Below are 144179 nucleotides of genomic sequence, written 5' to 3'. Positions count from 1 at the left end.
TTATATCAAGGAGACTCAACTTATCAATTAACTTGGCTCATGGATTTCAGTAGGTCAGCTCTACTGTTCGGCGCAGTTAAGTTTAGATTTCTTAGGCAGCAAGTTAGTCAGTTACTTTTAGTTATTTAGTTAGTATATTTTTTTCCATAACAGAGTTACTCATAGGATTTTATGCAGAAAAATAACTTGACTAGTCTTTACTACTATGCACTTTTCATCAGGGTGATATATTTGCTGGGTCTCCTTAGGTGGCAAATGTATGGGACTTTAGATTTCAGATACATGTAAAATGATGAAGAGTTTTAATAATATTTATTTTCACAGCAGAAGATTAATGCCAACCTTGGCAATTGCATTTCCAATTTATGATGAGTTTAGCTACTTCATGATACAATAGTGTTTGTTTCAGGGCCCTTCTCAATTTGAGAGAAAAATTCCACATCTGAATTTTTAAAGTGATTTCTTCTTCAACAAACCATCCAGAAAACAAAATAAAACAAAAACAAAAAATCCATCTACCAATTTAGTAGATGAATGAAGTTAATTGTTAAATGCTAACATTCTTTTGTTATATAGTTATTCAGCTGCCCAATAACTATTATTCTCCAGCACTATAGACACTGACTAATCATGACATGAGCCACAGAAATAATTATGATAACCAGCCCCCATGAGTCTACCCATGAGTTTTCCTAATAACAAACTATCTTTGGCAGCCCCAATTACCTATTAGTCACCCTCATTATATCCGTTTTGATGCTATTATGGCATGGAGATATGCTACCTTATAAATACAGCATATGGTAATAGCATAATCTTGATATCACAAAAAAACATGACTTCTGAGGAGAAAACAGGTGAAATTATTTTTAATTAAATTCTTTACAGCAGCATTTTAATTGTTGATGACATCATAGGCACATTGTGCAGTGAAATGCAGCAGAAACTGACCTTTAAAAATTCTAAAATATAAGGAAAGTGTGTTTTTTACTTTGTTGAAACATTTCCAACTTGTAATTATGTGAGCAATGTTATTATTTTTTTTCTATGAAATTCTAATCACTTTCTGGAAGCAATAATTCTGTTTGTCTGTCTCTCTGCCTCTCTCTCTCCTTTGGAAATTCTGGTCCCAATTGTGGTCATAAGCTGAGGACTACCTGTAACTCTGACTGACTTACAATTAAAAAGAAGGGGGGAAAAACATTAAAACAAGTCACATCTGACTGGAAGACTAACTTAATACCAGTAAAACACCAAAGCCATGGGTATTCCACAATCATCCTATCCCAAGGCCTGGGAGAACAACCAGATTTTTAATGATTTTTTTGAATGTGATCAGGATGGGAGATGTATGGATCTCTGGGAGAAAATCATTCCAGCAGGCATGTACCATAACAGAAATGGCATGCTTCCTGGGTCCTGCAAGATGACAGGAGATGGCAAGATGGTTAATTGATGAGACCCAGAATGTATCCTTATCTCACTGGAGTGCAGAAATAATTGGAGATAAGTGGTCTCTTAGAAAGCCAGGCCCTATGCCATGAAGGATCTAATAGGTAATAACCATCACCCTGCATTCATCTGGAAGCCAACAGGTAACCATTTTGTGAAATAGTGGGAACACATGAGCATGACTGCCCATCACTGCCCATGCCACTGCATTCAGGACCAGATAGTCTTCAACGGCAGTCCCATGAATGGTGCATTACAAGTAATCCAATTGTGAAGTGACTGTCCAAAGGTTCTCCTAGTCCGGGAAAGGGCACAAATGGCATACAATTTGAACCTGTGCAAAGGCCGTCTTCAAGCAGGAGCTATGAGTCCAAGATGATCTCCAAATTATACACAAGTCTCGAAGTGCAATACTAATTAAGACTAAAGATGGAACCAGAACCAGGGTGGCCCAAATAAGCTGGTGGCCAAGCTCACAAACTGGAGAACTCTGCCCACTTGCTTGGAAGTCACAGAATTAAGCTTGCTCCAGGTAACTCTGTAAGACCCTACCTCAGGTATCTCAACTGCACCTATCCAGTTAGAATCCAATTCTGAGAGAATCCAAGAAATAGCAAAATATTCCTCACAGTGTCCTGCAAATGGTCCTGTAGCTCATCCTTCCCCAGCAGGGGCCAGGTGACATTTAATAGGGTCACCAGGCAGCAGATGCAACAAGAGTGGAGAAATATAATCATTTTGCTACAATGTGATCTTTAAGATGGGCTCTTTCTCATGTTTGGCTGGATCTGCTCTTCCTCTTCCTCCAATGGCACTCTAGATGACTTTTATTGTGCTTCATCTCTTGGAGTTCCTCAGAAAACCAAGATGCACCCTGGGATCAGTGCACAGGGAGAGGCCGCATTCAGCAACATGGTCTAAGGCCTCTACCATATGCCCGTTCTAGGCTGTGACTAAGGCTTCAGCCAAATTGTTCACTGGATCCTCAGGGAAAACTCCAAACTCCTCTTGAATCCAGCCAAGTCCATCAGTCAAGTGGGATGGGCAGATTTTACAGACCCTATGCTCTGTAAGGTGGAGTGATGTAAGTAAGCTAAAAAGCAACCAAAGATTGATCTGGCCATGACAACACACTGACAATATCCTCCTAAACCAGATCACATCACAATGAGACCAAAAGAAAAAAAAAGTTTACTTAAAGACTCATTGAAACATACAACTCGACCAGGGATGCCTAAACTTTTGCATAAAACTGTGCAGTTCTCAGCTGGGTCTCCATACTCCTTTGACTTAGTTATGTTGGTGTTCAACTTCAGATATGAAATTAAAGTTTTGACTTAAAAGTCTGATTTTTTAAATTGTTTATAATATAAGGGTTTAGTTATGGATCCTTTATAGGAATAAAAGTATCTCAGTGCTGGAATTTGGATAACCATTTTCAACCAGAAAGTAAATGAAAACAAAATAATTACAAGTAGGCTATTTAAGTAAGTTGAATAGTCCATCTTATTCCTATATCAGTAATAATGTTTATTTGGTCAATGACCAGCAAAATTTAAAAATATACAACACAAAAGTAAAATCAAAAGGGTGAGATAAAATAGTAGCATAATAAAGATTCTCTATAATAAAAATGTAACATACACTATTATAATGATATGTTAATTAACTGTGCCAGTATAAATCTAAAATATTACAGACTATGAGATAAAAATATTTATCACCTAAAACAAGATAGCTAACACATAATAAACCTAAAACAAGATAGCTAATAAACCTGATGAATAAACAGAAGTGGTTATTCTGTTATGGCCTGTTTTGCGGCAACACAGAATTTGGCCACTGCACAAGTGATAAAGGGTTTTGAATCTTCTAGAACAGTGTTCCTCAACCTTGGCAGCTTTAAGCTGTGTGGATTTCAACTCCCAGAATTCCCCAGCCAAAATTGTCTGGCCTTCATGGGAATTTACATATTAGGGGAACAATATAAGCACACTTAATATCCTTGTAAAATTTACAGTGTAATAATACATGCAAAATGGATTTGATCTCCTTGTCACCACACCTGGTTAATGGGTTTTTGGAAATTCTGCCTTTCAGCAATGCAGATGGTAAGATGTTATGCCTGGCTTTGAAAAATGCTATTCTCAGCTTGGGGAAAGTTAGATTTTGTAGGTATCTTGCTGGTTCCAAGGGCCCTTATTTGTCCAACTTCTGCCATGTTGGGGCAACCAATTAACTTCAGCCTGGAACTCCATATCCCTTATTCTTTGAGTGAGCAGTTGTTTGGCTTGATCATACCCAAAAGAAATTAGGAATGGTGCAGAAAACCCATATAATGTCAACTTCTGCTGTATGGCCTGTTTCCAGGGAGAAGGAAAATTGTCTATTAAAACAAGAGGGATCAGGCCAACTGGAAAGAATTAGATATTCAGCCAGTAGTTTATCCTCCTTCTCCAGGCCCTTACCTGGATCACAGGCATTCCTGTTTCAAGCTTTAACTGGGCATTTGCTGTTCCAATGGGTGCAGACAGGATTGACCTCAAAAATGTTGTTTGCACTGATTCCAGTATATCCTTATTTGCATAAATTCCTACTTGTGCACCATAAATCTGTAAAGGATTTGGGCCAATGTTAATGCTGCAGGGATTAATTAGCCTCTGCTTGTGTAGAAGAAGTGCTTAATAGTACTTGTAGATCTAAGGGCTAGCTGTACTATGAGATTTTGGTGCACATTCCAGGTGCCTTTAGACTGGAAAACCACGCCAAGGTATTTAAATGCAGTAACCTGCTCTAATTTGTGCCCTGCTCTCCAGGATAGTTGGTGGCTGTCTTAGCAAAGACCAGAATTTTAAATTGATCAAAATTAAGAACCAGGTGATTTTGCCTGCAGTACTAAAATATTGCTGCCATTGCAATTTTTCAGCCCTATAAGGGTTTGTGAAATTATGGCGGCATCATCAATGTCGAGGAATATATTTTGCACCCTGCTAGTTTAGAAGGGTAGAAGTCCAGGTTATGAAGAAGGTCCACTGTTAAACTGACATATAAGTTGAAAAGAGAGGGGGCAAGAACACATCCTGTTGCACTCATTTCTGAAACGTAACTGTGCCAGAGTGAGACCCTTGGGGATCACACCTCAAACTTGGGTGTTGAAGTATAATTTCCGTATCAGAAAAAGGAGGTGCCCATCAATAGTTTATCTATCTATCTATCTATCTATCTATCTATCTATCTATCTATCTATCTATCTATCTATCATTAAATTTACAGTATATGCTGCCCAGAGGGTGACTCTGGGCGCCTTACAATTAAAAATCAAGACAATAAAAACAATAAAAATATAAATATCCCTAATTAAAATATCAAGTAATAATTCTATGAAAGCCAGTATATAATTCAAGATGATGGGGGGGCGCAGTATCAATCATCCCACCAGCCAGTTCCAGCAATGCGAGCCCCTATCAGGCCCCCAGGCCATGTGGCATAGCCATGTTTTTGCACCTTTTCGGAAGGCCAGGAGAGCTGTTCCACAGGGCAGGGGCCATGGCAGAATAGGCCCTCTTCCTAGACCCTGCCAGCAAAAATTCCTTGACTGGCGGGGTCCGCAACATGCCCATTGTACCGAGTGGGGCAGGTGGATATAATGGGGGTGAGACAGCTCCTCAGATAACCTGGTCCTGTGCCATGAAGGGTGAATGTAAACAGGAATGACCTATGATCAGGGATGATCAATGATCTATGAATGTAAACAGGGATGCTAGTAGAGGCACCCACCAGTAAGATTCTTTTTGAATATTTCAGGCAAAACACAATCAACACCTGGAGTCTTGTTCACATTAAGGGATTCAGTCAATTGGGTTACCTCTTGCACAGAGACTGGAGACCAATTTTACACCTGGTGTGGGTCAATCTCACTCTCATTTATGTTACTAGAATTCAACTAGAATTCAGAAGTATACTTTTAGCTGCAAAATACTTGTGAAGGGAAAGTTAAATTGAAATTGAAAACTGGTTAACTCACATAAAAAAAAAGATCATTCTAAGTATTCCCGCCCCCCCCCCAAAAAAAAATTGACAGAGAGAAAGAAGAAAGTTTAAAGATGGGGAAGAACTACAGGCAGGAAGTATCTCCCCAGAGCAACATTTCCCAAATGGGCTTTTTATTTTCACTTTTATATCATCAGAAGGACAAGGGGAAGACAGGGCATGACAACTTATGCATAATGTTGTCATAATACAAATCCCGTGGCTTATTTACTTGCATCATACTTGCATGATTATTACTGACCACATGTCATAATTTGGGCATCATCAGGTTTTGCTGCAGACGTGGTGACAATATGATCTGATATCAATAGGAGATGAGTAATTTAAATGTTTTATTTGAAAGTATGGCAATGTTTTATTTTGAAGGTACCCTATAGCTGTATCCTTTTATGTTTATGTTTTGTATATATGCATTTACATTCATTTCTTCTCAATCTGGAGATAGTAATGCATATATCTGAACAGTACAATTAAAATGTATTGGTGCACTTCAGCATAATTTCACCAAACTTCTTTATAAACAAGGATGGCTAGGGTTTTGTTAATAATTTACAGTATTTTTAAAAGAGTCCCTGAATTACCAATACGAGAGTACTTGATGCTGATTTCCCAATAACATTTTATTTTATAAGGTACAGTATTTTACAGTTCTACTACCCTGTTGTGAATGTGATTGTTGACAGATGTTCACAATACTGCAGACTGCAAGCCCAACCTAAAAAGCATGTATCCTTGAAGGAAAGGTGTTCACTCTCATATACACAGAGACCAAGGCTGGGAAAATTGACTTTAACATTTCCCAATAGCCTCTAATACACATTTGAAATCCCAGGAAAGAAATGTCAAGCAAAAGAAAGCAGGAAAACTGCTTCAAGGATGTTTTATTTGTCTAGAAAAAGGTAATAGTTTAGCTAGGAATCTGTGCTAGTTTGTTGATTTACTTTTCTGTGTTGTACTAAAGTCTACATGTTTTTATTTTTCTGTACAAGTTAAGGAATTGAGTGTAACCTGAGCATTTATGTACACTGGATGCATGTTCAAAAAGATATCCATTGCTTTCCTCTGGAATATTTTTGGGATCTTTAATATTTTGTAGTCTTCCCTTCTGGCAGGATTTGCTTGCTTTGTTAGTAACAGACAGATGCCGTCTTGTGGTCTACTCAGAATGTTGCATTGTCTTTGGGAATTTTGCTTTCACACACCGAAGTTCTTCTCTTTCACATACCCAAGTTGTTTCATTTCTGTGGGTTCAATAGCTATGTATTTATCTCTTTTATTACCAAATGTCAACGTTTTTATATTTGACACTTTATAATTTTTAATTTTTTTAATAACATCTGATTTTGTTAATCTCTTGTGAGATTAATTTATCTCCAAAAGAGAGGAGAAAGGGCTGTAATTATTTTTCTTAGATTCAGAGAAGGCCTATGACAATTTGAACTGGGTTTTCTTGTTCACGGTTTTGGAAGATACGAATTTTGGAGAGAACTTTATAAAATGGGTAAGATCAATTTACATTACATAGAAAGGACAAATAATTTTTAATGGAGATCTAACAAAAAACCCTTTGAGATACAAAAAGGAACAAGACAGGTATACCCACTGTCTCTTCTCTTGTTTATTTTGTTTTTTGATATACTGAATAGAGATATAACACAAAATGAAAGGATCTTGGGAGTAAAGATTGAAAAGAAACTTATAAGTTAAAGACTTTTGCAGATGACTTGATGTTGGTTTTGGAAGATCCTTTAAACTGAATCATTAATGGGAAAATTAAAAGAATTTAGTGCATTAGCAGGTTTCAGGTTTAATTAACAGAAGATGAAGATATTAACAAAAAATATGAAAATAGAAGTTCAAATAGAATTGATGAATAAACTGTGTTTTAAGATTGAGAAGAAGGTAAAATATTTGGGTATCACTATGATAAATATAAACAACATGTTATTCAAAATAACTATGTTAAGACATGGAATGAAGTTTAAAAATACATGTTAAGATGGGAGAAAATACAATATCGGTGGAGTGAATTTCTGTGATAAAAATGAATGTCTTGTCTAGAATGATGCTTTTGTTTCAGACCATACCTGTTTTGACAACTGATGCACCATTTAAACACTGGCAGAAGGATATGTCTAAATTTGTGTGGCAGGAAACCCCCCCCCCCCCAGTTAAGTTAAATATAAGGTGTTACAGGATGCAAAGGAAAGAGGAGGATTGGGTCTACTTGATTTGAAATTTTGTAACCATTTTGTAACCATAGAATAAGAGGTAAATTTATAACTGTACTTATAACTGCTGTAAAGAAGATCAGATTCTTTGTATCTTTCTTTCTTTCTTTCTTTCTTTCTTTCTTTCTTTCTTTCTTTCTTTCTTTCTTTCTTTCTTTCTTTTCTTTTCTTTTCTTTTCTTTTCTATTTTTCTTTTCCTTTTGTTCCTTTCTTGTACTTTTAACTTTCTCTTTGATTTCTTCCTTTTTCTTTTCTTTTTCTTATTTTATATTAGTTTGTATTAGTTTTATCTTCATTTTTTAAAACGTTTAATAAAATTATATTTTATTACATTTAAAACAAAATATAATAATTTAAAATTATATTTAAATTATATTTAAAACAAAAACAGAACAGAGGAGGAAGGGCTGAATCACCTAGTCATATGCATCCACGTTTATATGGCCAGGAGCTGGCACTATAGAAATAATTTCAACTTTTGCATTTTTAGCTTTCCGTTGGCAGAAAGGCAACACTAATTGTGAGTGCCTTCTTTCTCACACACACCAGGGTTAAGGGAAGGTTGTCATATGAGTTGCCCCCTGGAAGATAATAATGAAAGTAGGAACTATCATGCTGCTACCCCAAGGCAGAAGGAGGTCCAGCGTATGAAGACTTAGAGGGTTTCTGGGAAAGGATGTAAAACTGTCCACTATACCTGTGATAATGTTGGCATTTAAAATTTCAAATGCAAAAAAGTAAGCGCTTTTTCTTATTTGAATAGAAAATAAATGTAATGTTTAAGGTACAGGATTATGATATTTAATGTTTTCACTGGAGGTTTCAGAAACCTGGAAAAAAAACAAGCTGGAAAAGATTTAAATTACCTCAATTTCACTATATTTACTTAGAAAAAGACTCTTTTCATTTTATATTCACCAGTCATTTCTCTAATTACCATAATCATTTTTCCCTTCATTTTAAGATTTGTTTGTTTAGCATAATTTCTTCCATGTATTGAGAAAAGGGAAAATAACTCACAAAATGAATATTTACTTTTATAAATGAACATAATCATATCAACCCATTGATCAATGTAGTAAAGCAAGCTATGCTTTATACAGATCATGGTCTCAAATTACGAACACATCTAAGCAGAGTGGATCTATGATGTTTAAGAAGCATTGAGAATCTTGTACAACAAAGCAAAGTATCCCATCGATATGCCTAATATGGCGGAAGAAAGCTTTTCCATTGTTGCTGTCCCAAGAATAATGGTCCAACAGCTATCATGAATTTTGTGGTATGTTATGAAATATTGTGAAACATGTTTTCACAACAGATTTCCCAAAGTGTATAGGTTTGCTATATCAGTTATCGCTCCACAGGAGGCACAATAGATACTGGTCTCTACTTCAGTTTGCTGAAATGCTAATGTCTCAGGTCTGCTTTTGGAGGTGATTCTTTCTGAATTTAAGTAGGGCACCAAACTTGGGCAGCCCTGTAAAAGAGATTGTAAATTTTTCATCACTTTGAACCTCAGCATACATAGGTAACATTTCAAGAAAGTATCTCAAGTGTTCTCATATCATGTAGAAGAACAGTGTAATACTATATTTTGAAAATATCTTCCTTGTATAGTTACTTTCTGTTCAGCTGTCTTCAGGCTTCTGCAACTTCCTTTAGGAGTAACTGTTTAGGAGTTAATGTATTCTTTGCACTTTTTAGCTATTTAAATAGAACATAGCAAATTTTATCTCCAATTTACAGTAAAAAATATGTGGATTGTTGGATGGTTTGGTGGCTGTTTTTTCTAAACTGAGAAACATCTTAGTGGGAAGTTTCCTATTATACAGGTTAAATATTTTCAGTCTTAGTAAGTATAGCTTTATTTTGTATTCCAGTTCTTGTATACTAAAGTTCATAAGACAAAGTGCCATAGTAAACAAATCTACATGGAGGATAGAACACAGATTTATTCCATATTTTTAACAGCCTTCATATATTTCATTATATATAATATTTGTCAAAGTATTTGTGATGGGCTGTGTTAAGGGAATAATGGACGTGACTGAAAGAGGCAGGGCCACATGGGTTTCCAATTCTACCCCCCTCCTTTTTAAATTCATTTTCAAGATAGCAAGAAACAGTTTCAGCCAAGCTTGACCAATCAAGCAGTTTCATTTATCCAACTCCAAACCTTCCTAATTGTTTTTCATTATTTTGCATGCAATTCCCCTATTTTTTCTAGGATAACTTGGCATGGCTTTTGCAAAAATAGCAAACAAGTATTTGTTTTTCTTTTGAACTCTAAGGTGTAGCTTAAATCATTTGAAGCACAAATGACCAGGCTCAAATTATCCTACTTCAGACACATTATGCAAAGACCCAGCTCTCTGGAAAAGGCTCTAATGCTGGGAAAGGTGAAAAGAAAGAGAGGAATAGGGTGACCAGTAGCAAGGTGGATGGACTCAGTCACAGTGGTGATATGCACTGTTGGAAGAACAGGTTAGGGATAGGTTGTCAAAAAAATCTATCTATGTGGTTGCTAGGAGTCGAAAATGGCTTGAGGCACTAAATCAATCAATCAATCAATCAATCAATCAATCAATCAAATATTGCTAAATGCTACAACTATTTCCATCTAGAATTAATAAAGAGCTTAAGATTCTGCTGGCTGGCATCAGCATCCAAAGCAATTTTTTACCTTGGTGGGTTATTAACTTAATGAGTCAGTCAGTCAGTCAGTCAGTCAGTCAGTCAGTCAGTCAGTCAGTCTGACTTGCAGACTTGCAGTTTGTCTGCTGGATTTTCTCTTTGGCAAGTAAACCTTTGATATTCTTCTCAGTCATTGTCAGCTCCACTAAAGCTTTCTGTGTTGGGTAGAAAGGTCTTGTGACACTTTAGCATACTTCTTTGAGTAATGCCCAAACAATTCTTTTCTCATTGTTCCCGCTTCCCCACAGACTAATCCACTGTATATTGAATTTTACTAAAATCAAGAACTCAACTTCAGCAGCCTGTTGCTATCTAAACTTTTCAGCCACTTTAGCTGCTAGACCTCATCTCCATTTCCAACATTTTACTCACCAAGCTTCTCCTTCCCACATAGTGTTTAAAACTCCTCTAATGCTAGCATGACAACTGATATCACTCCACCTGAGCCTGCCTTTTCCTGTGAGACTCCTCCTATGAGAATTCAAGGTAACCCTTATGCTCAGCTCCTTATCAGCAAAGCAAGTTCAAACTGTTTTCTTTGGGTGTCCACATGGACACATGCATACATGAAGTTCCATTGAGACTCTGACAGAAAGTAGGCTTATCACGTTATTGTTTTTATTCTTAACATAGATATAAAAATTATTGCAGTCCATAGATTTAAATAAATATTTTACTTGACAAGAATGTAACTGGCACTTTGAAGTGACAAAACATCTTAAATTGTTTAGTTTGATCTTGTCAGAGAGGCACAAAAGGGTGAGGTAGATGATGTAATGGCTATGTTTTTGTTGTGATCTCAATGAAGGCTACTAATCTCAGCACTGACTTTGTTATTATATTTTCTTGTGTTTTCAATTCAAAGGCAAAATGGTGCTTCACAGTGTGCATAGCACCTGTCTACAGCTCCTTCAACCACACACATCTTTTCTTGGCTAATGCAGCACTTATGGAGTGCAGCTGATTTCCCAAAAAGACATGGCTATTTTAATGAATTGAAATGAGGTGCTATATGAATGCTCCGGGATGCTCAAAAGCATTTTTTATTTTTATTTTTTACATTTGAAACTGAAGCAGTGCACATTCCTAAGATTTTCCATAGAGTTCATCTTCTTGTGGTAAATGCTCTATCCCAGTAACTATAATATTGCACTGTGTGAAGGCATACCTTACTGGATTTCCCTAATGTTCTGTACAGAAATGACATTCATCAATGATACATTCATTAAAATGTATGATTATAGGATCATATAGTTCTGGTACAAGAGCTTTTACAGGAGCCATCAACAATGACAAAATAGTGGGTATAGCCAGAGTTTGAAGCTCCACTCCTTTTTAATATGCATCATATGCTAATAAAAAGTGGCAGGGCATAATTTGCCCATTTGTGCCCACATTTTGACATCATGTAATGCCCATCATGTGTTAGAAATTTACTAATACCTTGTGGCAAATGCTATATTGACAGGCACTTAGAATTAGGTTGCTATAAGATGAACATTATACTATACCAACTAATACTTTGAAATTTAAAAATGATAAATATTGTTGATGAGTTATTTGATTAGAACAGAAAGAAAATGCTTCCCTGTGTTGGTGAATGTAAACATGCACATATTTTTTTTAATGAAAGAGAAGTTGAAATAAAAGACTTTAAAGCTTCCAGGAAATTCTACCTTTCAAATTTGATGCAGTCTTCTAGATGATATCACATTTGAAGGGGAAAAAAAAGTCATTATACTTACAGAGCCTCTATGTAGCTCTTCAGATAAATGGATGGTATTAGCCCTGAAAGTAACACTCCTCCTTGATTTTCATGGCCACGTAATATATTACAGCTTTAGATAGGCTATGCTTGAAAAGTAATTTAAGGTTCTGATTGTCATAAGTAAAAGAAGAGCAAGAAACTGAGATCTATTTGCAAAATGTGACATACCAAAACCCATATACTTTAATACAACTAGATTAAAAAAAAAAATACTAAGGCTATTGTCCTTCCCAGCACATATATCCCTAGTGAATCTTGCTTTTAAAGTAATCACACCATACGTAGCATTAGGTTCTGAAAATCTTTTATATTTTACATCAAAACATCTTCAGTATTGAAATATTTCAGCAACTTCCAAATGTGGTCTTCGTGATAAGCTGATCTAAGGTAGCCAAATTCTTGTCTTACAATACCTCAAAAAATGACATTTGTGTGAATGTCTCTGTGTGTGCATGTGTGATGTTCTTATTCAAGGACTCTTCAGCAAGCAGAATACTTTAACCAAATAATATTTAAAAACAATGCATACCAGAGTGCATTTGAACTTCAGAAATGGTGACCATACACTTTTTTTCCTCAGAGAGAAAAAAATTGAATGTTATTGAGGTGCAACACACAAAATTGTGTAAAATGATTCATGAAACACTCAAGGGGAGATAAAATATGGGACATAATAGTAAAAGGAAAGAAACACTCATTGGGAAAATGTTATAGTATGTAGAAGTGATAGAATTGGGCAGCTTTACAAATTTGACAAACAAATAGACTTCTGGGGAAGAAATGGCAAACTGAAGAGCTGGCGAGTAGCAGATTCTTTGTAATTCCTCTCCAGATAAGAAGAGGACTTGAGATTGTTCCTCGCAAGGAGACCACAAGACAGCAATCTCCAGTGGGTTTAGAGCTCTGGGAGACGAGGGAATAGCCATCTTTTTGCTTAAACCATGGTCGTGTTTTCAAAAGGACACTGGGTTCACATATTCCCTTTTCTAGTCACTTTAGCTATTTAGGTGTTAGCTGCTTTTCAGCTATTAGGAATCTTTGGATTAATAAGCACTGAGCACTGAGTTAGTTTTCTTCAATCTTTTCTTTTTTTAGTGAAATAACCTTTAAATACAAGTTTGAGGACTTTTTTTGGGTGGGGGATAAATAGCAAAAGGGTAATTAGAACTTTGATTCTGGAAAGTTACAAATGGACTAAGGGTTCAGATGGATTTGAAATAAGATTTTGAAATTAATTATAAGAATCTTTCCCATGGGAAAATGCTTTTGTTTTGAATTCCTTAAAAAAATCAAGATAGGATGGGAGTTTGAAGCAGAATGGAGCAAAATATTTTAACATTGAACATATTGAAGGATATTTTTGAACATTAGACCCAAAAGTTAATTTTAAGAGTGTCTCCTACTATAGATAAACTGTGTTTAAAAGATGTTATAGAAGAGGAACAGGTTTTACTGGGCAAGACTGAGACTGATCTGAAAGTGGATTTCATCATCTCTCAATTCTGTTTCACAATGTTATTATGAGAACAAGATGCATATATACATGTGTGCCTATGTCTATGTGTGAATTAAGTATGCTGCATTCAGATCTTTGGAGAAAAAAAATGTATAACAACAACAGTGGAGAAAAATTGTATAACAACAACAACATGTTGTCAGATGCCCAGAGTTGCAGTTGTGATATGGGTATTATGATTAATAATTATAATACACAAGGGCCCATTTCATAACTGCCTATTTGGTGAAGTACTCAGATAATTCTGATTTATTTTATGCACAGTTATTCCTGTCAGATCCCTATGATGCCATTTCCTTGAATGTGGTAAAATAGTATTATACTGTTTGTAAAACTCAATATGTTTAATCACCTCAATGATCTAGTGGCAACTTTTTGCTTATATTTTATTTTATTTGAAACAGAAACTGTTTAATTACATTATTAAGTATAGAGTTCTAGTCAGTGACTATGATGATGAACTAGCTACTACTCTCCAGGAAATAAGGACACCTCTTGGTATAAGATTTAAAATGGCTGCTGATGATGAAGATGATGATGGTAATAGACTGGGAGAGGTTAACATCAAGAGAGGAATCTTTCAAGGACATTCACTATCACCACTAGTGTTTGTCATTGCCTTGATTCCTCTGAACAAGTCAGGCCATGGCTATCAAACCTCAAAAAAACTTGACAGGCTATCCCACCTCCTTTACATGGATGATCTGAAGCTGTATGGAAAAACACCACCTGAAATAGAATCACAGTTCAACACTGTCCAAATCTACAGCCAAGATATTGCAATGGACTGGACAAATGTGTCACCTTTACTATCAACAAGGGAAAAATAATGAAAACTAAAGGAATCAAGATGTCCAATGGAAATAACATCAAGAGTCTGGATGAAGAAGATCACTACAAATACCTGGGCATTCTTCAGGCTGACAACATCAAGCACACTGACGTCAAGAAGAAGGTTAATAGTGAATACATCAGAAGAGTGAAGAAGATTCTAAACTCCAAGCTCAGTGGCAGAAATACCATCAAGGCAATTAACCCCTGGGCAATTCAAGTCATTAGATATACACCTTGAATAGTGGATTGGACTCAAGCTGAACTGAAAGCCCTGGATAGAAAGACCAGAAAAATAATGACAATGAATCACACCCTTCATCCATGCAGTGATGTTGACAGACTCTACTTACCAAGGAACATAGGTGGCCATGGAATGTTACAAGTATATCAGACAGTTGAAGAAGAAAAAATGGCATTCAAAGAATATCTGAAGGACAGTGAAGAAGATGCACTGAAGCTAGTATACCATGAAGGCTTACTGAATACTAAAGAAACCAAACTGGCCTACAAGGAAGACCAAATGAAGAACAGAAAAGAGACGTGGCAAAGCAAAGCATGACATGGCCAGTACACAAAAAATCTAGCAGGCAAAGCAGATAACAGCAAGACCTGGCAATGGCTAAGAGCAGGAAAGTTGAAGAAAGAGACAGAGGGGCTAATTCTGGCTGTACAAGACCAAGCCTTAAGAACAAATGCATATAAAGCCAGAATTGAGAAAACAGCAAAAGACAGCAAATGCTGCCTCTGCAAAGAAGCTGAAGAAACTGTGGACCACCTAGTTAGCTGCTACAAGAAGATTGCACAGACTGACTATGAACAACGGCATGACAAAGTAGCAAGAATGGTGCATTGGAATATCTGCAAGAAATACCATTTTCCTGCAAGCAAGAACTGGTGGGACCAAAAAACAGACAAAGTAATAGAAAATGAAAACGCTAAAGTGCTCTGGGACTTTAGAATTCAAACAGACAAGCACCTGCCACACAACACCCCAGACTTAACAATTGTTGATGAGAAAGAGAAAAAAGTCTGGATAGTGGGCACTGCAATACCTGGAGACAGCAGAGTAGAAGAGAAAGAATGGGAGAAAATCACAAAATATAAAGACCTGCAAAAAATAGAATGACTATGGCAAAAGAAAGCAAAGATAGTACCAATAGTAATAGGCACCGGTGGTGCAATCCCAAAACATCTGGACCACCACTTGAACACCACTGACATTGACAAAATCACCATCAGTCAGTTGCAAAAGGCAACTTTACTTGGAACAGCTTATATCCTGCAATGATACCTTTAACACCATAAAACAACAACACTTGCCTATTCCAGGTCCTTGGGAAGGACTTGATAGGTGGATAAAAAGCCAAATCCAGTCTAAACAACTGGCTGACTGTTCTTGTTAAGAAAGGAGCTTTAGAAATATAAGTCATGAATCTGAGACAATTCTATCAGTTCTTAATACCTCTTCAGGGTTCCTTTTGATTGTTAAAAATATCTACACTTTTTTACGAGTTTAGGTCAGTTCTATATTAAAGTATATGCAATTGCTACCATCTTCCTAGCTTTGCCCCTTGCATTTGAGACTATAATAAAATTTCAGCTTCAGATTGGGCACAGGGGGAAATAGATGTGGGGGAATGTTCTCCATTTCATAAAGTGCCTGAAGCATAATCTCACTGTCACTATTTTTCATTGTAAATTATGAAGTTGAAAATAGAAGTTGTATTTAATATCAGACTACTGACTCTATCTTTTTTACGTTTCAGTAACTGGGCAAAATCTGCTTCCTCCAAGGTTTTTTTAGGCTGTGAAAGTCATTATAAAATGTAAATGCATGCATTGTGAGCCAAATTTGAATTACAAATACATTGTCTGGAGTGTTGTGTGAAAAGTATCCACATTCTGTTCATCCTTAACTAACATCCTATGGCTATGCATAAGATTTTGTCATAGGATGTTTGCAATATTTCCTGTAGTTTTGTTGAACTGGAAACTAAAGAAAGAAATGTAATTTTGAAAAACCGTGCTCTAGGGTAAGCAAGTGTACCTTTATTTCGGAATTACCGAAGTGTGAATATTAAAATTATACATTTAAACTACTACAACTCTTGAACATTATGCATTATCAGAAGGCACCAGAAATGTAGTAGGTTTTGCTCTACTTATATTATTGAAGGTTGCAAACTTTAGTAGCTTTGCTAGTTAATTTTGTCTAATATCTCAGCAATTTCCAACATAAATCATGCAGGTTGCTGCTTCTAATATGTGTTTAAAAATTACTTTAGTTTTGTAGCAGTTTTATTCCATGTTGGTGTCCAGTGAATAAAATTAAAATATACTCTATGGTGATTTTGTGATTATTCATTTACTGTTAAGTGAATCCAGGAGTAGAACTGTGGTAGTCTGTAAAATGGGATTGGAGAACTTGTGTCCTGAGATATTTTAGATTTATAACCCTTGGCAGATTCACTCAACATGGTGAATAGGGAAGAGTATTTGAATTGTAGTTTGATGGCATTTACAGTAGGCATCTACAGGTTCTGTACTCCTTTGACATCTGAAAATTGAAAAGAGCTTTCTCCTTTGTATGCATAATATTGATTTCATTTTTATACTTGAGTTTCAGTCATGTGTATTTTATGAAGCTATGAAGAGGATAATGAAATTAACCAAGTAAAATCGAAGGTGGAAGAAAAATCCAAAAATCTTGATCCTGGTAGCACAATGCAATATGTTTGCTGGAATTCCAATTCATAAGTATTAAAGGGTTGCTGTGGAAGTGGATGTTATGGGAGGAAATTATTTTGTTGCAAGCAAATATCAACCTCAGCTCCTATTAAAATATTGTGAAAATATGTTATGATTTGTTAATGACAAATATCTTAATGAATTCTGGAACCTTTATCTTTATTGTATTTTGTAATAAAGATCAAATTTTAAAGAAGTCCTGTATATTTTTTGCACTTTTTATGACCTGTTGGAACTCATACATTTGCCTTGATCGTGGAGAAGGAGGAGTGACACCTCAGAGCGCTTATGAATGTGTTCTATAGGTGCATCAGTGCACCTGTTTAGAGGTTTGGAGAAGGAAGAGTGGGCACAGTCTCATTTTCCTCTGCAACTGAGTGAAAAGATTTAGGGAACACTATTGCATAAGTCTCCATGTCTGTGGTACTTTAAAACACTTAAGCCACCAGTTTTCCAATCATCAACGATCTGCAAAGTCAAATTATCAGAATCCATCCTGATATCATGGGACATTTTAGGTTTGTAACTTATGTAAAGAGTGTTTTTGAAGTGCGAAAGAAGCCTTCTTGTAAGAAAAGATACACTGCTGAGTTTCAAGAACACATAGACGCACACACACAGAGATTACTTGAAAAATGGGACATTTTAGAGTACAAAGAAAACGTGTACAATAATGAATTTTTACTGTGAAAATTATGCTGCTCAGATGGAATGTATTCTTTCTGAGGAATTGTTGATTTGGAAGACAATGAGTGCTCATTTTCCCAAATCAGTCTTACCACTATACGGCCATTGAATGGAAGATAGCTGAAAAAGAAAAAAGAAAAGTTCCAACTTTTCATTTTTTTGGCTCACACAGTACATTGTATAAAATAGGAGTAGAAAATAACTTTCATTGTGGAACAGCTGATTTAGTTTTCTAGCTTAGGATGCTGTCTAGTAAAATCATTAGGTAAGTTTTATGTACGTTCACAAATAGATCATCACACCAGTATCTGTCTAGATCTGAGAGATTGCACTGCCTTTGAATATTTACTCCACCACAATTTGTCATGGAAAATGTCTTACAAAGCATATAGTCTAACACATTGTTGAGTTATTCCTTTTGTCTGCATTAAAATATCATCTGAATTCTATATTGAAAAAGTAAATAATTTCTCCGTCATAATGTTCACCTTCCATTTATGTTTCTATTATTATTTGCTGTCTTTCTTCCTGACCATACTTTCAAGGCAGCCTTTCCCATACTGTGCCCCTTAGATGCATGGAGGGTTCCAAGGGAAAACCACAAGTAGGAAGGGGAACAGCTGTTATCATCTGATCATGTTGCACATTATATGAGCATTCAACACTAGTGTTTTACAGCAATGTTTCTCAACCTCAGCAACTTTAAGATGTGAGGACTTCAGCTCCCAGAATTCCTCAGCTTAAAGTTGCTGAGGTTGATAAACACTGATTTAGAGGATCACCAGCCATCATTGTGCCAATAGAAATTTTTTTACTTGCAATAAAGATTGATTGGACTTAGGTGTAAAAGAAAAGAAGAAGATAAAATATTATTGGATGTTTCTGTGAAAACTATTGAAATAAACCTTAGTTTGGACTAATGATATGCAAGCTGTCTTGAAAGCAATTTTGTACCATAAATCTCACCGTAAATATTATAAAATATATGGTTCAGTTGATGGTTGTTAAAAGTGTTTGAAATATATATAATATTCTTTATATTACTTTATAATGTACACTTTTCTTTTACATCCCACTCCTCTACTGGTGTGCAAAACTAATTTCTAACTTTTTTTTTTAAGATTTTGGAAAATATATTAGGAGAGAAGAGAAAACCTACTACTTTTGTTATACAGAGGTTCCAAGTAGTGAATAAATACTGAAAAAACAACAAGAAAAAGTCCTCATTTTTTTAACCAATACAATTGCACTGGATATTGTATGCACACACAAACACACACACGAATTATGTTATCCTGCCAATTTAATCACTGTGATTCCTTTCAAAACAGTTGCTTTATTATTCATTTAAAATTGGAATATGTGGATTTTGTAAAGTGCTTTTTTACCCCTTTCAATTAAGCATATAATAGAAAACAATAATTGTCACAAAAAGCAATCAGATTTAAAATATCTCTGCAAGGGATGAATTAACTGGCTTTATTCTAAATTGTGGATGGACAATATGAGGCCCAGGATTCATATGGCTTCTAAATCAGATTTTTGGTGGATTTTTTCTTCTGTGATAGCGACTGCTGAAAATTAGCAACCAGCTTTTTAAACATTTTAAGTCAGAAAAAAGTTAAAACTGTCAAGTAATTTTAATGTAGTTAAGAAAATATCTCACCCCTCCTCAGAACCCAAGAAATCCCCCTCCCACAGAACTTCTGGTTCTCTCTGGATGCAGGGCACAGCTCCTCCAACTTTAGTGAGGACAATTTACTTGTCCCTTTGAACCCTAAGCATCAGTTTATAACCTCAATAAATGGCATATTCCAACTGGGAAGGCCATGAAAATACAATAGGAAAGGTGAACAATGGCTTTAAAAAAGGAGAACGTGATGAAATAAAGGAAAATATCTCTATCCTTGTACAGTGTATGTGAAATTTGTGGCTTTTTACTGGTAGGTCATGCCAGAATCAGCAGTCTAGATGGAAAACTTAGTGACAGAGACATGTTTTTACTCTGTGGAATCCAGAACAAAAAAACATTTCAGTACTGGCCAATATTTTGTGGAGTCAGAGAGGTATGTATGTTTATACCTATACCTATGTTTGTGTACAGACACACCAAGAAGAAGAATGAAAAAAAAAAAAAAAGGACTGTAGGTAGGAAGTAGTCTACTTAAGTGTGGCCAGGGAGATTTAATGAATGTCCAGCACATGGAATATATATAGCATACCTTTTTTCCTAGATATTGTTTATGCATACCTTTATACCTTCTTATCAAGTTAGTAGCATTATCATATGACGCTTCTCTGCACTTACTGAAGTCAGCTTTGCAGTCTTTGCATACATAATTAAGTTGCTCATATTGGCATACTTTTACTATAAGTTTTCAATTTGAAGATATGTGTTCTGGAGGTACAGAACTTGAAATAACAGTTAATTACCACTGATTTTTTTTTTTCTATTCTAACATCAAAAGTTCTCTCCCATCCTTTGAAATTTATTTAGAATCAGTAATTAATTATTCAAAATTATAACACTGTGTAATAGTGGGCCCCAAATACTACCTACTAATATATAGAGCAGGGTGTGACTGAACGGAATGGTGGTGGAAGTCGATGTATGTCCTTGGATCAGAGGCTCCGGTATTTGCAGCTTTTCCTCTTTTCTCCTACTTCTATAACAAAGCAGCATGTTGTGGCTTGTGGTTATTGTGTGGAGAATATATAGTGTTATTTTCATAGGACTTATGCAAGAGAAAGTGCATGTCAAGAATACTCCTGTCTCATTCTATGTGGTCATTCTTCTTTAGCAAAGATACCAAGTTAGGGGGAGAAGGTGGCAAGGGGTTAATCTCTACTTCTTCCCCAGGGCCAACTTCAACCTGTTACATCCCTGCATTATGCAGAATGTCAGTGTAGTACTTTCAAAATATATGTAGGGTAACTGTGGTTTTAGGCACTTATTACAATTCCAGTCACCACCTTTCTGTTTTAACCCCCAGACTGAGGATGTCTTGCATTCTTCTGCCTCCTGGTCCTTTTCTCCTCTCTTCTGCATACCTTCTTAAATGTAAGATTATCTCTTAACACAATACTACTTTTAAAACAAAGTGCGCACTCTCAATGACAGCTTTCTTGTTTACTTTTTAAACCGTGTGTGTGTGTGTGTGTGTATGTAGGTGTGGGTGTGGATGTGAATCTCTCTATCAACGGTCCCTCATAATGAGGACCTGTAAACTGTAGCTTCATCAGGACCTGTAAACTGTAGCTTCATCAGCACTGTTTCATCTTCCCACCTCTTCTCCAGGCTAATTATATCCAGTACCTTCAAACTTTTCTTATTGGACCTGGTTTTTGATCAAGCTCCATTATTCTCCATTTCACATCTGAATATTTTTTTCTTAAAATCCTTTAAAGTGCAGAGCCCAGATAATAATAGAACTATTTAGAAACCCTAGTTTTATTTATACAGTCTAAAATACTCTCAGTTTCTTTTAAAATGGTGTGTTGGACTGTGGATCATCTTCAGTTTCTGATTAACTGCTACCCAAGTTCTTTTCAGCAAGAATAGTGACAAGTCGGTTATCTCTTATTTCTGGAACAAGAAAAGTGATTGTCCTGACTTTTGGTCAATTCTCCATATTCAGCCTAGATTGCAGCATATCATAAACAAATAAATGAGTATTCTGTATAGGATTTGTCATTTTTATTTGTGTTGATGCTTCTTATGCTGCTTTGAACTTGTCTGCTGATTTATGATGGTTTCCTCTGCACAGCAATTCTAAATTTACATGAAGAACATTGCAGTATGAGTGCTTGTCCATAAAAGAAAACCTAAACTATTTTAAATATATATAAATAATCTATATTCAGTAAGGTAACAATAAAGAAGGAAATACCTGGTGAAGGAATATGCTAGCACACTGATATAGCTGCAAATTTTACTATTATTTTAAACAATGTGCCACAGATCAGGGACCAGCAGAAGTGAATTAATACTATACATAAAACTTCCCACTATACTTGTCTTATAAGAACCCAAACACAGTACCAAATCTTTTACTAATTTAATAATCTGCCTTGCAACTCAGTGCCAAAAATTCCTCCAAGAAATTATATCCTTTTGGGTAATAATCCTTCCATGTTATGTTATAATCATTATTTTTAGTGTAACAATCATGTCATAACCATTGTAGGATATTTTATAATTGAGATACTGTAATATATTAGCTAGAGTTTCTGTCCATTGTAACTACAATTTTTATAACTTGCTAGGTTTTCTTACTGCTGTAATTAAAGTTTTGTTTTCAATCTACTGATTTCAGATTACTATCAAAGCATTAATAAGCTGATAGAGTTTTTTTTTGTAATTTAGACTCAGTACTTAAGATTTCTTTTTCTACAGGGTATATCAAGATGTTATTTATTGTACTGAAGAAGTGGATTCACATGTTTTTACTAGTATCGTTATCAATATTTATTTGTAAAACAATAAAATGTTCATGACAATTCCCAACTTCTGACACTTTGTACCAACATATATAGCTAATCTGTCTTTGTTCTATTTATGCACTAGATGTAACATTTTGTATGTGTGTGTGTATGTGTCATGGGTTCTTTTTTAAAACTGTACCCAACTGGATTGACCCAGACTGAAGACAGACACAAAAGCACTGGATCCTGGACTGGCGGTTACTTTATATCTTCCTATAAGGATTAGAGAGATGTTTTGTTTTGTAAAAACAGACATATAAAAGTGATATGTGAGTCCTTCCTATATTCTATTCTATTGCTATCTCTATATTATTACTATGATAATTACCATTACAATAGACAATTATTCTTCAATTACTATTACTAATACTATAACAATGTTTATACTATTACTTATTCTTCTATTACCTATTACTTTATTACAACTGCCTATATACTATGCTCTATACTATTATTAGTATGCATCAACATTTTTCTTAAGCCTCTTCTGTCTTAGGTCTCCTCTCTCTGAGATTTCTTCTTCTTTTTCTGTTAATGGCCAGCATGTAGAGCTCTTGTGTTGCATTATAACACCCCATCACATGCTAGGCATTTCTGTTAGTACAGACTAGTAAAATCAGTTGTACGCTAACAAGGAAGCTAGCATGGAAAAGTACCAGCAACAACATGGGGTAAAGCCTCAAATTTCAGGAGGCAAGCCCCCGCAGCTTGTCACGTGCTCAATCGGAGCACATGATCCCTTGCGCTTCATGTATTACCATATATAGTCATGAGCTTGTATTAGGTAGTGTGACGTATATATGCTTAACCCAGCCCTCTGATGTACTCAATAAAAGAGGTTTCCAGACTTCGGTCTGGGCGCTCTCATCCCCCTCAAAGGAGAATCAGTTTGGTGTCTTCTTTCCCCTCACTCGTGAGAGGCCCGCGATAACTGCGTGAATGCTACAACTGGTGACCCCGACGTGATCCCCAATAACTGGGTAATCGTCCGTTGCCCTCCGCCTGAGACCTCCGATACTCACGCCCGGGAAAGGGCTCGATGCGTCCCAGCCGCCTGCCGGCTCCCTCGTAGGTATCGGAGGCGGGTTGTCCAAGCCCCAGATTGCATACCTCCATGAACTTGGAAACCTTCTCAAGGCCCCTTCTCCCTCCGCCTGAGACCTCCGGTATTTATGCCTGAGAAAGGGCTCAACGCATCCCAGCCGCCTGCCGGCCCCCTCGTAAGTATGGGAGGCGGGTTGTCCAAGTCTCAGGTTGTGCACCTCCACGAACTTGGAAACCTTCTCAAGGCTTCTAACATTATTCTTTCTAATCGAGGCACCCCATGCCTCCAATTAAGCAAAAAAGGCTAGCTGGACTGCTAAAATATGTCTGGCTCAAATGTCCGGTCTATCCTGAGACCGGGTCAACAAAAGCCACATTGTGGAGAAAGATTTTGAAGTATTTAAATGAGCCACCAAAAGCTCCACAGCAAATTATTGTCTCCTGCCGTATTCTTTTAGAAGCTCTGGAAGTTTACGATGAGGAGCCGAGGATGGCTGCTACTGCAATTACGGCGCCGCCTCTTTATGAGGGCCATTTGCCAACGGTCCCCCCTCTCCCTCTAACAACAAAGGGAAGGGATGAGGGACTTTTCCCTCCTCCGGTAACTTCAACTGCCGGACCCCTGGTACGCGCCATGATAGAGGCTCGTGCTAGAGGGGAATTAGATTTGGAGGATATGCAATCTTGTGCTGCCTTCCCTGTCTCATATATTCCCGATCCCAACAACCCCAATAACCCTCCTACCCAAGTGTTTGCTCCTTTGTCTTATAAAGTTGTAAAGGATATTAAAACTGCTGTAACTACTTATGGCTTACAATCTCGCTATTCTATGGGCTTGTTTCTAACACTTGCAAATTCTTCTGACATGATGATTTCTGATTGGCAAATGCTGTGTAATATGATTTTAACTCCTGCTCAGTATGTTGTGTGGTGGTCAGAATATCAAAAACAAATTGCCCTTATTGTGCAGGGTGGTCTCCCTGCAAATGTAACCATTGATCACTTGCTGGGACAAGGAATTTTTACAACTGCTGCCACTCAAATCAACTCTCCAAGGGCTTCATTTCCCTTGGTTTCACAAGCAGCTATATCTGCATTGCGGAAAGTTGATGATTCCTCAGCCACCCCCACACAATCCTTTTCAACAATCATGCAGGGATCTACCGAAAATTATTCCGAATTCCTTAGCCGTCTCCAATTAGACATTGAGCATCAGATTGACAATGAGGACGCTCATAATGAATTGTTATTAAAACTAGCCTATGAAAATGCAAATGCTGATTGTCAGAAGGTTTTGCAGCCCATTTTTGCTCGCCCTGGAGCTACTCTTGCTGACTTTTTGCGTGCTTGCCGTATCGTTGGCACAACGAGCCACAAAATGGAGGCTCTCGCTGCTGCGATGCACCAAAATCAGCCACTTCCTGCTTCTTCTTCGCGCCCCACCGGAAATTGCTTCAATTGTGGAAAGCCCGGCCATTTTAGAAATCAGTGCCGCGCCCCGGGAGGGGGAGGAGCCCCAAGGGGGCGTAAACCCTCTGGGTCCTCCCGCCCCAACACCGTTTGCCCACGCTGCAAAAAGGGTTTTCATTGGGCAAGCCAGTGTTGCACTAACCCATCCTCTGCTAATCAGCCGGAAAACTAATTGCGGGGCGACCAGCCAGCCCCGCCCCAAAGGCAGAACCTAGCAACGCTGTATCTTCTCAATCTTTTGAAATGGTAGCAAATGACACAGTCACATACACATTGCCTGGTCATGTCTATCTTCTTTTTATTTCTCCAAAGCTCACGCTTACCTTGCCTCCTACTTTGCCTGTTTTAATTTTCCCAAACTTAGATCTTACCTCTCGAGGCGTTCTTGCTGCTCCCTTCATGCGAAGCTCTGATAGTTTTTCAGACCTTGCCCTTGCCATGACAATTAACTCCCCACTTACAATTAACGCTGGGGAAATAGTTGCCACTATGATTTTGCTCCCAGAAAACACACCGGATGATTTATTGGCTTTAGAACATCTGCTACGCAACTCACGCCCCACGGCAGATTTTTATATCAGTGGTTGCCTTTTTTCTGGTATTCTAGATACCGGCGCTGACGTGTCCGTCATACGATCAGCAGAATGGCCTCCCAATTGGAGAACTGACGAGGCCCCATCCGTGAGAGGTGTGGGTGGCGTACAAGCAGCAAGGGTCAGTTCTGATTGGCTTCCAGTAACCTCTGCCGCAACAACGCACGTTGCCCACATAAAACCTGTGGTGTTGCCTTTACATATTAATCTCTGGGGACGTGACTTCATGTCCCAATTTCAAGCTAAACTTACTCTGCAGTAATGTCCTCTCCTTTTGTTCTTCGCTTAACTTTAAAATCTCAAACCCCTGTGTGGGTTGATCAATGGCCATTAACTTTGGAAAAATTAAATGCATTAAAACAATTGGTATTAGAACAATTAGAAAAAGGGCATATTGAAGATTCTCTAAGCCCTTATAATACACCAGTATTTGTAATAAAAAAGAAATCTGGCAACTGGCGTTTTCTTCACAATCTGCGCGTAATTAATGCCATTTTGCAACCAATGGGGGCACTACAATGCGGACTCCCCAATCCCAATTTGATTCCTCAAAATTATGACATGATGATCATTGATCTTAGACTGTTTTTTCTCTATCCCCTTGCACCCAAAGGATAGGCATTTGTTTGCTTTTACTGTTCCTGAACTCAACAACTCTCAACCCACTTCTCGCTATCAATGGAAAGTTTTACCGCAAGGAATGCTCAATAGCCCCACCATGTGTCAATTTTTTGTAGCACATGTTTTACACCCATATCGTGTGAAATACCCATCTTTTCTGGTATACCACTATATGGATGATATTTTAGTTGCAGCCCCTGGCCCAAGGGGCACAGTTTTGAAAACTTTACCTCACCTCCAAAAAATTTTACAACAAGGAGGTCTTTATATTGCTTCTGACAAAGTCCAGACCTCTCCTCCTTTTCAATACCTAGGGCACAAATTGCTTTCCTCTCACGCTGCTCCACTGTGCCCGCAGGTACAATTACCCCAAAAGCCGACCTTGCTTCAATTACAACAATATTTGGGATCAATTAATTGGATACGCCCTTATTTAGGCCTCACTACTGTCCAACTTTCACCTCTCTTTTTTGCCTTGACCAAAGGAAAACAACCGGCAGACATAATCCCATTGCAAAAGGAACAATTGGAAACAATTCAATTAGTGAACCAAGCCTTAAAAACAAAATGGGTGGATCGGTTGCTGGATGATTTTCCTCTTGCACTCTTGTTAATCAATACTTTGAACCTACCCACAGGTGCGATTGTACAAGTCACACCCTCGCTGTTAGTCCTTGAATGGGTCCACCTTTCTCATACACCTCGTTCTACCTTAACCACAAAACCAGCTCAAATGGCACTCCTCATTACTAAGGGTCGCCATCGTGCAAAAGCACTTGCTGGACAAGAACCAACGACACTTTATGTCCCCTGCTCTCTTGCAACTCGGGAAACCCTTCTGGCCTCCAGTGAGCAACTGCAATTTGCCCTTGCTGACTGGCCTGGTTCTGTCTCCTGTCATCACCCTCCTGACCCCAGACTACAACTTTTGAAAACCACACCCTTTGCATGGAACTCTCCTTTTGCTTCATTCCCTATCCCAGACGCCATCACAGTTTTTGCAGATGGAAACAAAAAATATGGTGCCTGTGCCTGGCAATCTAAAGGCCAATGGCACACAAAAATCACTCCACCACAATCCTCTGCCCAACGGGCAGAACTGTATGCTTCAATTCTGGCTTTTCAACAGTTTCCTGACCAACCCTTTAACTTGATATTGGACAGTCTGTATGTCTCACAGATTATTTCTTCTATCTATCAGGCCTATCTTTCGCCTTCTATTGAACCTTCGCTCTTGTCTCTCTTCCTCACTCTTCAACACCTCATCTCTCAAAGAACGAACCCTTTTCACGTTTCTCACATAAGAAGCCACCAACCATTTCCAGGCATCATCCAAGAAGGAAATGATGTTGCCGATGCTGCAGCCACTGCTGCACTCTCACCTGATGCTTTCTCTCTTTCTTCACTTACCCCGTGGGAGAGTCACTCCTATTTTCATCAAAACAAGAAGGCACTGATTAAACAATTTGGCATAACAACAGCAGAAGCAACAGCTATTTTACAACAGTGCCCTACTTGCAGTAAACAAGCACACTCCATCCCTCTGGGAGTAAATCCCCGAGGGACTGAAAGTTGTCAAATTTGGCAAATGGATGTTACCCAGTATCCTTCTTTCGCTCCATGGAAGTACATCCACGTGTCCATTGACACATATTCGGGTTTCATCATGGCTACCCCACAAAGAGGAGAAACCACAAAACATGTAATTAATCATTGCATTCGCACATTTGCATCGTTGGGACGCCCAAAGGAACTCAAAACTGACAATGGGCCTTCTTATACAAGCACAGCATTTGCTGCCTTTTGTCAAAAATGGAGCATAACTCATAAATTTGGCATTCCATATAATAGTCAAGGACAAGCCATGGTTGAAAGAGCTCATCAAACCTTAAAACATGCTCTTGACCGCTACATCGGCTCAAGGGGGAAAAATGCCCCTGGTCTCCCAGCAGTGCAAGACACTCTTAACCTGTGCCTTTACACCCTTAACTTCCTTAACCTGACTGGCCAACCTGCAATGTCAGCTGCTTGTCATCATTTTTCTTCTTCTCCCTCTGCTGAACATCATCGACCGCTCGTCTATTATCGTTGCCTACCAGACCTGACGTGGCGAGGACCTGCAGAGCTCATCACCTGGGGTCGGGGATACGCCGCAGTCGCCCTCCCTGAAAAAACCTTGTGGATTCCTGGTCGGCACATCCATCCCTGTCATCTTCCACAAAAGCTAAAAGATGAAGATACCCCTTCTTCTGATCCTGTCATTCCTCCAGCTCCACCTATTCTTTGTGACGACCGCCGCGATCAGTAAAGGATCTCAGACCGCACCGTCTTCTGAAAGGTCAAAAATGAGGCTTTTTTGGCTTATGCTGCTTCCGCTTGTGCTGATATGCAAGGCCTCCGATAACCCCCACGTTCCCCTCAACCAGACGTGGGTAATCCTTGACTCACATTCTGAGGTGGTGAACTCCTCCTCAGCCAACCGATCTGGACCTTGGTTTCCTGACCTCTACTTTGACATCGCAAAAATGCTCCGACTCACTGAAGGCAATGACTTCATTAAAAAGCACCATTTTTATGTATGTCCAGGATATAGAAAGGAGTCTTCATACAAGAAACTTTGTGGAGGGGCTGATACGTACTTTTGTGCAAATTGGGACTGTGTTTCCACCAGACATATTTGGTGGGATGCCCCGATAAAAACTGATTATGTCTCCATTAAAAGAACCACCCAAAGCTTAAAATGTCAACAAAAAGAAGAAGATGGGACTATACAAGGCTATTGTAACCCGGTTCGCATTACCTTCACTGAGCAGGGGAAGAAATCTGAGGGTTGGCAAGCGGGACTCACTTGGGGGGTTCACCTCTATGATAAGGTTCGGACAGGCCATTGTGATAAGGGAAACATCTTTACCATCAGATTGATATCTACCCCTATTACTCCCCCTGTGCCGGTTGGCCCTAACCAGGCAATCATCCCTCTCCTTCCAACTACTCACTCCCCGGGTAACTCTACCATCATAGAAGGAGTTATTTCCTCTCCACGCATTAGTAACCCATTGTGGGACATTGCCCAGGCCACTTATCAGCTTTTGAATGCTAGCCACCCCAATCTTACTTTTTCTTGTTGGCTTTGTTATAATGTTTTGCCTCCGTATTATGAGGCTGTAGCTTTTGAGGCAGCCTTTAACACGTCTACTTCTGACAAGGGCTGCCGATGGAGACATGGCTCTCAGACCATCCAGGCCATAACGGGTAAGGGCACCTGTATAGGCAAGATACCTTCCCCATACAAATCATACTGCAATGTTACTGTCAGCAACATTGACACCACCCTTTTCTATATTCCTCCGGAAAATGGGTGGTGGGCGTGCTCCACGGGACTTACAGCCTGTGCACATGGTAATGTGTTAAACACCACGGGCTTTTGTATCCTTGTACACATCATCCCACGCATGTACATCCACGCTGAGGATGAAATCCTCAATGCCTATTCTACCACAGAGTTGTCTCGAAGCAAACGAGAACCGGTTTCCACCCTCACCATTTCCTTGCTGGTAGGTTTAGGTCTCACAGGTGCTGGCACTGGGATCGCGTCCTTTGCCCACCAATATACACAATACCAAAATTTGAGAGCTGCAATTGATCTTGACTTAGAACGCATTGAAATGTCTATTTCCCACTTGCAGACATCACTAACCTCCCTTTCGGAGGTAGTATTACAAAATAGACGAGGCTTAGACCTCCTCTTTCTACAAGAAGGTGGCCTTGAAGGAAGAGTGCTGCTTCTATGCTGACCATTCTGGAATTGTTCGAGAATCCATGACCAAACTGATAGAGGGCCTGAATGCCCACAGGCGAGAGCGTGAAGACCGACAAGGATGGTTTGAGGGATGGTTTAATCTCTCCCCATGGCTCACAACCTTGGTTAGCGCTCTCGCTGGACCGTTATTATTGTTGATTATAGCATGTACAGTTGGTCCTTGTGTCCTTAATAGGCTTATAAGGTTTTTTCAGGATAGACTGGGTACCATAGAAGCACAGGTCAACATGGTCTGCACTCATAAATACCTGCCTCTCCCAACCACGGAACCAGTGGCACCGGAACAGCTTTTTTGCAAACCTCAACTCACCTTTATCAGTGATGAGGAGGAAGCTGCCCTTTAAAACAATAAAAACAGAGGAGATGTTGCATTATAACACCCCATCACATGCTAGGCATTTCTGTTAGTACAGACTAGTAAAATCAGTTGTACGCTAACAAGGAAGCTAGCATGGAAAAGTACCAGCAACAACATGGGGTAAAGCCTCAAATTTCAGGAGGCAAGCCCCCGCAGCTTGTCACGTGCTCAATCGGAGCACATGATCCCTTGCGCTTCATGTATTACCATATATAGTCATGAGCTTGTATTAGGTAGTGTGACGTATATATGCTTAACCCAGCCCTCTGATGTACTCAATAAAAGAGGTTTCCAGACTTCGGTCTGGGCGCTCTCATCCCCCTCAAAGGAGAATCAGTTTGGTGTCTTCTTTCCCCTCACTCGTGAGAGGCCCGCGGTAACTGCGTGAATGCTACACTCTTGCAACTTTTTTACACTGTGCTTTGTCTTGCTGTGTCCATAAACTTGTGCTTTTCTTGTGACTCAGCTTGTGACTATACAATTAGTCCTCGTTTAACGACCATTCATTTAACAACAGTTAGAAGTTACAATGGCCTTACAAAAAGTGCTTTCTGACCTATATTTGCACTTGCGACTGTTGCACCCCCCCCACAGTCACATGATTGCAATTTGTGACCTTTTTTTTACAAGGTCATTGTATGATGGCTGTTAAATGAATCACATGGTCATTAAGCAAATCACATGATCATTAAGTGAATCATGTGGTCATTAAGCAAATTCCAGCAAAAAAGTCCATTAAGGAAGCTGGATTTGCTTAATGACCATGTGATTCACTCAGTGACCAAATGATTCATTTAACAGCCATGGTGATCCACTTAATGACCATCATAAAATAGTCGTAAAATTGGGTCTGGTCATGTGGTGACTCACTTAATGACCACCCCACTTAACAATCAATTTTCCAGTCCCTATTGTGGTTCTTAAATAAGGACTACCTGTACTTCTTTTCCTCTCTTTTGGACTGTCCACTCCTTCTGAAGGAAAAATGCTTTCTTTTGTTTGGCTGTTGTACTCTGTTTGCTAGTGGCTGCAGAGCTCCAAAACACATGTTTCTCTTCCATTCTCCTCCCATCTCCCTCCCACCTGTGTCAAGATTGCAGCTTTATTGGCAACTCTGCCATGCTGAAACTGGGAAGAAGGCTCAAATGGGAGGGAAAGAAGGCAGCATAGGTGCCTGCAATTTTGCTAAACAGCCTGCTCTTCCACAGTATGTCTGTAAAATAAACATATGTCATCATCATCATATTTATTTTGGTCATTGACCAATAAATATAGATACAATAAAACAGACAACAATATTACCCCTTTCATCAATAACTACTAGCAACCATTTGTGGGCGAAGCTTACACATTATGTAGCAAAATTTTGCAACTTTTAAAGAAATAGATCTGTCTTGATTATTTAACAAATAATGCAAGTAAAAATTATCAGAATGCCTGGAGAATTTAAATAAAAGAGGGGTAATCAGCTGAAAGCGAATGTCCTTATAATACTGACAATACAAAAGAACATGGACTGTGGTTTCAGTGGCACCTGTACCACAGGGACAGTATCGAATATCATAAGGGATTTTCCTGTATTTTCCTTCTAAAACAGCTGTAGGGAGAGCGTTAAATCGAGCTAAGGATAAAGCTTTCCTGAATTTTGGGACTGTAATATGATACAAATATGAGACTGGTTTGCTCACTAGAATTTGGTTATTTGCAATTATATTGTGGGTAAAAACAGCAGTTTCTGCTTGGCCTTCTGTATCTAAGATCCTTTGCCTTAATAGTGACCTGGCTTGGTCAAACTCGAAAGTCAAAATGGCATAGCTGGAAAACCCATAGAGACTCAGTTTCTTTTGGATAGCTGTTTTCCAGGTCGTCTCAAAGTTATCTGCCAGTATTAGATGGGTCAGTCCACTGGGGGATGGGTCAGTCCACTGGCGGATAAACATATGTGTTATGTGTATCTATATTTATATCTATATATCTACACATAACACATTAAATATGCTAAATTGAATGCTGATTTGATGATAAACTGACTTTCTGCAAAACAGATACAAAGCATACCTGCAGTAGAATTTTCTTTGCAAATCTTATTCAAAAAGCTCCATGGAATGTAAGACAAGAAAATACAAATACTCTTTTATATCAATATTGTACCTGTGTTTGGCTTACTATTCATGATAAAGAATATAATCTCAGTATCTAACAGTTGTTATGTGCTCCATTTGGTGTTGATTCTCTAAGACCTGTTGATTTATTTATTGGTTGTAAAAAGCTGCTGTTCATTGTGCAAACACAATCCTGTTAAACTACTGCAAATCACTGCTGTCAGATCTTATCTAGCATGTGAGTAGCCTTGACTATGGCTTTTTTATGACACCGTAAAAGCTGAGTCACAAGAAAAGCACAAGTTTATGGACTTTTCTCCATTCAAGTGAAAATGTAGAGTTTTTATTGGTCTTTAGGCACAGATTATTAATGCCATAATGACATTAAGGAGTATTAAATGCAAATTTGCAAAGCTCCAAAGAGCTTTATTAGGGTGAGCAACACTTTTATTGAGTTACTCTTTTAATGAAAATCTGGCTAAGTAAATCTAGATGGAGGCCACCACAGATGTTGTCTCATGCTTTCTCATTGAGCAAAATGCATAATGATGGGGCTGGTGAGCAGACTTCAATGCACCTCATCTTCAGAGTTACTCCCCTTCATTTATAGAATGCACAATATTAAACAGAGAGTTCCATTTCAGTCTTTCCTGGCAGAACTAAGAGCCATAATGTGATATACTGGCAATCAAAAAGCACTCATGGAAGAACTTTCCAGATACTGCAGATAAATGTGATTTGATTTAGTCTCAAATTGGATTTGAAATCAACAACAGATTCACTGACTATATTTTCTAATCAATGCTTACTTTATTAAAACTATGATGTTTCAGAAGATGTCCACATTGGTAGCCTTCTCTTCAGGGAATCTGCAGCTTACAAGGGTTTGTCACTTTAATTTACGTTAGCTTTCTCTGCTATAAACTTAATTTCCTGTCACTCTGATAAAATGTTGCTCTGCTGAGCTGATTCTCATAAAAAATAAACAATCATGACATGTTTACATGGATGATGTATAACTACTTATACCTGAAAACCCAACCATGCACATTTAAGCTATTTGCTATTTTTAAAAATAAATCAAAAAGGGATAATTAATACATTTCTGAATAGGAAAAACATGCATCATCAAAGGAGATAAAAGAAGAAAGAAAGTGAGAAAGAACTTAATATGCATTGAAATTATATGGGTCCACAAAACAGTGGTTTACTGCTGGGTAGAAACAAGGTATTTTTGCTCTTAAAACAAATAATTTAAATAGATTCTTTGGCCTTTACAGTGGCTGCAAATCTGTGCATAATATAACATACAAGACATTTACTCTAAGTAGTTTTTCCTCTAGCTTACTAAAGGCATCTGTATGCCTGAACAATATGAGCTGAGAACAGAAGAAACTCAGCAGCAATTTCTTTAAACAGGAAAGTATTTTGGGAAACATCACTCCACCAATCACAGATGCCGTTGCCCATTTCACTCTCTCACACATCCACATCTGCACCAGTTCCCTTTTGATGGCAACATAGGAGTGGATATTCTGAACATAAAATGCATAAAGATTCCGCCAAATAATCTTTGAAGTATTTTTGTTTTAAAGAAGCCAGCCTCATTTGTCGTAACTGATGTAATCTTGCATATCTGAAACATAGTAAGGTGAAACTGGCATAAATTATTTGCTGACTTACCAGCAAACCAGGAAAAAACCCCCAATGCTTTGCTTTCTAAGCTTTTATTATAATTAAGAGTACATGGAAATTTTCAAAGTAACTGCTAATAGATGGCTGGTGTGGGTCTTCCGGGCTGTGTGGCCGTGGTCTTGAAGTCTTGTTTCCTAACGTTTCGCCAGCACCTGTGACCGGCATCTTCAGAGTGCAGGAGCACAGACAGGAGCAGTTCTCTCTGGGCACCAGCCATCGTATGCCGGCCGTGAAAGCCTTCGACAATACATTAACTGCTAATACCTTGATGGATTCCTTCCTGCCATGTTTAGCAGAAATGAGAAGGAAATCATGGTATCAAGTAAAAGCTATTACCTATTTAAGGAAGAAAAAAAAAAGAGAGAGGAATTTGACATGTACAGATAACCTCAAATAATGCAAGCGAACCTGGCAGCAGGAAATAAAAGAAAATTGGAAGACTGAACTCCTCACCAAAGACAAGAAAGAATAAAATATCTTGATAAGCACATCCTCACCTTCTCAGTCACTGTGGCCTTCAGCTGCTGAAAAAAAGACAGTTTTAAAAGGATGGCCTAGAGCTGCCAGAAGGTTATATGCTCACTTGTAGGCATTCCTATTTGTCTTCTGTTTGTCTAAGCTATCTGCTGCGCACTTACAGTACTTACTAGTACAAAAGGATTTAAACTGTCTGCAGTCGTATATTTTACTAGTGTGATAATTAGGTTAGACCCTTTGGTTTAGACTTCTGTCAATGGGGCCACTAGCATTGGTTGTATGCTTAGTTGTAGTTCAGAGTTTGTAGGAATCAAATGATATTCCCCTATTTTCTTACTGCTACAATGTAAAACTGTGTCAGTGCAGCATAGGTTTCTAGTTGGCTAGACAATGAAATGCGCTACTTGTGCTATGTGTGACAGGGATTTTGTTATTTACTTCTACAGAATAATAAGGAAGAAGGGGACTGAATCCCAGTATAACTGAAACAACGGTATATTTTGCTGGATTTAGGGGATAGACAACACAGTCACCAGTGCAAGATGAGAGGATTGACAGAAACACCTTCCTGATTATTTTGGAAGAGGACAAGTGTTTCTTCCACATGGGCAGTGCTGTTCCATTTATTCACCATGATTACTGTAGATCACGTAGACTCATTTGTTTGACACCTTGCAATGGAATTATAATTACTGATGTGACACCTGCTTAGCTCAATGGCACTTGAAGTAAAGAATACCAGAGAAGCTGTAAAAAATGAAGAGCCATGGCAACTCTAAAGGAAAAGTATATTTGGGAGTTTCAGGGAGTCTGGAGGACCATACATTTCCCATCCTTAAACATAACATTGAACTGTATCCTAGAGTACCCTTTTTGCTGTTTATTTAGTGGATTAAAATTATTCTTAATTGTGTATCAGAGATTTTTTAAAATTGATCCTTATTTAGGATGAGATTAAAAATAGCTTTTTTTTGCATATCGGAAAAAATGAATGCATTTTTATTTTTTGATGCAATTGCCAAAAATCAGTTTATTGCAATCTTGGCTGTTCTCAACATATTCCTGCTAAGAAACCCCCTGTTTTAAGCATCATCCAAAGCCGCTGAGCTTTCTGAGTTTATATGCTTTTCCTTTCCCTTTTTGCTCTAATCACTCACTTTCACACAAACACTATATTTCAAAATACAGCACCTAATTAGTGTGTTTGGGATAACCTCTTTGTTTGGTTCAGAATTGCATTTGCCCCTTCCACACAGATTGAATGTCAAGGGGTTTTTTGACTTTCCAGAATAGAAAGTATGCTAAGTGTTACTGGAAGGTGTTAGCAATCAAAGACATAAAGGTTCAGGCTTAAAATGTATGCAGACTAATAACGTAGGAAGTATCTACCACAAAGATCAGTATGTATCATTATAAGCATCAGTTACAACATGATTGAATCAACAAGGTTAATACTATCAAACTTGTGGGAATAAATGAACATAGAACAGGCTAAGAGAATCACAAAGGATAATATTTTATCAAATGTGCTTGTTTCAGCACATTTCTTTTGAACCAAGGCTTTAAAAAATAGATACTCATAGGAAACATGAAATAGTGAACATTTCAAGTAATAGAAATGCAAAATAGCAGAGCAGTCTAAAACAGAAGAACAATTAATCCTTCCCTACTCTTAAGTCTGTATAACTTGGAATGGTCTAGATTTTACAATATTTTATTGTAAAAATATTTTAATTTCCAACTCTTGAGTTATAAAATTAATTTTATGAGTGTTTCTACTAGATCAAAATATATTACTACCATATTTTAGTTTTGGCAAGATAGGCCTGTGGAAGTCTAATTAAATGGCTATAATATTAAAAAGCTATAAGCTCATATTATTCCAAGTGCAGTATAGAAATTGAGAGTGGTGAATGGAAGTACAATGGCCAAGAAGTGCCAAATGGAACTAATGGGAGAGCTAAAAAGATAATTTCAAAGCAAAATGAAGATAACCCTTCCCAGTTGTATAGTGTTAAGACTTGCCTTCAACTCCAAATCAGCACCAGTTAATAAGGCCACATGGTCAGGGATGTTGTAGTCCAACAACTGGTAGGCTACAGTTTCTCTACCTCTAAGCCAGTGTTTCTCAACCTTAGCAACTTTAAGATGAGTGGACTTCAACTCCCAGAATTCCCCACCCAGCTGAACTTCCCAGTGGAAGTTGAAGTCCACTTTCCTTAAAGTTGCCAAGGTTGAGAAACATTGCTCTAAGCTATTATTTCAATATGAAGATAACACTGCCTTGGGACAAACGACAAGAGATTTTCCATTCTGTAGGACTGATGGTAGAATCCTTCTATATAGCTTCTAGACACACCCACATGAGGATTCAGCACCAATTCTTAATCAGCTGTAAGCCTTCATGATCCATGACAATGGCAGAGTCTATTGGGTGTGCTTTGTGATGTAATGAAAAGTGTAGGAATACATGTTTTTGTTTTCTTTTCCTGCAACAATGAAACTTGGCAGAATTTGCAGGTGATTCATTTCTCTGTTAGATTGAAGTTTTGCCTCACTTCTAGCAGGTTTTTCAAGACAATGTCAGCTTTATTTGCTGGAAGTGAAATTGGCATTCCCATTGTTTCATCCCTCTCCTCCATGTGGAAAAAAAATACAAAGCTGCTTGGGCTTTTATTTCCTGTCTTTCCTTTTTGTGTGGAATGTGTGTGTGTGTGATTTTGCTTATTCAGTTAAGCTTATTAAGACATTGTGGTAGGCAGGAAATGGCCCTATAATCAGTTCCAGTTCCTGCCACCTAAAAAGTGGGCCTTTTGTTTAAAGCACCTCCTTTTCAACTGCCACTGTAACTTATAATCATTAAAGGCATGGGGAAAGTATGTGATCGCAACACAGATGACACAATATCATCTGTGTCCTTATTCACATCTCTCAGTGGAATTTATAATACAACAGGAATGACAGCATGGTATACAGGAAAGCTTACACTGTTTCAAATGGTCAGGTATGTGAGGCTTTTTTTTGCAAACTATTAGACACACAGCATGTACTGAAAACAGGAATGGGGACTGCTAGCAATTCATTTCATTTCTTTTTTTGTGAAGTAGGGGCAAGTTTATTTTTTGTTGTGCCAGGATCTGAAGTAACTGAGGTGGAGCTCTGATAGAACGGCTTTTGGGGGACATACTCCTATTAGTCAGCCGGCAGGAGAACTCTGATTAGCTCATTGTCTTCTCAGCATGTTCTCAGCATCCTGATATCAGCAGGCATGAAGATGATCAGCAGGAATACTTCAAACTGCTTTGGAGAGATTAGGAATGGAAATAGTGGACTTGTAAGTAGAATGTATGGAGTTGCCTTATGGGTGCCAAAACATGGGGTGGAATGGTAGGGAAGAATACTTAAATTGTAATTCTTATATGCTTTGATGTCCCTGGCATTATCTAGATTTTGTTGGACTACAACTCCTATAATTCCAACCAATAATGTCTGGGGTTGGGTGGTTTATAGTCCAAGACCATCTGGGGTACCAAAGGGTAGCAACCATGTTATACATCTTTCTGACATTAATTCAGCCAGGCTTTGAAACACTCCAAATTGCAACGGATCTTTTTACTGGATCTTTTTACTTGCCAACATTCATGTAGACTTAATGGTTGTTGCTCATATTGTTATAAAAATGTCTCCCCTTTCATATGTGGACACCTTTTTTTTTCTTTTTCAAAGGTAAAAGGTTTAAAACGATAATGTTATAACCCACATTTTTCTCTGTAGCAAAATAATTTTTAATATTTAAGGTCACATGATTAACACATCAGGCAGAAAAAAGGCCTGAATTATTTAAGCTAATTTATCTAAAAGGGGAAAAAAAAACCCCAAAAAACAAAATAAAACACTCCACTGCAGGAGTTCCATCTGTCTATAGTGGTAAACAGCTACCACCTGCTTCCTGTAAATGGTGGTGTAATATTATTACTCAGTAAATGTCACAATTTCCATTTAACCCCCCCTCCCTTTCAGCTGTCTTCCCTTCCACCAGCAAAATAATAAATCACCTGCTAGTAGGGTCAGTATAAATCCCCTACGTGAGTAATAATAACAAGAAGAAAGAGGCTAGGAAAAAAATTCCCATACTTCCATTGCTGTCTTTTATACAGTAGTGAATCTAGATGATAAAAAGGCAATAGATAATCATTTCCTAGATTGCCCTTCTAAGTCCTTGGGCATGAGAAAGTGAACTGCCAGCAGTTCAACTGCTATAGCATCAGTGGGCCCTTTCCATCATACCAGTTCCAGCTTCCTACTCTAGTGATACTTCCAATGTGTGCAAATGGAACCTCCCTGTTTGCACACAATCTCACTTTTGAAATAAAATGAAGTCAGAACCTTCAGTGAAGTAAAGTACTAACAACCCTATTGACTGATGGATGGGAACTGCACAGGTCTGTTTGCTTTCTGTAAGTATTTCAAGCCATCCCTGTATTGTTCTGTGATTCTAGTAGCCATAAAACACTTTCTGCAAAAAATGTGCTCTGTAATATTAATGAGATTATAACTTTATTACTTTTAAATCAATTTGGATGTGCACTGTCAATTTTTCCAGTACTTCTCTATGGATCACTGTGAGGTATTCATAGTTCACAGGACACATGGAATTAAATGTATCCTTAGTTTTTGACACTTCCAACTACAGCACTTTTGAACTGTATAGAGAGGATAGGTTTTGGAAGCAGAGTTTAAAATCACTCCACCTAGTGATTTAGAATATTTTAAGGTGTGTACATTTTCTGAAAAAAATTCCATTGAAAAATAACCTGAAATAGAATATAGAATATAGAATATAGAATATAGAATATAGAATATAGAATATATATATATATATATATATATATATATATATATACTCGAGTTTTAAAAAAAATCTCATCTGAGTATTTTTACTATCCTCTAGAGGACAAACTAGCCTTTTAAAAAGGCTTTATATTAATTTTTAATATTAAATAATTCCTGATAAAAAGTTACAAAAATTATATTATATTATTATTGTTGTTGTTATTATTATTATTTTCAGTTCCATTTACAAATAAGTTTGTAACCATTATTAAAGACAAAATGCAGCATTTTCTATAAAACAAATATGAAGCATTGGAAAAATTTCACAGTCACTGTGTTCAGCCAACTAGAAAGGTCTTAGATGTTACTGATTAATCTGATATCCAATGATTTATTGGCTTTTATAGGTATATATATATGCTGGGGTTAGAGCCAGTTTGGTGCAGTGGTTAAGATATCAGGCAAGAAACAGGGAGACTGTGAGTTCTGCTCCTGCCTAGTCATGAAGCCAGCTGGGTGACCTTGGTTCAGTCACTCTCTCTCAGTCCTAGGAAGGAGGCAATGGTAAACCACTTTTGAAAAACCTTGCCAAGAAAACTGCAGGGACTTGTCCAGGTAGTCTCTGATAATCAGACATGATTGAATGGATTTAAAAAAATGCTAGAGTAGGAAGAGAAGAGTAGTAGAGGAAGTAGAGTAGGAAATATTCTGCTGACCAAGGATAGCAAAATGATTTGTACCACCTCACATACATGGATATGTTGGGCTTGGTGGGGAGGGGGAATATTCATTTTTGTTAAAAATCAAAAATGATGAAAAATACTTTAGAGTTTTCAGAACAAGGCAGGAAATTGTGATGTCAGTTTTCAGCAATCTTGGTCAGAAATGGCTTCAAAGAATCATTAAGTTGGATTCAAGGCCACAGGTAGCCCCCCCCCCTCCCCTTTTGCTAAGAAAATATTCTTCTTATGCAAGTCTAGATATTGTGTACTGAAGAATAATCTGATTTTTAATCCTAGTAACATTGTAATTGAAATGTAAATAATGGTTAAAGAAATTGTTACATTGTAGTGAATCACCTATATAGTACCTACTAATATGTGGGTAACACTTTGATTTTTAACAATTTCTATAATCACATGTATTCATTGACCATTATTACTAAGGCATCTATATTTGTTTTTTATTATTATTATTGTTGTTGTTGTTCTATTCTAATCTATCTATCTATCTATCTATCTATCTATCTATCTATCTATCTATCTATCTATCTATCATTATTGTTAGCTGCTCAGAGTCACTGGTCTGAGATGGGTGGCTATATAAATTGAATGAATGAATGAATGAATGAATAAATAAATAAATAAATAAATATTACACACACACACATACACACACACACCTTCCTCCTATTTTTCCCCATAGCAACAACACCGGGAAGTGGTTGGGCTGAGAGAGAGAGTGACTGGTCCAAAGTCATACAGCTGGCTTTCAAGTTTAAGGCAGGACAAGATCTCACAGTCTCCTAGTTTCTAGGGCAGCATCTTAGCCACTGTACCAAACTGGCTCTCTGATCAGACCTATGTAGTTTATTTTTAGGGCAACTTCAGTGCAATGTAAGCTTTTTAGGATATCAGTGGAGGGTGAGTGGGAAAATGGACAAGAGGCAGAAGAATGGGCAAGAGGCAGAGGTATAAATTTGTAGAGAAACTGTGGAAAAATGGAGTCACCCAGAAAGATTAAAGTCAGCTTTCAGCTGCCAGGACATGAGCGATTAGGAATACTGAGATATAGAAGAGAATGGCTTGTTCTTTGCAAGAATGTGCTAAAAGTTACAAAAGATTGATGATATACACAGCAGCTGGCCAAGATCCAAGAGAGGCAGCTAAGCTAAATAGCACTTTGAGGCTGCCAGAGCTATAACCTCTGGAAAAAATCTACTATCATCAACCTGCTGTTTGAGGCCGTGTTTGCATATAATCAATAGTAGGCATTATTTTATTAATCTTTTAAATGAAACTTAGTTGCACTAAATTTAGATGTTGGTGTCATGCTTGGATTGTTCAGCGTGCGTGTGTAGATAGATAGATAGACTGTATAGTGGAAGACTGATCACTTTGATCTTTATATGTCAGTTAAGCAAAACTGTTGTGCCTTAACTTGGGGCATAAAAATTCTCTGTACAAGAATGTTTGGTGCATAAAGGATGCACCCATTCCTTTATCGCTCTAGAAAGAGTTTCTTTTGCCACACAATTTGTCCTTGAGACAAATCTTACCACGTTTCAGGTAAAAATATTGCTGATCTTTGATTGTATTAATAAAATTTGATTTAATTTTCAGATAAAATGATGTTGAGGGGTGTGAGGTTGGGAGCTTAGTTTTTTTCACTATGAAGCAAATTGTTGTTCCTCCTTTTTATACAGAAAGAAAACCTGGTCCCAGAAAATGTGATGTGCTCAAAGCCTTAGAAGGAAACAAAACATAAATGTCCATTTCTATGTTCAACGTTAAGCATCTTAGATTATGCTAGAATTCCATGGTACTTCAAAACGGATTTCAAAATGGGAACTTTTCTACATCCTTCCCAAAAATGCCATTAGTAAGTGACTGATTCAGATCTAACTAGCACTGTGTATACATTTACTGTACTGTTAGTTTGTAAATGAGAAACTGCCAGTATATGTTTTTGCTTAATTTGTTACGTATGGCTGCTTTGCTTATTGGAGATGCAACACTGGACATCACCATATTAAAGTGCACATAATCATTTTAAAAAAGAACAGATAAGCCTCTAAGGAAGCCAGTGCTTTGGCAGTGGCCAACAGATGAACATGGAGCACTAGAGCACTGTCTGAGTCAACACGCCCCATTAACATAACACCAAGTACCAGTGTTACTCATAACGGGAGACCAGGACTGTTCAGATTGCTGGCCATTTAAATTGAAAAGAAAATGACTAAAATACAGTATGTCTTGGAGAGCTCTATTGGGACATTTATTGAACCAAAGCTTCATACATGCAATAGAATACAAGAGAAACATGAAATTATTTTCATAAGCAAAGACATAAGTATAGGTAGAAATAGTCCTCCCTGGACCCTTGAATAACATTGAAAATAGATTCTAGAAATGAATATGCCAATTTGTGCTAAATTGAATGGAAAGATATCAGGGGAAATACATCAGATAAATTTTTGCCCCAGGGTACTGGCCTGAATGATCAAATAAAACAGCTAATTTCACAAAATCATTGACCTAGGGGACAAAACTCTGTTTAGACTAATGCCTGTGGTAAAAGAGGAGCACTCAAATCTAATAAAATTGAAATGGCAAAGTTATAGAAATCTTAAGATAGAGAACCATATTTTTAAACTAAAAAGTGGCTGAACACTGCATATTAAAATTACTATTAGAATGTATTTACCCTGATTCTGAAAAAAGTCTAGGCACCTTTTTCTCTCTCTTTCTGAGTAACCCTTCTACCCCCATCCCTTGTGCATCATTGCTATCCTCACTGCAGCCTTGCTCCAGTCCCACACAGCACAACAGTCCAAGGAATTCTAAGCTTATCTGCCCTGAATTAACATGTGTTAAGTACAGACCAGCAGTGAAAGCAGTATGTTTCCTAAAATCATTTACAGAGAAATATGACTTCCTGTATCATTTAAATAGGTTCCCGGGTATGTATGTCATCACTATTTTCCCAAACCAGTGTAAAATTGAGCATATTATCCAGCAATTCTCATCCCTGGGCTATTTCATACTTCTGTCCAATATTTTTTTGTGTTTTTAAGATAAAGAAGACCTCAAGAGGAAGAGATATCATACCCAGTTTATTTATCTGCTTCATGAATTATAAAGAAAAATTTGGTGACAATGGAGTCATAGTACAAGCAACAAGATGAAGCATACAGTACACAATGATAATTTAGTGTGACACAGTAACATCTGCTCAACTGACCAGGGGTAGGAAATTGTAGAGCAGGGCAACTCAGTTCCCCTAGGGCACTGTCCATTCATGCTAAACCTCCTGTTGTCCCTTAATCAGGAGTGTACAAGTTTTTTTTCTCTTGAAGGCTACATTTAGGTTTTTTGAACATATCTCTGGCATCTTTGAATAATTTGCCTTTCTGGGAAACACTTTCTTCCCTCACTGATCATATATTAAAAGAAGATCTGACATGAATTATTCTTGAAAGTAAAACCCTATTTGAAAGGTAGATATCTAGATTACAGGTAGTCCCCAATTTATGACCACAATAGAGACTGGAAAATTTGTCATTAAGCGGTGTGGTTGTTAAGTGACCACACCTGATTTTATGACATTTTTTGCAATGAGTGAATCACTGCAGTTGTTAAGTGAATCATGCAGTTCCTCTTTGATTTTGCTGGTCAGAAGCTGGCTAGGAAAGTCACAAATGGAGATCATGTGACCCTGGGATGCTGCAACCATTGTAAATACATGCCGGTTGCCATGTGCCCGAATTTTGATCACGTGACTGTGGGGATGCTGCAGCAGTTGTAAGCGTGAGGACTGGTTGTAAGTCACTTTTTTCAGCACCATCATAACTTCAAATGGTTGCTAAATGAATGGTCATAAGTCGAGGACTACCTATATTGAGAATGTATAATGAAATGTTTTCTGTTGAACCATTAACAAATACAGCTTTTTCCTTTGTATTTTATTTGAGAACAAACCAAGTAGTAAAAGATCAAACTGGTTGCTTAATTGTTGATTTCATAGGATAGACAGACAGATAGATAGGAGGTAGACAGGCAGACAGATAGCAGATTTCCAAAATATATATAGCCAGTTTCTAAAATAGCTCTGTGAACATAAAAAAATAAGATGCAGTAGCTTTATCAATTCAAAAATAGATGGTTGTTATGCATATATTAATCTCATTGTGCAAAAACCAATAAAATATTTTTTTAATATTGAATGATGACAACTTTTTTCTAAATATTATCTAGTACTTTTTCTAAGGAACATTTTCTTCTCCCCAAATAATAAATGAAAACTTTTAAAAGTGTAAAATGTATATATTGGTGACGTTACTCAACTGCAGTTCAGTATGATATAATATATATGAAGTCTTATTTTTTCCTCAAATAAACAACAAATGTTTGCCAGAGATACCTTTGAAATGGAATTTTATCAATCTATTTTGAAAGATAATTTAAGTGAGGTAGTGCAGTCTTAAATTGTATTTAGTATAGTCTTAATGTTTTCTAGCTGTTATATTGGGGAGAAGATTTTTATTTGTGGTTTGAAATAATTCTAATGAAGAATAGTGCTGATATAATTACGTGTGGCTAGAAAATAACATAATCTGCTTCTAAAAGTGACTTTATCAAGCATGTTTGATAATTTTAATTTCATAAGAATAAATCATGTACTTTAATAACTGAAGTACAAGCCAAATTAACCAAATTATACACTGTAATTAGAATTCAGTACATGTGATTATCTAACAATTTGATTAGATAGCTCTATAAAACTTTTTTAAAAAAATAAAAGTAATTTATTACAGATTAAAAGAGACTATCATTTCAGAACTGTTTGTGCTGTATCATTTTTGAGGCCACCTTTTAATTAGTTATTTCAAGTTAATATGCAAGGACTTTCAGAAGTATTGCAGCTTTTATTAATGCTTTGGGGAAAAATCAGAGAAACTAGGGATAGGAAAAAGCTAAGCATAATTTCTAACTGAATGATGACACCATGTCATTCTAGAGCAGAAGCAGATGATTTTTTTCCAGGCCAAAACCCACTCATAAGCCTTAACATACAGATACAAGTGGATTCAGCTAAAGTATGACTAAATTTGATATCACAATATTTCATTTCAAAACTTAATTAAAATGCAATTATTTTTTTGTCATCCATTAAGTAATTTTATCCTTCTGTACCAAAATAACTTCTGGAGACCCCTGAGTCCCATCAGGCCTTCCAGGGTTACAAGCAAACCTGGTTCCTCAAGTTTTGGATGCTTGTGCTAGAGGCATATTAGAAGTCCCACCAGTATCTGAAGCCCATGGTTACAATACTAGAAAGGCAACTATGCATATGAGACACCTTCTGTTTAGTGGTCCCATACATTGTGTACAAAAGCATAGTAATCTGCTGTATACCAGATTAGACCATGGATTTTTTTACTTTTGGCAGCAGTTGTACAGAAATTTGAACCTTCTGTTCAGATCTTTCTCTTGAATATTGCTTTTCCATTCAGCCATGATTCCTTTTAAAGTGAGCATATTTATTATATTACTAGCAAAGATCATGCTTTAGAGGCACAGTCCAAGGTTCAACCCCCTTCCTAAAGTCCTAGATACTGCTGCCTATGATGGTCAATAATTGAGTAGATAGAATGAAGTTAAATATGTACTCAATATATGAAATGTTGCTGTTTTCCAAAATTCCACATCTGTTTTCTACTCTATATCCTGCCTGGTGAAATCTTGGACATCGCTTCACAGGTTCCTATCAAGGTGAAGCCAAATAATATCTATTTCATTTATGCCACCAATTATGGTTAATTGCATGCATTTCTATCTATTCCACAGCGAGCAAAACATGGAAAGCATACGGCACATACAGCTTGCCTTAGAAACATACTGTCAGAATCCTTGCAAGATTTAATAGCAGATTGTTATGTTGGCTAGTTTAGCAATTGCTTTTTACATGCTACGGTTCTGCCATTGTAAAAGTGGGGGGGGGGCAGAGAGAGAAGGAATGGGAAAGTGTATGAAGCAGATGGCTCCTTATCACAGGCACTGGCATGCTCAAGGTTGTACCAGCAAGGGAATCAGGAGACCAGGAGGTAAGGGGGGTGAAGGAGGGAAAAGTAAGAAAAACAACTTTTGGCGCACTCAGGCTCAGTCTTAGCAATGCTTTGGAACTGTACACTTGTTCTCAATAAATGAACTTTCTTTTGAATCAATACTGGTTGCAAGGAAAGTTACTGGATTTGGGATCAGCAGGTGGCAGATCGTTACACATACACTGTACCAGCATATGAAGTTCGAGACCGTTATAGGAATACTGGTTCAGATCTGTGCAACTATATGACATATGTGTGAGTATATTTTGAAGAAATACATGGAGGTTAATTGTAAATCATGTAGTTTGACAAATTTGGGTTCTCATGAAGACAACACACAACTTTGACAAATTCTAATGTTTCACATTGTCTCAAAATCAGGCATTCAAATCAAAGTACTGTTACTTAAATTTATGTCCCTTAACAGGTGTTCCTTACACTACACACACACACACACACACACACACACACATATATACATATATATATATATATATACATATATATACATAAACACACACACACAGACACGTGTGTGTGTATGTGTGTGTGTATGTATGCATGTGTGTATGTATGTATGCATGTGTGTGTATGTGTGTATGTATGTATGCATGTGTGTGTATGTGTGTGTGTGTGTATGTGTATATGTATGTATGTGTGTGTGTGTATGTGTGCGTATATATATATATATATATATATATATATATATATATATATATATATGAGTTTATGGCCAGTGGCATATTTGTAATGTTGAGAGAATGTTATAGGTGTCACATAAAATAGCTGCTGGTTGGAGGAGAGAGTTTGTGTAATTAGAAAATCACTTCCATAGTGAGCGTGGACAATCACAAAACACCCAATTACCAGAAAGCAACTTTTGAAGTGGTTTCTTTACTCCATTCTAGCCTGCTATTACTCTGGGTTTTTAAAGCTAAGTTGCATTAGACAGAAGTTATCCAAGATTTTCACGTTATTTTAAAATATCAAAGTATATTTTTTAAAAATTAAGCATGCAGGTTAGAGACTGATGGGCAGGAAGGACGATAGATGCTATAGATGATTTTTTACTTCTGTTACAATGACTAACCATAATAATAACCTTATATGTACAACCAAAATCAGTGAATGTTGAAATGGATTTTATTATCTGATATGTTTGGATGTATAATTTTTATTTTTAATTATCATTTATTAAATGTGCTGCTCAACTCACAGCAACTTTTATTAACTTAATAAAAGTATAATAAATATTATCATCCATAGAGGTATAAAATGTTGGTAGAAAAGAAGACAAAACTCCTTTTTCTCCAGCTTCAAAGTAGAACCTTTTTTCAATTTATTTGGTTTTATATTCCGTGCTATTCAAGGCTTCATTATACCAAAGATAGCATGCCCACTGTTCACAGCAGCTGCAATGCATTAGCCTAATGGATTGGAATTATGGGTTGCTGTAGGAATTGTCTGTTTTGTGCCAAATCCAAATGCAAATCCTACTGTGAAAATTTTGACACTATTAAATGAGATAAAATACAATGTTTGTGAAATGGGAGACAAAAAATATCAAAGTAGGCTAAAAGAGGTGGCATAAGGCAGGTTAAAAAAAATATTTTAAGTTTACACATGGAAGTTGCAGATTTGTTTATAATTGCTGGTCTGAAATCAACTTAAGGTGAACTAATTAAACTAGGGAAGATCATGTCTAGTGAGGTTCATAAATAAAACAAAGGGAATAGCACCTTGAGACATCATTGACTACAAAACTATGGATATAATGGAAATTCAGGAGAAATAGTGTAAAGTAATGTGCAATTGAACATTTGGAAGATAAACATTGATTAACCACATCCTGCTTAACCAAATAGTAAAAGCATAATAGGACTGCAAATATATATGTGGCCTTCCTTAAAAGATATATGCGCTGGTAATATGGAACACTGTCAAAAAATACTTTAATGAGAAAGAAAAGTTGAATGAAGATTGTTAGAAGAGCTAATATTTGGAAGCTATCTTCTATAAAAGGCTAGATATATAACATGAAGCTCTTGGCTAAAATTCTGTTCCATAGCAAAAGAGTTCATAATTTTGGAGATCATATTTGTATACCTTTGTTATAACAATTTACACATTCAGAGTCTTGTAGATGTTTAACACCAGAAAAAGACATTATCTGGTTTGATCTGTACAGCACCATCCAGGGAATTTTATTCTAATCCCAATGTCAAACCCAATTATCCTAGAGAACTACAGTTACAAACTAAAAATTACCCTTTTTAATTTCAAGATACTTAGGCTGCAATAATTTGGATTCTGGGACAGCATCCAATAAGTCATAGGCTTTTATTGGATTGCTATGCCCATTGTTCAGGAAAGGGCTTTGGTCTTTTAGAGGGAAATTTGACAGTCAGGAAAGATCTGTAATGGCCTGTGGGAATGATCTTGAGAGACAGGAGGAAGACCTGCAGCCTAGACAACCATCATGCAAAAGGTATCTCAGCCCACAGAAAGAAAAGAGGCATAGGAAACATCTCAGAAGGGACTCTTCCTAGTTTTCAGTAAAAATAAAGGAGAGAAGTCTTTCAGACTTGCAAGATTCTGTTACTATAACTTTACAATAAAAGTAATGTTAGTACTCATGGTTTGTGTTTCTTGTTTGAACTACCTCAAAGGGCTTGACAAGACCAGCATAAGTAATCAAAAGTGGGCATGACATGGGCCGACCAGGAAAGGGGTGGCAGAGATTAGAGCCCTCTGCCTGTACCTCCAAATGAGGGGGCAGATACAAACAAACTCTAGGGGTTAATATAAAATAATCTTGCACTTAACTTTTGCAAAGGAGGGAGATTTTTCAAAAATATTGTTGCCAGGAAAAAACAGACATAAACATCTCTGTCCTCCCTACTATCAGTGGGAGTGCAAGGATACTTCTCAGTAATTTAAGGTCACTTCCTTCTGCCTTTCTTTCCAGGAACATTCACACAGAACACATGCTCTTTACCTGTTCTCCTTGTAGTTATCTGGGTGGTGGGCTTTGCGCACCCCAGAAATATATTTCCAGGAACTAAATCTCTTTTCTATTATAAAACCTTTTCTAATCCTTGATTAGGAAAGATTCCCACTCTCAGGAATGTTCTCTCTCACACTCAGAATACTGCAGCCAACAAGTACATGTGAACAAACATCAGAACTACATATGTACAGAGCTTCTTGTCATATGTTTTAGCTGCTGTGGTCTGAGACAACATCCTCTTTGCCTTGTCTGTCAGGATCCTTTCAAAAGCATTTTGAAATAGCTGAGTTCCACAGTCCATTGATATATTAAAAAATAAAGTCATTTGAATGTATAAGTGCTGGAATACAGATTGTTCCCATATTGATGTTGTTTCCACCTTGAAAAAACAAATGTAAAGCAGCCAAACCCACAATCCCCAAGGCAAACATATTATGAAATTCATGTTATTATTTTTTAATTTTATTTTTACATGTTTTGATTGCTATGTGTTACAAATTGCTCTCTGCTGAATATGTCTCTTCCTAAAACGGTGGTAATATATTGAAGTTCTCTTTACCCTTAGAGTAGATGAAGTGGGAAAGCATATCTCCACCTTACAACACACTGTTGGAAAAATGTTTGGTGGCTGCAGTACCCTAGAAATTATGTTGCATACAGAATGAATATAGATGATCTGAGACATCTTGAAAACTCGGAGGGCAACATCTTTGTTTTCAGAACTGGATAAGCTTGCACTCTTCCTGTTAAGCTCGCTTCGCCAGCCTCCACTTGCATCTTACTAATAGGTCTGTGCCTTAACTTCAGAGTCAATATATGATTAATGAATGCAAAGAATTTCTTCATGCAAAGAGTTGCTGAGTGTTGTATGCCAAAGAGACAGAGATATATGCATAGGGATTTATATTTCACTGCCATTATTCAGTGGAAGTGCCCAAAGTAGCTAGCCAAGTGAAACATAAACATGAAGAATAATCAGTGTCAAATACAGGAACTGCATAAAGAAGCCATTTTTAAAAAGAGCACATTTAGATGCACAAAGGAATCAGGATTAAAGAGATGAAGTTCAGGTAACACAAGGCATCTTCAGAAAGTGTATTTTTCTTACCTCTTCATACTTTTTAGTTAGGCATTTAATCAAATCTGTTTCTCCTTATCAGAAACAAGTAGAGAGATAAATCTTAATAACCTATTGATTTATTTTACACTTTCCATTTATCCTTTTTTTTTTTTTTTTTTAGCTCAGTGCTGCTCAAGGGGTCTCTTCTCATTTTATCTTCTGAAGGAGATATGACTAACAGAAGTAACTGGTTCAAAAACATACAGCGAGCTCTGTGGCTTACTAGAACATGAAGCCATGCTTTGCCACCTAACTACTCCACTATACTGGTTTTTATATCATGCCTTGATTAAGGAGAAGAAATACTGTGAAGCTATCCTATAATAAATTTTTGTGTGGCAGAAGACAGAGAAAGGCAGAGGGAAAGGCTGTCCAAAAGGTGGCTAGAGCTGGGAAGAGTTCTGATGAGAAAGAAGTAAAATACATATGTAGTTTGAATAAAAGTTGAGGGGTTTATTATGAGAGTAAAGAAGAATAACTGGAATAAATACAAGGTGCATTTGGTTCTTCAGGAAACTTAAATAGATCAGATGGCATGTTGCTAAGAATGGTACCTTAATAAGAGAAGAGGTACAGTCTATCTGTTGAGTCAGTTATAATTCAGCTGTTAAGATGTTCATTTGAACTATAGACAACTCCTAATGACGTCATGAACAAGCTTATGAAATGTTGTTGCCAATAATGCTGAAAATGGTTTGTCAGAAAAACCTCCCCTAGTGTTTTTAGCCTTTCCAGTTTAGTTTGCACTTCTGTATTCCCTGTTAGTCTCTCATCCAAGGACTATCAGGCCCTACATAGGTCCTGAGCCCTGATAAGGTATTAAAATCTTTGCTGTTTAAATTTTATGTTGAAAACTACCTTAGACACTTTGGACATGAAAGATATCCAAGTAATTGGGCAATATTTTGTAGGAAGGAAGGAAGGAAGGAAGGAAGGAAGGAAGGAAGGAAGGAAGGAAGGAAGGAAGGAAGGAAGGAAGGAAGGAAGGAAGGAAGGAAGGAAGGAAGGAAGGAAGGAAGGAAGGAAGGAAATGTGGGTTAGGAAAGACTGCATACAAGGTGAAGCAGTTCTGGTTCTGAATCTCATGTTTTGTTCTGTGAATGTTGTCTTAGATCTATATTTTCTAATGAGCTTTTTCTATTACTTTTAAAAGAGGCATAACCTATGTTTTGTCATAAAAATATGTAATAGCTCTTTAGGATGATAATTAAAGCCCTATCTATCCATATTTTCAATTACTTTAAAACTTGCCAGTTTAAGAACAAAATTAAGGTGATTTTATAAGCTCTATTGAGATATAAGGTTCATATGTAGATCTCAGTCCACGAGGAGGTTTTTCATATGTATGCAGCAAGCATCTGTAGCCATGGAGTCAGCTCTTCAGTGTCATTACCATCTGGTTGCATGTGGAAATCGGTATGGAAATGTATTGTGCAGACAGAACTATAGTGACTCAAGTTCCACAAAGCCAGAAAATTGGAAGCTTAGGATGACACCTTACAAATGTTTTCCATGCTCAGTAGTGATGTTAATAATAACACAAATTTTGCTTGTGTACAATTTATCTTCCATGTATCCATGCTTTAATTTTTTTTTTTCAGAACTAAACTACATGATATTTTAAATACTGTAAGTCTTAGGAAAAAATATTTCTCTTTTATAGCTGTAGCTTGAATAACTTTGAAAATATCTTTGTAAACCTCAAGAAAAACAGATACAAATTACACAATAAGGTAATTTTCATTTTGTAAACTGATATGCCATCTGTTCTCTAAGCCAATTTATTTATTCTTTGTATTGTATACATGCAAGTAAAGTAAAACAATATTGAAATGTCATTTTCACTTCTAAGCTACACAAAGATTTCCTAAATGAATCCAAGCAGTACAATATAATTTGTATGCAAAACATTTGTTCCCTAATCAGAGTCATAAATTCTAGTGAACAGTTAATCTATTATATTTATTGGATCCACCAGCCATTAGAAAGTTTTTTTGATATCTAAGGCAAAATAAACAATGGACCTCAGATTTTAGGTATTTCTAAATTAAACAGATAGCATCAGAGTAGTTTGTATTATACATGAATGTGCAATAACAGCCAGAAACTAAGGTGTCATGAAGTTTACTTTTCATCTATAATCTGTTTCTTTCCTCACATTCCCAAACTAGGACTCCAGTCCAGCAGAAATCAACTGGCTAACCACACAGTCCAGTTTATGGTTGTATTGTAGCCTAGATATTTTATAAAATAGAGCCTCTTTCCAGAAAATAGTTTCATATACAGATTTATACTGAGTAGCCCCATTTCCAATGTAGTACATTTTGTCTAAGATAAACCATTGGCTTCTATTTTATGACTGTCTGCAGTAAGTGTATTCCAAAACACTTGAGTCCATTCCAAAAACATAAATGAGATTTCAGATTATGTGAAAACTTTTATATGTCCATTTATATAAGCAAAAGCTCCCTGCCAATAGATGTTCATACCACAGAAGAAATATGAGGACTAGAGGTGTGACTGACTTTTATACAATTGAATGTATGAGCCAGTTTGCCTGATTAGATAAAAGAGTAAGTTAAAAGAGGAAAACACCTATTTGGCTTCACATTATTTTGTGGCTGGTTGGATGTTCTCTTGGAAGAAAAAAAAAAAGCATATGCAATTTTTTAAAATCAATATTAAGATAATATATTGTCATTATAGTGCAAGTTGTAAAGATATAACACAGATGTCTCCTATTTTTAGTAATTATGTGAATATAGACACATGAAGTGCAGTGATAAATATAGAAGTCAGTGACAATTTTCTTGTGTAGTTTTAGAATATTGATCACAATTTATATCTGGTTGAATATCTAGTTGTTCAGATAATAGAATGAAGCAACTGTCATTCTGTTCTGCTGCTTTCAATGTTGAGCAGGCATTGCTCAGCTATTAACTGTTCCAAAGTCCTTTCTAGTTTGGGCCAATCACAATAAAGCATTTAGCAAGTGCATGGATAATGCAAAGATGTCTCTTAAAAAATGCATGTAAGATGTCTGGACTAAATGTGGCTTTGCATATTTTGTGATATATCAACCTGGTGAATTTCACTGATATGCAGTTATATACAGATGAGAAGCTAAGTGGACATTACATAATGGCTTTGATGGCTTCCCAGTGAGGTGTTATGGCTGATTAGATGTCTCTTTGAGCAGCGGTGGAATTGCCAGCCAGGAGATGGTTCTGGCTGACAGAAATTTCTCTGGAGGAAGGAGAAATTGGGGAATTGCTGCAGCTTTCTTGTGAGGAGCAGCTCTCCCACTTGTGCTGTGGAAGAGCTGCTCCTCACAAGAAAGCTGCAGCAATTTAGTTTCTTGTGGTCAATTGTGGGTTGAACATCTTGGGAGCCAAGGGATTTACAACGTGCCTAAATTGCTGTGCAGGCTCAGGGATATTTGACTGGCAAGAGCCTCACCTTCTTACTCACTTTATGATTGAATTGCTTTACAATCTAAGAGAGATATTCTAAATGGCAGTGAAGTTCAAAAACTCTTGGTGAGTGCCTTCTTTCTGAAATAAAGAAGAGAAAAAAATATTCCCTCTCTCTTAAAGGATTTTAATTTAAAAGCAAAAAGTTTAACACAATTGTAATATAAGAAAGTTTCAAATAGACAAGGGGGACAGTGATTTTTAAAAATAGAAGAAATATTTTTTTCTCACAAAAGTGCCTTTGGAAATAGTAAAATTAATTAGACTAACAGACTGGACCTTCAAGGGAATGCTGATTGTTCAATTTTAAGGACAGTAATAATTGGTGGATTTTACAAAACAAGAAGATAAGAGTAATATGAGCCAGACTGTATGACTGTGACGACAGAGAGCCAATTGGCACTAAAGTATTAAAAATAAAGAGAAGCAAAAGAGGAGAAGAAGAAGAAGAAGAAGAAGAAGAAGAAGAAGAAGAAGAAGAAGAAGAAGAAGAAGAAGAAGAAGAAGAAGAAGCAGCAGCAGCAGCAGCAGCAGCAGCTGCTGCTTGCCTTTTACTTTTACCATAGGAATTGGCATACTGTCACTTTCTCTCCATGGCAACCACAAAGAAAGCTGCCAAATAATTGTTAATGGAGAAGTAACAAAACCTTGTGAGATTCAAAAACAGACAGTGGATGTCCACTGTCTCTACTTCTGTTCATTTTGGTTCTTAAGGTATTGAATAGAGACATAAGACAAGATAAGAGAATTATGGGAGCTAAGATTGAAAAAGAAACTTATAAATTAATTTGTGGATGATGTGGTGTTAATTTTAGAAGATCCATTAGGGGGAGTAGAAGCATGGGTGAGAGAATTAAAGGACTTTGGTATGTCAGCAGGTTTCAAGATTAATAATCAGAAGACAAAGATGTTAACAAAAATATGAAATTAGAAGATCAAATAGAACTGATGGAGAAAACTGGCTTTACGACAGAAAATAATTGGGTATTACTATAACAAATATGAATTCTATGTTATTCAAAATAATTATGTTAAGACATGGACTGAAATTAAGAACAAGATGGGAGACATTAAAATTGTCACTGTTGGGGAGAATCTCTGTGATAAAAATGAATTTTTTGGCAAGAATGATGTTTTTGTTTCAGACTATACCTGCTTTGACAATGGATGTACCATTTAAATAATGATAAAAAGTCATATCTAAATTTATATGGCAAGGGAAAAAACCACAAGTTAAATATAAAGTGTTACAAAATGGAAAGAAAAGAGAAGAATTGGGTTTACCAGCTTTGAAATTGTATTTTGCTGCTTGTTGTTCGTTCTGGATGAAAGAATGGATGTTACTGAGAAACAAGAGACTTTTACAGTTAGAAGATCAGGACCTGAGGTTTGGATGGCATGGATATCTATGATATGATAAAGTTAAAATTCATGTGGACTTTAAAAATCATTTTATTAGATGTGCCATATTGAGAATATGGAATAGATATAAACCTAGAGAGTGCCTGAAAACACCTTTATGGATCTTAGCTCAAGAAGCATATTATAGAAGACAGATGGAAGTTAAAGGTAAATGGTTGACATACCAGGACTAATAGCAGAAGGATATAGTTGTCAATGGTTTTCCCATTTACAGTTACTTGAAGGATTTAAAATGAATAAAAATATTTATAGTATAGAGCAAAGTAAGTCAGAATTTGAAATACAGTTGTGAACCGATGATGAACATGTAATTGCTAAAATATATAAACTTTTGTTGAAATTTGAAATGGAAGAAAAACAGGTTAAAGAATGTATGATGAAGTGAGCTAAGAATTTGGATTATAATTATATATTACATACAGATGGAATAATGGAAAGTATGAATTCAAACATAATTTTTATAAAATGATGCATCATTGGTACATGACACCAGAGAAATTATATGGAATATATAAAGGTACTTAAAATGTATGATTGAAATGTGAACAGCATGTAGTGACATTTTATCATGCTATGTGGGCATGTAAAAAAGCTAAAAAAACTTGGATTCAAATACATACTTTGATACAGAAGATTTTAAAGATCAATATCCAGTTGAAGCTGGAATTTTCCTTTTAGGATTAATTGACAAACCGAAAAAATCATGGAAGATTATTTCAATATATGATTACTGTGGCGAGATTACTATATGCAATGGAAATGGGAAGATTTGACAATATTCATTATGGAGGAATGGTTAGTGAAGTTGACAGATTTTCTGAAATGGATAAATTGATTTCTTTGATGAGAGAAAAGACACTATCTATATTTATTGGTGACTAGAAGGATCTTATCAAGCTTTTGCATAAAAATGAAAAAATGAATGTGATTTTATGGTTTTGATAATTAGGATAGATTATAGAAAGAAGAGTAATATGAAGTAACATTATAGAGAGAGGTTAAAATATATTTAAACATCACTGCTGTGAAGCATATCAGAAGCTACTTCTTTATATCTTTTTTTCTTTCTTGTCCATTTTTTCCTCAATTTTTTTTCTTTTCTTGCACTTTTTGCTTTTTCTTTGATTTCTTTCTTTTTATTTTTCTTCCTTAGTTTATATTAGTCTATAGTCTTCTTTTTTGAAAGCTTTAATAAAAATTAGATTAAAAATGTTTTTGATTCTTATTTTGCTTTTTCTCTGCCATCCATAAAACCAATAATATAAAACCATATACTCTGATTTTCTGAAATTCCAAGCACCCTTATTTTCTTTTCTGCAATTGTAGGCATCTGTGTTTTTGAAGCTTCAAGATATTCAGGTGAAAATGGAAGGAAGATTTTGTCAAAAGAATAAAAATGGCTGTCATAATTAAAAGTTAAATAAAATGGCATTGGGAGTATTGAATTTCCTGTACTGTAACTGCAATATTTTTGAAAGAAATTCTTTTGCTAAACTAAAATGTGGGCAGGAGATTCATGAATTCAAAAGCAATAAAGACACAAATGAGGTACAAGCTGAAGATTTTATTAAGCAAAGCATAACCCTCCCCCCCAAAAAACAACATCTGACTGAAAAGCATACTATGGACAGGAAATTTTGACAGACAAGGCAATAAAAAATGGCAATATTTTATAAAGGAATGTTATACAGGACAAAATTTCACAACTCTTTGATAGCTGGAAACCCTTGTCAAAGGACGCTTCAAATATTCCTAATATTATTTTGACTAGTGTATACCCACTTTTTGTGGGTATCTCTGTACTGAGTCTCAAAATATTTAAGATGTTGGCCATCTTTTATATTTCTTGCCTAGCAGGTATCAAGCATCTATGTGAGAAAGTACCAGCCCATCCATTTTCCTGGCCTTGCAAAGTACTTTTAAAGGATACACTCCATGAGAACACAACCAATTGGGGGGGGGGTGTATGCATGTGTGGGGGTGGGGGTGAGGTGGGAAGAAGGTAATTATAGGGGCCTATGTGCTTTTTGGAAATGTAAAGCTTTAACTAGCCAAACCATGGATAAGCATCAGAAAAGAAATAATTTTATGCAGGATAGCACAGGGAAAAATTGGGTCTAGACTGAAACCTCATGAGCACTGAGAACTAGTGATATGGTCCATTCGTACCCTCTAAAATTTTTTGATGACCTGATCTGATGACAAGCCAGTGTGTATAAGCATCCTGTGTCCAAATATATCTATCTATCATTTTCAGTAACACCATAAGTACCACTATGATCCCAGTTCTTAATCTGTAGCTCTGAGAACTATATTTTTTGTTGAAAACTGTGGAATGCCACTTTATTACTTTATTTCCTCCTTTAAAGTTCAGTCTGTTGATCAGATCTTTGGTACAGTCCTTTGCTTTTTATGTCCACTCAAATTCTATATGTAACAAGAAACCTATATTTTTAAATGCATGTAATTTTCGTACTTACTTTTGACCTACTGTTTTCCTGTTTTCGTCTGATGTTGAATTTTAAATGCTACATTCCTTATGATATGTATCTGTCCTCTTCTAATTCATAAAGTGACATATTGGTGTTGATAAAATAGTAACAACAATAATAATAATAGTAGTATTAGTAGTAGTAAGACAAAGAGTGTCTCTCCCATAAACAATATGGTGAGATGTAATTTACAGAAACCCATACTGGATCTGTTGTCACCTGGGTCAACAAAGACTGTGCTATGTGTTCGAGTTCCTGGATATCTGGTGACAACTCAGCTACGTGACTTAGGACTGTTGGCTGAGGAACCAGGGCCAGCAGCTGCAGAACTACTGGAAGAAAATATACGATTTTCTGTTGCAAATATACAAAGACTGAAAACCAAGAAATAATGATCTGCTGTTACAAATCAAGTCCATGAGAAGAGGATATCTGAAAAGAACACACCACTTCTGGAAAGAATAACATCCAGAATCAGAAATAAGAGAACAGAGGCTAGCAGATCAATGTCTACCCAGGGCAAAGAAATCAAAGCCTTGCCAGAAGTAGCTCAGACAGTAGAGCCTTCCCCTCAGACAGAACAAAGCCCTCTAACTAAAAAACAAGAGGAATAACTGACCATCTAGAACAGCACAAAAACAACAGAATAAGATTGCCTGCATTGAAGCTTGTTACAAAGATACAGCTAACACAAGTATTAAAAGATGCCAATACTGTAATATCAAATATAAGCACTGACAGACTGCAAGTTGCAAACCAACCAATGTACAGCACAGCTGCAGTTGTAACTGAATACCTTGGCTGCAAAATCAACAAACAAGAAAAAAAGCCAAACAGTGTACCACCAAAATGGAAGATCAGGTTGGAAAATAAGATCTGCATGCTAACTTCAGATCTAAGCAAGCTAGAGCAGATGAGGAAAAAAAAAAAAGCTGAAAAACAAAAAGACCAAAGAATACCTGGTCAAGAAATATCACCTAGAAACAAGGAAGATCACGGAAACACTGGAAATAATAAAGCAGCAAATAACAGCCATAGCCAAGAAGATCAGCAGATATGAAGCTCAAATTGCACAATACAGGCAGAATTTCCAATTTCAGTCGAATGAGAAACATTTCTACCAATCCATCAGTGGAGACACTGCAATGAACCAGTCAACATCTGACAAAGAGGAAACAGTGCAGTTCTTGGAGCAGCTATGGGACAACGCAAAGAAATATAACAAGAATGCAGCTTGGATAAAGGAGGTAGATAAAAATAAAAAAGAAGCTGAAATGAAAGAACTTGTAATAACAGCAGAAATTGTGGAGAAAAGGGCAAGGAAGATCAAGAATTGGTCAGCAGCAGGTGAAGATGACGTGCAGAGTTTTTGGTTGAAACATCAAGAATTGGTCTGCACCCACTCATTGCAAAGCAGTTTAACAACATGCTGCAAGGAGGTGAAATTGAAGATTGGTTAACAGCTGGCAAAACCTACCTGATAATGAAAGATCCAGCAAAAGTGGCAGCACCAGACAACTACAGACCAATTACCTGTTTACCAACAACTTTCAAATTACTAACTGGGATTGTAGCTGATGCAACAATCCAATAGCATCTAGCTGAAGATAAGCTCTTTCAACCTGAGCAGAAAGGAAACTGCCCAAACAGCAGAGGAACAAAAGATCAGCTTCTAATTGACAGAATGATTTTGGAAGACTGCAAGAGAAGGAAGACCAACTTGAATGTCGCTTGGATTGATTAGAAGAAGGCATTCAACTCCCTGCTTCATGACTGGATAATCAAGTGATTAGAAATAACAGGAGTCTGTTAGAAGCTTTGTGCAAATCAGAAGCTTTGTGCAAAGATCAATGGCACAATGGAAGACAAAGTTGCTAGTCAATGGTGACAGACTGAGAGAGGTTAATATTGAGAGGAATCTTTCAAGGCAACTCACTGTCACCACTTCTGTTTGTCATTGCATTGATTCCTCTGTCAACAATACTGAACAAGTCAGGCCATGGTTATCAAAAACATCTGCCAGGCTATCCCACGTCCTGGAAAATCTGAAGCTGTATGGAAAACACCATCTGAAATAGAGTCACTGCTCGACACTGTCCAAATATACAGCTAAGATATTGCAATGGAGTTTGGACTGGACAAATGGCCCATCCTTACCATCAACAGAAGAAAAATAGTGAAAACTGAAGGAATCAAGATGCCCAATGGAAATAACACCAAGAATCTGGATAAAGAAGTTCATTACAAATACCTGGGCATCCTTCAGGCTGACAACATCAAGCACACTCAAATCAAGAAGAGGTTTAGTAGTGAATACAGCATAAGAGTGAAGAAGATTTTAAAGTCCAAACTCAGTGGCAGAAATACCATAAAGGCAATTAATACCTGAGCAATTCCAGTCATTAGATATACAGCTGGAATAGTGGACCGACTCAAGCTGAACTAAAATCCTGGATAGGAAGACCAGAAAAATAATGACAGTGAATCATGCCCTTCATCCACACAGTGACATTGACAGATTCTACTTACCAAGGAGCATAGCTGGGCATGAAATGTTACAAGTACACCAGACAGTTGAATAAGAAAAAAGGCCATTGGAAGAATATCTGAAGGACAGTGAGGAAGATGCACTGAAGCTAGTATACCATGAAGGCTTATTGAATACTAAAGAAACCACACTGGCCTATAAGAAAGACCAAATGAAGAATAGAAAAGAGACATGGCAAGGCAAAGTCTATTGTGGAGTCCTTGGGGTTCTCTGAGCTTGGTTCTTTTCTTGCAAACATTTCATTATCCAGCTAGGTAACATCTTCAGTGCTAAAATGGGCTGGGGTTTGCTTCCTATTTATGTGCTCTGGCCTGCCTTGCCAGTGCTGGTAAGGGTGGGGGTTTTTGTTTTGCTCCTCTGGTAGTTCTTGGATTGGCATATGTTTGCTGCTTGATTGTGTGCCTGGTGGTAACCTTTGCTTATCTGGGCGATGATTGCTGGTGATGATTGCTGGTGATTGATTGCTGATGAGGCGATCTTCTGGTCTTTTGTCTCTTTTGAATAGTATGTAGATGCTGTTAATCTCTATGTGTCTGTTACTTGCTGCCTTGTCTGAATACCAGGCTTCCAAGAATTCTCTTGCATATTTGGATTTAGCTTGGTCTAAAATGCTGACAGTTTCCCAGTTAAAACTATGGTGGAGTCTGTCCATGTGTTGTGACATTAAGGAATTTTCATCATATCTTCTGACTGCTAGTTGGTGCTCGTGGATGCGTTCTGCTAGTCTTCTGCCTGTCTGTCCTACGTAGTGTTTGTTACAGTCCTTACACTGTATGTTGTAGGTGACTCCTGCTTTTTCTTCTTGCGCTACTGGGGCTTTTGGTTTACTTAGGGTATTTTGGAGTGATTTTGTTGGTTTCTGTGCTACAGAGATGTCATATGGTTGTAATAGTCTGTTGGTGGTTTCTGAGACGTTTCTGATGTATGGCAGTGTGATCCTTTTCATAGCTTGTGTAGGTTGTGTTTTAGTAGGTTGAGAGGTCAGGCACTTTTTGACAAAATTCCATGGATATCCATTTTGTTGGAAGATGTTGTATAGGTGGTCTTTTTCTTTTTTCTGCTGTTATGGGTTGCTGCAATGCGTTTGTGCTCGCTTGAATGTTCTTACACAGCTCCTCTTGTGGGAGGTTGGGTTGTTACTTTGGTAATGGAGTACTTGATTGAGGTGGGTTGTCTTCCGATGAACTTGGGTTTCTAATTTCCTGTCCTTTCCTCTGCTGATGAGGATATCCAGGAAGGGTAGCATGTTGTTGTTTTGTTCCTCTCTGGTGAATATTATTCCTTTGAAAATGCTGTTAATGGTTTCATGTGTCTTCTCTATTTGTTTATTTTTTATAATAACAAATGTGTCATCTACATACCGGATCCATACTTTAGTCTGTATGTGGGCAAGTGCTATAGCTTCTAGGTGTTGCATTACAATCTCTGCTGTGAGTCCTGACAGTGGTGATCCCATGGGTGTGCCTCTGATTTGTTGGTATATTTGTCCATCAAACTGAAAATAGGTGGTGAGGCAGAGGTTGATGAGGTCCATGATTCTGGGTATTTCGATCTGGGTGTAACTGGTTAAGTCGGGTGTGTTGTGTAGTACTGCTGATATGGATTCTTTTGCTAGTTCTGGGTTTATGGAGGTAAAGAGTGCTGTGACATCAAATGAGACCATAATTTCATCTTCATCTATGTGTATGTCTTTGATTTTGATTTTCTGGAGGCATTGTAGTGAGGAATTGATAGAATATTCACTGTTCTCTGTGAGGTGTCCAAGCTTTTTTGTCAGTTCTTTCGCTATGTTGTATGTTGGAGTTCCTGGTAAAGATACAATTGGTTGGAGCGGTGTGTCAGGCTTGTGTAACAACAAGACCTGGCAGTGGCTAAGAGCAGGAAAGTTGAAGAAAGGGACAGAGGGGCTAATTCTGGCTGCACAAGACCAAGCCTTAAGAATAAATGCATAAAAATGCTATTTTTTCATTTTTCTGATCTATCAAGATATCCTATTTTTTCCCCCTATCTCTAGCCACAAATCTGTGTTATGTGTAGATTTGTAAACATTTTCTCAATCTCTTAATCCAAGTTATCATTAAAGAAATTGAAGAAAACCAGACCAGGACTGAACTGTGTGGCACCTCAATTTTTACCTTTCCTGCAGTTTGAAAATGGGAAAGATTGAAGGCAAAAGGAGAAGAGGACGGCAGAGGATGAGATGGTTAGATAGCATCACTGAAGCAACGAGCATGAAACTGAGCAAACTCAGGGAGGCAGTGAAGGACAGGAAGGCCTGGCGCAATATGGTTCATGGGGTCACGAAGAGTCGGACACGACTTAACGACTAAACAACAACAACAACAAGAATTTTTTAGCCAATTTTCTATCAATTTAGGTATTGTTACATACAGTCTACCTTGTTAATTAGAATATCACTGGATACTTTGCCAGATTCTCTGCAGAGACTGAGACATATTATGCTTGTACCATTCCATAATTACTAAGGAAATCACTGGATCGAAAAAGCAAGGTTTTTTTTCCTATATCCATGTGGGTTTATATTTTTAATATGCTTATAGATAGATCACTATTACTTGCTTTAGAATCTTCCTAGGTATCAACTATTCTGTAGTTTCCTAGAACCTTCTCATTTTTGGAAAAAAAGAAAAAAAGACATTTGTCCTTGTCTAGTTGTCTCACATTTTACCTGTTACCTAGGATTTATCAAAGGTAATATATAAATATTCAATCAGACCATGAGCAAGTTTTTTAAACACTTAACAAGCAATTACTCTGGCTTTGGAGATTTAAATTCACTCAAAGTAAATAGGTATTCTTTGACACAGTTTCTATTGGTTTCAATTTTTTTCCTGTTCTTCCCAATTGTCCACTAGAGAGTGTGGTGAAAACAATTCTTTGAGAACATGAATTCTAAATGCAATGATCTCCCAGAAATTCTTGTTTATCAGAACATGAGAAGCTACAATGAACTTTACTTTAAAACTGTAGATCCACTACCTCTGGAGTACAAGATGTGTTTCTTGCAAATGTGGAATAAATCAAGTTCAGCATCAAAGAAGAGTATTCCCCAAGTGTCAAAGTATTCAGCGGTTCAATAATGATTTAACACAGTTTTCACACAGACTTGGATCTTTTCTGTCAAAACACTAACAACACTCTCACAAAGGAATCATGTACATTCTTTTTCTTCTTTTGCCTTTGATCTCTTGTTATTTAACTTGATTGATTTGCTATTCAGGATAAGGAATCTCAAGATGTATTCTCACTTTCGAGAACAAGTTTTTTTACGAATGCCCACTTTGAACGGCAGTTTTTATAACCAATTTTGAGCTAGAACATGTCAGCCCTCAAAATATCGGTTACACATTACGGGGAAGGCACATTACAGAGTAAGTTCATTCATTCTTGGTACAAGAAAAGCCCTAAATGATTATTCATCTCCTAATTCTGTAACAATTTCACATTTCACATTTGCATCTTTAAAGCTGGTTTATATTGTTCGTCAGATTTAGTAACTAATAGAATCAGCTGTGTGAACCCACAAACCTGTGTTTCAGATCACATAATTAGGTGACTGTAGGCATGTTGCATGGAACTATTTAGCTTAACAAGAATCTTGTTTTAATTAATTGTGCTAAACTCGTGAACATTAGCAATATCAGGATAGGTGTTCCTTATAGCTTATGTCCTCATACATTCAGCTGAGTGCCTGAATGGGAAAAAATTGGGCCCATAATCTCCACTTAGAAAATAGACTGACTATAGACTGCTATAGACTATTGGGCTACTATAGCAAAGCTCACTGAGATAATTTGAAATAAAGTACTCTGAATATTCTTAAGTACTATATCAATGATAAAATCTACTTAAGTAACAAAATGAAACTAAGTAACATAAAAATACTTGTATATTGGTGCCTGTTTGGAAAGATTTCTGAATGAGGGGGGGAGGAATTCAGGGCCTGATGTTGCTGTTAAATGTTTGAAGGTAGAATGTGACATTCATAGTAATGCTGAAATACAACAGCACTCTATCCAGTAAATTTGCAAATATCAAGACTTTTTTTCATCAACTCTATTTTGAAGTAGATAATTAACTCTATCTGCTGATCCTGATATTGTGGTAGTAGCTTTATTAGATGAAGAAATAGCTTTATATGATACAGATTAATTTTTTAGATATGTTATAGTAAAAATGTATGTCATTAATTGAACAGCATTTGTTATTAGCCCCACCTTCTGTGAGATACAATAGGATGCGATACAAGACTAGTACTGTTCACCTAGTCTCCTTTCCTGTGGAACCAGCCACCTTTAGAAATTTGTTAAAGCAATCATTTGGGAATTAGGGTTATGTGAATTAGATACTAGAAGTGTACGGAAGAATTATTTAGTGGAACTTTATGATTTAATTGAATGAAAGTTTTAGTGTTTTTTTTAAAAAGATTATATTATTTTATATCTTATATTGTATGTTTTATTATACTTGTAAGTGGCTTATAGTCACCCATTTGAAACAGCATAAATGTAGCTATAATAATAAAATAATAACAGTAATATCTGCAAGAAATGCCATTTGCCTGCAAGCAAGAACTGGTGGGACCACAAAACAAAGTAATAGAAAATGAAGAAGCTAAAGTGCTCTGGGACAAGCACCTGCCACATAATACCCCAGACTTAATAATAGTTGATAAGAAAGACAAAAAGGTCTGGAGAGTGGACATTGTAATACCTGGAGACAGCAGAATAGAAGAGAAAGAACTGGAGAAAATCACAAAATATAAAGACCTGCAAATAGAAATAGAATGACTGTGGTAAAAGAAAGCAAAGATAGTACCAGTATTAATAGATGCCTTGGGTACAATCCCAAAACATCTGGAGTACCACATGAAAACCATCGGCATTGACAAAATCACCATCAGTCAATTGCAAGAGGCAGCTCTACTTGGAGCAGCTTACTTCCTGCACCAATACCTTTTACACCATCAAACAACAACATCTGCCTATCCCAGGTTCTTGGGAAGGACTCATAGGTGGACAAAAATGCCAAATCCAGTCTAAACATCTGGCTGACTGTGGAACAAACCATAACAACAACAACAACAACAACATGCAATACAATACTATATGCCACTGACAAACATATTGGAAAAGAAAATGTAGCATTCATATCTTTCTAAACCCCCATGCTCTATGCTCTTAAATAGAGAATATTAAAAAAAAACTTTAATAACTAACTAACTAACTAACTAACTAACTAACTAACTAACTAAATAAATAAATAAATAAATAAATAAATCTTAGAAAAGGAAATTACATAGGAATTGCACTTCAAAATGAGTCAGGATATATATTGGAATGCATCCTCCAATGAGCACCTTACTATCTGTTGCTTCTGTTTATATATATGGATATGTATATATGTGTGTTTTGAAGGCAATATTTGAGATATAAATTTCTTGCATAAGTAAAAAATTGTAATAATTTAATTCTGAGAAAACCGTGTTACTCTTGTTTAATAATATACTTAAAGTATGTAAAAATATATATCCTTTTGCAATCATCCTAGATGATTGAAAGATGTAAAAGAAGTTTGTTTGGGTTTGTTTAAGGTAGAAAGAAATTCTTAATTAGATCAAACGTTATTAAAGTACTGTAATCCTGAGGATATGCCACAGATTAAAATTAAATAGTATTAAATAGTAAATACTATTACTATTGGCTTAAATAATAATGTATCAGATGAAGACAATCAAATGAGGAAACTTGAGAAACATGAAGTTAACCACTTAAGATTAGTCTTCATATTGGTCAATAACACTTGCTTCAATAATGCTGAAACAGATCTTTTTAAAAATGATTTTATTAAAATTTTAAAAAAGAAAGATTAAAACTAACAAAAACTAATATAGAATAAAGAAAAGAAAGAAGAAAAAAGAAGAAAAAAAAAGGCAAAGCCAAAAGTGCAGAAAAAAAAAGAAGGAAAATATAAAGAAGTAGTTTCTGATTTTCTTTATAGCAGTTATAAGTATAAATTTACCTCTTGCTCTATGGTTATACATGATTCTTAATTTTTCTATGACCTATTTTTTTTCCTTAATCATCAAAACCATAAGTCATAAGTTCATTTTTTCTATTTCATGCAAAAAGTCTAAAAGGGTTTCCAGTCAACAATAAACATAATGTCTTTTCTCTGATAAAAGAAATCAATTTGGCCATTTCAGCAAGTTCCATCATCTTCACCATCCACTCCTCCTGAAACCAGATTTTTAATTAAATATTAAGTGACTTGCAAAGCATTCCAGAAGTTCCATATGGCTTAAAAATTACTCTTAACACGTTTGCTGCTTCCTGTGAATTATTTGTATTGTGTAAGCATTTCTACACAAGTAATTTATAGCAACATCCAGCCATACTCGTAGAGATATGCAGACTTTATATAAATCATTAGTGCTAGAATCTTCAGCATGCTCTCTCATCCAGTGATGTGTAAACATTGTATGAATAGTATAAAGTTTTGAAGGCAAGGTAACAATTTAAATATAAAATTGAGTAGTATAGAGTCCTCAGGGGGTAAGTTGCTTAGCAATTTCTTTAAAATATACCTTGCTCTATTTCTGGCTGTGAGCCACACTATATTTTTCATTTTTTTGAAAAAGCCTTTGAGGGCTGCAGGGAACATATCTGATGACATAGTGATGTAATTGGTACAAAGAAGGTCTAACATTTTGGCCTTTTCTTCTTTCTAGGGGCTTTAAAGTAAAAATAAATGAATTCAGTCATCATTTTGTGGTGATATGTTCAAACTGCAGGGTTCAAATAAACACTCACTCTGTCCAGGTATGGCATATTTGCTGAAACCAAACAGAAAATATGTTTGAAGAAATATACTGAAACATGATCTACAGCCTAGCCTAATCTCTCTGTGTTAATAGGCTTGAATAGAACTAAATTCCCTATCTTCAAGGTTACTAACACTTTCTCCCATTCCATTTACTCTGACCAAATTTTTTCTAGGAAGGAGAGATTAAATGGCAATAGAATTCAGCTGGACAATGTTGATTGACCATATTTATTTGCATAAGAGAAATAAAAAAATAAACAGCTGGAGCAGAAGGAACAGCATGATTTTTGAGCGGGTAATGAGATTAAGAAATATTTATAAAATATTTACAAAATTAAAACTGGATACAGTCACTTCAGTATCCCCAAAGCAGCAGTGAAATTTCAGAGTCATTAACAAGACAGTATGTTAATATAGCCTAACCCTAAATTTATCGTTATTACTATTCTATATCTATACAGATACAATAAATTCCAACAATAATGGCAATTTCATTTCTGTATCCTTTTATTCTTACCTTTATTCTTACTTTGAATAGAATTTCCATGTTTTGCTTCCTGAATTCTGAATAAGGATATTTTTTCTTTATTGCAGTACAACACCTCACTCTTTTTCTTGGGTCTATTCCTTCTGAATACATTCCAGCCTTTCCAGTAAGAAATATCATCCCACCAAGTTTCACTGATACTTACCCCATTAGTTTTGTCTACCTCATTTAGAATTTATAGTTATTCCTAATAATTGTCCTACTCATGCTGAAATGTAAGAACTCAAGAATAGCCTTGCTGGATCATTTAATCCTATATTTTGTTTCCTACAGTGGCTGACCAGATTGTGGATGTGTTCACAAGGAGGAAATGAACCATAATCTTGCCACTGTTGCACCTGGTATTAGGATACAACCAAGAAGAAATAGGGGTTTCAAGACAAATGCCCTTTGATAGACCCGTTTTTCATGAATTTATCCAATTCCCTTTTAAATCAATTCAAGTTAGTGAAGTGACGATTATCACATAGTGTTTAGAAGCACTTTCTTTTTGTTCCAAATATTTCTCCAATTAGAATAAATTTGGAAAAGGTGATTTGGAACATACAGGATTTATCTGCAATTTGTTAAAGTAGTTACCATTGTTTCTGGGAGTCTCCTTGGAGCATTCTGCTGATATTCTGGAAAGAGACATGGATGCTTTAATGAGTTGCAGGAGAGTAAGGTATTTGTACTCCTGGATGATCCAAAGCACTTCTTTCAAAATGAGCCCAAAACTATTGCTTTATTTACACCTGCTATTAGGACCCTATGAACAAAACCACTACTGATCTTGCAGGAAGGAAGCTCTCATTATATTAATACCCTGTTATTATAGCCTTTTGATCATAATTCATTTGCCTTGAACTGGGTTTAATTCTCATTGCATTTTATATACATGATGCTTGAGTGAAAAGGGCAGGAACATGGTGTGTTCTTTTAGTATTTCTACGTCATAATAAAATTGCCTTTAGACACATTTCATGTGAATGATATTGTCTTCCAAAGCATTTGAAGAGTACGTCAACAAAAGAAATAGTAGAAGAAAAAAATGGCATGTAATAACTCCTGGATTTGCCAACTGTCAGTTACATAAAGATTATGGGCTTCATTCCTAGAGTGGAACTTGAGCTTAATGCTTTTGTTTTTGCTTACAAATATCAAAACTATTTGACAGCACTATGCCAAATGAGTCCAGTATCTACTGCCTGAGGCGTTTTCCTCTTTGTGATTAATAGCATCCCTATCTCTGGCATGTACCAACTAAAAAGGCTGTAGGATAACTAATGTTAGCCTATAGCTGCACATTGTGGATATGTTAGATATTAGCTGATAAAGTTAGAAGAAAACTACAATTAAAAGAGGGCCTGACTATGATAAAAATCAGAACAAGGCATGTGCAGAACTGAGAAAGGAGTTGGTAATTGGGCAAACATGATTTTTCTGCATTGTGAGTAGTATTACTTATATACAATTCATCAGACTTTCCTCTATAAAAAGTTTGGAATGGTCTCCACATGCTGTGTATAGAAGAGAGTAAGAAACAGTTGAACAGTTTGAACAGTTGAGCTAAGAAATGTAATTATAAAACAAAGAAATAAGGTTATTTCATAACCATAACTTGATTTTGTGGAATAGTTCGGAAATCCTATATCATTAAAAAATCAAATCATCATCATCATCTGGCTAAATTATTCAGACTTTGGGCTTTCACATAAAATGAAGTGAAATGCTTATGATTAAAAGAAAATATATACAAAAAGGTCAACAGTAAGGATTTCTTTTTTTAATATATAAAAGTAAAGTAAATTAAAATGAACTCTCAGCTCCTCAAACTGCAAAAATTATGTTGAAAATGCCACAACAAATCAAAACCAAACATAAAACACTACAAAATATAAACATGATACTTGTGGCAAACAAACATATCTCAAAGGCCATCCAGAAGATTTCAGCCTTCCTTAGCTTTCTGAAGTCCATCATCAAAAAGCCAGTCAGTTTCCACACAGATGCTATGAATGAAAAACAACTGAGTCTCTTTCTAGCACCACCATGAGGTTTCCTAGGAGGATCTTCTCACACATATTGACTCTGGTTGGAAAAGGTAATTCTGCAGGAACACTGATGGCAAGCTATATCATGAGAGGCTGATGGTCTTGCTCTAAGCTATCACAATGTTCCATGCAAGAATCATAAAATGATGCAAGATTTATACCAGTTTCAAAATGTTGTGGTTTTATGTGTTTCATTATTGGCTTTCATGGATACCACGGCAAATGTGGATGTAGTATTGTTGAAATAATGTTTACTTCCACATCAATAGCCTAAATGTTGATGTTTATCAGAGACAGGGAAAGATAGAGAATATTATCATGCTGTTTTTCATAAATCTCTCAGCAGCTTTCCAGCATTCATGGAATATTCTTAGAGTGGTTTAATGGGTTGGGAATTGGAGGCTTTATGTTAGTTTCATTCCTATCTACAGGATCATTACCAGAGGGTGGCTGTGGGCAATTTCTGTGTCACTTGGTACTGTTTGAGTTGTAAGGCCCTACATGGTCCCATTATTCCTATGCTGCTATTCAATATGTACAAGTTAGGGGGCAGTTCATCTACAGACTGGGATTCATCAGTATGCATATGACATTTAGCTCTATTTTTCTTTTCTGTTTGAATCAGTAGAATCAACGCAGGTGCTTGAGAGCTGCTTGAGTCTATGATGGACTGGAAAAAAGGTTGCAAATTAAATATAAATGTAGATAAGATGGAGGCAATGTGGAATATGACTTTTACACCTAGCAGTTAGGAATGTCACCTAAGCTAGACAATTGTGGTGAGCTAGCATAAGAACTGAGGTTGAATCAGTATTGTTAGTAATACACATATGTTTCTTTAAGTTCATAGATGTCCTTTCTTGTACTTCTCATGTAATACTGTTATGACTGCAATTTTTATTACTGTGCTAATCTATGCCTGTTAATTACTAACTGATTGTAGAGATTATATCTTGTAAGATGTTTGGTTGTTACTGTATATAGAGTCCAGACATTATGTATGTATGTATGTATGTATGTATGTATTTGTTCTTGCTTTTTTAGATGTAAGGCACCCAAAGTAATTGGAGTTGGGTGGCCTCTAAATTGTACAAATAAATAAATAAGCAAACAAACCAAGGATTTGTGTTATCATATCTTATTTTTTTTTCCTGGTATACATACAAACTCATTCTGTTAGAATAATAATGAGGACTTTGGGTCAACCTACATATCATAACTATTATGTTTTTTTTTATAATGTTTTTTTTATTTTTACAACAAACACAAAACAAACATGAACAAACAAAAACATAAAAAGGCATAAAAAAGCATCTTCCATTTTATACCGTGTGTCAACCAGTTAAACTCGTTGGTGCCCCTTTCATAATCTTAAATTCTCATATCATCTATTCAAAAATATACTTGTATACTTATCAATTAACAATTATTAATCATTCATAGCTAATCTATAAAATCATATATTACAAAAAATTTTAACTTTCAATAAGATTAGTAATACATCTCCATCTATCTATTATATGTGTATATATATAATAATTAATATCAAATTTCTATTATAAAATTTCCTAATCTATTACATTACTATATTTTCTCATCTAATCATTAATAAAAACAAATCCCGTGTCATATAAAATTGCTTATCTTCTTACTCTAATTTCAAATCTCAATTTAACTCATCTCTGCACATTCCATAATTTTGAATAACTTCCTCCTGCATAAGTACTTTTTAATTTTTCCAATTCTTAAGAGTTACAATTCTAACCAATATCAGTTACAGTATCAATTACAATTCTAACCAAGTTACAGTTCTAACCAGATTTCACTACATGTTATACAATTTTTAACTATATATCTCAGATTTATACTTTATTCCAGCGCTTGCATAATTTTGAGTTCACCCTTTTCATTCAATGTCCCAAAATATCTGGCTGTTCATTCCTTTTTTCTATATTATTGGATAAGAGAAAGCAATAATAAGTGTCCTTTTGAACATTCTGCTTTTGGAAGCTTCTGTCAGTTCCATCATTGTTGTATTCCCCTGATTTTCTCTTTAAACATCTGCAATAGTTTCTTTCAATATTGTTTTACTTCTTCTTTTTGTACATTCTCTTAGTACGATTTTCCATTATAATCTTGTATAATCTTTTTCTCACCCTCAGTGCCAAGAACAAATCTGTCTCTCTTCATTTATCAGTTGATTAACCCTTTTAATTCTCAGTTTATAGGCCTCACAATAATTCCGTTTAATGTTTCTGATTTCTTGTACTATTTCTTCCTTTTCCAATGATCCCGTTTTATGTTTAATTAAGTCCATTTTAGCTTTAATATCTTTTTTTTTTTTTTGAGAGTTTCTGCAGCTCTTCTTCCAATTTTTTATAGTCATCCTCAATAGTTTAAAGATCTTTTTCTGCATTGTGTTTCTCGTATAGTCTATTATCTTGATAAACCTTCATTGAGTCAAAGGATTCTTTATCTTTGTTCTTGCCAAAAATAAGAGAAAAAAAGAAGCAAAAGGAGAGAAAAAAAGAAGGAAAAATAAAAAGAAAAGGAAAAGAAGGAAAAGGCTAAGCCTCTTTAAAAAAAAAATCCATCTGGGGGGGGAATAGAAAGCAAAGCAGAGCTTCTAGCAGAAAAAAGAGCTACTGCCACTAATCAAGGCTCTTGTGACTGGCTCAAACTTTCCATCTTAATGTTTTCAAAGTCGCTTTCAACTCCACTTTCTTGTTTATAGTTACGGATGGCACCTGTATAAACATGCACATCCCACTATCTTTTTAGAAAGCACAGGGTCTTTGAGCGTGCGTCACAATGAAAAAAAAAGCACTAATTCGCGCCTCTAAATGGCAGTGCAACTTTCTTTCATTTACTTTCTCTTAACTCCACTTTCCCCATTTCAAAGTCAAAAAGATATAAATTTCTTATAACAATAAAAAAATCTTAGTAAAAAAAAAGGCTTAAAATATAAAGTTATTGAGTATTAAAAAGAGAAAGCCAATCCAGTTAAAAATATATTTTTTTTTAAAAGAAAAACATCTTGTCAATTCCACTAAAAAGGGAAAGTTGAAAAGAAAAATTTTCTCCCCCTTCTTTTTTTTAATAGGGTTCAATCTCGCCGCTTAATCCACTTTTCTTCACTTTTAAAAATCTCTTTAAGTTACTTAAGGTGTTCTCTAAGAATAGTTGAATAGTAAAAGTCCATCTCACCCAGTTGACACCCTTCTCTTCCATCTTCCTTTGGAGCTGTCCCGGCTTTCGCAGCCATTTTTGGCTGCCTCTCCTCCACCGGCTTCAAGAGCTTCTCCCCGGATCGATCTGGGACTTGCGGCGTCCCTGAGATCCGCGGGACGCGCCCTTTGCGTTCGCCATCTCTACGGGACGGCTTAGGTCCATCGGGACCGTCCGGGCGAGGAGATATCGGCTGCCATCCTGGGAGCCCAGGATCGCCCGCCGTATCGCCGCGACGCCAGCTCCGCCCTCCCATAACTATTATGTTGTACTTCAAGGAATGTGTCTGCAATGCTTTCACAATATGAACGGTACCCCTGTCTCCCTTGTAGATATCTTATTTTCTTGTCAGTTATAAAGTAATTCCTTCTGTAGTTAGTTCTCTTTTAATGAACATTATGCTTGAACTTTTATCAATATTCTATACAAGATGTGGGTAACTCTGTAGCTCTTGCTCTTGGCTGACCTGCATACTTACTGTAACCTGCCAAACTTAGGTTAATGATTATTTGGGCTCTCTTCAGTCGTTGTTATTTCTTGGTAAGTTATTTTGCCATGACAAGTTACTCACTCTGAAGATACATGGATTTGGGATGCTTCTTGATTCGAAGCTATCATTAGAGAAAAATGTCACCTCAATAGAAAAGAGGATGTAATTTCAGCTGCTACTTTGGTTTTAACTGTATCAGAACTGAGATAGTCTAGCCTTAGTGAACAGTGTCCTAATTATATTTCAATTTGACTATCCTAAGGTACTCTACATCTATTCTTAATTCAATTCTATTAACTTTATTATAGTATCAGAGCAAAGTTCATGCACATAAAAGCATTCATAAAATATAACATGTAAAGACTAGTAAAATTTAATATACAATGCACTTTATTCACATCAATCCACTCCCCAGGAAGATATCACATTACTGTGAATGCTTGTTGCTAGGTAGCAAATTTTGCAGCTGGATATATCACTTTATCTGATACCTGATAAGATATATACAGTTTGTCACGCAACCTGTTACATAAGATCTGTAATAGCCTGAATAATGGATATCTTAGGATGCTCAATTTATTTTACCTCTCCTAGGTCATATGAGCAGAATCTTGCAATAGCTGGTATACTCTTATATCTGCTTTTTAGTGCTGTGAAGGCAGGATCTCAAAATGGGCTCTAGCAAATGTCCATCTGTAACTTCGACTGCCATGTTACAGGTGAATTTAGGTAGCCTGCTGGAGAGTGACTTAAGTTGGCTCGTACCAGGGTAGGTACCTTGAACCAAATATTTTTGATTCCTTAAAAATCTGAGAAAATTCTTTCACTTTCCTTGTCTTCTCTAGTGATAGCAGTTCTTTCTCTCTCTCTTTCTCTCTCTAGTGGCGGCAATTCTTTGTCTCTCTCTCTCTCTCTCTCTCTCTAGTGGTGGCAATTCTTTGTTTCTCTCTGTCTCTTTTTGTAATCTGTATTATAGCAGATCCACCTACCAAGTAGGATGTGTTGTCCCTGTGGGCAAGAATGCTGAATCTGGTTGTATGCCTGGCACTTATATTGTCTTGGTCTTAATGTCACCAAGGTCATTTTTAAAAATTTTATTAGTTGCAGCATCCTACTTAACTCTTCTTTCTTGCCATAGAGAAGCAACCTGAACATTTAAGCACTTTTTGTGCCTTTGTGTGAGACTTGACTTCTCGTAATTGCCTGGAAAAGTCCACGCAGTTTTCTTGGCAACATTTTCGAAAATGGTTTGCCAGTCCTTCTTCCTAGAGCTGAGAAAAAGTGACTGGCCAAAAGTCAGCAGCTGGCCAAAAGTTACCAGATATTAAAGCAGGACTAGACCTCACAGCCTCCTATTTTCTAGCCTACAAAAAGTCTTTTAGGATAATTAAAACTTGTAAGCCAAAATTTAGAATATATGTCTAACTAAAGGGGTTCAAATGAGGTTACAATCAAATTAAAGGCACAGGAACTAGGATACTGCTTTTTGTTGTACCATTTTTGATGATTGAAACTAGTGTTCCAAATGAAGAAGATAATTTAGTTGCTTTGAGGTTTGGAAGTATTATTATTGTACTCTCCTCTTATCAAACCCCATACATGGGAGATAGTTATTTATTTGTCCTTTCCCACTGTTGCTGATTCAGTCCTTAACCCTCTCTTATTTACATTATTCTGTAAGAATCCTAGAGCTGTTTTCCATATTATTAGCAAGCTAGTGAAATTTTTGAAACACTTATCAGTGTCTCATTGATGAGAAACATTTGCTGAGCAAGAATCCCATTGTACTTGTTTTAGTCAACTTGGAGCTAGAATGCACCCATGCTTCTCCAACTTTAAAGATAGAAACACTGGGGGACTGTAGTCCATTCTTCCAGGAGGTTAGTCTTATATATCTCATTATCTGGCTAGCCATTCTGGTGAAGTAGGAGTCTCCAATAGAAAAGAATATCCGTAGCTTAGGGTTCAACTGTGGAGTTCTTGGTACTCTGAGCTTGGTTGTTTGTTTGCAGATGTTTTATTACACAACTAGGTAACATCACCTGTGCAAGCAAACAACCAAGCTCAGAGAGCACCAAGAACTCAAATAGAAGTCTGTTATGAGTGGCTGGCTCAGGTGTTTACTGTGAAAGGTGATTTCAGCCAACTCTCTTTGTCTGTAGCCAGAACTGGTAAGGACATAACAATTCCCTGCTTCTCCCTTTGATGATACAAAATGAAGCATGATCATGCACTTTTTTTTTACTGGCTATGATTTCTTTCTTGTATTATTACTTGTTGTTAATCCTCATTCCTTTTTTGGTGTGTCCATGAAGAAAGTCATTCAATCCTACTGTGTTGGGCCACAAATCACCTGGTAGCTGGGAAATAAATTAGGATCTCAAAGTAGTGTAGTTGCCATAAAGAAAAAAGGGAAAAACTCTGGAGATGGTATTCCAGTGAGAGATAAAGAAAGGGTTGTCACTTTCACTTTAGGAAAGCAGTTAATCTTACTTTATTCAGTCCTAGGAAGACTGGATAGCTAAAAGGATGTAAATAAAAGCTTTGTTTTATGGTCAAGTTTGCAGGAGCTTTGAGCATGCTATCTTTCTTGTTGGTAACATCTTTTTATCTTTGTTGTTGTTTAGTCGTTAAGTTGTGTCCGACTCTTCGTGACCCCATGAACCATATTGCGCCAGGCCTTCCTGTCCTTCACTGCCTCCCTGAGTTTGCTCAGTTTCATGCTCATTGCTTCAGTGATGCTATCTAACCATCTCATCCTCTGCCGTCCTCTTCTCCTTTTGCCTTCAATCTTTCCCAGCATCAGGGTCTTCTCCAAAGAGATCTCTCTTCGCATTAGGTGACCAAAGTATCTGAGCTTGAGCTTCATTATTGATCCTTCCAATGAGCAATCAGGATTGATTTCCTTTACGATTGACTGGTTTGACCTCCTAGCAGTCCAGGGGACTCTCAAGAGTATTCTCCAGCACCACAGTTCAAAGGCATCAATTCTTCGGCGCTCAGCCTTCTTTATGGTCCAGCTCTTACAGCCATACATTACTACTGGAAAAACCATAGCTTTGACTATGCGGATCTTTGTCGGCAAGGTGACGTCTCTGCTTTTTAATATGCTATCTAGGCTTGCCATAGCTTTCCTCCCAAGGAGCAAGCGTCTTTTAATTTCATGGCTGCAGTCTCTGTCTGCGGTGATCTTGGAGCCCAAATAAATGAAGTCTGTTACTGCTTCCATTTCTACCACTTCTATTTGCCAGGAATAGATGGGTCCAGATGCCATGATCTTAGTTTTTTTAATGTTGAGTTTCAAGCCAGCTTTTGCACTCTCCTCTTTCACCCTCATCAAGAGGCTCTTTAGTTCTTCTTCACTTTCTGCCATTAGGGTGGTATTGTCTGCATATCTGAGGTTGTTGATGATTCTCCCTGCAATCTTAATTCCGGCTTGTGATTCTTCCAGCCTGGCATTTCTCATGATGTACTCTGCATATAGGTTAAATAAGCAGGGTGACAGTATACAGCCTTGTCGTACACCTTTCCCTATTTTGAACCAATCGGTTGTTCCATGACCGGTTCTAACTGTTGCTTCTTGGCCTGCATACAGATTTCTCAGGAGACAGGTAAGGTGGTCTGGTACTCCCATCTCTTTAAGAATTTGCCACAGTTTGTTGTGATCGACACAATCAAAGGCTTTTGCATAGTCAATGAAGCAGAAGTAGATATTTTTCTGGAACTCTCGTGCTTTCTCCATGATCCAGTGAATGTTGGCGATTTGATCTCTAGTTCCTCTGCCTCTTCGAAACCCAGCTTGTACGTCCGGTAGTTCTCGGTTCATGTATTGCTGAAGCCTAGCTTGTAGGATTTTGAGCATAACCTTGATAGCATGTGAAATGAGTGCAATTGTGCGATAGTTTGAGCATTCTTTGGCATTGCCCTTCTTTGGAATTGGAACATAAACTGACCTTTTCCAATCCCGTGGCCACTGTTGCGTTTTCCAAACTTGCTGGCATATTGAGTGCAGCACTTTAACACCATCATCTTTTAGTATTTTAAATAACTCAGCTGGAATACTGTCATCTCCACTAGCTTTGTTGTTAGCAATGCTTCCTAAGGCCCACTTGACTTCACTCTCTAGGATGTCTGGCTCAAGGTCAGTGATCACACCAGCGTGGACATCAGGGACATTAAGATCTTTCTTGTATAGTTCTTCTGTGTATTCTTGCCACCTCTTCTTAATCTCTTCTGCTTCTGTTAGGTCCCTGCCTTTTTTGTCCTTTATCATGCCCATCTTTGCACTAAACGTTCCTTTCATATCTCCAATTTTCTTGTAGAGATCTCTAGTCTTCCCCATTCTATTGTTTTCCTCAATTTCTTTGCATTGTTCATTTAAGAAGGCCTTCTTATCTCTCCTTGCTATTCTCTGGAAATCTGCATTCAGTTGCTTATATCTTTCCCTTTCACCCTTGCTTTTCGCATTCCTTCTTTCCACAGCTATTTGTAAAGCCTCATCAGATAGCCATTTTGCTTTCTTGCATTTCTTTTTCTTTGGGATGGTTTTAGTTGCTGCCTCCTGTACAATGTTACGGACCTCCGTCCATAGTTCTTCAGGCATTCTGTCTACCAAATCTAATCCTCTAAATCTATTCATCACCTTCACTGTGTACTCACAAGGAATATGATCTAAGTCATACCTGAGTGGTCTAGTGGTTTTCCCTACATTCTTCAATTTAAGCCTAAATTTTGCAGTAAGAAGCTCATGATCTGAGCCACAGTCAGCTCCTGGTCTTGTTTTTGCTGTCTGTATAGAGCTTCTCCATCTTTGGCTGCAAAGTATATAATCAATCTGGTTTCGGTATTGACCATCTGGTGATGTCCATGTGTAGAGTCGTCTCTTGTGTTGTTGGAAAAGAGTGTTTGCTATGACTAGCTTGTTCTCTTGACAGAACTCTATTAGCCTTTGCCCTGCTTCATTTTGTACTCCAAAGCCAAACTTGCCTGTTATTCCGATTACTCCTTGACTTCCTACTTTAGCATTCCAATCCCCTATGATGAAAAGGACATCTTCTTTTGGTGCTAGTTCTAGAAGATGTTGTAGGTCTTCATAGAAGCGGTCAACTTCAGCTTCTTCAGCATCAGTGGTTGGGGCATAGACTTGGATGACTGTGATATTGAATGGTTTGCCTTGGATACGCACTGAGATCATTCTGTCGTTTTTGAGGTTGTACCCCATTACTGCCTTTCCGACTCTCTTATTGACTATAAGTGCAACTCCATTTCTTCTAAGGGTTTCTTGCCCACAGTAGTAGATATAATGGTCACCCGAATTAAATTCACCCATTCCCATCCATTTCAGTTCACTGATTCCCAAGATGTCGATGTTCAATCTTGTCATCTCATGTTTGACCACATCCAGCTTGCTTTGCTTCATAGACCTTACATTCCAGGTACCTATACAGTATTGTTCTTTACAGCATCGGACCTTCTTTTCGCTTCCAGATACATCCACAGCTGAACGTCCTTTCGGCTTTTTGTCAGAACTCTCCGTCATAACCTGTCCGTCTTGGGTGGCCCTGCACGGTATAGCTCATGGCTTCACTGAGTTGCGCAAGCCCCTTCGCCACGACAAGGCAGTGATCCATGAAGGGGCTTTTTATCTACCTGAGCAGTTTTTATCTACCTTGGCAGTGTACCTTGGGTCCATGGAAGGTCTTTGAACTCCTCCAATATAAAAGGTGGTGCTTTAGCTTGCCTTGTTTCATAGTTAAAGTCAGCCAGTTCTCAATCCAGGATAAATAATCTGTTGTTGAGAGAACTGTCACCATTGCACTCTGCAGCTCTTTATCCATAAGAAATGGATCTAGGTAAAGTTGCTTTCCAGCCTATATTCCCTTTGCTCTGGTGATGTTCACTGCTATTTGTTGGATTCCTTGAATTATCTGGACAAAGTACAAAGCACAAAGTAAAATAAATTAAAAAGAAAAGATTTCCCCCCTTATAACAGATAGCCATTTGGTTCTGGTCACCTGCCATGCATTAAAACAGATTGGATTATCTATGGACCTCTACATGAAGATGTTGCATCATAAGCACTACATTTACCTTCAGATATGATCTGGAGTTGCAGCTGGTGCAGAATTCAGCTATTTGACTGTTAAGTGTAGTAGTTTAACAGAACTACATAATATTAGTTCTGAAAGTGATGCACTTGTTGCCTGCAAGCTACAAGATCCTCTTAAAATTGTTGGCGATCATTTACAATGCTTTAAACACTGCAAGATCTCAGTATTAATAAGATTGTCTCAATATCATACAACTCATGCAGTAAGATCAGCTGGTATCAATAATTTTTTCTGGGTCCCACCAATGAATCTGACTCTTGGTATATTGACAAGGGAAAGGTCTTTGTAGTCACAGTATCCCAATTTTGGGATTGTCTACTGAGAGCTTGGGTGGCTTCCATGTAGCTTTCTTCTAGAAATAATTGAAGACATATTTGGTTAAGCAGGACAAAATTTCAGTCTGTAACAAATGAATTTTGTTTCATTTTTAAAATATTTATTAATTATCTTGAGTTTTATTGCATAGTGGTTTATATAAAAGTATTTCTTCATCATCTTATAAACCATTCTGATTTCCTATGAGAGGAAGAACAGTATTCAATTCAATTCAGTTCAATTCAACTAACTTACTTATGTTCTGAATTACTTGGAGTGGTAAGGAAATGAGAACAATTAGCTAAGAAAATTTTACAGAGAAATAGCAGATATGATAACTAGACTAACTGTATAATTAAGCATGTTTTAAATACTTAATTCATTTTCTTTTCATGTGTACTGTATTTTGTGTGTTTTGAGTTACCAAAACAGCTTTTTTAAAAGTATTATAAGCAGTAATTTCAACAAGAAGGAAACAGGTAGTCTGAAAATATACTATAACATATTATTATTTTACTTATATCCTAGATTTTCTCTAGGAGCTCAAGCTAGAGAACATAAAGATGTTTTCTTTTATCCCAGCAACAATAACAGCCCTGAAAGGTAGGTTGGGCTGACAGAATGATAGACCTAAAGTCACGCAGGAAGCTTCATAGCTGGGGATAGCACCATCACCTTACTTACTGTATCATACTGGTTCTGAGTTCAAAGACATTAAATAGACACATATGGATTATTTGGAGCAGGTGTGGTATGGCTCAATAGGATTACAGTAGGAAAGATCCTTTCCTATCCGGCCTCGGGACGTAGTGAGCTGAGTAGTCCTTTGTCAAGTTTCTTAAGTTGACATATTGGAACCAAAAGCCGCACAAGCAGTGATTCAAAGGCAAACCCTTTGATAAACTATGTTTATTGCAAGAACTAGAGAAGCCATGAAAGAACAAACGACAGCCAAGTGTAAAATATAATCTATATTTAAAATAGATGCAAGGTTCAATTCTTGCATTTTCTTCTCTTGACTGTGCTACATAATGGACTTCAATCTTCTCACTGTCGTGTGGGAGAGGCAGTAGATTCCTCTGTGTGGTTACTATAACAGATCAGTCTAGTCTCAGCCTGTTTGCTTCTGACGTTGGTAGATCTACTCCTCATACTTTTGCAGAGATAAAGTTCAATGTATCTGTATTCTATTTTAATTATTCAGGGAAGAGTTTAGAACAGAACCTCAGTGCACTGGCACAATAACAGCGTGTGCTATTAAAAATGTTATCATTACTCTAGATATATATGAACACATGCCCAATTTCTCAATCAGTAACTTATTTATCCTCACTTCAATTTTACAAAGCAGGAAATTGCTTATTTGCCATTACATTGCCATTAGATGTGAAAAAGACATTTAGAAGCAACGTCCCAAAGAATCTAAGTTTGAGTGCCAGATAATTCAGCAGAGTATTAAGAAGTGCAATCTGCTAGTCTTAAAATGTGAAACTAGGCATAATGTTCAACCTGTATGACTCTCAAGCATTGTAGTTCAGAAAGAGGCTATAATTTGCTCGGAACAAATTGTAGTAGGGCACAAAATATTAAATCAAACTTAATTAAAAGGATTCATATGGTTGGCTTTGCATTTATGATAGAGCTAGAAACTGGCAGCATACAACTCTGTACAGGAAAGAAAACAACATTTTATGTGCTCTTTATTAACTCAGACAAAAGCTAAGAAACTAGTACTATTAGATTGCTACTAAGGACAAGAGTGACTCATTTAAAACATTCTTTTAAAAATCTCAGAGAACATAAAATTATATTGACATTTTACTTAATTTCATTGATTTTGGCTATTACATTTATTTAGTAAATACTTCAAGGAACTCAGCCTGTTTAATTTTATAGATTCTCATGACAAAACAGACATTGATAAACCAGTTGACTTTTATTTATATACTGTAAAATACAAAAACAAGTTCATACATGTAGAACAGCAAACATATATAATAAGCAAACATTTCTTCTACTGTTATCTTTTGCATTTGCAGTCAGTTAAGATTATTTACAAATAGACATTTCTGTAATTATACTATCAGAGAACTTGATTTTTTTTTAATGCAGAAAACTTATTGCTGATGTTTGGTGATTTAGAAGCACAAAATGAGAGATATGGAACCATTGGCAGCCCCTGGACCACACATTTCACATACCAGCAATATGTACCTCTGAAACTTACTATTAAATTTGTTATCATAGATTGTAAAGCTAAAATACTTAGGTTCCAGTAAATATTACTGGACCATAATAGATATGAGAGGGAAAAAAATTGTTTGATATCCATTTGTAAAATTGAAATTCAAGAAAAGAAAGAAAAAAGGGAGGGAGGAAGGAAGGATGGATGGAAGGAAGATGAGACTCTGTTAGCTTTCTAAGAAAACATAAGCACTGACACGACCTGAGAAGTACTACAGTAACCAGTAGCTAGTATATGTTAATTTATCTACTTGATGGGATAGCAAATGTTGAATTATGAAAGATCAGAGTTTTGATTATAGTCCACAGATCACACAACAAATTTGGAGGAGTAATGCACTATGCTTAGAGTTACTTCTTTTGATATCATTTATCTTTGTATCAATATGCAACTAATGCAGAACAAAAGGGTATGGAAGTGATAGAATTGTGGAGATTGAAGACTTTAGGTGGTCTGCAGTGAAAACAATAGAATTAACTCAGACCCTAGCAGTATTTTAGTCATTCTCAAATGATAAATTTATATCCCATTAAAATCACATTTATGAATATCAGAAATATCATCAACTTCTAGTCTGAAGAAACTGAAAATAAAATGTCACTTGGTTTCAAGGGTGGAAATTGCCAATGTTAATTAATGTATGAATAAGGCCATATCAGCTTGAGTGGTTTCAACAGAAATCTGTGACAGCATTTCTTAACTCTGCTGTTTTCATGCTGATCAAAATCTTTTACCAAATCTTATCAATTTGCTCTGTGTGTGCTTTATTTATGCTTCTGAAAAATTGTTAAGTGATGTGCTGATGTCTAATGCTTACTATAAGCTAAAATGTCAAATCCATTCCAGCTGCCAAGAGAGATTCCTGCTGCTTGATGACAGATTATACTACACTCACTAGACTTCCACAAAATTAAAAGCAATTTTTCCACTATTCAAATGCACCTGGCTATTACCATAAAGCAATGTTTTCAGAGCATGAAATCAGGAGAAATTTAGATCTGGCAGAGAACCTGCTTTTTCATACACAAAGAAACTCTCCAACTCTGATATAACAAATGTTAAGTCTCCTTACAGAAATCAAATACAGATCAGTTTAAGTTTTGCAGTTATTGTGTAGCTATGGGTTTAAGTTGTGGTATGGTTACCATGGTGTCAACAAAACTACGAGAGAAGCAAATTATCTATTGATGAGAGGAGTGGATCTACAAATTTCCAAATGTGGAACAAAACCCAAATGCCTGGGATTAGTATCTGTTAGTATTGTTTTTGTTAATAAGTATCCACCACTTAATTTTTCACTTTCACTATTTTAGTCTATAACAAACATTGCTTCTTCTCCTTTTTATAAGAGGGTATTGAACCTTTATATACTGTATATGGTATATGGTATAGAGATAAGGTATAGAGATAAGTGGAGGGAGAGAGGAGAGGATGAATATGAATTTTTCAAAGCACACAAATACACAAAAGCTCGTAATGTCTCTAATGTTATTCCCTAACAAAGTTTCTTATCTAATTTGAGTTTGTGATGAGCTGCTACAATAAAATGCACCATTGCAGGAACCTCATGAAGATTCTTTCCTTTCTTCCATAACAGTGACATTCCCCAATGGTTTACTTGCACTTGCACTGCTAAGAAAAGGGCTATGTGCAATCATTGGTCCAGCTTGCCTGGCTCCCAGTTCCAAATCTTATTACAAAACTACTCATCACTTTTTTTCAAAATGGGTGCTATATAAATTGATATGAAAAATGAATGATTATTTTACAAACATTGTTTTTTTTAAAACTAATGCTTAAAGGAGTAGAAGGCAGCTGTCCTATCTTCTACTTTCTGCTAAAATCAGTATGTACCTTTTATCAAAAAGAGTGGATAAGAGATACTCAGCAAAGTAGCAAAGTGTAGATGAGATGGTAAGATATATGACTGCAGCCCAAGTGTGAACTTACTCTAATTATTATTATTTTTTTAAATTGTGCTGTTAGAAATCTGTCCCTAGTCCATTTCTCCTGGTCTCACCCTTTGCTTAAAGAATGCAGACTTCCAAAATATCAACATTTTCAAAGCTGCCTAGTGTGCTGATGGACACTTCTCATTTTGGTGGCCTTCTATTTTGTTCATTCTGTATTGTTGGACAAATGTCTGTCCAACAGACTCGCACTCCTCCCATTCAGGGACATGATCCCTAACTCCAATTTTGTGGTCTGTGGTTCTGCAATGTCTGGTGTTCCAGCACCAGATTCAACAGTCCTCATCAGCAGGCTGAATCAGGGGCCCAGCTGGTGATACAGCAAAATTAGACTTAACTATTTCATCTCCCATTTATTCACGTTCTCTATACTGCCCTGATTTTCATTGTCCTCCTCTGAATTCCTGTATTTGACATCACAGGAATCTATATACTACTAAAACTCTCATGTCTTTAACCTTTAGGTGGGTGAAATGGTGTATCATAGGGCAACAATTTTTGAACCAAATGGGCTAACTTACAGAATGAATCCAAAATCCAGGACCCATGTCTCCTGTGGTATTGAAATTTGGGAAATTAGTGGTTGCTTCAGCACTGCTGTCATTGGCATATCCCCAACCTCTTCCCACCTCCCTCTGTCCCCCTGCCCAGCTGGCAGCAAGGCCTGAATGGCAAGCAGCGATTGGCTGCTTTGGAAAAAAGGCAGAAATTTGAAATCTATTAATGGCTATGGTCATTAGGATGCCTGTTGGTGGGGAGTGCTGGTGGTTGACAGGTGAGACCTCTTCATCTCTTGAGGGAGAGGGTCCTTGGGGACACACCAGAATGGCGAGCCCAGGTGCAGTTTTCCTCATGGTCAGAAGCTTCCTTTCTTCCACCTCCCCCCAGTAAAGTAGCAGGCAGTTCCACTGGTCAATTGAGAAGGAGGAGGAGGAGGAGGAGGAGGCTTCACCAGGGCTCCCCTGAGGGTCATGAGGGGAGGGCAAATGGTACAATCCTATATTATATGTGGAAAAGAAGGAAGGAAGGAAGGAAGGAAGGAATGGCGGAGGGAGGGAGAAAGGGAAGGAAGGAAGGAAGGAAGGAAGGAAGGAAGGAAGGAAGGAAGGAAGGAGGGAGGGAGGGAGGGAGGGAGGGAGGGAGGAAGGAAGGAAGGAAGGAAGGAAGGAAGGAAGGAAGGAAGGAAGGAAGGAAGGAAGGAAGGAAGGAAGGAAGGAAAGAAGAGGGAAGAAGGGAATCCCAAACTCTTTCCTCCCTCTCGCCCCTGTTGGCTGGTAGCAAGGCCCGATGGGTGAATAGAGAGTGACTGCTTTGTAACTGAGGCCAAAATTTGAAATCTATTAATGGCTGTGGGTGTTGAGGGAAGGATGACGGAGTGACTTGGATGCCTGTTGGCAAGGTATGGTTGGCTGGGAGACACTGGTGGTTGACGGGTGAGCCCTCTTCCTCCCTCAAGGGAGAGGGCCCTTAGGGACACAACAGAATAGGGACCAGGGGTGCAGTTTTCCTCATGGTCTGAAGCTCCATTTGTTCCACTTCCCCCCAGCAAAGTGGCAGGCAGTTCTGCGGGTCAGTTGAAAAGGAGCAGGAAGCTTCATGGAGGCTCTCTGGAGGGTCATGAGGGGATAGCAAATGGTGCAAGCCTATATTATATGTGGAAAGGAAGGAGGGAGAGAGGGGAGGGAAGGGGAAGGGGAAGGGGAAGGGGAAGGGGAAGGGGAAGGGGAAGGGGAAGGGGAAGGGGAAGGGGAACAGGAAGGAAGGAAGGAAGGAAGGAAGGAAGGAAGGAAGGAAGGAAGGAAGGAAGGAAGGAAGGAAGGAAGGAAGGAAGGAAGGTTTCTGATGCTCCCTTCCAGCTTCCCACAAGCAAAGTCAATGGGGAAGCCGACACCAAGTTGTAAGTTGCTCCCACTCCCACTGCTTTTTTGCCCTTGGTCATTTTGTTTTTCTGTTTAAGTAAGGAAATATCTCTGAAACAATGACCCAATGGATCTTGGGTTGTCTAGTAACAGATAAAAAGGAGAAGGATTATGTCCACAGGCTTCATATCCACATTGCAGTCATCCCTTCCATCAATGTCTTTGGAAATATAAAGAACTTGCTTTTAGTTAAGTAGATATTCTCAGTATATGAATGCACATGTAATTAGAGTTTTAGCTTGGAGTTTTATTCTTGGAAATTCCTAAGAGAGGAGAAGGAGAAGGAGAAGGAGAAGGAGAAGGAGAAGGGGAAGGGGAAGGAGAAGGAGAAGGAGAAGGAGAAGGAGAAGGAGAAGGAGAAGGAGAAGGAGAAGGAGAAGGAGAAGGAGAAGGAGAAGGAGAAGGAGAAGGAGAAGGAGAAGGAGAAGGAGAAGGAGAAGGAGGAGAAAGCTGTGTTACACAAAAGCGGACCAATGTGGAGATGTGTGTCTGGCAAGCCATGAAACAGCAAAAGAAAGAAAACCTTCACTCATTAATGAACATTAATGAGTGCTGAATCCCTTGTTCTGCATTCCATGAAATCCTCTCTCCCATCCCAGTAGGAACTTTTTTTTTTTTTTTGCTGCTTTCACAGGGGAAACTCATCTTGTGAGGAGGTGGAGTGAATGTATGATTGTGCCTAACTTTTTATTTATTAAAAAAGTTTTATTTTTTTAAAAATATTGTAACCCTCCCTCTCTTTTGTATAGCAGGACAACTGAAAGTAGTGCTCTTGTTTTTAATTAAAAAAAAAAAATCTTTCTAGCTTATCTCAGCTTCCACTGTTTTTCAACCTCTAATAAATATTATTTCATTACTTTTACAATTCCTCTATGTAAGAGAAGAGTGCAGTTTATATGGGAATAAAGCCTATGTTGAATTCTCTTGGACTTCATTCTGAGTATTATTGTATATCACCGTGCTATAAAGGAAACCAATGTGAGACTTGTTACTTTTAGAACTTATTTAATTAGGATTGTTTTATTTTTAAACACATTTTGGAAATCATTCTTGCAGAATTATGCCAAGTTCAAATCTGATATTAAATGTGTAGGTTTTATTTTTTAATGTGGTATAATTAAAAAAGTATATTTTTATGTGAGTTCTACAAATAGTACAAATATTTTTTATTTATTTAATGCTTTTATGTAACACTGCTATACTTTCTACATTAATATGGTCACTTTTGTGCCAAAGCTTATTAAGGTCTCATTTTTCAGTTATGTTGTCAGGAGGAAATTAAAAAGGGGCTTTTCTAAAGGTTAGTTAATTACTGACAGAAAATTCCTTATACCAGCATAGACTCCCAAATGATTTAATTTTTAGATAAAGCATATCAAGCATGTGAATTAAAATTTACCTTTTGTTTTTGATGTTAAATTGCCAGTGAAATTAAAAGTGACAGAATTATAAAGGGAGCCTTTCTATGTGCTGATGCATTTGGATGAAAACGTATTAGAGTATGCCATACCCTTTTTTAAAAGTGTAATACTTAGGTATTCAAGTTTGTGAATGGATCTCATTATGAAATACAATGAAATTAGATTATGTTTACACCATGATCTTGTAGCATAAGGCCTTATATGGCCCAGGGCCTAATTTCAAGAGCCTGTTCCAAATCATTAAATCAGATAATTGGAAAGACTTGTCTGTAACTTCACTGCAGGTTTAGGCTTTACTAGAAGCCCCGGAAATGCCTTTGAATGTTGTTCATTCAGGTTTGGTCTCTTCTGCATGTCCACCACTTTTTTCTCCACCAGCCCAAAATATTTCTTATCTGCACAATGGCTGAGTATGTAAATAATGTTTACATTTCATAATATTGGTGCGGAGCACATCCAAGCCATGCACTACTTCAATAAGTTGTTTTAGATTTGTCCTATGCTTCATTTATATAATATCATATTCCCAATTCTCTTTCTCTAAATATAGTTCTTCAGTCTGAATTTGCCAATGATGTTAAACCATAATAGAGATACTTCATAATTAGCAAAGAAAAATGGCATGTACTGAATGAAACGCTTAAGTAGATTTTAATGTTACAATTCTTTCCTTAAAATTCTGAGCTTTGTAAGGTGACTGCCAAGTAAGTACAACCAATTCATGAAATTTCAGGAAACAAAGACATATGGTGTGCAACACTTTCCTTTTTGTGAATGATTTAGCAAACTTCTGACTATCTTCTGTTAACATGCGGTTTGTTTGCTTTCAATTTCCCTGGCCAGTGGAGAATTCACCTTCAGTATTATGTTGAATATTTCATATTTTAAATATTCTTGTATTTATTTACAGAAAGAACATTTTATTTAAAATAGTTTTCAATATATAGCACATGTGAAAGCCAATGAAGTCATTTTAGACCAACAGCTGATATCTCATAACAGAACACAAATGGAAAGAACTCACACAAAACTAATTAGGTATCTGGACAAAGCTATGATAGTTGCATCTTTTGCCTGGTAGTTAGAAACCAAGAGTTTAAAATAACATGACCCATTTTAACTATTTGATTACATTGATGGTAAAGATTTTGCAAATATTAAGGCCAAGCGCAAGTATTGATCAATCTATATTTGGTATTAATTATCAACATTTTAAAATTAATTTATTACCTGGCTGGAAGGCATGTCAGGAGGGTTTTTTTTTTTTTTTTAAATCTCCATTATAATTCAAAATAAATTAGCTTCCCAGAAACTATTAAGAGCAGGAAGGGAAGGTTGATGCATGTATTTGTATAAATACTGTATGTGCACAGAATTGTATACGATAAGAGCAGCAATATGGTAAATGAACATTTTCCATCATCATTGTCCCTCCATAGCATTAATCAAGAACTGCAGTTTATCCACCTGCCTATCAAAGCAGATCTCTTCTCTTCCGAAGGTGCTAGCTAGCTCAGATTCTGGGCACATTTCTCTCTGGTGGTGTTAGTGGAAGTGTCATATTTGACATTCCACCATTAAAATTATGTTGAATGAGTTTAATCCAGAGAAGAGAGCTGAAGTAAAAGAATTGGCCCACTGATAAACGTCACTTAAATATATTACAATACCACATGTTTCTTTACATTAAGCAGAATGTATGGAGCATTTCTTTTGATGAACAAAAGGGATCTAAGACTATTCATTTTTTCCCCAGTTCTGAATGTTTTGAAGATTAAGGATTTGGCAAATTTAGCCACTTATGTCTTCCCCTGAGGATAAATTTTAGTTATGTTTGCTGAAGTAAAAGAAAGACTAAATGTTTTTCAGGGGAAATTGGTTATGAACATAAGAGCAGAAGAAAAAAAAATGTATTAGGTTCTGAAAGCAGAACAAAACAACACCAGCGGCAGCAATACCCAACAGAGAGGCAGATGCAATGGAGTCATTTATATGCATATGTTATATTACCATCATTATATTTTCCATCAACTTTTCTGTAACAGTAAATGTGTTTGATTTTACTCTGGGAGGCTTGTTTGCATGTAATAGTAAAGCACTGACAATATTTAGATAATAAAGAAGTTGGAATAATCCTCATGTCTTCACTTTCATTGTGCTTAATGCAGTACTTCAGCTGACTGGCAAAAGGGCCTGTCCAGTATCACAGTAATGTTCTAGGGAGAAATGTGCTTCCCATATTAAAAAAAAAAAAAAAAGCTTCTTGGAATATCAAAATATTGAGAAACACTTCTTCACCATTTCTTCTACATGAACACAGTTCATTTGTTGTTTTTGTTGTAAGACTCAAACATAGCTTGCTGGGAATAAACAAAACTGGCTCCAGTAACTTCATCCAACAGTTTTTGATCTCTAGTTTGGCACTGTGGTTAAATATCATTAAATATTATTTTGCCCCATAAACAAATAAATATGTCATTCTATATTTTAATTCTTTAATTTTGCACCAGTTTCAGGATAAATATTCTCCAGGAACTACACTCATGAGAATAGTCTTGACTAGATGCTTAACTATATTTCTCCATCAAGAATGTGTGGGCATGCATCTCATTGGGACAAGGGATTTAGCTTGATTATGTTAGGAAAACATTTTCCACTTTAATTGTGCTTTTGAACTTCAGGAGGACAAAATAATATCTATCTGATATAGGATAATAAATTTGCAGGTTTTCTAAATATGAAGCATATGAACATAAATAACTTAAGCTAGTTTAATGCTTACTTAATTCTTTTTTTTTTTTTTACATTTCATTGAAATAGAGTAAAAAAAATAAGAGGTTAACCGAACAATAAGAGGCTAAGAATGTCAATATACTTGGGACTGAATCTCTGAAAGTGATAGCTTAAATAAGCCTGAAATCTTAGCTCTAAAATGGGCCACCTGGGCTACTTCAACCATATCTATCATCTATCTGTTATCTATCTATCTATCTATCTATCTATCTATCTATCTATCTATCTATCTATCTATCCATCCATCCATCCATCCATCCATCCATCCATCCACCCGCCCATCCATCCTGTACTTACTCTAGCAAGTTTATGGTGAAAAATATCTATCTATATACTACTAAAACTCTCATTGTGTTTATCTGTACTCTCAGGTTAGGCCAAATAGTGCATTATATCACAACAATTTTTGAATCAAGGTACCTAAAATTGGCTAACTTAAAGAATGCATAAAAAATCTGGGACCATTACTCCTATGGAATTGAAATTTCCACAATGTAGAGATCAATTTTATTTGTAAAGTTGTAGCTGTTGCAGCATCCCTGTGGTCATGTGATCATGATTTCTGATACTTACTGCCAGATTCTCACAAGCAAAATCAATGGGGAAGCTGACAGGAAGTTGGAAGTCGCTTCTGCTCCCGCTGCTTTTTCCCCTGCCTGTGCTCATTCTGTTTATCTATTTAGGTAAGTAGATATTGAATTATTACTGAAATTTGTTTTGCACTACAATTATTTTTCCATTTATCATATATACTTTTCTTAGATGATCATGGGACCATCCAGCACTGGGGTAAAAAAAGTATGGTCAGTCTAAAATATAATGTTCATTCTAGTTACCAGACTGCAGTACCTTTCTTTCAAAGGATGACCCAATGGGTCACAGGGTTGTCTAGAATCATACATAACCATAGTATGAAATATATTAACAAGTTTTTCTTTGTTTACATTTATAATTAAATTAATCTGGTTCAATTAATTAACAGAGTTATTCTATGCAAAGGGACATAAAATCCCCCAAAGCTTTCCAGGTGCTGAATGCAGTCACTTTATCCTATATATAATACTTTTGTATATTATGAAATTGACCATGTTGAAATTATTGGTATTATGTACAGTGAGTTTTAAACTTTCTTTTCAGAAACTTCTGCTTATATGGAATTAGATACAGATTGTACTTGTCAATTTTTCTTCCTACTGTAATTGTTAGAACTTAATGTGTTTTATTGTTATCAAAGAATGTTTAACCTAATATGGACTATATCCATTAAAATACAATAATTCCTTAACTGTAAAGAAACCTTGAAATTCTTATTAGGTGTATAAAAATCTTTTAATTGAATGTTCACAGACAATCAAACCCATACTCCATAGTTCCCTGGTCAATGGAGTAGTTGATGCTTGGCTTCTGCTCTTCAATCCTTGGGTTTTGGGTAGTTGGATAAAGGTTACTTTCAGCTAAGAAAGTAAAAAAAACAGTTATCCATAGCTGTGGATTCTCTGGTCGATGGATAGGACAGGTTGGCATCTCTTCCCATGATGCCCTTCCAAACAGCTCTTTTTCTATTAGTTCATGGCAGAGTATTGAAAATACAGGAAATGCTGCTATACACTCAGAAACCACCATTTCACAACAACAAATGGGAAGAAGACTAAATATAAGAGAGTGAAATGAAAAGTGTATTGAATCAAGCTTGACTCCTGGTGACTTCATGAACACATCCAGGCAGTTTTCCCTGCAATAGCATAGAAATGATTAGCCATTGGCTTCCTCTAGGATGTTTTCTAAACTTCCCAGTCAATTTTAAAGACCTCCTTCCCATCCAAGTTGTAATCAATCCAACTATAGGATTACCATATCTGGGCTATAAAAATACAAAGGGCTATTTGGCATCCCAAAAAAGTAAAATTTTCTATACAGTATCTCTTTATTGCCATCTGGATTTTTGTAGCTGAAATATGATAGCTGTATGTAGTTTGCTTAGCTGTTCAAGACCAGCCATTTAAGCTAAATGCTGTAGCTCAAAAATAAAGCTTGATGGTCATTAGCATAGGACTTTGGGGATAGAAGTCAAAAGCCACCCTCAACAGAATGAGCAAGCAAGAGAGAACTTTAGAGTAGCAGGCCACAGCTTAGCACACATTTAAAATAATGTCCAGTAGCATCTAAAAATGGTGGTGGAAAAAGACCATTAGGTCTAGTGTTTAAATTATCTGCCTGCAATGATCCCAGTATGCTTCAGTATGTTCTTTCTCAGAGTCACGAGGATACAGCTTTCTTAGTAATGCAACATCTGTGGAATCTTGAAAGATGATCTCACCTGAACATTTCTTTGTTCTCTTAATTTTGGTATTTTTCATATCTCTTTGACCCTGTGCTTTTCTCTCTCTCCTTCTGATTCTGCTTTCTTTTTCATAATGTTTCCTATAGCACTAACATTTGCATGACATTTTTTTTTTTAAAATAGATACTACTTTTCCCCCATCCCACTTGGTAGACTAACTCATTATTTTACCAGCATGTAGCTATCAAGTGTGACTATGAGAAGGTGATTCCCAAGCTGTTATTTCATATACAGCCATAAGATTTTTCATGGCAGCTACTGTAGTGGACTTGCTGTCAGCTGTAATTGTATTACTGCATTAATATGTGTTGCTCTGTGGGATAATTGTAAACTTCTGTGATGAAACAGTTCCACTTATCCAGTGCCTTAGGTCTCACATTTCTTCCTGTGATCTTGCTACATTTTTGAAGAAGAGCTTGTTATATTATTGAATATTTGAATAACGTATGCCATTTCTATATGCCCCTAGAGATAATTTAAGCAGCATTAAACCTTAGCATTTAATTATTTTAATGTTTTGTATTCATGATGGATGAACACAGCATACATGCATGCATAAATTATACCTCCCTTTCAAGCCCTAGGTTTTACATACAATATGGAAACAGTTATGAATTAGAAAGCTTTCTGATTTGTATACCCTCATACCAAATTTTATAGTTAAAACTATGAAGGTCTGTCTTATATTGCCTTATAAATTCTTACAAGTAATAAAAATATTAAAGTAAAGGTGCTTTTTTGTGCTGTTTCCTGTAAGAGGAAAGGAAGAAAATGAATTTATTTATTAAAAGGAGAAATTAGTGTGCAGCATTAAACTTTCTCTAGAGCTGGGTCTTTTCTTTAAAACAAGCTAGGTGGACTCCTAAATCAATTTCAATTCAATTTCAGTTCTCTTTAACAGAATAACATATTGATAAAATGTTTAAAGAAATAAAGTACTATTTGCCCCCTTTTGTAGTTGAAGGGAAAAGAAGGTTGAAATGGCTGACACTGAGACCAACAAATGTTCTAAAAGATGGAATTGAATGTATATATAATTCTTTTTGGGCATAAGAGGATTGTAAACCTGGATGTTCCCATTTCAGACTAATTGCAGTTATGAACTTGGTCAAAATCATAAAAATGAAACAATGACTAAAATAAAAGGATGACCTCAATGTCTTTTAGCAAGATGGAATCTACCCATCTTAGTTCCCACTCTGCGAAAAAGGAAATACAATAATTTCTCAAAAATTAAATCTACCTCCCACTCCTCATGTCTGCATGACTATGCAACTCTCCATTCACACTTTTCAAAAGAAAAATATTTTTAAAAGTAGTATCCAGAAAGCAAAGAACCGGCCTTGCAAAGAATTACATAATCTACACCATTGTGTCATACATAATGCCTCACTCTCAGCTGTAGCAGAGAGGCAACACAAAGAGTGCACACAAACCAAGAGAGCTTCTCAGACCTGAGGCCTTCTCAGTTTTTAAACTAGATAGAATGGATGCATAAAATATGTGGAAGAAATTTCCATCTATTGAGGTCAGTGATGAAAATATTACAGTCAAAGAAGTATGAGTCCTAGATTGGGAAGAGTATTTTAAGCAATAAATTATAATACTTTAAAGGAATAATTACAATTTATCAGTGGGGGATTGTACATGGGCCTGGATTCCAAAGCCACTTATCTATCCATTATCTTCCATTCCATTATGGAATTCATTGAGCTACTGCTGCTACTAACTTTTTTCATTGATTTCGTTACCTCATTCTTGTGCAGTTATGTGAATGTTTTTATATATTCAGCAGCACACAATGGTGAAACATTATATATTATATACATTACACACACACACATTGTATATATGTTTCACAGTAGTATATTCAAACTAATTGTCAAATCAGGATAAAAAAAAGTTTGGGAAAAGGTGCTCAAGATCAGATTTTGTACCTTGACTTCTTTTACATAAAAGATGCAATGATGTTTTACCATTTCTGTCTTTAGGACTGCCAATCTCATAATGTTACTGTTGATGTAGGATATTTTTCCTATGAAATCATCTTGATAAAATATAGTTGGAATTTATTTATTTACATTTACCCCATTGTATTATATTTTACAACAATATTACAAAAAATAAACAAAAACAAAAGTTAAACCAACAATGAGATACAAAAAGCAATTATTCAAAAACAAAAAATAAACAGATAAAAAAAAATAGAGAATCCCCTATTTTTTTTAAAAAACAGCTAAGCATCTAAATGTATCACTTATGTTTCATATATTAAGTATTGTATCACTTGCTTTAAGAATTTAATCTGAACCAACTCAAAGGCTTTTTCAGCATCAAGAACTACAAGTATTGCATAACTCCTTTTATCTTTAGCAATTTCCAATATATCAATTAATAAACACAAATTATTGAATGCTTGTTGATTTTTTAATAAACCCAGATTAAGAAGGGTGGATTATGTGTAATAGAACCTTCTGCAATTGCTCATGTTATAAAGTAGTTTAGATCCTGGTATCAACATTAATTAACCAAAATAGGCTTATAACTAGCACAAAATCTAGAATATTTATCTGATTGTAAAATCAACCTATATAAGTCTCAAAAACAATAAAGGCAATTTACCAGCATTAAAAGATTCACAAAAACCTCTAAATATATAGGGGCCAAATCTATGAGGGATTTATACTATTCCATTGAGAAACCCTACGGAACAAAAACCCATTTTTTCAACAAATGAATCCAATCCAGTACTTCTTCAAGTGACAAAGTGACATCAAATATCTACATGATACAAAAAATGGTTGACATCATATTGATCCCCTTTATCATCCAATTTGTATTGATTTATAAAAAATAAAAATCTGATTATTAACACTTTCTAGGTATACCAATGTCTGCCTGTTGTCAGTAACTATTTCAGAGATTAAAGTCTATTTATTTATTTATTTATTTGTTTGTTTGCTTCAACTGACTTCCTTTAATTTAAATTTCAATTTCCTCAGTGAAAATTAAATCTTGTCATAATAGCCCAATTGTTCTGTGTGCCTTCAAGTCAGTCTTGTCTCCTGGCAACTGCCTGGACTAGTCCTTGCAGTTTTCTTGGCAAGATTTTCAGAAGTGGTTTCATGCAGCCTTTTTCCTAGAAGTGAAAGTGAGTGACTGGACCAAGATCACCCAGCAGGCTTCATGCTCAAGACTAGAACTCACAGCCTCCTGGTTTCTAGCCTGGTTCCTTACCCATTACAATAAACTGGCTCTCCAATTGTAATTTATCTAATATAACTATATTATAAATTGGATCCACAGGGTTTTTTTTTGCATAATCCAGTAGGTGCTCTTTAACCTCATTTTACAGCTGTTGATACAGAATTTTTTTATCTTGTTTCATCCTGGAAGCAAAGTCAATAATATAACCTCACATACAGGTATAAAAGTATCTCATACAACCTGTTAAATGGATGAATCATGTTTAACTTTAAAAAAATGGTTAGGTTAATTGTCTAACATAACTTTTTTTAAAAAAATCTTGTAACACAGAGATATTAAAATACCACCTTCCTTAGGATAGCTTAATAGGTTTAAATTGAAGTGTTAATATAATTGGGGCTTGATCAGATATAACAATAGAATTAACTGAAGAATCTAAAACATATTCCAGTAATGAAGGAGAAATGAAAAAAAGAATCTAATCTGGAACACATTCTTTAAGGATGGGAAATAAATGTATAATTCATAATATGAGGGTGAAATTTTTGTATCAAATTAAACTCTTTAAACAAGTCTGAAACACCTTTTATTTCTGATTTTAAATATATGTTTTGAGTGGAATGTTCTCTTTTTATATAATAATTGTATTAAAGATTACAATTACAACAATAAAAATGAATACAACCTAAAAAATATAAGAAAATAAAAATAAAAAATAAAAGGTACAGAAAAGAAAGAAAAAAGAGAAAAAAGAGAAAAATAGAAAAGAAAGAAAAAATAAGAATAAGTAAAGAATGTGTGTGGGTGAGAGAGAGAGAGAGAGAGAGACAGACTTCCCCTTTCATCACGAGTATAAACCATTTTAGTAACTTATCATATCTTTAAACACAACAAATGATCTCTTCTTCCAATATCCCATCTCTTATCTATATACAAATCCTTAAAACCTCACCCAGTAAAAGTCCATTAAGGGTTACCAGAGATAACAACATATTTATTTTAACCTTGATCAAATAAACAAACTTTATATTCCTTCCTTTTACTACTAACAATCTTGATCTTTGGTCCCTTCAAATAACGTCCTAGAACTTGATTTCTTTTCATGTTTTCTTCCCTTCTCACAAAATTCTTCAAAACTTTAACAAGACTCTTGTGTAAATCCAATATAGGAAAGTTATCCAGGTCACTCTCTTGGTTTGTTATTTGTATATCCCTTTTAATTATTAAGACATCATCCAGTTTTTTTCATATGTCCAATATAACATCTTTTTCCATGCCAGTCTTGTAGCATGTCATTTTTAAATCCGCTTTCCTTTTTATCTTTAGCAATTTTCAATGTATCAATTAAACATAAATTATTGAATGCTTCTTGATTTTTAATAAACCCAGATTAAGAAGGGTGGATTATGTGCCTTTTCTTCTGCATTGGTGGTTGGAGCATAAACCTGAATGATAGTCATATTAAAGGGTTGTCTAAGAAGTCTAATTAATATCATTCAGTCTTTGATTGCATTGTAGCCAAGTACTGGTCTTGCTATACCCTTCCTAACTCTAAAAGCAACACCATTTCTTCTTTGTTTTTCATATTGTAAGTAATAAACAGTGTGATCTTCTGATTGAAAATGTCTGATTCCAGTCCATTGATGCCAATTTGATGTCAATTTGTAGTCATTTTATTTCATCATTCACTGTGTCGAGCTTTCCTGTGTTCATGCTTCATATGTTCCATGTTCTTACTGTAATTCGATCTTTGCAGCTTCAGATTTTCTTTTCCTGTATGGCAACATCAGCAACTAGACCTCCTGAAGGCTTTAATCTAGCCATGTCATAAACACTATTAGTATTCCAAAAGATCCTAGGGTGATCCTCAATAGTATGTTGAGTGTCATCCAACCTGAAGGTCCCATCCTCTGGCACTATCTTGTCAATCATTTTATATTTTCTATTCATGTGGTTTTCTTGGGAAAAATACAGGAGTGGTTTACCATTGCTTTCTCCCAAGCAGTATGAATTGATGCCTTTGCCATTGTCACTAAAGTAATCATCTGCCACTGGCATCTTCCTGTATCATTGATGTCCAATATAGGTACCTGCTTGCTTTAGCTGGGCATCTGGGATGACTTCATGCCTTGGGTGTGTCTGCTGGGAATACATACTCTTGGCATACACTCTCAATGTACTTTACTCATCCTTCCCAGGAACAGCCCCCACTGCTGCCACAATGAGGCAGCACAGCAGGAATGGGGGTGGATAGGGATGTTACCACCCAGATTTGTTAATTAGTGAAACTGAAATTGAGCCAGTTATAACAAAGACCAGCAGAGGATGCTACAAGTGAACCTAAAACGAAGCAACAGAAAGAAGTTAGAAGAATATTCAAATAGTGACTGTCACAGATGTTGTAAGAAATTCTAGGGCAGCATCAGGATCTATAAATCGGTTAATCTGAACTGAAATTGAGAGACAAAAAATGCTGTAAATAAAGCTTGAGCCAAGGAAAATTCCCTCCTTAAAGAAAATATTATAGGCAGAATGTGAGGAAAGATTTGAAGCTTATATTCTTTAAATGTCAAGGAAAATATCTCATGTACCTTTCTTAAGATCATATAATGGACTGCAGACCCTAACAATGATAGGAGCAGTGTTTGGTATTTTCACATTGGTTCTTATACGAAAGACATAATCGATATCAATATAAGAAGATAATAGAAGTAATTATTGCAAATATTTTCCATAAAGCAACCACAGAGATAGATTTTCAGGACAATCTGTCCTTCAGGTCTTCCAATGGTTTACCTATCACTGCTGTAATTGAGTCCATCCACCTTACTGCTGGTTGTCCTTTTCTTCCCCCCCAACATTAGAGCCTTTCCCAAAGAGCTAGGTCTTCACATAATGTGTCCAAAGTAGGTTAATTTGAGCCTGGTCATTGTAAGCATTTTACACTTACAAATCAGCATGGAATACAAACCAGAAGCATATCTTGAGATGACTGCCTATGAATAGACATGATGTAGCCAAAACTCTCGTGCTAAGCCTCTGGAAATGAAAGCGTTTTGCAAAGTATAATATTGGTTTTGTATTGGCATGTATAATAATATTATAGATACAAAAGGGTGGTCATACAAATCAAATAAACAAACAAATAAAATATGCCCTTTTGGTATAGGTGGTAAGACAATATTTCTATTCTGGCGCTAATAGCATAAAATGTGAGGCAGCTATTTAATCTGACAGAAAGAGACGTAAATACTGTGAAATCATTCTAAGAGAGAAAGAGACGTAAAAAGATAAAATGATAGAAAGGATTGGCGTTAGAATATCTCATCTGTCCACAGCAAATTCCACTATCTCATCAGTTTGGAAAAGATAACAGTAGTACTTCCATTCTTTGATATTGAGCAGCTTGATGCAATCCTGCCTTTCTCTTTTTGAGTACTGCTTGTTCTCAGACTTCTTGATGTCTCTGTCCATAACAATATTGTTAAGAAGCTTACTCAGTGCATGATGGATTCCTTCATCCCACTGTCTAGAAGATACCTATGTCTGTGATCCTGCTGTTCAATAATGTATTGAATACATAATGTATATAAGGTAACTTTCTTGTGTAGAGGACGAAAAATATGATAATTGTACCAATGGCTTGCTGTCCTTCTCCTGTCTTACCATTTCAGTTTCATAAACCTTCAAAATGATTTCAGAATTATATTACTTTTGGAATATATTGGCTTCATAATGCAGGTTGAAAACTGATTTCTGTTAACCCAAGCCTGTTTTCTTCAGGGATTGGGAATTTCCTTCCTAGTTCATCTTTGTTGAAGGTGAAAAAACTAAGAAGGGTCAGAATTGCATCTGGAATAGGGATTACCTGGAAATCTTGAGACTATAGACTAGACTGGGAAATTGAAAAATAAATACCCTGCAAGAAGGCAAGGACAAACCATGTCCATACTGTTGCCAAGGAAACTACAGGCCAGGAAGAGGGAACTGGAGAGAGGAAATACCTTGCATCTGCAAGTGTTGGAGAAATGCTCTGAACATTTCAAAGATGAAAAGTAAAGAGTATAATTAATAGCTGGAGCATATAATATGCACTACAGTGCATTGTAAGTATTGATTACAAAATATATAAGATAGGTGTGGCTTAGCCAGTACTTTACCTCAGTTTTATCTTTTCTTCTTCAATCTACTATTAAATATGCAGCATTTATAACTGCTTGTTGAATTTTAGTAACCATATCACCAAAACTATGAGCCATATCAAAACTATCCTTCTATACTAATTAATTTTAGGGGGAAAAATTCCCTTTGGTTCCAGTGGGATTTCATCCTCAATTCTACTGTGAATTGCATAACTGCTAAGCTTCCATGCAAATGAAAATCAGGGTATCTCATACATTGTATTCCATTTTTAAAAGCATGGTTGCTAAACATACAATTAAGATAGTTTGTAACTTGACACTTAGGATACTTTCCTATTAGCATATGCTATGCTGGCATAGAGTTCCAAAGGATTTAAAGGAATAGGATTTTGCATAAAGACATTTCGCACCTGTTACACCTGCCCATAAAGCACCCACGTCTGGGCACTCAGCCAAGAGAGTTGTGCCTCCTAGTGATATACTGGTGTAGTGTCTCATCAGCATATACTTGCCATTATACAAGTATACATAATACAAGTATACATAATATACATACATAAATATACATACATACACATAATATAAGTATACTTCACAGAATAATGGTGGAAATTTATCTTAGAGTTGTGGTGGCCTCTGCCAAATCTGAAAGTTCCTTAGAGTTCTGGCTTTATTTTATTTTCCATCTGCCTAGTAACTATTTTATGAGAGATTACAGAAGAATGATCTGATGTACCTGAGTTCATAGTGAAGACTAACTTCCAGGTACTTGGTAACTGCTTCATGTGTAGTGTTGGGCTAGAAATCAGGGTGCTGTGAGATCTGGTCATCCTTACGGACAGAAACCAGCCAGATGACCTTGGGGCAGACATTCTCTTGCTTCAGTCCAACCCACCTCACAGGACTGTTGTTGTGCATTATGTACCTTGCCTTGAGTTGTACAAAATAAAGACAGGACATACATCTAATAAATAAATGAACTAAGAATTGGAGAGAATTTCTAAACTAGAAGCAGCCTTCTAATAAATAATGATACTTGTAAACTATTTTGCTATGTAGATTAATAGGTGAAAAAAATATTGAATATTCTCCAAATGGGAAATATTTACACTTGTATTATTGTTTGCTGAGATGGAAGCATTTTAAGAAGCAGATTCAAAATGTTTACATATTCCTTATTTCACTGAAACACACACTGCCTATTTATACTCCAAACTGAACTTACAACCTGTGGTAGTTGTTGCTTCCGTATTTCTATAGTGATAGTTCTAAGCTAAATCATTGGCTTTTATTAGCAGGATGGAGTTGTTAATTACCCAGAAGAGACAGGAAAAAAAAAATAGAAGGATATTTAAAAATGTTGTTTTCTGAAATGCTAGAAAATAGATTGAGTCTGAAAGAACAGATAAGAAGTACATTATTTCAAAAGAATTTCTTTATTTGCTGCTCCTGAAATGAAATATTATTTATCTATATCTAGGAAGTGGATCCCACTTGGTTTTATATTTATAAATGCCAACGCACTATTGTATAAACAAGTCTCAAACCTCTCTATACACATACAGGAACATATCCAGTAGTCATATTTTTTCACTGTTGGTGGAGGGGTATTGGCTAAAGGCAGTGGGCTAGAAACTGGGAGGCTATGAGTTCTAGTCCTGTCTGAGGCACAAAGCCAGCTAGGTGACCTCCAGCCAGTCACTCTCTCTCAGCCCTAGGAAGGAAGCAATGACAAACCACTTCAGAATCTTGCCAAGAAAACTGCAGGGACTTGTCTAGGCAGTTCCCAAGAGTCAACAATGGCTTGAAATCTCTCCCCCCCCCCGCCCCGCTTTTTAAAAAAATTTCCTTAGAACCACATCCAACCTTAGCAGCCAAAAATCAATGACATGGTCTCTTGCCATTTTGAGATGGAAAATACAGAAAAATAAGGATTAACCCCTTGAAATACTTTGAATATAGTTTATAAAATTCTTCCTCAAACCTAGGAAAAACCTAAAATATCACAATTTCACCCGCACATGTTACTGGCTACTTAATATCATTGCCCTACCCACTGTAGCCTTGAATGCTTCCCAAATGTTAACTGTACTCCCCAGTCACCATATCCTTGGCAAAAATCACAGTTGTTGAATAGGAGATGTGCGTTCTCTATGTATAATTTATTCAGGATTTATTCACACCTTTTAATTCAGGAAATTACACCCAGGTAAGTGTACAGGACTTTAGTTTCATCTTTATGAGGCAGCATTCTCCAATTGTCATCTAGATAAGTTGGACTACAACTGTAGCCAGCATTACTTATTTATCTCCACTGATCTCCTTGAGAGTTAAAATAAATAAATAAATGGTGCTTTTGGAAATTAAGCTCCTTCTTTTGTTGTACATTTGGAAAAACAGTAGCAATATTGACACTCTGAACATGCACAGAATATGTGCATAGATTTCTGGTGCAGAGACAGAAGGTTAAGATCAATTCATTATTGGTTTATTTATGAATTGCTGGTCAGGACCTTAGAATCAATCTTAATTTTTACTGCCCTCGTCATCACATTGTACTGGAACACTGTTGCCCTGAATGTACATATTTTACAGTATTTTTGCCAAACAAGCTAAATTAGTATTTAAATTGTATGAAAACAGCATGCTTGCAGTTCTTCCTACTGTCTAACTTTGTCAGTAGTATTAACATTTTAAAGATTAAATCAAGACTAAATTTCCTCCCTGAACAGCTTGACAATAACCTGTATATGTGATTTCACGCCCTCTCTACTTCTCTGAATACTGAATAATGATTATGATTATAACACTTTGCAATTCTGTAGTAAAATCTAAGGGTCAGCAGGATAAGAACCTTGTAAAATTTTGTATAGCAGCACTGAGTAGGAAACTGGATTGTTTACATTTTCATACCTATGGCAACTGTCAAGCATTTGCTAGGACTGCTGTGCTTCTCAAAGCACAATTCTACAGCAAAACTCTGCCTCCCACAAATCCAGGTCCCAATAAATGCTAAAACCACTGAACTTTCTGTGAATAGTTTCACATTCAGAGTGTTCATTCCAATCCTAGGACATATTCATACCTACTGTTTAAGTTGCTCTTGTCCTGTACTCATACCAGCTTGACTCTAAGCTGACTTAAAAAATAATCGTGTTTGGACCAAGACACTTGGGCAAAAGGTTGCAAATTGTTCATCTACCTCCCCTTGGACTGTTTATCTGCTGCTGTTTCCTTCCACCTTTCTCTTCTAGGATGTGTGTGTGTAAGTAGAAATGAAACCCTCCATCTCAGGTGACTGGAAAACCAGTAAAATGATGAAACTGTACTTATTAAAAAAATAAAGAGAGAAGAAGGAAGCTCAGAAAATATAATAATCATAATATAAGAAACATTCCTGCTGGTTTTCAAACCAGCAACCTTTGACTTGCAAGGCAGGAGTTATAGTGCCTGTGCTATCAAAAAAGGGGAGGTCTAAAATATACTACAGCTAATGGTAAGAATTGGCTCAACTGAAGGGGCATTTCTACCTCTGCACAGTAGCCAACAAACTGCTAGAGCAAGTCTGTAAGGAAGTAAAGCACTCCAGCAAGACAGAAGGAGAAGGAGAAGGAGTGGAGGGCGGAGCTGGCGTCGCGGCGATACGGCGGGCGATCCTGGGCTCCCAGGATGGCAGCCGATATCTCCTCGCCCGGACGGTCCCGATGGACCTAAGCCGTCCCGTAGAGATGGCGAACGCAAAGGGCGCGTCCCGCGGATCTCAGGGACGCCGCAAGTCCCAGATCGATCCGGGGAGAAGCTCTTGAAGCCGGTGGAGGAGAGGCAGCCAAAAATGGCTGCGAAAGCCGGGACAGCTCCAAAGGAAGATGGAAGAGAAGGGTGTCAACTGGGTGAGATGGACTTTTACTATTCAACTATTCTTAGAGAACACCTTAAGTAACTTAAAGAGATTTTTAAAAAGTGAAGAAAAGTGGTTTAAGGGGCGAGATTGAACCCTATTAAAAAAAAGTTGGGGGAGAAAATTTTTCTTTTCAACTTTCCCTTTTTAGTGGAATTGACAAGATGTTTTTCTTTTAAAAAAAATATATTTTTAACTGGATTGGCTTTCTCTTTTTAATACTCAATAACTTTATATTTTAAGCCTTTTTTTTACTAAGATTTTTTTATTGTTATAAGAAATTTATATCTTTTTGACTTTGAAATGGGGAAAGTGGAGTTAAGAAAGTAAATGAAAGAAAGTTGCACTGCCATTTAGAGGCGCGAATTAGTGCTTTTTTCTTTCATTGTGTGCAACGCTCAAAGACTCTGTGCTTTCTAAAAAGATAGTGGGATGTGCATGTTTATACAGGTGCCATCCGTAATTATAAACAAGAAAGTGGAGTTGAAAGCGACTTTGAAAACATTAAGATGGAAAGTTTGAGCCAGTCACAAGAGCCTTGATTAGTGGCAGTAGCTCTTTTTTCTGCTAGAAGCTCTGCTTTGCTTTCTATTCCCCCCCCAGATGGATTTTTTTTTTTAAAGAGGCTTAGCCTTTTCCTTCTTTTCCTTTTCTTTTTATTTTTCCTTCTTCTTTTTTTCTCCTTTTGCTTCTTTTTTCTCTTATTTTTGGCAAGAACAAAGATAAAGAATCCTTTGACTCAATGAAGGTTTATCAAGATAATAGACTATACGAGAAACACAATGCAGAAAAAGATCTTTAAACTATTGAGGATGACTATAAAAAATTGGAAGAAGAGCTGCAGAAACTCTCAAAAAAAAAAAAAAAAAAAAAAAAGATATTAAAGTTAAAATGGACTTAATTAAACATAAAACGGGATCATTGGAAAAGGAAGAAATAGTACAAGAAATCAGAAACATTAAACGGAATTATTGTGAGGCCTATAAACTGAGAATTAAAAGGGTTAATCAACTGATAAATGAAGAGACAGATTTGTTCTTGGCACTGAGGGTGAGAAAAAGATTATACAAGATTATAATGGAAAATCGTACTAAGAGAATGTACAAAAAGAAGTAAAACAATATTGAAAGAAACTATTGCAGATGTTTAAAGAGAAAATCAGGGGAATACAACAATGATGGAACTGACAGAAGCTTCCAAAAGCAGAATGTTCAAAAGGACACTTATTATTGCTTTCTCTTATCCAATAATATAGAAAAAAGGAATGAACAGCCAGATATTTTGGGACATTGAATGAAAAGGGTGAACTCAAAATTATGCAAGCGCTGGAATAAAGTATAAATCTGAGATATATAGTTAAAAATTGTATAACATGTAGTGAAATCTGGTTAGAACTGTAACTTGGTTAGAATTGTAATTGATACTGTAACTGATATTGGTTAGAATTGTAACTCTTAAGAATTGGAAAAATTAAAAAGTACTTATGCAGGAGGAAGTTATTCAAAATTATGGAATGTGCAGAGATGAGTTAAATTGAGATTTGAAATTAGAGTAAGAAGATAAGCAATTTTATATGACACAGGATTTGTTTTTATTAATGATTAGATGAGAAAATATAGTAATGTAATAGATTAGGAAATTTTATAATAGAAATTTGATATTAATTATTATATATATACACATATAATAGATAGATGGAGATGTATTACTAATCCTATTGAAAGTTAAAATTTTTTGTAATATATGATTTTATAGATTAGCTATGAATGATTAATAATTGTTAATTGATAAGTATGCAAGTATATTTTTGAATAGATGATATGAGAATTTAAGATTATGAAAGGGGCACCAACGAGTTTAACTGGTTGACACACGGTATAAAATGGAAGATGCTTTTTTATGCCTTTTTATGTTTTTGTTTGTTCATGTTTGTTTTGTGTTTGTTGTAAAAATAAAAAAAACATTATAAAAAAAAAAAAGAAGGAGAAGGAGAAGGAGAAGGAGAAGGAGAAGGAGAAGGAGAAGGAGAAGGAGAAGGAGAAGGAGAAGGAGAAGGAGAAGGAGAAGGAGAAGGAGAAGGAGAAGGAGAATTACTTTCAAACTTCCAGAGGAAAATGTGCATGTGGGTCAACTTTGTGACAGAGTGAAGTGAGGGGACACAAGGCTGGCACCATCTGTTTCTGCCATCAAGAAATGGTTGTTCTTGTTCCAGCAATGGGGCAGCTAGACGATAGAGATTAACCCTCTGTTTCTTCCCCCCCCCCCCACGGCATTTATTATGGGCATTCCCATTTGATGCCCATGCTATTCATTTTTTTCTTGTCACTAAAGCATAATTTTTTGCAAAGACACCTGATTAAAATGTAAATTAATAACTTTAGCCACTAGCTTCCCACCTTCTGATTAAAGCTGACTATTCCCTTTCGATCAGGATATTTGAAGTTATTATGCTTAAGCAATAACTAGAAGCAGAGCAAATAAATATGTGAGTGAACCTAGGTATCTCTCATAAAGTCATTATGTATACAGCATGAGATGCAGAATATAAATGTGTTTTTCCAGGTGATATTTACCTCTACATTATAAGCCAGTGATCAGAAGTTGGGAGGGGTGGGCAAAGGAATGTTTGCTTTCATTAGAAACTCTACCTCTACTTCTGCTCTTTAATTCTACTTTAGGAGGTTCTGAGATGACTACCCTTTTACCAAAATAAGCCTAATCAGATTCATATCTGAATAAGAACACATAGGGTTGCACTATAATTGATCTAAATATTGTAAACAAACAAACAAATGTTTATGTAGTTGATTTCGTATTGGCCAGAAAACAAAAAGTCAGAAGAATGGATGGGATAGAAAAATCTTGCTGCTGTATGAATTGTGTGAGTTTCACACAAAGTTTATTCTTTAATTTTCTGTAAGGATTTTGTATCATCCTAACCTGTGGATAAGTGCACTAACTCTGATTATATTAATTTCTGAATTGACATGCAGGGAGAAGAGCATGCAGCGAATGCCACTGCTTATTTGGGAAGTGATCTTTTTGTTTTCTTGGTCCTTTCCATTTTCACTTTCATCCCATCAGAATTGCAATGTGACTTCCCAGCCTTTCCCTGAATTCATCTCTTATGACAGTTGTATTAAACAAAGAAAGAAATACAAAATAAATATTTGGACATCTTGTTGGTTATACAAAGACTGTCCCTATATGCTTGATGACAAAGGGCATCTTCAAGGATGGGAAGAACAATTGTTCTTGTTTGTTTTTCAAACTGGTGCTACGTGAACCACATTAAAATGAAAAAGTAACAGTATCCTGAAATAAATCTTGATTTTTAATGGTTTCGGCCATGGAGTTGCATCGCCACTCCACAGAAGTAGTTTGCTTCTGCCTTCTTCAAGGATGTTTTGTGACTATTGAATCTAGACAATTCTCAGGTGTCTCCCATCTAAGTACTAACCAGGGCTGACCATGCTTAGCTGCCAAGATGAGCCAAATTCAGCTAGATGCTGCCACCTGCTGAGGAAGATGAAAATCACTGAGATTTTATTTCAGATTCCCAAATGTTGTAAGTTATATATATTTTTTATTTTCCTGGCAATCCAGTAATGTCCACCCAGAGCCCTGTCTTTTACAGGATTTTCATTTTGTTTGCAGTTCTATTGTGTTCATGGTCACTATAGGTGTTTCTGAAATTTGCCACAATCTAAAAGGCTATTTTTTAAAAATAAAAGACTTGGAAGAAATATTAGATAAAATTCTTTTTAGAAAACGTGCTATGAAGTATTTTAAAACAATGCAGTGATATGCAGCTTTTCTTGATGTCGAAGAGAATAGGCAAGACCCTCTTTTTCGGTGGCTCTCTGAAAATATACAGGCTTCTGTATAAAAGCTAAAACAAGGATCCAGAAATGCATACATTCTAGATCAATATATTCATTGGGAATTATTGAATTATTTCTTTCAGCAGTATGCTTAGTGTTCTAAATTCTGAGTATATATTCAGTGCATACATATAAAATAATTTCTCAAATAATACATGATTATATCCCATAGCTGGATTGCTGTTCTACTTAACAAAGGACTGAGAAGTGATTCCCTTTAATATTTTATTTATTTATATATTTATATATCTAATTTGTCACCACCCATCTCATTAAAAAGTGACTCTGGGCAGTTTACAGAAAAGTTAAAATAAATTAAAATACAATATTAAAAAAAGTTTTAATAATAAATAAATTCCAAGAATGATGGGAATTAGTGAATATTTAGCAAAAATTCATCACATACATTTCATAATACAAATGGCAAAACACATTCTATGTCATTAAAGAATTAGCTTATATTTACAATTCCTTTCTCTCCATGAGGTCGCCATTGTATTCAACATTCATCAAGAATCTCTGTGTTGCATTGTTAAAGCTAGTTTAACTATTATAACAGATAAATGCATTCTAACATGTGTGTTGACATTTTTACCTGCAAAATTTCAAGTTCAAGTCTCCAAAGGAGATTTTTTTAAACTCATCACATGTCATTTGTGAAAGAGACCAGAGACAGCATGACAGAATATATTGCAAAAATAGTTACATCATTGTCCAGCTAAAGTTAGTTGGGCTAAGGCCTTATTGTAATTAACAAAGTAAAATAGTCAGCAATAAACTTAAGCCCTAATTATCATAGTGCACTGTTTACTAACTTTAGATACAGATATGTAGAGAGTTGGAATTGTTTTGTTTTATGTGTTAAAACTAATACCAGGTTTTAATTATTTATCAGTGTGCCTTAAGTATTAGCTTAGACCAGTGCTGTCCAAACTTGGCCACTTTAAGATGAGTGGACTTCAACTCCCAGAATTCCCCAGCCAGCATGGGGAATTCTGGGAGTTGAAGTCCACTCATCTTAAAGTGGCCAAGTTTGGACAACATTGGCTTAGACCAACATTAGAAATGATCATTACTGAGCACCTGACAAGGCCAATATCGATACAAGATAGGAAGCGCTGCCAATGGCAAAATTCTCCTGCCGCTGCTGCTGCTGCTTGCTGTCACTACTTGTTCACCTCTATCTCTGAGAATGCAAAGAGTGAGACAAATCAGGAAATAGAACAGCTTTTTTCCTTTGCTTTGTATGCTCCACTGGCAGGATTGGGTCTAAAGAAAAAGAATGAGTGAATGAATATGGGGGCTGGATAAGGAATCCATTTGGGAGCATCACTGAAGATATCTTGATTAATGCCCTTCCAAGCCTGTCGCTGGTGCCATCTTTATTGTATACTTGAATTCATTTTTATATATGTGCATGCTGAAAATAAATAAATTAACCATTCTAACCATAAATGAATAAATAAACAAACAAACAAACCAGTTAAAAATGTGCGTGCCAATGGAATGGATCAGTGGAGTGCAACTTTCCTCTTTACCCAGGCAGTATACCTCTTATGTGGGTGAACCATTCAGTCAGGATGTACAAATATTATATCCAATGCATGTAGTACAAGATCACAAAGGTAAAACTTGTCTGGAACTTCAGTCATGCATTTGATGCCTGTTTCATTCTGTTTGAATATTCCATATACAGATGTTTTGCCATTGCGTGTCTTGAGGCGAGGTAAGCTTGATGGAGGGAAGAATAAGCATCTTTTTATCTATGTACATGTAAGTAAACATACTGTATTAACATCACATATAGTAAAATCAGGAAAAAAAAACTTTAAAAACACACTGGAACTAATGCATGTAAAATCATGCATGTAGCAAAAACCATTTGGAAAAAAAAAACCCTACTGAAAATAGTTTTACATCACCATATTATATAACATAACCTCATATGACAGAGTTTTATTTCCCTGCCCCTGAAGTTAAGCTATTAGGAAGACTAACAGGATTATAATTTAAATTATTTGTCTTCAAAAACATTTTTAAAAGAACACACACAAACATATATGTATTGCTTACAATTGAAGTGTAGATGTATTCATTTGTGTGTGTGTGTGTGTGACTTACATGGAATTCAGCAATGGGGAAGAATAGACACAATATTTTGAAGATTCAAAATATGTATATCTGTTGGATGTTTCAACAAATTATTGGTATTATTTTACTATGCTTCAATAATATCACCGGGCTATATAAAAATATCTGAAACTTTTACTCCAACAATGTGTTCAGTGTTGGATGTGCAAAATCTGGATCAAAAAGTTATTCTTTGACCCAGCTATCCTGGATAATTACTGTCCAGTGTCCAACCTTATATTTTAGGAAAGGCTGTAGAGAAGGGAGTGGTCTCACAATTACCAACAGTCCAGGAAGAAAGATATTATTTAGACCCCTATCAGTCAGGATTGGTCTAAAAACGTATTGGTCACCCTGTTTGTTAACCTCTGGCAAGTCTGGGATGGGGCAATAGGACTCTCCTGCTCCTGTTGGATCTGTCAGTAGCCTTTGATACTATTGACTGTGGTATCCTTCTGGACCAGCTACAAGAGTTGGGAGACTGGGAATGGGGTGTATCATTTTGTGATGGTTCTCTTCTTTCCTGAGCAGTTCCAACTGCTGTGAGGATGAAGAGGTCAAATCCATGGTTATTTCATTATCAGCTGAGTCCTTTTCTCCTTTCTTTTTAAAATCTACATGAAACTGCTGGGTTAGGTTATTCATCAGCATGGAATGAGGCATCATCAATAAACTGATAATATATAACTTTATGAACATGTTCTGGGCTGGACAGGTGATGCAGTGGTGATCCTGACTTGGTGCCTGGAAGCTGTTGGATCTGAGATGAGTGAGAAACAGAATTAGGCTTAGAAAAGAAGAATTATTTCCTTAGGAAAGCAGAATGACTGTGAGTATGAAAGGCTTCTGACTCCAGAGATAATCCATATATAGTTCTGGAAAGGATCATGCTGTCAATAGAAAGATTCTCTTCTATTCAAAGCTCCTGCTTGATCAGCAATGGAAACTGTGACAGGACTGCCTTTACACAATTAAATCTTGTGTGCCAGCTGTGATCTTTCCGGGATCAAGATGTATCGTACACAGTTCTCATGCCCTTCTTACCTTATGACTAAATTATTGCAATTTGTTCTAAAAGGAGTGGTCCTTGAAAACAATCTGACACTTTAAACTGATTTAGCATGTATCAGTCTGGGAAGCAGGGACATCTAGATTTTCCCACCTCTACTCTAGGAGCTGAATTGGTTGCCAGTCAGTTTCTAGTGCAATATCACCTTTAAAGTCCTGCATGGTTCAGGGCCTGGTTAAGTCTGCCCATTCTGTAAAATCTGGCACAGAGACTCTACTGAAGATCCCATTCCCTAAGGAGTTCCATCTGCAGTAAAGCCTTCTCAGTGGTGGCACACCTTCTGAGGAATAACATGCCTCAAACTACCAGTTTCCCACTGAAGTTCTGCAGAGAGATGGAAGCCTGGCTTTGAGAAAGAACATATGAATAATGTTAATGTAATCTGTTCAAGCTTATGGTTTATATTGTTTCCTGTTTGTTCTGCTGTTTTCAGTCTCCTTTTCTGGTGTACTTTGCTAAGAGCTGGCATAGAAACCTCAAAAATAAAATAAGAGTAATAATAGAAAAGTTGAAATACGCAAATTCTGTTGGGAAGTCTTCTTTATTTTTGATTTCTTGGAGATGGACTGGTGAAAATTTTCACCGAGGGGTATGTTGTTATTATATTACACATTCATTTTTTTAAAAAAAGCTTGTTACATAGTGGCAAAGAATATAAAAGCAGATGGAAAAGTAGAAACAAATGTATGTATAAATTTGGATATACCATCAGCTGTTTTTGCTATCAGCTATGAAAACTGTTAGGAATACATTTCTTGATATTTTGGAGCCTTATTCTTAATCTTGCTGATCTGAAAAAGAGTTTATCTTTAAAAAAATCAGTAAGTTTATGGCTCATTGGCTGGCAATGTTTTTCTCCAAAGAATCATATAATGGGTCATTTCTTCTAAATGTGAATTCAGGTGGTTGAGTGCCAATAGTATTTAGGCTAAAGCAGGCCTACTGAGAAACAAGAGGGAATTATCTGCATGCTTGGGAAGATCCCAAGAAATGTGGGGAGGAGAAAGAAGGAACCCTCCAAAGTAGCCTATAGCCTTTAGGAGCTATTAGATGTTGAATCCAGTGAACAGTGGGGAATGAAAATCTGGAAGATGGAATGAATAGACTTATGTAGCAAAATTGCATAGTTCCCAGTTGTACAGTAAAAAACTAGTAGATTTTTCACATTATATTTAAATGGTAGGAGAATAAAGTTACTTGAGAAAGAAATGGTGAAACAGAATGTTTATAAAACAACATTCATAGACTGTCATAAACTGATACAGCTTATGCACAGAGGACAATATTGATAGTATTAATATGAATCAGGATATTGGTTTATATAAGTTGTGATCATTCTCTGCCACTTTCAGTATAAAGTTTCATGTAGCATTACCTAATGAAGTCTCCCTTTTCTAAGTTAAGATCAGGGTTTGGCAGCCAATAAATATTTTCTTAGACACAGCAGTCACTTTTACCTTCAATCATGGTCGTCTCACAGTCATTACTGAGGATCAAGTATCACACTATACCCTACATAATGATTACTTACAAAACAACAGCCACATCCAATTTTCTTCATCGGGAATGTAGGAATACTGTACCATGGCTTTCCTTTCAGAGTGTGGAGTGGTAGACCATGTTCAGCATTTAGTTGAATACCCCAAGCAAAGGCACCTGTGGAGGGGGGCAGTAGACAAATAACAAAAGTAGCATTCTGTCTTCATTAGCAAGCTCCATCCCTTTTATATGTGCTATGGTGATGTTGCAGGAATCTATAATGATGCAATGCCACTTTTGTAATTTTGATGAAAGTGTCAGATCCTGTGGATGACTGCCCCCAAAACTATAATGTACAAGAAACATGTGCTGCTGAAACTAATGCAGTGAGCAAAAGAAAGAAATATATTGGCCTTGCCCAGGTCATTTCATGTGCATCTGATTACAATATTTTTCAAAAATGGAAAGAACATTTTTTCTAGCTAAATTGTCTGTCTTAAGTTCTTCACCAAGTACTGCTTCTTTACCAAATACCACTGTAATGAGCAGGGATAGCTTTGTGTGGAAAGTGATGTAGTCGAAGAACAGTTCATAATCTTAAGAGAGTAAAAGGGAAACAATTACTGAACCACTGCCTATTACATCCTGCAGTGAAGAAGATGCTTATTTGACATGCAGCTGACAGAGGCCACTGCATCCCGTTTAATGGTGTTAATACTATTCTATGAAAGATACACAGCAAATAAAGTGATATATTTTTCAAGCTGAGTGATGGTCTGGTTTCGCCTCATCTGTACCATGTCTTCTGTGCCAATGAAATACTGCCTTGTCTGCCTCATTATTTTCCATTTTTCCTTCACTAAATATTTATTTGTTTAATGTCTTCTCAGAGCAACTTGTTCTTCTACATATATGTTTGTATATGCACATGTGCATGCAACACACACACACAGAGTGGGCAGTAATGGACTGTAGGTTTTATAGTGGAAAGGATATCTATCTATCTATCTATCTATCTATCTATCTATCTATCTATCTATCTATCTATCTATCTATCTCAGTAGGGAGCTATCATTTTATAATGTGCCCTATCATGTCATGATGCTGCTTAATAACCTATAATGACCACCTGGCACAGTAAAATAATGAAATGTTGACTGTGCTGAATATTTAAAGACAGGTATACTTATCAGTGAAGAAAGCTATTATTAGCTCATATAGTAATTCCTCATAGTGAAATGAAGATGGAAATAGCTATTTTAATATGGCACATAGATAAAAAGACTCCTGTTTGTGAAATGAGCTATTTAAAAGCAAATTCACTGATAGTCAGGACTTTACATGAATTCCCCAAAGGCATCCAAGTAGCCAAATTTCTAAAAGGGTACAATTTTTATTATTTACCATGGCTACTGTCAGGCATAGCCCAAGGAACTCCAAGAGACAATGCAAATTCAGTCCAGCTATGTTTATTAGCTACAGCCTCTAGCAAGAATCTTCCCAGACTGAAAACCCCATCTCCCAAAGTCAGCCAGCCACAACAGTGTGAATTCCTCAGGGAGGTGCCAGTCTCATCCTCTTGTTCCTCTCATGGTCTTCTGGGGAGCTAAGAAAATGTTTATCTCCCCGAGCCTGGCCTTCCTAATTCCATTCCATCACAGCTACCCAACTAAGCAAAATGTGATCATATTTCAAAAACAATAACAACAACAATAACAACAACAACAACAAAACCTTCAGCTCTTTGAAAAAAACAGGAAAGAGAAATGATACGATAACTTAATTACTTTGATACCTTTTGGGAGAGAAATTCTAATAAACCTGAAATAAAAATTTCTTCTAGCAAATTCCTGTCTTGTCTTGCTGATAACTTTCAAAGGGTGGATGAAGACATAAAGAGATCAGCTAACCTTGACTTGATTCTAGCCAATAGGGAGAACAGAAGTAGACAAAGTAAAAGTAGTGGAAACTTGGGGAGAAAGTGGCCATGTAATGCTTGAAATATTGATATTAAGGGGAATTAAAATTGGATGGATCAAAACTTTATAAAACCAGATTTTAATAAATTCAGAGCAATAACAAGCAGAATTTTACGACAGAAGATGATATGGAAAAGTTTCTTGGAAGGCAATTCCTAAAAAAGGGGAACTCATTTTTTTCAATGAAGGAGGAGGAGGAGGAGGAGGAGGAGGAGGAGGAGGAAGAGAAAAAACCAATGTAATTGCCCAAAAATCTTAGTAAAAATTGAAAATAAAAAGGACACTTATAAGAGGTTGAAAAACGGATAATCACCAAGGAAATATACTGTACATATAGATAGCCTAGATTTTAGTGCTGGGATCTGGTGTTCTAAAGCTCAGAAAGAGCTGAAATGAGCAAAGTATGTTAAGAACAGTGAAAAGGGATACTTCAGCTATGTGCATACTAGACATAAGACAAAGCAAACAAGATACCGATTGCTCAGTGAAAATTGCAAAGAGTTCTGACTTCTATTTTGCCTCAGCTTTCTCTGATGATATGCATTCCACTGAGCAATTGTGTAGAGTGGATTGAAGAAGCAGAATTATAGCTTGAGGCAGACAATACCTACTGACCTTACAAATCTCCAAGGCCATGTGGATTGCATTATAGGATGGTGATAGAACTTGCTGATGGTCTGGCCATTATCTTTGAGAAATCTTGGAAAATGGATGAAATACAAGATGACTGCAGAAGGTCAAACGTCCCTGTCTTCAGAGGGCAAAAAACAGAATTGAGAGAACTATAGACCAATTAATCTGACACCAATAGCTGGCAGTATTTTAAAATAATGAGTATGTAAGAATTTGTAATCACAGTACAGTAATTAAAGTTAGCATACTGTAGCTCCATCAGGAATTACTGGAAATTGGTACAACTGCAAAAAGAAAACATTAAAAAAAAAGAAAACAGCAGTGAAAATAATCAGGAAGTTGGAAACTAAGTCTAATTAAGAGAGAATGAGGGAATTGTTTGGCTTTGAGGGGGATAGAAAGTCAAACCTGTTACATATAATCCTAGAGTAAAGGATATAGAATAATCAGATTAAATTGCAGGAAGGCAAATTTTGATTGAATGTTTGGAGGAACTTTCTAATAGTATGACATAGTACATAGTACAACAATGGAACCAATTACCCAAAGAGGTGGTAGACTTGCATTTCACTGGATCTCCAAACAGAGTCTTGACCCCAATTTGTGAACAATTTTAAAATTTGGATTCTTACATTGAGCAGGGAATTGGAATTGATGGTCTTAATAACCCCTTCCAATTATATATTTTAAACTAACTGTACCCTGCTATAACACATACAACTACATACAAGGATTAAAATAAACATAAGCTAGCTAAATTTGGCATAGGTAACATCCTGATAATAGCATTTCCATTTTTCCAATCTTTTTTTAATCTTATATTATATTAATCATGTAGGTATAATATTTATTTATTTATGTATTAAAAACGTCTTTCATTGTTAGTTCAATGGATTCAGAAGTTGCTGAATACTGTAGCATAACTATAAAACCTGGGAAACTGTTTGCATTCTCCATACACATCTTCATTGAGTCAGCCTAAATAGTGTGAAGGATTTGTTGCACCACCTAAACAGAAGATGGCAGTGTTTATTCATTATTTAAGAGCACAAAGCTAGAGCTTTTATTTGTGGGGGGAGGGCAGGGTGAATATACATTTGGATGAAAAAAAAACTATTGAAAAAGGAAGTGTTAGCAATTGTATTCAGATATTCACTAAATGCTCATCCCAGGTCCCAATCATCCAAGAGGTATGCACAGCTTTGTCTTATGCATCTGAAGATAGCCTGAATTCACATAATGTGTGGGAAACTATTACTGACTCATGGATTAAAGCACTGTAGGCAGGAAAACAGAAAGCATTATTTTTCATTAAATGGGATTGAACATCAAAATGAATGTCCTGTTTATCATAAAATATTTACAGTGAAGCTAACAACATTTATTTTAATTCTCACAATTTTTAAGGAACATTTTTTTTAATGGCAGGGATAGCTGTTAGCCATTAACTACCTCTATAAAGTCAATGGGTGTTGATTCAGAGGGATTCAGAAACTATTCAAATTAAAAACCAGACCTGACTTTGAACTCTCCTGAACTAATTTTACATTAGTGTTCCAGTGTTTGGATCCTCCCACTACTACTACTACTACTACTACTACTACTACTACTACTAGTGTTTTCCTGCAGGTGCAGGGCCCACTTTCCAGATCAGTGAATGCCATTTCACATGACTGAATGCAGCAACTGGGTCCAATTGGATGATTTTCATGACTGCTTAATTGTGTCCTGCTACCTTTGCTTTGGTCTTCCGCGTGGAAATTTGCCATTGGTGTTAAAGCGGTAGGCAGTGCAGGCAATGGTGTGGAATTCTGCTTGTAGAACATGGCCATACCACTGTAGGAAGTTTTCCTGCATTTTCTCTGTTATTGGTGAAATGCCCAACTGCTGTCTGGCTGTATCATTGTGGTCGGCATTGAGAAGGGAAACAAATGACCAATGGAGCATGTGCATCTCCATCGCGCGTAAAGGGTGCTAAGCACTTTTGGTGGTTGGCCAGCACTCAGTGTGATACTGTGCTACTGGGCAGACCATCATTCTATACACTTTTGTTTTTAGGCGAATTAACATGCACCTATCACAGAACACTTCAGTGATCTCCTTTCACCATAGCCATGTTGCATTCACCCTTGTGCGCACTTCCCCATTAATGCTACTGTCACTCTGCAGGTGAGATCCTAAGTAAAGGAAGGAGTTTGTCTTCACTAGATCTTCACTGCTGACCTGAATGATGGAGGTGCTTAGGCTAGTCTCTAGATACTTGGTCTTCTTGATATTGCGGTGCAAACTGAATTGGCTAAGATAGTCATTTCATGTCTGGACACAGTGCTGCAGTTCTTCCTTGGTGGTAGCTGTGAGCAGGACATTACTGGCATAGACCAAGGCCCAGGAGGCCCTATGATGCAGATCTCACCATCCATTATGAAAATGAACAGAAATGGCAATAGTGCCAAACTTTAGTGCATGCCAACTTTCACAGGAAAACTGTCAGAAAGGCTGGCAGTGCATCTCACTCAGCGGCTGGCATTAACATAAAGCATCTGTACCCATTTTATGAATACTAAGGCACACCATGGTCACCTAGCGTGTACTGTATCAGCTGATGAAGAACATGGTCAAAAGCTTTTTCTAAGTTGAGGAAAACAGGTATAATGACTTCTTTTCTCTATGCTTCTCCATGAGCATGTGAGCTGAGAAAATGGTGTTAGTGGTACTCAAGCCTTTGACAAAACCACACTGGTTGATACTGATTTCAATGATGTCATGGAGGCGCTGGTTGAGGATCCACTCAAAAATTTTCATTGTATGCGACAGGAGGCAGATTGGTCAGTAGTTGGAGCAGACTCCTGGGTTGCCTTTGTTCTTGAAGAGGGGAACTGTGATACTCATGGACCAGTCAACAGGCACATGGCCAGAGTCCACAATGGCATTGAAGAAATTTGTCAGCCAGTCAGCTGTTGTGCTGTGAAGTTCTTTCAGCTTCCAGACATCCACTGGTAGATTGTCTGGGCCAGGTGCTTTCGAATTCTTCATGCCACTGATAGCCTTGGTAACCTCTTCAGGTGTAATGCACAGGACTGGGCCAGTGTTAGCCAAGCCATCAGGAATTGGCAGGTGTGGAAATTCCACATTAAAGATTTTATCAAAATGCTGCTTGCCAGCATTTCAGGATTTTGAGCTTATCCTGCAGTTGCTGTCCATTTTTATCCCTAACAGACATGTAGTGTTCAATGTCTTTTGCTGTCTTGGTGTGCATTTTTGCTAGTCAATGATGTCTTTTTGTCTTCCTTGTGTCCAGTTGTTCATATAAGTCCAGGTACTAATTGGCTTTGGGAGATCTTTCTTTGCTATTCTTCTTGCAGTGATGTACTTTTGCCAGTTTTCATTGGTTTTCTGCACATACCAGTTCTTGTAAGCCACCTTCTCTTCCTGTACTTTCTGCTGCAGTTGCTCTGTCCAGAGCAACACCTGCTCCAGTGCTATCTACATCATTTTGCGTACCATATCCATTGCTGCCATGACAACTGTGGCCTTCCTCACATGTTCAACCTGTCCATTTAGGTCACTGAAGAGAAGCAGCAAATTTTACTCACACACACACACACAAAACAGCAATAACAACCTTTGTGTCTTGCTTGATGCTCAGTTGACTTTGTGCCTGCTTATTGAGTCTACATATAGGGTTGCTAATTTTTACCTGATGAATATTTTTGAAGATCGAGGGCTTGTTCTTGAAGAAGACTGCACTGCAATTGGCCTGTGCTTTTAATTGTCTCATGACTAAATGATTGTAATAGCCTCTGGGCAAGTGAGAAAGATTTTTCTATCCAGGGCCAGACTAGTTCAACCTATTGGTACGTGTGTCTAGAGCCTTTGCTTACCAACTCCCCAGTATCCATCTGACTTTATTTTATTCTACAATCCTATCTTTATGTTCCTCTGAGCATGGCCTTCTTTCAGTTCCTCACTGCAAGGTCATAGTCACCAGATTCTAGGCCTTTAGGAACTTTATCCCATGACTTTAGAATCAGCTCTCTTCTTCCCTTCATCTCTGTGAAAATGTGATGGCTTTTTTTTTTTTTTTAAATACATTTTTATATGATTAATAGGCAAGTGTAGGGACAACTCTAGTCTTATTTACTAACAGTTCTAGGTTATCACCTGTTTTAAATTATTGTGGATGTTGAGGAGGCAAGGTACCCCCCCCCCCACACACATAGGTGAGCTGCATTCACTATGAAACCTATGAAATGCCACCCCCACTCCCATATGAACAGCTTATAGTGCCCTTGTAATAAAAGATTCACAATGAGCTGAATTGAGCCTGAGTGGTGGCAGGGGGAGGAATCAGACAGGGACCAATGGCCAGTAAACCAAATTGTTTATATTAACTGGCCACGTCTCATAGATAGTATAGCTAGCATGCTGACCTAGTAGGAAAGGATAAATAATGAGAAGGCCATCCAGATGGGTTTATCAAAAGCATTCCAGTGTTATACTGTGTCTTCCTTCTACTTTGTCTTGTCTTTGTAATGTACTAGGCCAAAGGTATATAAACTGTGGTTCTGCTTTTGCTCGGGGTTGCTCATCAAGCTGCCAATGTATTGCTGAGAGCCTGGCATACACTGTCATTTGCATGCTTAATAAATTTATATTGTATCTTCAAAGTGATTTGGCTGCTTTAGGTGAGCCAAGTTTTGGACCCAACAACATAATGCACTTGGTCCTACTCAGGACATTGTTTTGAATGTATTGTCATGTTAGTTGTTGTAGTGTTAATATTTGTTCACGGGATTATGAGTTGAATTTTTTGGATTGATTTGTAATTATTGCAGATGTTGTTTGCTTGATTTTGTACTGTGCCTTCAGGAAGTATGAGAGTGTAAATAAATAGACTGGAAAAAGAAGGAAGTATGGAAAAGGACTGGGAAAAAGAGAATTAGTATTAGGTAATAAGCAGAAGGAGATATGCATGAGTAGCCACAGAGAAATCCTTAATATCACAATCTCCCCCAAACATGAATATTCACTTAAGAACACAAAGCTAATGACTGGAGATCTCCAATGAAACCATGATGAAATGTTCATTGTCCCAATAAGATATCCATAGCAGTCAGACTTACTGCTTTCTGCTTTTCCCTTCTTGATACTTTCTATGTGGAGAAATGAGAACAAAATAGTAGTTCTGATGAGTCATATTGTCTAAAGTTCTTGAGGTGCTAAATTGCTCATGATGCTTCATGGTTCCTGTTTATTTCTGGTTGCTTTGTAGGGAATTCACATGCAGCAATAAGAAAAGAAACCACATGGAAAAAGAGAACAAGGTTCATGTTCTAGAACAATAGAACTATAGACACTTGGATGAATAAATTAATTGCAACTGAGATAATTTTATGTACAAAGCATTGTGGTAGCTTCTTTCTATTTAGAAATCTGATAAGCACGTAACTTGTCTATTGTTTTTCATATGGTGTAGTAATTCCATTGGAAAGAAAATACATATATACATTAGCTAAAAGGGCATGCTAAAGCAACATGTTTTTGTATAGAAATTTAAGATTACAAATATGTCATTTTAAGAAATTCCCTTCCTGCAAGTTATTGTAGCAGTCAGGTCTAAAGGAATGGCAGAAAATTGGCCATCTTCACAATTAATTATTTTAGAAATCACACTCACAAATTAGAACTATCTTTGGCTGAAAATTACATAATATAGAAAACAAAGACTGATACCAGCTGAAAGCACAAGAACATTGGTTTTACAAAACACATATGCTTCTGTGCCATAATCTCAATACACATGAAAACCCTTTGTGCTATTTCCTATTCTTGTTGTGAAAATGCAAAGCAATGTGCTTTTAATTTCAACTTTCAGTTTGAGAACAATATTCCTGAGTTTCCTACCCATGTAGAAGATTTTCTGTAAATGGTCCTAGTAAATATTTTATACATATTCTCCACACCTGGCTACTTTCAGTCATAATCTGCAAGATGGTGGGCTGGACATCAAAATCCAAGCCCTACTCGTGAGTGTGTGGTGTAAACATATGCTCAAAAGGACCCTGTTTGATAGTTCAGATTTGCAGTGTGTGGTAAAAGTAGACCAGAGAGATACTACACCAATGCAGCTGTATAAAACAAAGAACAGAGGAGCTAAAATTCATCTCATTTATGGAAAGTACACCTAACACTCAGGTAGGCATTATCATGTAACTCTCAAATGACCAATCTTATTGTAAGACTAGCAAAATGGGCTTCCCATCAGCATAAGTGATCCCCTTAAGAGACCTGGCTGCTTTCTATAGCTTGGATCCTAATATATGTTGGAAGTTAATGGGCATAGAATTTCCTATCTCCTATCTCTCATCCTCCTGTTACCAGCTGCATGCTGCCAAAAGTGGGTCCTGAGGGCCAGGAGGATAATGAAAAATGCAAAATGAAAACCAGGGGCTGTCAAGAGAGGGATAGCAGGGGTGGAGGTGAAGTTTCTGAAGTTATTTATCTTGGAATCTGAACCTACATCTCATATCTACACTCTTTTTATATCACCTAAGTTTCAGCAAATGACACATTAATTACTCTCATTCTTAAATCACTATTTGTAGTGACTGGCTTGACATTTTAAATATAAGGTTATTGAACTGCACAGGGTGAATAGGATTTCTGAATTATTAATCTAAAATTAATAGAACTGTCACAAACATGTACAATAGTCCCAAATACTCAGGCAAAATGTATCTTATGAACCTTATAAATAAACTGCAGGCCTATTACAGAAAATAATTTTGTTTTTCAGGTACAGGGAAAAATGCATCAGAAAAGCCTTGATCACTTAGGCAAGAGCAAAGGAATAGATTTTTGTAATTAATAGAATACTTTAGTGCCAATAGAAGCAAATATGTGTAGCTCAGGGTTGAACTGTGGAGACACATGGTTAGCTCAGAGAACCCCAAGGACTCCATACTTTACTTCTGCTGTAATACACTTAGGCAGAAAAATTCTTAGTCTCTTTAATACTCTTTTATACATTATCTCACTCAAGGAAACTAGACATATAGTCCTCTCATATGGTGATGCATATATTGACATTGTGCCCGTGTTGATTAAACAATCATACAAAGCACATTTCACCTAAGTGGAGTAGTTTTACTTATTCCTTCACTGAAGGTTTTTGTTCCAAATTCATAATACAAAATTCATTGAACTCTGTCTAATTTTCCAAAAATGGGAAAGACTATTGGAATCCTTATTTTGCAATATTTTAGGCCAAGCACTTAATGTTCTGATAGCTATACAATATTAAAAGTAAGGTTTCTATGCAATTTGTTTTTCTGGCCCTTTATCTGAAGACATGATGATACTAGATCAGCCACTACAAGAATAATATTACATCTCTGTATCTCAAGTAAGATAGCAATTGGCCTGGCAGCTCCTGTACTCCACACGAGCCAGAAAAGCTCTCTTTAAGCCTATGCAGTTTTAATAGCAAAATGATTTCTTCTTTGGCTTAATAAAATGTTCACATTTATGATTTGCCCCCAAAATGTTTTTTTTTTTAAGAATGCAGTTTCTCTCCCCCACTTATTTTTAACAACACCTTAAACAAACAAACAAAAAAACAGACAAGCCATGCTTCGATACAAAAATTTTATAGCATCCTAGATGTGTTGAGCATTTAATGCAGCTGGGCTGCTTTGCTAGAGTTTGCATAAAAAGACACACATCATTGTTCATTTCTGAAATGGTAAATGAAAGCAAAGGCTTACTACTGTGAATTTGACAGCAACTGTTTTCATGTCTGCATTGTTATTTCCAACTAATGTAAAAATAAAACTATTTTCGTGAAATAGCTTTGAGTTCCCAAGGTGCCATGTGATTATGTGATGTGGTTTTCAATTTTTTTCTCTTATGGCTGTGCCAAATGCCACTATTTAGAAACTCAGAGTTTACCTGCATTATAAATTTCCTTTATAATTTTTTTTTATTGTTGTTTGGATTTGTGCTAATTAACTTGTGATAATCTGCTCTCAAGATTCAAATCTAGTGATTCACGAAAACACTATACAGAACCCTTTCTGGGCAACCAAAGAACAGAAAATATGTCATGATTTCAATTTCATTTGTGATTTCCTTTATTGGACAAGGTTTATACCAAAAGAGAAGTGCCACCCATAAAAGAAAAGCTATACACAACAAATGTATAGTTTTATAAAATTTTATAAAGAATTCTTTTAAAAGGGAGAATAATTTTTTTGATAAAACTTTTATTATAATATATAAAGAGTAAATTAAAATACAAAACAGAGAGTATAGCAAGAAAGGCGATAGAACTAAAAGAAAAAAGATAAAACTAAAATAGTGAAAGACAGAAAGATGAAATGGAAAGTGACTTCCGACTATCTCCAATACAGATATAGATACAGATTGAAAGAAAGTTAATCTCTTACCACTAATTAATCCAAATTCACATTATTTCTATCAACACAAACCCTCTAATCATTAAAACCGTCAATCAAAGCTTCATTTTTTTTTCCCATACAAACACATAATCTAAGAAGGGTTGCCATGGGGAGACAAATTTAAAAACAGTATTAACACTGTAAATTTCGCCATTTGAGCCAAATCCATTGGTTTAATAATCCATTCTTCTGCTTTAAATATTTGTGGATCCTTCCATCGTTGCACTTAACAGTATCTAATCCCAAAGTTTTCTAGCCTTTTCACAGGTCCACCAATGATAATAAAAGGTTCCTTCACCCTACAAACATTTCCAACAAACATTTGTCACACCAATTTTGATAGCTTATCAGGAGTTAAATACCAACAATATATCATTTTATAAAAGTTTTCTTTTAAATTGTAAATCAACATAGATTTCAAACCTTTAATCCACACATTTTCCCATTATTCCAGCTTAATATTATATCTAAAATTTTTAGCCCATTTAATCATATGTTCCTTGATTTATTCATCATCCAGATTTATCTATAACAACATCTTATACATTTTAACAATAGCATATTCATCATTTGTACAAAGTTACATCTCAGGATAAATTGTTTCATTAGTATGCCTATAATTCTTTTTATCCAACTTGAAACAGTTGCATATAAGTAAATCAATGGCATGTAAAGCCTTCTAACTATTCTTTTGTTTTAAAGTTTGGTTTACCCTATCCCTTCTAATTTTTCCCAATGAAAGAGAATTTTATTCTTTTTCAAAACAGCTGTCAAGACAATATAATCCTTTCTCTTCCTTAAAATCCTTAATGGTATTTCTTTAGTGACAGTTATATCCACATTTTCAATATTAAATTCAGAATCAAGATGTACTTGTAAGACCAAGTCCCTTGTTTTTCTGGAGAACTATAGCAACACATCTCTTGGCTTACCATATACCATTGCATACTTAGAGGTTATACAAAGAATCTTCTCTATTTTATCCATCATATTTGTTAAGGTTTCTTCTTTAATCTCAGGAATTTCCCTAAACCTCAGTTCCAGTAATACAGCTTTGTCCAACTCTTTGTCCCTTTCACTTTCCAATGAAGCAACTCTATCATTAACTTTTTTATTTCATTCTTCCAATTTCTTTTCGATTTTGTCCAATTTTTGGTCAAGCCTTTTATCAAAATCAGCAAATCTTGAATCAAATAATCGGTTAATACTTTGGATAATGGTTTGTGTGATTTTAAGAGTATATTCTTCAAACACACCTTTCATCCAATCAAATTCATCAGACCCATGCCTTATATGCTTTCTGGTGGCCATTATTTCTGTTTCTTCTTCTTTCCCCCCTTACTGAAAAAATTTTAAAAAAGAGAAAAATAAAGCTGTTTCTTCCTTTCAATAGTCTCAAATTTGATACTTTCACTCCCTCTTGTGGCCAGAAATAATATTCCCCAAATGCAAACGTAACTGGATGGCAATAACAAACAGTATGCAGGGGCGGGGGGGGGGGGGGCAAATCAGCAACCAATCATAGCTTAGAAAAATTGACAGACCGGAACTTTCTCACAACATCCAAAAACTGATCATTTGCTCTGCAAAAAAATACTTATATAAAAATCTTTCTTTTAAAAAGTGAAAGTAAAATGTTAATAAAAATAATCTCCCAAAGGTAGGGGGGGGGGAAAAAAACCTCCTACAAAACAGTAAAGCTTCCAGATTGCATGCTTGTATTATCAGTCCTTCAAATCCAGTAAAAACACACTTTAGAAGTCCCAAAAATAATGAAAAACCAAGAGAAGACGTATTTCTGCAGTAGAGATAACCTGTTTAAACTCTATACTTAAAAACCAAGGCAAGTGATTCTAGAAATGGGGTGGCCAGAAGTACTGTCCCTCAAGAGAGGCTTTTAGATTGGCTTTGACCAGATGTTTCATCTGCTTCCCAGCTGGTTGCTCATTATTCTGTTGCAATCCACGAATCGTTCAGTGAGTTGCAGCATATAGAAGATATGAGGCGCGATTCGATGGCTTCCCCTTGCCCGGAGAATGCTTTGGGTCTCAGAATAAGTCCTGAGACCCCCAATTTACTGCGCTAAAGTCCCAGCCTCAGCCGGAACTAACCTTCCACCATTAATTTCCCCACCGGAAGCCAGTTTAGTGAGAATAATTGATAACTATATCAATCACAAGATCTCATTTTTAATCATTACAAAAGTGTCACTTTGTAATTGATCTCAATATTATTTTTTCCATTTTATCTGTATGTTACCTAAAGCCTATAAAAACTGAGGCAGCAGATATATCATACAAATAAGCTAGTACAAGAAAATAACATTATGTTTACATACAAATTTTCCTACTGACAGTGGGGATTAGTGCGATATCAAAATCTACCTTGCAATTTTTCAAAGTGAACAAGAGGCTTCTTGGGTGTGCTTTTTATCTTGACAATTTTTTTTGAATTCCTCTTACTGTTTTTGAATTACTGTTGTAATTATTGTTGGAGGTGTAGGGTTCAACTGCTGGTGCTTTTTATTACGTCTTTCTAGTAGTCTGAAGTATTCTGGCTGCCCGTACTTCTTATTCTGAACAGCCCAGAGGAGCAAGTTCCTTCATGAGCTCTTCCTTTGAGATTAATTGAAATATGGGAAAGCAGGGAGACTGCAGACCACTGGAGAGAAGATTGTACACTGAAATACAAGATATTCTCACATAGTTTTTGGTTTGACATAGCTATGTAAGTTCAAAAATACAGCAGTCCATCCATGAGGATAAGCATTTCTCTTGAACTCAGAAAAAAGTGATTTATATTTCATCATACTGAATAAGTTTACATAGAAAAATACAGGGTAATTTTTCTGTGGAGCATTAGTGGAAGTACATGTCATTTCATAAAAAAACCTCAGTGACCCCAGTTGAAAGACCAGGGGGGTATTTATAGGACTCCAGACTGAATGTATTTCTAAATACCCAAGATAGATAATAACATTGTAAAAATATTTCTCAACGGAAGCTGCAAATTGATAAAACGAAACCAAAAATATGAGGGTTGTACATTTATGATGATGATGATGATGATGATGATGATGATGATGATGATGATGATGAAAGAATGCTATAAGAAAAGAGTCCCAATGGATCATGCAGCTCATTCCATGACTTTAGATAGTCTACTATTTTCTACACCATATACCTCACAAGATTATCTAGAGAACAAAAAGAAGAGAACAAAAAGAAAAAAAAAAAAAGAACCCATATACGTTATCCTGAACTCCAGAATAGAAAACAGAATATAAACATAGTAATTCCTTGAAATGTAAACTACTGCTCTATCCATAATCAAAGAAGATGAAGAGCAAAAGCATGAAAAACTTGGATTTGCCTCAGAGTTAATATTTTATCCTGGACAGTATCCAAAGTTCCAAAGGCATTTTCAATGAATGCTTTCTTATATTTAGCAAATATACAGAAAGGTTCTTGAGGCAAGAATGACACACAATCCCCCTGTCAGATGTCTGTCAAATACTTGTGAGATTGTATGGTTTTTCTTTTAACTGGTAGATAACTTGTCACCAGTGCCTTTAATTGAGAGGGGTGAATGAAATCCTAGCAATGGCCAGGACAGGGCTGGCCTGTATAATCCTGTGACTTCCCAATGTGTTCACTGAACATTTCAGTGAAAGTAGATACTGCTTTATATAAGATTTGTATATGTGAATGGAAAAATAAGTACTATTGGCCAAAAATATTCTCTCCTGAAGAGAACTTTAGTTGTACTGAAAAAAGAAAAAAAAATGTATAAAAGGACAACATTCACAGGTGAAAAACTTTTTCAAAGCAAAAGAAAAATTAGTTAACTGTCAAATGCCCTTAAGTTTGTGTAGACTGTATTTGCACTTATATGGAAGCAAGTAATATAACTACAAGAGAAATAAATTTCCTAGGCAGTAAAGAGAGTGCTTAATTTGGTCTTATGGGGGATTATCTGGACTTCAATTAACATCTTAAAAGTTCAGGAGACACCATAGATGTAATAAAGAGTGTGTAATTATTCCCCCTAGATAATCACTTGTGCTTAAAATGAAATATAACATTTTTTTATGATGCACACTTGTGGAAGCCTTTCTTCAGAGATGCAGTTTCTCAGCTGTGTGGGTCACTGGTGCTTAGTTATGAGAAAATCTAATTAAGCAGTCACATTCGTTCACATAAAAAAGACCTGCCATCTATGAAAAGTACTTTGAATTGTATCTGGTGAATAAACATTATATAGTTAATTGTACTTACATGTTCTCTAAAGGTTTACATTTTTATAGTATAATCCTGAAATTTCTCTCAAAGGATATTGCTATCCTAATGTATAATATGCTGGGAAATGCAAAATGATCAACAGAAAAGATGGACATACTCATAAGCATTCTTATGTTTATGATCCTGAAGAAGCATTTGTACACATGCACCCACACATACAAACACAGGTTCAAATATAAATGTACTGTATTTATAATGAATGAAAAAATATCAAACAATGCCACATTCCATGTTTGTCCATAGCTCCACTTTTACCTAATAATGGCTCCAATGGAAAATTGTATTAAAGTTCTTCCATTATGAAGATAACGCTATTAATAGCAGAAATACCAGAAAGTAGTGACAAGGCAGCTCGTCCAATCATGCTAACCTTTTGAATTAATTTATCTTATTTCCTCACTATACTCTTTTTAAAAATAAATAGCTCATAATTTACATTTAATAATGAAATTTTGAATATATTTTTATCATTTGTACATTTCTAAATGTCTGTTCCCTTCAAAGTACCAATTTGTATCATTAATGATCTTAAAACATATTTACAGCATAGATACAGCTTGGAACATTTCTGGAGCTGGAAACTGCGTGGGTAATTTAAATGATAAATAATCCCCAAACTCCAAATTAATCCAGGAAGTGGAAGTCAGATTGATTTATTTCAAAATGCACAAGCATTCCTTTTCCTTTTGATTTTGGCTCGTTTTCTTCTCTTTTCTTTTTTTCTTCTCCCCCTCCCCCCCCCCCAGAAAAAAGACAGTCAAGGAGACATTCAGTAAAAGCTTTCAATTATTATTTTTATTGATTGATTGATTTCTTTTACTAAATTTATATAGCTGCCCATCTCACAAGGCAACTATGGGTTACAAGAGGAAAAAACCCATGCAAAGCATAGCCTAATACATAATAATGCAGAGAGAGCATCTGATAGACCAAATCAATCTAAACAACATAGCACATCTTGGGTTTACACTAACACTCCAACCCCCCATGCCCTAAAATTAATCTTTAAAAAAAAAAAACCAAATACATTAACTAATAATAAAAACTTCATGAAACTGAAAGTAAAATTGTAATCAGCAAGTTGTTTTCATCAATAGTTATTATCAAGGATAATGCATAGGATGCTGCAGAACAAAAATATCTCAAATTGCTTCTTGGTTTTGTTTTCTTTATCCTATTGAATTGGTATGTTTATTTTGCATATGCAAATGAGATAGAAGCACAAACATGTTTTGGACTCATTTTTATGATACTCTGCACAGACCGTTTCAGAGAATACAGGTGGATCAGAACAAACTTGTTTTTAAAGAGATATCAGCAGAACCATAACTGAATCATTACTGATTTGGACAAACTCCTTTCCTTTGGATTTACACATAGGCTTTGACCAAAAGACCAGGCAAAGTCATGCTAATTTTTTTAACCAAAATTTGAGGCAAATCCTGGTTAGGTTTTTCTCAGCTACTTACATATTGCTCTATGCCATATCTTACTACTTTTTAAATCTTTTTCCTAACATAGATTGAAAGTTTGAGTCTTTCTTGCTAATGTCTGTGATACAGACATTAGCTGTTGAGACGCTATATTTAATTGACACATTGGACATTCTTTGACAGCACAATAGTCCTATCGCTTCCCATTTATTCTTAAAAAGAGAAAAAAAGAAATACAAAATGTGTTTCTGACCTACGCTGAACTAGTAAGATGCATAAGGCATCTGGCATTTCATTGTGGCACAATAAATGTGTAATTTATGTGACACATATTTTTGTTTGTAAATACAGCTAAGCCCAAGTCTGGGCTTTCTCTTAGGCAGTTTTAATAAGATAGGCTGTTCTTGGAGTTTTGCATTTAAATAATTTCTGTCATACTTTGAAGAACAATTAAGTTCAGAATGAGATTTCTACTGTTTTTAATCACTACAATTACCAAAAATCATGAATATCTCCAAAGTAATAAATGATACTCAGTAATATTTTGTCTCCCATCAGAATATTAAATGTTGCTGTATTTACATAATTCATTCATCTCTGTGATTCTGTCTTCTGATAGGATTGTGAAAAGTACTATTCAAAAAGAGAAGGAACTATTATGTTCAACTGAATCAACATTGAGTTGATTTAAGACACCTTTCTTCACCCACTGTTACTTGCATCCTACAACACCCTTACACTTAAGCAGCACAGCTCTTGGCCATGTGAATTGGGCTTGATGGGAGTTGGAGTTCACCACATGGAGTGACTCAAGTTGATGAGGAATAGTAAAAAAATGAAGGAGGAAATGCTATGTACATTGTTTTGAGATCCTAGAGGTATGATACAATATAAATCTCACAAATAAAAACCCTGTACTGAATCACAATTGCTAACAGTGCCATACTAAGTATCACTTTTGTATTTCTGCTTGTACCAAACACTGTGAGAAAAGGAAGGAAGGAAGGAAGGAAGGAAGGAAGGAAGGAAGGAAGGAAGGAAGGAAGGAAGGAAGGAAGGAAGGAAGGAAGGAGGAGGAGGAGGGAGGGAAGGAAGGAAGGAAGGAAGGAAGGAAGGAAGGAAGGAAGGAAGGAAGGAAGGAGGAGGGAGGGAGGGAAGGAAGGAAGGAAGGAAGGAAGGAAGGAAGGAAGGAAGGAAGGAAGGAAGGAAGGAAGGAAGGAAGGAAGGAAGGAAGGAAGGAAGGGCTTTTCTTTACCTTTGCAGTTCTGCATTTTACCCCTTCTGGTAGTTATAAATACTTATAATGAATATAATCCAGAACTGTTTAGGGAGAACTAACAATGCTCTCTCCCAAAAACTCCCACCAATGAAATATCCCAACTTAACTACTGCCTCCAGGAGTAATAATATAAAAACAATGCTATCTTTATCATCTAGAACAGATGCTTTATTCTACCCATCCTACTTTTATCCATCTGTCACATGGAATACTCTGTCATATGGCAGGATGAAAAGTCAGGAAGACAATAGTATATTGGCAATATGGAACATGTTCAGAAACATTATGCTACTACAATCAATTGCAGGAAAGCTACCACAAGATAGGCTGTTGCCTTCATTTTTGCTTATGGGTTTCTCAGGACCATCTGGTTGAGATTTGGTCTAATCCAGAAGATTTATGGTCTTGTGTACTATAACATGAAATACCCCTTTCATAAATGTAAGAACCTTTGTGATCTTCAGAAGTGCCAGTATTCAAGTGATCTACTTACAGCTCATTTTGTGACATGAGCAAACCTGCTTTAAAATTAAGAAAGACTGTGTTGTTTTTTAAATAAAATCTTTTATCTGCTGTTTTTATTTAGACTCTTAGTATACTTTCACTTGTAGCAGAATGGCAATATAGGTAAGAAATGTTTTATTATTTCCATATATATCTGGCATATATTGCTACTTTCTATAGTTGCCTAGTCTTAATATTTTCTCCAGTATAAAAAAAAAATTGCTTCAACTGTCCTAAATGCTAATAAATAATTTTACCACTTAGTAAAAAGAAAATTGAGGGAATGCATATCATCATTGTAACAATTTGCATTATAGCTTGGAAATGAAGTTGTCCTAAATAATGTACTATTTCATAGAAATGTCATGTTTCTCACTTCTGTGATGCCTGTACTTCATTTTGTTTTTCTGCAGCCTATACAGATAACTTTTAGTTGAGATAAGGCCCTTGGAGAATAAATTAGTGCTCATTGTATTTTCATGGCCAAGCATAATTTGTCTCAATAATTTGTAGTTCTAAAAGAGACTTCAAATGATTTAAGTTAGCTCATCTTTTATATCTTCTGGATACAAGCAGATCCAAGGTTAATTGGGGTAAAAAAAGAAAATAGATTCAGACAATCTGCCTCTACCTTGTCACGTCCATAATCCTAGAAGGATCAGTCTTCACCTACCTGGCTTTGGAAGCTTTTTTCTTAAATAAAGTTCTTCAGCACTATGGAAATTGGCTAAGTACAACTTTATTCTTGTTCTGGTCTGCTGCAGTGTAATTGTCTAATGGCTGTTTTCTTCAATGAAGCAGAAGAATATTGAGGCCTGATCTATTTTATATTGCGCCATTTTTAGTTTTGTGAAAGAAATGTTCTATTTTAAATTTACATTTTTGAGCATATATCCAAATACACAGTTATAGTATAATACACGAGGTCAGTTACCAGCATATCTATTCCTTTAAATCAACTGTGTACACATGAATGTTCACTATTTTTGATTCTATCTATGGCTAAGTCTCCCCTTCATGGATCACTGCCTTGTCATGGTGAAGGGGATTCTGTAACTCAGTGAAGCCATGAGCTATGCTGTGCAGGGCCAACCAAGACAGACAGGTCATGACGGAGAGTTCTGACAAAATGTGGTCCACTGGAGAAGGAAATGGCAACCCACTCCAGTATCCTTGCCAAGAAAACCCCATGGACAATGTGTAACGGCTAAAAGATATGACGCCGGAAGATGAGCCCCCAGGTCAGAAGGTATCCAATATGCTACTGGGGAAGAGCAGAGGGCAATTCCAAGTAGCTCCATTCCAAGTAGCTCCAGAAAGAGTGAAGCAGCTGGGCCAAAGCCGAAAGGATGTTCAGCTGTGGATGTATCTGGAAGCGAAAAGAAGGTCCAATGCTGTAAAGAACAATATTATATAGGTATCTGGAATGTAAGATCTATGAAGCAAGGCAAGCTGGATGTGGTCAAACATGAGATGACAAGATTGAACGTCGACATCTTGGGAATCAGCGAATTAAAATGGATGGAATGGGTGAATTTAATTCAGGTGACCATTATATCTACTACCGTGGGCAAGAAATCTTTAGAAGAAATGGAGGAGCCCTCATAGTCAATAAGAGACTGGGAAGGCAGTAATGGGGTATAACCTCAAAAATGACAGAATGCTGGAGAAGACTCTTAAGAGTCACCTGGACTGCTAGGAGGTCAAACCAGTCAATCTTAAAGGAAATCAACCCTGACTGCTCATTGGAAGGATTGATAATGAAGCTCAAGCTCAGATACTTTGGTCACCTAATGTGAAGAGAGGACTCTTTGGAAAAGACCCTGATGCTGGGAAAGATTGAAGGCAAAAGGAGAAGAGGACAGCAGAGGATGAGATGGTTAGATAGCATCACTGAAGCAATGAGCATGAAACTGAACAAACTCAGGGAGGCAGTGAAGGACAGGAAGGCCTGGCGCGATATGGTTCATGGGGTCACAAAGAGTCGGACACGACTTAATGACTGAACAACAACAACAATGACTAAGTCTGATTTTACCATTCAACTAGAGAGAAATTTCCTGGATCCACAGTATCCAAATCTCATACATTTTTATGAAAGAGATGCAACATAATTATTACAGAGGTTTGAGGGTTTTTTTGGTATTGTGTTTCTCTTTTTAACTTATTTAAGGTAAATCTCCTAAATCATTTTATTACATGCTTCTACAATTTGTAGTTCTAATATGAGTAAATCTTTTCATCAAATGTGTAGAAATTGTTAATTTATCTGATTTTTGCTAGTCTGTAAATATTGACTGATTATGTGCCATTAAGTTGTTGTCAAGTCTTAGCAATCACACAGATAGATTTTCTCCATGATGATCTGTCCCTAATCTGGTCTGTCAGGTCTTCCAGCACTGTACCCATCACCACTGTAACTGAGTCTCTCTACCTTGCTGCTGTTTGTTCTCTTCTTCACTGAAATGTACTCTGTTGGAAAAAGCCCATTGTTCAAATCTAGCAAATCTCTTGTGGAATAGTTAAGGTAGTGTGTTCTCTTTTCCTCGCTCTCTGTCTCTGTGTTTGACAAAACTTTGTCTAGAATACTGAATTAGGAATAAAAATTAGAGCCATTCATCACATCTTTATCAGGGTTGACTTAAATGACCACAGATTGTCCAAATCTAATCTGGATTTGGTTTCGTCCCAATCACAACCTAGGCTTTATACATATTTTTTAATGCATAATACAGTTTACAGTGGATTGGGCATTTGGACTAGGCTAGGTATCAACCATGCCCTAATGATTGATTGATTGATCTAAACATTTGTAGACCCAAAGTCACCACCTCCTATGAAGTGGTTGAATATTTTCCTACATGCTGTGCAGATGTACCATAGATTTTGGTGGACATCCAGACTGGTTCTTATAACTGATGAAGCCATTCTGCCTTTCTATAAAATTGTGAGAAGGTAAGAGATATTTATTTTGCTTTTGGTTGACATCAAAGCCTCTCCAGCTCATCTGAAGATTCACATGGTGTACTTACAAACTCTTGAGATATTTATATCACAAATTGAAAGCAATTCCAAAAGGAACATAATCTTTAAAGGCAATGAACCTATCTACTTTCTTATCTGATGTTCTTTTTGAAGTACAGTTTCTCTTTGATTTACAGGAAACACTGATTGCATATGAAAGGTATCAACTGTTTATCATGTGTCCAAAGTAAAGTTCACTCAGCCTCTTATATCAAATCATCAGCATAATCAAACTATTTCTTCATATTATAGTATCAACTTACAATTGCATAAGAATTAATGTTATGCATATTAGAGATGGCTTTTTAAAAGGTCAGTTACCAGTTAAAAATATCTTGGTTAAAAATATAGAAATGAGGTTTCGACACATTTACAAGTTAAAAAACCTTTTACCAGAGAGATTACTGAACTTTAGCTTCTAGTATGATGACTTGGCTTTTGATAATCATGTTAGGAAATTGATTACTGATAAGTGACAACTGGAACTTAAAACATATGCCTTTATTATATGAGGTAATTTGTTAGCTAATCAGAAATAAGAGGCTCGTTAACCTCTATATAGCTTACTACTTCAGAATGTATAAAGATATATAGGCAGAGGTACTTTTCATGTGTATTCTACTCTTCGTGCCTTTGTACTCTGGGGTCCGATGCTAGGATATTGAAGAATATGCACTTATATGCAAAGAAGCATCATAATGGGTAGAACTCATGGCAAATAAATCAGATTAAATCATAGAATTATAATGGTATTCACCCAAACACTAAGTAATAGAGGAGGTTTAGTATGTAACTAGCCATTTTACTTTATAAACCTTAATTTATGGGTCAGTGTCTTGTGCAAGTTCAACAAACTGGTTTAATTAATAAGTCGTGGCAAAAAAAACTTTGGCTTAACACGATATGTGGACCAAGTTGTAGGCCCCCATGGTAGTATAGGACATCTAACATTGTCATTCCTGATAAGTGGGCACTAATCTCTACCTAAAACCTGTAGTGAAGGAGAATTAACTATCATCTTCTGATGTCCTTCAAATATCTGAAAATGGCTGTCATGTATCCAATACTCTGAGTTTTTCTTTATAAAATTTGGCTTCATTAAGATTGTGAAGAACTTGAACATCATGCTGGGACTTCTGGAAGAGGTGTGGTGAACTGAAGACAGCTCTGTGAAAGTGGGGCCAATGACTGCAGCAAAGACCAAGCAATTGGTGAGTGGAAACTCTCTGGATAAGAAGAGGATGGAAATCACCCACAGGTGCTCCGGACAGCTGGTCCTTGTGAGGAAACCACAGGAAAACAATTTTCTGTGGGTTTGACTGCTGGAAGACAATGAGAACAGCAATCTTGCTTGCAACCGCAGCAGACACTTATGTTTGCAAACCTCACTTTCAAATCACTATCAGAAATTGCCTATTAATTATTATAAAGCTACTAGAGATCTTTGGAATGACAGGTTTGGAAAATCTTCATTGGGTGAGTTTATCTTCAACCTTGAACAAAATAAAAATTAATTACAAGTTTAAGAACTTAAAGAATTTGAAATAAACACCAAAAAGCTAAATAAGATTTTGATCTAAGTAAGTTATAAATGGATTAAGAGTCCAGATAAAGTTGGAATTAACTTTTACTATAAGATTTTGGAATTAACTATAAAAAAACCAACTTCTTGGGGAAAGCAGACTTCTTTTGGTTATCCTGGCAATTGCAAGTCATAACAAAAGATAAGGGGTGATTTTAGAAAGTGGACATTAGAAGGGACTAAGGATTTTAAGTGAAATAAAACAAAAAACAAAACAAACAAAAACAAAAAACAAAAAACAAAACCTGGTATCAGTTAATACTGGGACTTACAGAATGATACAAAATGTTATAATATCAGTAATATTAAAGGAAATCTTTGAAGAATGGAGCCAGAAGTTAGTAGCTACAATATCAACAGTATCAGTAATTATTTCTTAATTTATGGATAGATTATGTTCAAAAGATGTTAATGAAGGAATGACAGATGTGGAGCAAATTTTGTCTGACAAGACAGAGAAAATACCAAAAGTGGAACTACAAATGACCGGCCAAGAGAATGATTTGGAAAATGATATTTTGGATATACAAAAGAAATGCATATCCGGCTGAAATTTTAAAAATTAAAAGGGAAATACAAGTGATAAACCAAGAGAATGACCTGGAAAATGTTTTCTTATTGGATTGACAAAAGAAGCTTGTTAAGCCCTTGAAGAAGTCTGTGTGGTAGCATAAATAATTGAAGAGAAATCAGATCCTATGACAATATTTGAATGAACTATAGATTAAGACTGTTAGAAGTAAAATGAAGGAATATAGAGTTGGTTTATTTGATCAAGGTTAAAGTAAGACATATATTTGCAAAGTTCTGGCAATCCTTTATGGACTTTTTGCTGACACCAGGATTGAAAAAAAATTGATATTTTATGGATTGGTTATAGATAAGGGATGGGATATGAATGAAGAGATATCTATTAAACCTTATGGGGATAACGAGTTATTAAATTTGTTTATACTTGTGATGAAGGTTGGAAGTCACTTCTTTATATATTTCTTTTCTTTTTCTTTATTATATTCTCTTTTCTTTTTCTTCATTCTTTTTCACTTTTTTTGTACTTTTATTCTTTCCATTCTCTTCTCTTTCTCCAAGTTTAGTTTGCATTGGTTTTTACTATTGTAATTAAATTTCTTAATATAAATTATATTGAAGAGGACTTCCACATTTTGCCATTTCTATTCCCTAGTCCCTTGCAAGAAAGTTGAAATTAATTAGGATTGGACTCACTTCTGCTCACTCTGAAATCAGAGGTTTGGCAGGGAAGACAAGGAGCCAGTCAATGCTCTGCCTCCAGGTGACTAATAGGAAAGTGCAAAAAAAGTAATTTCTTCACCACTCTGCCCAAAACTAAAGCAACAGAAATCCGTTTATTCCCCCACTCCCCCAACACACCAGGGGGATGATTTTTTGCATCCTTTCTATCAACATTTCCAATATATATTTGTCTGTTAATTTGGAAAAACAAAACAAACAAGCAAACAGACAAAACCTGAGCAGTTACTATGAAGGACTAACTGTAAAAGTGCCAAGGCACATTTGCTCTGATACATTGTTAAGCCTCTTCCTAGACAAAAGAATAGAACACTTGTAATTTTGCTTTTGCTAATTACTCTACCTATGCTAGTGTACTGCAGGGGTGGTTGGAGTGGCAAAGACAGAAGATGCATTATTAATAATGATTGTGGTTAGGCATCAAGAACAGGATGCTGTAGATTGCATGAAGGAAGAGGTAGTCTTGGAGCAAAACAAAAAACAAACAAACAAAAAACCTCATACACACGCACACACACAGGCACAGGCACAGGAAAATACATTCCTTCCCCCACCAACCTCTATTAGGAAGTCATGTTTTCTTTTAAAAAGCAGCTTGGCATTTTGCACATGGACTATTAGTATGATATTGCTAGTGAAGAGAAAGGAAAAACGTGTGGGATTCTTATCAATATCACCCCAAGTCCTTTTGCCTCAGTAGTAGATACAAGGAATACAATCAATGTAGTCCAGATTAATCCCAGCTGAATTTTTATGTGAATTCTTCAAGGTACTGTACATTTATCTGATTGTATTTTAAAGCTCAGATTGGCTCCTATGAAAGGCACTGCCAAGCTATCATCCAGCCTTTTTCTTTAAAGAGTTGTGAACAAAATACTACATCTGCTAAAGCACAGAAGTAGATAGGTGGCGAGAGGAAGTTTTCTACAAAGAGAAAATAAACTGACCTGAAACTCCCTTGAGTTTTAGCACCATAAATGGAAATACTGCTCCCTTCTCCTTTGGATTACACTGCAGTTGAGCAGGAAATAAAACAGTTTAGCTGCCCAATATATTATACTTTGAAAACAGAGGTAATGTTGATTTTGGAGTAGTGCAAAGACATTGTGTGGTAGTGTTTCTCTCTCTTTCTCTGTCTTTTGGACATATTCTGGTTTTGTTCTGAAAGGTGTTAACACTGAAAATAGAAAGATGACAGGTTGCTTCTAGATTTCTTTTAATCTGGGTGGGTGGGTGGGTGGGGGGATATGTTTTAAAAATAGCAGCACTGTGGAAGAAATCTAAGGCTGTAATCCAATCCACATAAAGATAGGAGTAAATCTCCCAGAACTCACAGAGAGTTACTTCCAGATAAAATCAAATAAGATCAGGTTCCTCATTTAAGGAGGCTGTTAAACCTAACAGAGCTGAAGGTAGAGACAATTAAGGATGTCAGTGGGCTTATAAAACAATAATGACAATATACTCATTTAATCAAAAAGCTATTAAGTGAGGATTTCAGTATTAAGAACCTGGTAGTAGAAAAATAGAGAAGCTTTTGCAGAATCAAGCTGGGCTCCCCCCACCTTTGGTGGGCTGATTGATATAGGCAGAATTAAATTTGACAGCCTGATTGATAAATGAAGAGATCAGAATTATACAGCTAGGAAATAATAAAATAAAATAAATTAGGACATTTTTGTTAAAAAGGTATTTCACAACTGTGGGCCTTATTTTATTCTTTAAGATTTATATTAGATGATTCAATCAAATGATTGCTAATATGGTTAAACATGTAAATCAGTTATTTTAAATCCTTATTTAATTATTGAAATTACACTTTAAGAATGGACAACAATCAAATCTCCTAATCATGTTCTTGTGGAAGTCACTGGTACTAAGTTCAATAGAATTCATTTCTTATTAACAACCACATCTTAAGTAACCAAATATACAAACCTAGCTAAATCCAAATTCTTCATAGCTCTGAAGGTGTTTGATTGGAGTCCTGTGAGTTTGGTGTATTGAAGACTTCTTAGAACTACCTTCAGTATGGCCTAAATTTGGGCTAACATAATAGCTTTTGTATTGTTGAAGGCTTTCATGGCCGGAATACGATGGCTGGTGTGGGTCTTCCGGCTATGTGGCTGTGTTCTGGAAGTTTTGTTTCCTAACGTTTCGCCAGCATCTGTGACCAGCATCTTCAGAGGGTAGGAGCACAGACAGGAGCACTTCTTTCTGTGCACAGGATGATGTGAACTTTTTTGGGTATTTATAGAGATCAGCGAGGGTACCTGAAGGGGATGTGGGGGGTTTGGGTTAATGAGTGGCTGTTTGTTTTGGTATCAGAATATGTGTGTATCTTCAGCTACTGCAGATTTTTCTGGTTGCTGTAGTCTGCAGTGTCTTTCGTGTTCTTTTATCCTGGTATGCATGCTGCGTTTTGTGGACCCGAAAAATCTGCAGTAGCTGAACATGCTCTCAAGCACACTGGACACAAAATCCTATTTGAAAACACAGAGATACTGGACAACACCAACAGCCACTATACCAGGCTATACTGGGAAGCCATTGAGATTCACAAACACTAGCACAGTTTCAATAAAAAAGAGGAGAGTTTAAAAATCAACAAAACCTGGCTACCAATCCTGAAAAATACAGCCTGCAAAAGGTCAAGGAACTCAGCTCAACCACCAGGACATGTGAACAATTCACACAATGAACATGCTAATCACCCTCAGCAGCCACTCGTTAACAACTCAATAGAAGAAAAAACCCTGCCTAAACCCCAGGAAGATACACACATATTCTGACACCAAAACAAGCAGCCACTCATTAACCCAACCCCCCCTCACCCCCTTCAGGTACCCTCGCTGATCTCTATAAATACCCAAAAAGGGTCACATCATCCTGGGCACAGAGAGATTTGCTCCTATCTGTGTTCCTGCCCTCTGAAGATGCCGGTCACAGATGCTGGTGAAACGTTAGGAAACAAAACTTCCAGAACATTGCCACACAGCCTGGAAGACCCACACCAGCCATAATAGCTTTTCCTTAGCTTGATGGAATTTGGAAGTGGTATAATTCACCCTTTGCCCTGCTCCCTTCTCTGTCCATTTTGCTGGAATATCTTTTTCTTTAGGGAAAAACTTCTTTTGCTGCTAGATCTCTGTGCTAACTGATGCTGGCATCAGCTAGCATTAAATTATAGTGCATCCTAAGCCCAGCCTGGAGCACATTAAAAAAAAAAAAATAGAATGCATTCTAGGCATGCATTTATGCCTCCTAGAAGTAAATAGATTCCTCTTCAACTCAGTGTCCTCAGCAAATAATGAGAGGAGGATCAGATTTTTGTTACTTTTTCTTCATGACAAAACCTGATATTCAAGAAATGTCAAGTAAGATAAAAGCATATTTTTAAAAATCTTGGCAGCATTCAGGAACAATTAACCTTATGGTGTACTTTGCCTGAAAAACTCCTTCATTTATAGATCTAAGAGGTCATTCTGATGTTCTGTGGTAATTAGGCCACTTTGCTTCATTCTGGGTTTGCAGATTGAATATTTATTTCCCAAAGCAGGATATCTATTAATATATTCAGAATTTCAATTTTATAAATCAGTGAGATAAAAAAAAATCCTGCACTTCTCTGCATTAAGGCATTTAAGCTTAAAATGATAAAATATCCTAATGCTATTTAATAATGCGCTGATTGCATATATCTTGTCAATGAATGCAGTGTCCGAGGCTGGGAAGAAATGTACTATTTTGCCCTGATTGCTAATCTCTTGGTTGCTTGTACATAGAACCTAGAAGAGAAATACTGCATTTCTATTTGTCCTGGAATAATACTTTCTGGAATAATAAAGAGCACACAGTCTTAGCAGGAAGTGCCAAACAGACATACTTGGACTAGAATAGATGGCTGGTTTAAACAGCAAAGTAATAATAAAAAAGCCAATTTTAACACAATAACTCAGCCTTGAAAACCAATAATAACCATAGCAAGCATTTGGTTAAAAAATGTAAGGTGAAAAGGGAATGGAAAGTGATTTTGCTGATACTATGTGTTTATTAAATGTATGTTTCCCATTGTTTGCAATTGGTTATTATTATTAATTTTAGACTTTTTTATAATTATAGTTCCTGACTGAAGATAGTCCTTTCACCAGCTCATTTTTTTATCTTTAGCAAAGGTACTAGTTTTTCTTTAGACATTTTTCTATAGAGAAATTAATGCATGTAGTGGTGCAATATGCTCGGATTTGGGGATGTAAACTACTTCCTAGGCTTTTGATAGGTTCAAGGTTATCAGGGATGGTGTAAAGAGGGTTTCTACAATGAGCAGGAGTTGAACTCAGTGGCCTGAAAGAGACATGTACACCCTGAAGTCCAGAGTCTGTTCTCTCTCATTTCAGAATGTAGGATAGGGATTAATAGATTTAAGTTAAAGTAATTCCAAATGAATATTAGAAAAAAAATCTAGTGTGAGCAGTTCAATGGTAGAACGAATTAGCCAGAGAGATGGTGAACTTTCCATAATTAAATGTGTTCAAACATTGCCTGAAATACTTTAAACAGGATTCCTGCACGGAGTAGGATATTGGACTTGATCTCCTAAATAGCCTTTTCAGCTCTATGATTCTGCAATTGATGTTTCAGAGCAATAAAAATTTGCTCTGAAATTACCAGGTAATGGGCTTCAATTTTGTAATTTTTAAATTTCCTTTTAGAAGTGGTTTCCATTATGTGGATAGATGGAAGAACAGAACTATCGTGCCTGGAGTTGTGAAGGCCCCAGGGGCATCTATAGGAATGATCAACAATGTCAAAATGGTGGGCACAACCAGAAAATTGAAGCCCCATCCTTTATAATGTGCCTCACATGCATCACATGCATGTAAAAAGGGCTGGGCCTTTAGCTGATGTGGCGGATTATCCCTGCAGATGCCCCTAAGATGCAGGACCTACTTTGAGGACATATCTCAGAGAGCAACAAACAAATGGGGAGGAGAAAGGATACTCAGCAGGTATTGTCGAAGGCTTTCACGGCTGACATACGATGGCTGGTGTGGGTCTTCCGGGCTGTGTGGCCATGTTCTGGAAGTTTTGTTTCCTAACATTTCGCCAGCATCTGTGACCGGCATCTTCAGAGTGCAGGAGCAGTTCTCTCTGTGCCCAGGGTGATGTGGCCCTTTTGTGGGTATTTATAGAGATCTGGGGGGAAGGGGGATTGGGTGTGTGTGGGGGGGGTGGGGGAGTGGGGTTACTGAGTGGCTACTTGTTTTGGTGTCAGAATCTGTGTGTATCTTCCTAGGGATTAGGCAGGGTTTTTTCTTCTATTGAATTGTTAACAAGGGGCTGCTGGGGGTGATTAGCAAGTTCATTGTGTGAACTGTTCACACTTCCTGGTGGTTGAGCTGAGTTCGTTGACCTTTTGCAGGCTGTATTTTTCAGGATTGGTAGCCAGGTTTTGTTGATTTTTAGACTCTCCTCTTTTTTGTTGAAACTGTGCTGGTGTTTGTGAATCTCAATGGCTTCCTGGTATAGCCTGGTATAGTGACTGTTGGTGTTGTCCAGTATCTCTGTTTTCAAAAAGAATTTTGTGTCCAGTGTGCTTGAGAGCATGTTCAGCTACTGCAGATTTTTCTGGTTGCTGTAGTCTGCAGTGTCTTTCGTGTTCTTTTATCCTGGTATGGATGCTGCACTCTGTCTGTGCTCCTGCACTCTGAAGATGCCGGTCACAGGTGCTGGAGAAACGTTAGGAAACAAAACTTCCAGAACACGGCCACACAGCCCAGAAGACCCACACCAGCCATGATACTCAGCAGGATTAGAGCAAATGATTGATTAGCTTTCCAGGATAATGATCCATGTAAATGTAAAGGCACTTCAAATATAAAGGAAGAAATGCTTAAACACCCACAAGCAGCAGTGATAATATTTATTCTTCCAACCCAACAGAAATATGCAGTGTCTTGGGACTCATCCAGCAAGATAATTAGTTCCTGAAAACAGAATGGTATGGGACCATACCATGTGGTGTGGAGAGTTTCAGACTGGGTGGATCTGGCTGGTGGATGCAGAGAAGAAAATCTAGAACATTGTCCCTAGTGCATATCTATGGGAAGGTCAGATGGGGAGTGGCTCAGAATGTTGCTGACTGCTCCACTCTGAAATCTCTTCCTTTCTGACATTAAGATCACTTCTAAAATTGTATGAAATGGAGTACACTGTTTCATCTTTATGGCTTTTTATTTGTATGACTGACCAGTAAAACACACTTAAAACATCTCAGAATGAAGGTAAAATGGAATTTTAAAATAGATGTAATACCAAAGAAAACATAATCCATTTCCTAGTATTTGCTTTGAGTGATTGATTTATGTTACCATTATATCGTCAGTATAAACGAAGATAAGTGTTTGCATAGGTTTGTTTAAAACGGGGAAAAAAATTAGCAATGAAATTAGTTTCATGGATAGATGAGCAGGTTAATGTGGAAAATACCGTTTAAAATCACTTTTAAAATTTTAATTCAAATCAAAGGAAAGAAACAATGCCTATATATAATGAGATTTTTACTATGATGGAATAAATATGAACATTTTAAGAGTGTACTCAAAAGGTTATGTTTAGAATTGTAGATACATTTCTTTTTATTTATTTAAATGTGTCTTAGTATAGCATAGTCAGGTTAATCAAATTAAGCCAATTATGACAATATACTTTGAAGTGTAATATACAAATAAGATGCAAAAAACTTCAGTGAATTTTAAGCCAATTTTAATGGAATCCTAGAAATTTCAAGGTTTAATACTGATGTATTAGTGGTAGCAATTAAGCACACTTATATGATAAGAAATTTGAATGAATCAGGGGTATTTATTTATAGGAAAACATAGTTACTATATATCTATGATTACATAGTAAATTGTCATAAAATAGTTAGGCGTTCATTGCTATTTGTTATATAAAATATTTAATACAATGACTTATGAATCATCGAAGTCTACTAAACATGTAATTAAAGATGTAAATAAACTTAACTACAAATCCCAGTGTTCCACTTTTTCTAGACTTGCAGTGGAACCAAATAATAATCAGGGATAGTATGTATTGTTTCTCTGGAGCCTCTCCTAATATAAACTTCTTCTTGAAAAATGCTACTTTCTGGAATTGTAGGTCCTTAACATTTCTTGATCACCTGAGCAGTTCACAAAGTGCTAGTGAAGAAACCTTCTTGAAGAATTCTTTAAAAAAAAAAAGAGGAATGAAGATTCTTTGGGCATCTCATA

General features: G+C 36.3%; 1 long non-coding RNA gene across 1 annotated transcript; it reads left to right on the top strand.

Moving 5' to 3' along the window:
• The first annotated feature begins 37518 nt into the window (after window positions 1-37518).
• LOC148215123 (uncharacterized) lies at window positions 37519-107007 on the top strand. Its single transcript, XR_015796732.1, has 3 exons — window positions 37519-37652; window positions 90869-90972; window positions 106871-107007. It is a non-coding gene; the product is annotated as an uncharacterized LOC148215123 (long non-coding RNA).
• Window positions 107008-144179: the final 37172 nt, after the last annotated feature.

Source organism: Python bivittatus, unplaced genomic scaffold (assembly GCF_059951505.1).
Source record: "Python bivittatus isolate LINGU-HERP-01145 unplaced genomic scaffold, Pbiv_v1 ctg000350_np1212, whole genome shotgun sequence".
NCBI lineage: Eukaryota > Metazoa > Chordata > Lepidosauria > Squamata > Pythonidae > Python > Python bivittatus.
Note: the sequence above shows the minus strand (reverse complement) of the source record. Positions and strands in the feature narration are given on the sequence as shown.